We start from the raw sequence: 121,896 nt of genomic DNA on the forward strand, positions 1-121,896 counted from the left end.
AGTCCCTATATATTTTGGCCGTTTTTCATTCTTTTGGAGGGGTGGGTCGTTTAAAATATTCAAAAAAGGATCCTTACGTGCTTTCATAAGCATGCAGTGATGGAAAAAAAAAAAAAAAAACTACTCAGGGCTCCAAAAATGTAAACATTATGCAAGTAAACAAACAAGTTGAGAATTAATTGCAAAGGCACTTCATTAAGCTTCTATACTCTGGTATTGGTAGAAGTTATATTGCCAAATCCTGTGTTAAAAAATTCCAGTAACGGTACGAAAATTGTTTCATGGTCTACTTTTACAATTGCTCACCAAGTTCATTCAATAATCTTCCTCCAAGTAATTAAGAAGGAATCTACAAGACGTTTGAGTAACCAGTGGAAAAAAAACTCTATACGAGATTATTCACATCTTATTGCGAACGGCTGTGCGACTGTTTTAAATATCTTCTCAAAGGAAATTATTTCTAACAACACCAAGTGACGACTGAAACAGATTTCGAAGTTCATATGAAATACTTGAAATTACTGGTGAAAAGAAACTGATGATGAAAGTTTACCTTTGTGAAGTATATATGAAATAATTCATATTGAACTGCGGTAGTAGATGAAAGTGAAGTATGATCATCGCAGTAAATTTTCCAATTTAAGCAACTGGAAAGAAGAAGCCTGAAAGAAATCAGGGCTTCAACGGGATTATCGCGGAGGTCACGGGTTCGAATCCCGTTGAAGCCCTGATTTTTTTCAGGCTTCTTCTTTCCAGTTGCTTAAATTGGAAAATTTACTGCGATGATCATACTTCACTTTCATCTACTACCGCAGTTCAATATGAATTATTTCATATATACTTCACATCATTTCACTCACGGGAATATATGAACTCAATTAATTGACCTCGCTCCCAATGTGTGGCTTCATAACTCAGTTGGTAGAGCATCGCACCGGTATCGCGGAGGTCACGGGTTCGAATCCCGTTGAAGCCCTGATTTTTTTTCAGGCTTCTTCTTTCCAGTTGCTTAAATTGGAAAATTTTACTGCGATGATCATACTTCACTTTCAAAGTTTACCTTTGTTTGCACAAGTTCTCTAAACTTTGAAACTTATTTTCCCACGTTTCCATGGGAAATGGTTTTCGATGTTATTTCAAGCAACTATTTATATTTTAACCTTTTAGAAAATGCAGAAAGGACTGCAAGATACGTAGAATTATTCTGGATGGAGGTTTTTGTCCAATAAAAACTGAAATTGCTCGATTTCCTCTGGGATTTTGGCTTAATTATTATTTTAGAACTAATTAATGATTAGGTCTGAATATCGACTTTAATTATTCTATGCTCAATTCAGTGGAACGTTTTCACGTGACGTCATCAAGCTTTTAAATCCAAACGTTAAGAGCCACCAGAGTTTCTATCCTCCTCAGGCATAAGAGGTGCGAAAATTGTACATCTTGAAAGCATTTCAGCGCAATGGTGTCCTTCGTTTGGAAACAAGCGCATTTTGAATTTTAGAGTTATGGCAGTGCGGGACATCGCGTTTGTCGAAAAATGTATACTTATCTCATGATTTTTAGCCCTTCGTGAAATAAAAGTAGCAGTTAAGTGTTAATATGTTGTTTTGTGCAGAATAGGCAATCAGTGGCCTAGATAACCAAGAAGATCCAGATTGTTACACTATTTTCCGGCTGCCATATCGGCGAATCATTGTTGGGGTCATTTTTTACATTTTTCCTCATTGACATACTACTTTGCACGGAGAAGGTATCACGCTAGACACAAATTGACTACAACAATTTAAAGAGTTTGTGAAACTTAGTAATTGGTGAAATTTTTGGCTCTTTGGCTGAAATATTCGAGGAGAAATTGGCCTTCAAAAACTGCAAAATGTCTGGGTGGCAAAAGCCTTAATGAGCTTTTACATTCTTTGTTAAATTTTGAGTTTTTAAACCCGCGTCGCTCAAAAATTATTCAATACATCGAGCTCAAATTCCTTGACACAGTTGATCGTGCTATGCCCTTTGAATATTCAGAATTTCCATCAGAAACTGTATCACTTATGGGGCAAATATTGTAAACAAAGATTCGCCGATTAGTGTACCACGGAGGTACATCAATATGGCGGCACCATACTGGGCTCTAAATTTGTGCAAAACATTTAGGAAAAAATAACTGAAGTTTGGGATAGCGCATAGACCTAAAACCTGGAGAGAAGTCTTATTTATCTTCAATAAGATAGAATTTTCTTGTTTTTTTTTCTATTGCACGACAGTGAAAACGATCTATTGTAGTCTGGCTATCTGACTAACTGTGCCTTTCCAAGATTTTTTTTTTTCAAGATCTAAAATCCTTCTTTACTCGACAAAAACAACAACAACAAAAAGAGAAGAAGTCCTTTTTAGAACAATCTTACTTTTAATTTGGCTCATTGGGATACCGTCAAGAGTCATACGGTTGTACAAGCAGCACTCTTACATGAAGTTTGCAATGTGTGAGAAGTGACGAACTGGAAAATTAAGAACTTTCAATCCAAATACTTCACTTTATATTCTCGAGAATACTACTCAAATGTAAAGAATGTATACATGCAAAACAACAGTTCGATGTATCATTCATCTCGGCTTAATGGGAAAACTAGTGAGCATTCACGAGATGATTTTATTGATAAGCCGCGGCCATGTATTACTTACTTTCTACCCCTTCCTCTTCATTTAAATTTTTCTCGAAAAGAAACCACCATTGTTCTCAATTTAGCGAAATACTTTTTTCTCTTATCTACATTTCCGCAGCGTTTGGTTATGGTATTCATCAACACCTTGAAAAAAACAAGAATTACGTATCTCATATTGTTTTAAATGTTAACTCTGAGAATTTAGTTTTTCAAAGTGGTAACTCTTAAGTACATTCCATGCTCAAAATGTGTATTCTCGTTACTGATTTTGTCATATTGTTGTTAATACTAATTCTAAGAATTTGGTTCTTCATCAAGACGATACCTTCTAGTTAATCAGTTTCTGAGATTTTCATAATTCTTACACTGAAACTGTTAGAAGCTAACGAGAGTAGAAATAATGTACTTATCTGAGATTTGATGTTTCTAATAGTCAACTTGTGCCAGAGTCCAACAGTACATTGCGATCCTAGATTGCTGCCCTTTCTGTCAACAGTGATATATCAGCCGCCTGGAGCGAAAGAGACAGAAAAAAGAATATTTAATCAACACTACCTTGTCAACTAACAAATTTACAGCAGTGTTAGATACAGTTGATAACTATGTAAATTTTCAGAAAACGGTAGTGTTTTGATATATTTTCGAATTTTAGCATTTTCTTCAAAAATGAAATAGAATTCCCATGGAATCCAAGATGGGTTGTACTGTTCGCGCTTCTAAGAATCAAGGATAATGCTTTCTAACTTGGTTATGATATAAGCTAGCTATTAAAATTGGATTTAATGATTATTAAAGAATCTTTTTTATGGCTATTGACGTCGTGGTATTCTCCTCTTCACCTAAACGTTTTCAGACGCTTAATTCCAAGAACGTAAAATGAAAAGTGCAAGATGTTCCTTCACATAATAACTCCACCCCCACGCGAAAATGATCTGAGCCAACAAAAGTTCGACCCAAAGTCCTTCCAAACAAACGGTAGTCTCATTATAATAATTATTATCGAACATAATACAGTGCACGTGTATTGTACTGACATAAATTGTGGCATTTTGTGGACAACAAGACAACCGAACGCTTATATGCAGCAATGGTACGAAACTTGAAAATCTATCAATTTTACAATCAAAATCACGATTTCTAACACTCTTGGAGTGTAAAGATAGGAAAACCATTATCTACTTATCTGAGCTGAGATGTTTTTCCAATAGTCATCGATCGTACGCCAGAAGTGAAGCTCTGCACACTGCCATCCAAAATTAAGTTAACGTTGATGAAATTCAATTAATTAAGGTTGATGAATAAATCCAGAAACTCGTGAACTGTCCTTTAACACATCTTTGGTCATCCTGGAGAAAGCAGAGCAAACGGCAGCAACTTTAGTTATTTAATCACCTAGGTTTACTTATGATTATTTCATGGACTGATAACTTGCTCACCCCAAAAACCTGTTCGCATGTTGTGGTCAGAAAGCTGAACCATAATAAATGGCAATCACAAATTGAAGCAATCGATTTGGAACAACTCTTCATCTTTCATGTACGTCTATTCAACTTGGTAGCGTAAGAATGAGTTGATAATGAAGGACAGCCGCCATTTAAGATAAAAGACTTGCTGTAAGGTTGATAACGAGATTTACTTACTTTCTTTAATTAATCCTCTTCGTTCTCTGTGGGACACAAGGCAGCCACAATCCATCTACATTTATCTCTATTTTGTACGATATGTTGTTCCTCATTGAGCTCATGGCAGGCGCCAGGTGGTTTTTGGCCAACCAGGTTTGCTGTTGCCAGTTGATGTCCATCTCTAGGCAACCTTGGGAAGTGTGTGGTCAATCCATGGGATTCATCTGCGTTTGATTTCCATGACAACATTCTGGCAATAAGTTTTTCTGTCAACGATCAGAGATAAAGAGCAATATTCACTGCCTGCAGACATTGACGTCAATTGTTTTGAATTTAATTTTTGTACAACCAAACAACTCTTTGTTTCAAAAGCCAATTGCTTTCATGTTGGCGAACAAATAACAATATAGCTAGCCTAACGAGCTTGCAGATCTTTTCATGCGCTTAGAATTTTGCTATTTTTTGCTCATTTTCCTCATTGAACTACGCCTATAGGCTCGTCAGTTAGCTTCAGCTCAGATAAATTTTTTTTTTAGAATTAATAAACGAATTTGCCAGTGTAGTCAATAAGTTAGAAGTTCTTAGATTCTTGCTATGGATTTCAAAAAAGTTTTTTTAAACAGAAAAACAAGATCGCAGGACGATAAACTGAAGCATTCTACGAATGGATTATGTAAAAAAAAAAAAAAAAAAAAAAAAGAACAGTAAAACTTTAGTGCCATCAAATCGTAAGATCTTAGACTCGGTACTCGATTTCCTGTATTTGTAAGATAAATGAAAAATGTCTTAACTTAATAGTGCGAAACAAATAATACGTGTCAGTTTTGTCTGTGGGTTAATTTAAGCAAAAATACGTCCAAACACGAGACTCGACCATTAAAATTACGAAACATTCAGCACCAACGCATACAAAATTACCAGCGACATGCACTCATTTTGAAATCGATCACATTCTTTATTAAATTGCAAACCGGTTCTAATGTTACGTCTGAATGCCCTAAACTGGACTTAGCTGCAAAACTTCAAAGGATTATATTAAATGAAATCTAGCGACAACTGTGATTCACTTATCTGAACTTCAACGGAGTTGTCGTCAACATGAAACTTGTCAGGAGTCCATAGCTGGTCGTGCTACACTTCATTTGAATTGGTGAATGACGCCTGTCACTCCAATTCAATTCCTTTGGATACAACTTTGCTGCCCCTGGTCAATTCTTGTGAAAAAACTGGAAAATCATAGTTAAGTTTTTCGTGTGTTAACTCAAGCAAAACTGACTTGATTGAGTATAAGTATCAGTTAACGGACGTCTATCGGCCTTACACTTAACAAAACTCCCTCAAAATATGGAATAACACTTTTAAACGACTACCAACAAAGTGGTGCACTGCAGTGGGAAAGAACTGAAGATTAGTTATAGGTTTTTATATAACTACATAACTGTTATCTTCGTATCAGAGCAAAGGCAAAGGCGGTTGAAATTTTCTGTTTTTATAACCGTTAAAAAGAGTGTACATGGTAGCGCTCCGAGGTAACGAAACAAATTGCGAATGACAAAGTCAAACGGCAAACCAAGCAGATTATCAAGCTGTAAACAAACATTTTATTAAAAATAATCATTCAGTTACTCACAAGAGAAATGTTTGCTATTCGGTTTTTCAACTTCGCCTAAACACAGTCTTCGGTGTCAAGGAAAACCACATGCACCTCGAAGCTTTCACAGCATTGAGGAAAGTTTTATTATACCATTAAATGAACAAATTGAAAGACGAGGGAAACAGCTAGGACACGTAACTAGCTAGAGAAAATGTGGACTTACCTGAAGGAAGCACATCGACTAAGATGTCTTCGCCCTTGCCTTCAATTCAACGGCGATAAATAAAGAAAATATGGACTTGCCCGAAGGGAGCACAGCGACTAAAATGTCTTCGCCCTTGCCTTCATTGCAACGGCGACCGACGCTAAAATGGGTGTGTCATTCTACACTTCTTTATATATACCCACATTAAAATTCCTTACAGCCACGAGAAATATGCTTTGAACAAAAGAAATGCATCCCACGTTAAGATTGTGTGCTTTGAATTGTGAAAACTGAGCAACTTGGGAGAAAAACACGCACCTGAAAGGAATTTTGATCCGAACATGCTATGTTTGTAATTAATAGGCCAATTTTGATATATTAAAATTCTAACTTGGCTCCGCGAGGCTTAACGGAATAATGGAAAAAGAAGTTAAAGTGCACCTAACCCCAAAATATTTTTTTCGCTAAAACAAATCTAGACTTTATTTGAAGCATTTGGGCGAAGAAATTTTTGAATTTGGTTGAATCCTCGATTTTCTATGCCCTTTCAAAGTCGCGAATAAGTGTTTCACGACCGCGTTTTAGGGAGTCTGGGGCGGCGGTACCTGATGACGTCTACCCAGGAACCAAACACAATAGCGCCTCAGTCAACTCTCTGTATTTGCTCGAGAAAATAGAACGCAAAACTAATCGTTCCGATGTATTTTGGGACTAAAACGTCCAAGTTTTGTCTCTGAATCATTTCTTTTTCGTCACTGGAGTCAGAGTTAAGTTTCGATTCGGAAGGCTCCGAAATAAACTTCGATCGAGGACGTTCGACGACTGTGAACTCACTGCTTAGAGCTTTGAGAGCAATTTACAATATTTCAAGCGACGACGGGGAACACGTTTTTGCGGACGAGCTGCTTGTATATTAGGAATGGAAAGCTAGATACGAAGTGGAGGAGCAGGCAAACGAAAAGCGGGAAAGAAAACTCAAGGACTGCTTTGGATGGTAATTTCGTCAACTAAACATAAGATTCCCACGCGTGTTTATAGCCCGTTTACATTTGTCCTTACCGAGAATGTATTTTGTCAAGGTTCTGTTAAATCCAGTTTGTGTTTTACTTTCAGTTGAATGCTTCATGTTTATAAGAACGACGTACGTGTTGCAGTTTTCGAGACTTGATGACCTCCAAAACATTGGCTTCGATCGATTGAAAATCGTATTGTTTGGACCTGTATTTTTGAAGCTGCGGGTAGCAAGGCGGAAGGAAACATTTCATACAATTACCGATTTCACATTGTCACACGTTTTAAGTCGTAACTCCAAATAACCAATGTAAATTGTTCTCAAAGTTTGCAGTGAAATTCGTCGGGTAAGCGAAAAGGATGTGTTCCCTAAGCGGTCCGCAGATAATGTTACGCGGTCATATTTTCGACGCTATTGCACAGAATCTTTGTCGCACTGCTGATTTCCAAACTTTCGAAAAACTCTGTGAGTCTAACAATTTTGTTATCATGTAATTCTAGAGGATTAATCTTCGACTTTCATCTAAATCGAAAGAGAAATAAGTGTTGGTTAGCGGCGTACAGTTGCGATCTATTTACATATCAGTATAACGCTTCTTGATCATGACCGGATCACACAACTTTGCCGGTTGTGTTATAAATATTGCGGGATTGGAAGATATAGGTTGTAGGTAGTATTTCTACAAATTTCTGGTTAGTTTTAAGCAGAAAATTTATGAAAATAGCGTTCGAAAGTCTGCGGAACAAATTTTAGTGAGAGTTCTTCAATGGTTCTCACAGATTCAGTTCGCTTGTTTCGGTTCGACAAAATCAACCATCGTTTATGTCTTTATTGCACCATTAGCCGATCATCGTAAGTAAATTGTACAGTATATCTTTCTTTAAATCTGGAATATTGCTGCAACAGCCGATAGCACCTCTGGAAGGCGTTTTCTGCGCACTTTTCGAATGTGTATTGCACCATCCTGAAGGAAATGAGAGGAAATGAGATATCCAACCTTCCTGGGTAGACGTCACAAGAGCCGCTGGACCCATTCTCCTCAAACTCGGTCGTGAAACAAAATGGCGGTGTTTTGGAGCTATTTTCGAGATTTCGTCGTGGCACAGAAAATCGAGGATTTAACGGAATTCAAAAATTTTTTCGCAGAACTATTTCAAATAATAAGTAGATTCGTTCTGGCGAAAAAAAATTTTTGGGGTTAGGTGCACTTTAATTATTCATCCCTTAGACCCGAGGCGGTCTCTTTTGTTTTATTCCCCTAAGCCTCGGAGCCAAGTGAGACATTTAATAAATCGAAATTGGCCTCTAACTGTGGAAAATCTAGCAGACAAGAACACCGCGGTGAAGCGCCATAAAACGTACTTTTGGTCCAGCTAAGTAATTACAGTTGCGTCATAATTCAACTTTAAAGGAGAAGGTCACTCCAAAAACCGTGTATTTTTTTCCATCACCAATAAAAAGTTCACATTGAGTTGAGTTACTCACCGTTGTTTTAGCATCTGAAGTGGATGCGATCCCAATGAAAAAGACGTGTAAAGTTCGACACTGGGAGCCGCCATTTTGAAAGGATCTTGACGGCCAGGCCACATACCCGTGACGTCATTCCGTCCGAGACTGTGTTTGTTCTTTTAAGCTTTAGTATGGTTGCTCTTGAAGCCAGAACGTGCTAGTGATTCCGCGGGAGATAATAATCAAGTTGAATTGAATGATCGGTTGGAAAATGCTCTGTGGTGTCCTTGTGAGAGATGTGCAACCATACCGACACAAAGAGACAGATAGTGTTCCGAGACAGATTTTCATGAAATTGTAATGTGTGTCGCATTAAAGATTTGTGTCGATTCATCCAAATCAATCAGAATAAGCGATGTCAGTAAGAAAAAAAAAAAAAATAGTGCACTCTAACTTGAATGAAACAATGCATTAGGGTTTTTGCCTTTCCTTACTTCCTCGAATTTACTTCTTACCCTGACAGAAATAAAAGGATAGCCGGCTATGAAAACAGAAAAAGAGAAAAACAAAAACAAAAACAAATATTGAACAGAGTTCTCGGTGAGACAGACATTTTTTCATCCATTCAGGACTCAATTCAGAGCCAGCCTAGATTGAGGGATAACAAAACCTTCCCTTTGAAGCCTTTTAATTGGCTTTATATTAATCACTGATGTTCTTACCACATTTCTATGTCATCTGTGATCCACTGCTGAACAGATGGACGGCAACATGGAAGATCTGGAAAAGCTGGTAGTGGTCTAGGCTCGCTTACCAGCTGCTGTTTCGGGAAATGAGCCCTTGCTCACACCCACTCGGGGAGGAACGCAGCCAGACCCGAGAGAGCGGCGGAAATCGAGCCTTCTAGTGGACGCACGAGCGAAAAGGCGAGCGCGTTCAGCAGTTTTCCTAAACCTGAAATATTGCCTTAGAAACATGAATACTTCAACGCACATGAGTATTTCTATTCACCTCTAGATGGAGTGCTAGTCCATTGCAGGGCTACCCCCAGCATTAAATTCGCTGCTACTCATTCAGTACAAATGGGTGGAGAGAGGCACTGTGAGAATAAAGTGTCTTGCCCAAGAACATGGCTACGAGGGGAACGGGTCAATTCTGCAGACTCAACTATAATAACAGCTATTGCGCCAATAAAGGCCCCGTGCACACCACGACGGAAAAATTTGGAAACGGATGTTTCACTCTGAAAACGCATCAAATGTTTTTCGTCCTCACTGCGCCGGAGGAATTTGAACACCAGACCATTACCGGTCATTTTGGATTTGTGTTTGAAGAAACCCCTAGCATGGTAATCACATGATTATCGTCACGTCATCGTTTTCGAAAAGCTCAGTCCTTTTTCAAAATGTTCCGTTCACTTTTAAAACGCAAACCCAGCGTTTTTAAATTCCCCCGGTGTGGAGAGCGTTTTCGGAAAGCTCCGTTTTCGTTACCGATTAGCAAGGACGGTGAGCCTAACCGTAAAAATAAAGCTGCGTTTTCAAGTCCTCAAGCTCCTCCGTGGTAGTGTGAATGAGACCAAATTCAAGCATCACGCAGCCAATGACGTCATATGCCCCCTTAAAAGGCAAGCCATGTACTCGTGCTCATACTCGTCCGCAGAACCTTTTGTCTCGTTCGTGTTTTTCGTTCCTGCCTTCGACGAAAACATGGGCTGTACTTGAGGAGCGATACGATAATGTCAATGAAGTAGAGTCGAATCAGACACGTTAACACAATAATTAACGATACATCATCGAATTAACCCATACAAAAGGACGTTTCATTTTATTTCTTTTATCTCTTACAGAGTGATCAAACACAACTGAAAGTGACTCAATTTCAAATGAACATTAACGAATGTTACGAATGCTCAGTGTATAAAAGGAGTCCCGATACTGACGAGGTAAAAAAAAAAAAAAAAAAAAAAAAAAAAAAAAAAAAAAAAAACGAAGAAGAAGAAGAAAACACTCGCACTGACTAATGCCTGAGTTAATTCACATTAATAGCACACTCTCCTCGCACACCAGCCAACTCATCTGACAGGAAGCTGACCACAATATTACGCTTCCGGCCCCGGACAGCAGTGAATGTGGCAGTCCCCTTTGCTTCCTTCTTAGGAGCTACAGGACCTCTGAAAAGTAATGAAGATACAAGCAACATTCAGTGGATTAGTTTATTAAAGTTCATTTACACATGCGTAGCAGATTTTTAATTTTATTAAAAAAAAAAAAAAATGGCAGTCCTTTCATCTACTGATGATCAAGCAGGTGGAGTCTCCATCCATTCCCCTGCATTCGCCAGACACCCATACAATCAGTCCGTACATCACAAACGAGTGCAGCGTGAACGAGTTTTTATCGCCAAGTTATTCTCTTCTTTTGTTTTCTTTTTAAAACAACAATAGAAGCGAATAACGCATACACAGCGCACCAATTCTTGAAACTCCGATTTGGCTTATAAATATCAATAAAGTGAATAGAAGCACTCCAGCCCCTGGCAGACCTCTATCCACCGTCAAATTTTGGCGGCGCATATATATATCTATATAGTACATAGACCTGTCTGGATAAAGACTTCAAAAGACTGTGACTGAGAATGTAGTATCTTGACTGATGGAAGATATCCTTCCAGATGTGTACTAATTATTGTGCCTGTTGCAAAAGAAAACGTAGACAAATCTGAGTCTTCACTGTAAAGACTGAATTAGTGAGTGATAGATAGATAGATCCATGTAGAGTGGGCCGCGGGTAAATTTCCATAACATGATGTCAAAAATCCTTTCATTTCACGGCCTAAAGTCAAGTCTTGACATTTTGTCTGAATGGAACTTCATGATATGGTAGAAAACTTCTAATGGTTTGGATACAAGATCGATTTGCTTCTTACAAGTAACTGTCTACACACTTACCGGCAGTCAATGACCATGGACTTTGGTGACATTCCAGTAGCTTCCAAATGGAATTGTCCATTCTTCAGGGGTACGGGTAAAGGATTCTTGAAGGACATTGCTACCTCCACCTTTCCGTTTAGCGTCACAGTTCTAGGAGATGCCTAAGGGATAAAAAGGTAAAATAATCAGTGTCGGGCTGTTCCCAAGTTTTTTAAAGCCATCAAAAGCGACTTGATTCAAATTTGAAAATAATACCCTTCTGTATCGTGCTTTTTTTTTTGCTCAACTTGATAAACAAAGAATAAACTAAAAATAACCTTAACAAACGCGCGAAATACTTCTTAAAGATTGGCGGGAAAAATTTCTTCTGCTGTGCTTTCACAGAAGGTTAAAACATAATTAATAGCGAGTTCTAAAAAAAAACGTACGAAAGCTCGCTCCCGGCAGATTTTGCGTTAGTCATGATAGGCGGCTGTATTTACAAGCAGTTCGCAGGCGAGCAGAAAACAACTTTCCACCGGCCAAGCAATGCCACGAAGCCCCTTCCTCACCGTAACTACAAGTTTAGGTTTTCGCAGCTCAACGACATCTTGAGTGGCGTAAGATTGGCCCGTCTCCTGCACAGCACATTTTACATACAGTTTGATATTGCCATCCCCCGCCAGTTTGCCCATGTAGTCCTTGCCTGCAATCTTTAAGACCACTCTATCCTCTGAAACGGAAAAAGTAGGCGTTATGACATAATTTTTATTAAAATATACACTGGACTCGGTTATTTCGATAGTACAGTCCGTTGGAAGAGCTATGCAGCAATCGCGAAATTTTTATACCCACTAGCATTCCAAATCCGCTCACCAGTCATTAAATGAGCCATTATTAACTATTACTCTCGGGGAGAGGGGTAACACCCATGTGAAAGGTTGGAAATGACCGTTGGAAAATTTGAATCAGTCTCCTAAAGGAAATCAATCTTGGCGTGGTTCGAGCTTTATATGAACTCAAAATGATTCCTCGCTTAAACGGGCATGACAGAGGGTCTTTTTTTTGTGCAGCCCTAAAAGATACCTTAACGGCTAAGAATAGTGTCGTTTCCTGATAAACACCCTAAGTGAGACTAAAAGCAGTGATTTACACCCCTTTGCGAGAAGACGAGCATCTCGACCTTTTCATATGTTTTCCCCCCACCCCTACCCCTTTCACCCGGGTCATAACTGCACCTGCTCTTGGATCAATGTTGAGTGTTTTCATCTCCCTTTTCAATGGCTTAGCTGGAATTCCAGTATAGAACGCCATAACGGAAGTGATGTTGACTTTGACGGTCCGCTGATCGTCGGATCTGTTATGCACTACAACGCTGATGTCGAAACTGTCGCCCATGGCAACATCATCCAGAACTTCAAGGCTGAATTCCACGTCTTCTCGTTCAGCTTTGTAAATCTCATACTCTCTGCGGGTGCTGAACTTGTGAGCGAACTTAACAGCTTTCCTTTCTTCTGCAGAACCTACCATGAAGAATGAACATAACGAAAAAGAACCGAGCTTTGCAGTTATTAGTCTCTTAACAAACTGTTGGACTGAGTCGGCAGGAAATTGAAGTTTATAGCGGTAAAATAATCTTCCAAGCGAGTTTGTGGAGCTGACGTTTCGAACAATAGCCCGAGCAATAGCCCATTGCCACTACCATGAAGAATGAACATAACGAAAAAGAACCGAGCTTTGCAGTTATTAGTCTCTTAACAAACTGTTGGACTGAGTCGGCAGGAAATTGAAGTTTATAGCGGTAAAATAACCTTCCAAGCGAGTCTGTGGAGCTGACGTTTCGAGCAATAGCCCGAACAATAGCCCATTCGCTTCGCCTCATGGGCTATTGACCCGTAGCCCGCAAGGGCTACGGGTCTGATTGTTAATTAACATTGGCTTTTAACATGAGAATTGGTAACAGTGGATTTAACTTTTTCATAGAAACCTTAAGAGTCAAAATGGACAGCGGAAAACAAATATTGATCTTTTACGTCGTTTATATTTAGCTGTAACTTGAACTAACAGCATGCCGGCATGTAGGTTAAACACATTAATTAATTCGAGCTGTTTACACGACGTCATAAAGGTAAAAAGGTAAAGTCTGCATACGAGCCAAGTGGCCCATAAGGCCGGAGCTTATCCCGGTTTCTGTAGCATGAACAGACAAGGAGTTTTTCTCAGCTTTCCCCTGGATGGGATGCTAGTCCATCGCAGGGTTACCCCCAGCATTAAGTTCGCCGGTACCCATTTCTACACCTGGGTGGAGAGAGGCACTGTGAGAGGAAAGTGTCTTGCTCAAGAACACAATGCAATGTTCCCGGCCAGGGCTCGAACCCAGACCGCTCGATCTGGAGACGAGCGCACTAACCATGAGGTCACCGCACTTCCAACAAAATAAAGCACTTGTAGTTACAGTTGTTTCCCGAGCTACACACACCTTCTAGATATTTGTAGGCATTCGTGAGATCCAACCTTGCGTGCACACCAGGCTCTTTTGTGCTGATATGTTTGCCAATGCTGTTTGTGTCGACATAAGCAGCCTTCATGGAACCATCATCATCCTCTACATCCCAATACACGCGGTCACCGTTCACTTCAGCAAATACGAAGCCCGTGTCGTAGGGGAGATACACCTCTCCGTTCTTGATGGCGTTCACAGAGGCGGGACCGCAGCGGAAAACGCCTGTTATAAATTATTTTGAGGTTAATATCCAAAAGGAAAGGTTGTTAGGCTACGTTCGGTGAATAAATATTCTAAATTGGCACGGAGGCTTTCCGGACAAAAGCGCAAATTTGTTAAGCTTCTTTTGTCTCTCAATTCCCAAAAGACACTTGTATACAAAGGAAACACCATTGAACGTGGCCTATTGAAGCGCTCCGGATGATGCCGACTTTCGGACGTTATGACTTTTAAAAGATGATTAAACGAATGCCGGTCATGGATTTAACATCAGGCTGAGAAATGAATTTGAGGAATAATTGAACTATGAAATGATTAACTTCATGATTAAACTTTGAAATGGAATTTCATTTATTTTTGGTGATTGGTTTTATTCACTACATAAATATATGACTGAATTGTGAGTATGGCTTTACGTAATATGTCAAATTATTCTCGCATTTAATTTGATTAGTTCTTACTTATGATCTTTAGGTAACTGATTAAGAAATTTGTTTAGTATAAAGAGCTAATGGATACTGGGCAGTAATGAACATGGCGGCATATAAATAACGTATTATTATTATTATAGATGATTCGATTGAATAAATCGATATATGGAAGGTACATTAAAAAGGGTGGAAGACGTTGTGCGAACGAGGATGAAGTAATCACCACGTCGATGAATGGAAGCGTACCATACTTCGCGCATGTCCCGCACTTGTTGCCACTGGTTGATGATTTCAGTCATAAACACTAATGCCTAATACCTTCGCTTGTCTCTTGTGGTGTGGCATCATGAGCCTGCCATCCATCATGACCATCTGGTAAATCAGGACGCTTGAACCATGACTCGTTCCACACGTGAAAGTTCCTGAAAGGAAAGACGAAAGTCCTTGACTATTACAGTGGTTACCTGGAAATTGTGACCATCTTCATTATCGCTAGTTTCCTCTTCGTTAATATAAGAAGCTTTCAAGTTTGTTCAAAGCGCCTCCACGAGAAAACCGCAAATAATTGAGAAGCTGCCTAAGGACACTAGACAAAGGTCAATTTTTATTAGTTAATAATTGTCTCTATCATAGTTACGAACGTAGTTACAATGTTTACTTCTTTTTATTGGTTTTCTAATCGGAACTTTAAGCGTCACCACGCGCATATAAAAGCTGAGTTAGCGTCCCTTTAAAGTAGTTTTTCTTTCCAACTCGCCTGGTCTTGTCAACCTTGAACTCTTGATGTTTTTTGATTCCCTAACCCTTGGCTCAAGCGGGACCGATGTGAGTACCTTTGTCATTTTGATTAGGTTACGTTTTTTATAGCTATGGGCGAAGGAATACAAAGAAAGATTTGTACAAATTAGAAAGTGGTTTGGTTTTCGTGGTTTACTTGTCTACCCTTGAAGACGACCTGTAAAGTAGTCCCACCCACTAGTTTGTCGCGACACGCCTAGAGCTCGTTTTGTTTCGTCTCGTTTTGGAATTTGCCAGTCGCTGCAGACGTTACACTGCCTACCTGTCAGTTCAATATTCATGCTCGTGATGTTCTGCCTGCCTGCCTGCCTGCCTCGCCCGCCCGAACCGCCCGCCCGACCGACCGCCCGCCCGCCCGCCCGCCTGACTTTCTGACAACTGACTGACTGAATGACTGGCTGACTGACTGACTGACTGACTGATTGACTGGCTGACTGAGTGGCTGAGTGACTCGCTGATTTGTAATAATAATATTAAAAATTTATATAGCGCGGCTACCCCTAAAATGAAGTGCGCTTTACATCATAAAAAAAGACTTATCCTCAAGCCATAATTTACTGATTACATTAGCGACTGACTGACTGACAGACAGACAGACAGAGTGACTGACCGACTCAACGATTGACCGACTGATTATTGATAGATTTGAGATCTGCTAAATTTGCAGCAGACAGCTTGGAAAATATCCGAAAAGTTAATTGCTGAGATTGCAGGACTCATGCATTGTTTCTCAATGATCGTTGCCTGTTCACACGCAAAGGCAATCATGAGCCAAAGCTTTAGTTCTTGCTTTTTAAATCCGACTCTAACTGAGATGAATTTAGTGTTTTCGACTCCATATCATTTCATGAGGTTCAGTGGCCCAGCTCAATTATACCACTCACCATATGGAGTCATCTAGATCATCAATTGGATTGCCTTCCTCGTCGTAGTGAAAATCAATGGTCATACTACCGTCCGAGTCGTGAGCTGATTGGAAGTTTGTAACGCTTCGGGTTGGTAAGCCCAGTGCTCGCAACACTAAAATACAAAAGTAAAACGTTAAGGATGTTTATAAATCATAAATGCAATTGAGACATATGTATTGAAATGCACTTCGATTGGATTCTGTGCGGATACAATTATCCTGTAGCTACTGCTTACATGTTGTGACCAGTCCAGAGAAGACCCAGCATTGGCCGTATTTCACATAAAACTTCTTTTTCCAGAATTTTTCCAGAATAGCAGTACTTCCGGTCCAGGCAGTCGGTGGAGTACAATTCTTAGGGTAGGTCTCAGTCCATCGGCCGAAAAGGATCCCACCGTCTCTGTCATTGTAATTAGCCTTGGCAAAAAAAGGTATGTGAGATTTAAACTTCTACGTGTGCTCATATCGCTATTGGCCGGGTGCAGGGATGGCCCAGTGGTGAGAGCGCTTGCCTCCTACCAACTGGCTTGAGTTTGATTCCGGCGCGTAGCCTTGCTCCGAGGGTTTTTCTCCGGGTGGTTCGATATCCCCAGATCCCATTCACTAGGACAGAGGACTCGCATGAAATCCTGCTAAGGCCGAAGTGGCTTCCCTTTTAACTAAATATTGTAACTATTTTGATATCCGAGGGCCAGGGTAAGACCAATTTGCGCGGCTCAAGTCTGTCCAGTTTATCCTACAGTATATTGTGAACGGAATTCTAAATTTTCTTCTATGGCTTGACACTCCCTCAAGATTCAAGAGAAAAGGTCGCGCCCGAGGTTTCCAAAGGAGTGAATCGAATTCTAAAGTGACGCAGTATTTCACAGTGCTTACCATTGCTGATATGGTTCGTACAATCTGGACTGGACTGGACCTCGCTGTAGGGGAAAGTTCCGCTTTATCAAGCAAAAACAGAGCGCTTTCCAGGGCGACGTCTTCAAACTAAGAGATGAATAGAAACACACTGACAAAAAAATACAACAATGAGGTGAAATTGTGTCAAACTGTATTCTGTACTCTGTATTCTGTCATGGTACTTAACTGAATACATTGTGAAATGAGCCGCCAAAGCTAAAAGATTGCTGACACATTTACCAAAAGATTGCCGGGGGAGGGGGGGGGGGGGGGGCCCAGCCATCTTTCTGTATCTTAAAACTAGATTATGAGCTAGTTTTTTACAACGAATCTTTCACCTGGCCAAACTGCCACGGGATTCCTTCGTTTCTTCTGGCAGAACCCACCCAGATGTAACCAAAGTCTGCTAATACGTACTCTTCACGATCAATCTCTTTCTCCATAAACACTGAGTCCTCTGTCATGAATAATAAAAGAAACCAAAGTGCTGAGAGGTCGTGGAAAGACACTACTGCAATCGGACGAGTTATTCATAAAAAAGCAACGTTTTCCCTATTCGGTTAAGGAAGGTAAAGTCTGGATGCGAGTCAAGTGGCCCATCACGCCGGAGCGTATCCTGGTTTCTGTAGCATGAAGCGTCAAGGAGTATTTCTACTCCCCCCTGGATGGGATGCTAGTCCATCGCAGGGTTACCTCCAGCATTAAATTTGCCGGCACCCAATTATGCACCTGGGTGGAGAGAGGCACTCTGAGATTAAATTGTCTTGCCCAAGCTGGAAGACAACATATTGACCCCGGCCAGGACTCCAGCCCGAACCGCGTGATCCGGAGTCCAGCGCACTAACCATGAGGCCACCGCGCTTTGGACTCTTACAATTACGCATTGTAATCACTTGGGGACTCATCTGGTTAATAAGAGTGCTCTGTAGAACGTACATAAAGCTTCTTTACGTACTGGCCATTGAGGCTGAGTGCTGCAAAGATCAAGGATCTGTCTTACCGATTCGTACTTGGTGGTAAGGAATAAATCAATTCGGAATGAATTCTTTGTATGTAAGAGTTGTCAAGTCACATGCATCAGTAGCAGATTTTAGAGAGGAGCTTTGAGGGCTGCTTCCGCTTCGATTTTGCTCCCACCCCTTTTTCTTCACAGGAAAACACATATATCTTCACTTCCCCCAGCCAGCGTAACCTATATTTGTCGACAACGGTATTTCGATTACCTTTGCACCAAGCATTGAACAGGACGTAGATTGTGTCGTCGTCTTTATATCGAAAAACTAATTTCTTTCCTGCTGCAGTCGTCATCTTGGTCTCCACGAATACTTCATACTGCCCAATCAGAGCTTTGGCAGAAGGCATGACCACCAAATGCATGGTGTTACCGCTGATCTGCTTAATCTTCATTCCCCACTTAGCGGGGCTGAGAGTGTCACTCAAGAGGACTCGGACAATGGAACCCTTGCTTTCTTGAGGACGACTGCCTGAAATATTGTCAGGAATAGATCAAGTTGGTAAGAAAATGAGAAGACATTTAAATGTATGAAAACCATGCAATTAACTTCACTATTGGCTCAAACTTCTCGTGCCATGCGTTCTAACCAATCAGCAATTATCACAATCAGCTTTGTGGCGTCGACTCTGGCGAAGTTTCGTACAATATATTTCGATTTCATCCCTGTGACCCTTGTAAAAATTTGAAAAATTAATCCATTTATTGAAATAGAATATCCTAACTTAGTGAGTTGCACAGGAAATCTGCTGTGAATGGTTGTCATCTGAGGGACCCAGCGTGTGGTTGGGGCGCCCGACTTGAAATCCGGAAGTTGCTGGGTCGAGGCCCGTTCTGACCACGTACGAAATGGTGTTGTTTCACGGTAGACCGGAGTGCAACTCCTCGGCTGCGCTTTTAAGTAGCTGACTGGTTTGCCTCCTGCCAGTCAAGGTTTTTCACCTTGTTATGTTCTATTTGAAATATGTGCTTCTGAAATTTAATTGCTCGGCCCCACTAACCTTTAGTTGGTTAAAAAACACTGACCGAGGGTAAATAAATTCGTTTATTATATTTTTAATAAAAGCAGAGTGACTGACGTTTCACCATTTCGTCAACAAAAATTTTCTAAAGAACTTTACTTGATCTCTTGTTAAGTTTAACTGCCAACCTGTCACAAACTGCAGTATAATGACGTCACTATCGGGCTGGTACTCTCGGTTGAAGGTCACAGTGACGTCAAATGTCTGGCCTCTCCTGATGATCAGCTGTTGAACCTCGTAGTCATCTGCTTTGTGAGCCTCCCTATTCTCCGTTATATGAAAGTCCACTTGCTCTGGCTTCAATTGTGATGCTAAAAAGCAACATAACAGTTACCGCGGCAGATAACCAATCTAGACTAACGGAACTTCAACAAAAACTTATCTACGGACATTTTCTACCATTTCAGCAATCAGATCTTGAGCACGATTGTCACTTAACTAATTACGATAATCAAGGATGAAAAAAAGAAGGGATTGCCACTTTCTCCTTTCACCCCAAAGCTAAATAATCCGTACGAAATGAATGGGCTGTCAGGTCCAACAAGGAAAATCTTGGGACGTGTGTTCAAAGAAATTTGCGTTGCGGAAAATAAGGCTAAGGACGATAAACCGTACGCCCCGTCTCACAACTCTTCATAATTAATTCTGTAGGATGTAAAAGAACCCACACACTGATCGAAAAGAGTAGGGGACGTAGTTCCCGGTGTGGTGGTCTATCTCCCTTCTGATGGTTGAATGTTCGGAGTTATTAGCTGCATAAACTACTCTGAAATCCGAGGGTAAATAAAGTAATGTATTTAAGGGAACTTAAATACAACCTTTTCGCCGAACCTAGGCCTCAGTTGAACAGAACCTCGACGTCAGCTGAACAGCCCGGTATGTCATAACGGAAAAATTAAAGAACCCCTTTCCCCATGCTTGTTTTTTGTTTCTTTTTTATAAACTCCTTTCTTAACTGAGAATATGTGTATATATATATAAAACCAAAACACGAGATCTGTTTTTTTTTTTTCAGCCAATCACATGCAAAACGATAACCTGCAGCGTCTGGCGACATTTCCCGCCCTTAGCACCAGTCACTTTTTTTGCTACAAAATACCAATTGTCTCCTCGCTTTAATTTAAGATGTAGTGACTGAACAGAATTGCGAAGAGCCTTGTCAGAAAATCTCGTAAACTAAACAACTACTCACCTTGTGGTTTCTTCTTGTCGATCTTCAAAGCTTTGTTCAGAGCTTTAAACTTGTCGTCACTTAGAACTTTAGTCCTTCCTTCAAGCCCCTCGCCCATCTTTGCTTTTGCAAGGCTTCTCGAGTCACTAAAAGAAAACAAGAACGCTATTCCTCAGAAATTACAAAACGATGAAGTATGGTCGTTCAGGCAGGAACAACTTTGCACTTTTTAGTCTGGGTCATAGTGGCGACATAAGGATGCGTCTTTCAGCGGTCCATGTCGTTATGTCTGATTTTAATGCAAAGAAAGGGAAAGACACAAACAAACGTCACTTACTGTGAACCATGAGCTTGGTCATGCTCAGTCCTTCTTCGCTTCGGTCTGTAAAAAGAAAAAAGGTTTTACTATCGAATACTCAAAACTGAGTAAAAACAGAATGGGCAAAATTTAAAAATCGAGTGAAATACGTCAGCATTCATAACGAGTTACAAAATAAAATAGCAAATTAAAAAGATCATGGTCAGTTTAGAGCTTTTTGTTGAAAAATTACAACTCGTAAAGTTTGCTTTGTTATAGACTGCGAGTAGTCCCTCTTTCGCTTACTCCGTCGTGCGCGACGCGAAAGAAATTAAAACCGTGAGAAAAACATGGCCGCGCGAACTCCTGGGGTGAGAAGCACGCCAGCGTCTCGTCTCCAGGATTTCACGCGGCCATTTTTTCCTCGCGGTATATTTACGGTCTCGCTCGACGGACTAAGCGAAAGAGGGACTACTCGTGGTCTAGCTTTGTGAGCATTGGAATTGCACTTCGATTTCGCGATTTTTTTAAGAAAGTATATTATACCTTTTTCAACCCTTCGGTCAAGGAAATCACATGATTATCGTGACGTCATCATTTTCGAAAAGCTCCGTTTTTAAAGCGTTTTCCGTCCAAACTAAAACGCAAAGCCGGCGTTTTCAATTTCCTGATCCATTTTCGCGACCTGTTAGTGTGAATATCAGATCTAACCTGAGCGTCTTAAACTTTCTCCAGCGTATAGGGCTGAACCCGGGTGGGAAGAAAGGAGAGTTCAGGAACTGGACTAGCTTCGTCCACACTATGCTGGAGAAATTCGAAGATTTTCACGTAAAATGATTTACTTGAACGTTTTTTGTCCTGAATTTTTGTTTGTGCCAAATACCAATAAGAAAGTTATTTAAACCAGTTTAGTTATTAGCTTTAGACGTAATGTTAGCGAATAAGTGAAAAAAGGACTTTCTGTTGCCATTTGAAAATCAAATACTGCTGTTGTACGGAAATTCAATATGCTATTGTAATTATATATTTTAAATTCATTGTTTATTGTTGTAGTTTAGGTGAGGGCCACAGGTTTCTCAGTCCATGACAGTCAAGTCTTTCCCTCGTTCAATAAAAAAAAAATAAGTAAAATAAAGTTATGATAATATGGCGGCTAGACTTTCTAAAAGTCCTCTCCAATAATATTTCATTTCCATTCTCGCTTCGCTCGATGAATGACTAAGCGAAGGTCGACTTGTAGTAAGTCTCTATGGCGGCCTTCAAGTCTATAATTCTTTCATGATTTTATAACTAAACCGGCAGAGGCAATAAACGCCAAACGCCTAACCTAAAACTGCCGCGAAAACCCTGGTACTGAATGTCTTTCGTCTATCAGGAAACGGATTTCACACCGCAAGAGGGGTCGTTCACTGTTCACTTTCATGCTGCCGATGCACGTTTCTCCATTAGCACGAAAATTTCGACCCAGTACAGCAACTGGGGTCAACACACACATACATGTCTCGTTTTGGCATGTAGATGAATTTCTTCTGATCTCCTGATATGACACCCCCTCATAGAATGGGCTAACCTCGTTCCCAGGTCTCTCGTCTTCCGGTCCCCTGGAGCTTTCCTCTCTCGCTCCAGGGGCGGTTTTACAGTGATTGGGTATCCCTAGTGTTTTGGGTACCCAAAACACTGAAAGCGTTAAATACCACAGACTGAGGCAAGTGAAATCATCCATAATTCTGCTGAAAAACCATTTATCTTCTTACGAAGCTTTGTCTCAATAAATTAAAACTTTCTCAATCTTGATATAAACACATAAAGTTGGTGAAAATAGTCCAAATTTATAACAGACTTTCTGATCCGAAGCCGCAGTAATATAACAACATACAAAACACATTCACGCGCCAAAGTTCCTGTAATGAACATGCGCTTGGTGCCTATCTATAACGTTTGAAAGGCACGTCATTTTAAACAAGAAAGGCGCATTCGAAACCTCGGATAGTTCGGCGATTGAATAAAATCAATATGCGAGCGAAAACATTGAGATACGGCCGTCACGCAATACGCAGGTCTCAGTGCGTCAATTTATTGAGACAAAGCTTCGTAAGAAGATAAATGGGTTTTGAGCAGAATTGTGGATGATTTCACTTGCCCCAGTTTTACGCTTTCAGTGTTTTGGGTACGGGGTTACCCAAAACACGGGGATACCCAAATCACTGTGACAGCGGGATGATCAGAGACCCTGGGAACGAGGTTGAGAATAGGCGACAAGAAACAGTCTGCCGTTTCGCCGTTGCTCTGTTTAGCAACGAAAATTCTAGATTTCTTTTTGGCTAGTTTCACTGAAATCTGAGATCTGAACACTGAATTGGAGCGCTGGAAACGAGACAATGGAAAGCTTTCGGTCAATTTTATAGCTTCCGCTCGAAGCCTCAGATACACGCAAGATTACATGCAAATAAGAAAAGTTCACCGTGAAAAGGGCTATTAACATAACAGCCCTTTTCGCGGATAACTTTTCTCATTTGCATTACAAAGTAGTCTAGCGTGTATGTGAAGTAATTTCAGGCTATTTTCTAGTTTTAGCCCGAAATTGCCTCGCACACACGTTGGATTGCATTGTAATGCAAATGAGGAAAACGGAAAAACTAATCGTGAAAAGGGCTATTATATATAGAATCTGACCACGCGAGCGTCACGAAAACGGAAATTCTTTCTCACTTTGATCAGTTATCACTGAAAAGTTTAAATTACTTTGGTCACTGAGCGAATGTTAATTTGGATTTAGTCGTATATTTTCCTTTTTTTCCATTTCTATATTTACCTGGTTGGTGTTGTAAGTTAATCAGTGTAAGATTAGTCAATACTGCAAATAATTTTATCAAAATTATCGGAAAACTATTTGCGTTGAAATTCTCTCCAACTTAGCTAAGCACTTAGTAACGTATACTAGTAAACTGAACTAAATCAAGATGAACGACAGTTCATCGGAGAAAACCAATTTAGCGTGGAATTGAATATTCAAGCGTGGGCGCGACAGGGGCGTGAGTGTGGACAGCAACGCCTGACGGACACGCATTCCTCTGACGAACAACACCACATTCAGACTGAAATAAAACCCTTTTAAAGGTCAAAGAAATAGCAAAGAAGGTATGATAAACCGAAAATAAAAAAAAAAGATGATTAACACTTGGAAGATTAAGAGCTCTCAGAACGAATTGTTAACCCTTCCTTATAAAAGGTCGGGGCCGTGACGAAATAAAATTATTTATATCGATATGTTTGTTTTTCTCCTTGCTGTGGGAAATGTGCTCTCAATTCCTCCTATTCACCCTGAGTATACAAGATACTTGTAAACTAAATCATTACAAGACGAATGATCGTTCATTGAAGGAAACCAGTGTTTTTAAACTCCTGTTTGAAGAGTTTAGCGCGCAACTGAAATATTCAATTGAAGGCTTATACGTCTGCGTGACAGCTACCATTCGGCGGCAATGGATTTACACGCAAGCAACATCATTGAAATCGTTCTGGAAATCTCGATATGTGGATTTTAAAACAATGAGATTTAAAGTTATGAAGCTTGTGGGGTCATTTTCCTAAAACTGAATATCTATAAGACTACAACAATAAGAATCTAAAATCAAGTATATACGAATTCGTCAAAGCTAAAACTACAAGCAGAAGGAGATATCACATTAGAATTAAAAAAAAAAAAAAACAATGTCTAAAGATTTAAGCCTCCACCTATGGTCGCTGTATGGAGTCCTATGCACCTATAAATAGGACTCTTAAGAGTTTATACTCCTTTTCAGGGAGTTGATTATTACAAGCATCCATTGAGAAATTCAAATGAAGGCTTACGAGTCTGTTACAGCCACGCGGTGGCCGTTTGCATCCAGGAACTATTTACGTGCTCGGCGGTCTGATCGAGCTTTAAATCTCGTTTACTAACCCTTTAATGTACCACAGTTCGGATTGCAATCGGCTAGAGATCGAATCAGAAAGAAAACTTGTAAACAACAGGGAAAGAAATGAGATGGCATAGCTCAACAAGTTATCAATAGACGCTGTAGTACATAGACTTACTCAGGGCTGCCCGCTGAAGCACGACTGGAACTTGATCTGGTTCTGCTGCCTGCTGACGAAGCACCGCGGCTTCTTCGGCTCCTTGTTGGCGGCATTTTCAGTTCAGATCAGCGATTAACGATCGAGACACCTTCCCTCTGTCAGTGCTGAGAACCTTCGCGCTTTGGTGTACTGATCTGTTTATAACATAACATCATAATAAAACAAAATTCTCGAAAATGATTGGTTGTTATTAGGTATGTTGAGTGACGTAAAACCTAGGTAATCACACTGGCCAATCACAAATGACAAAGACAAAGAAAACCCAATGACCCAATCAAGACGTGCACCCGAAGCGCGGGAAACAGTGCGAGCGGGTCACGCGTGGTTTGGTTTCACATTTGATTGCATGAGTAAGTGGCGCGAGGCCGATCGCGCGATCACGCAATATGCAAAATATTGGCTAAATATTTAAGAGCTGGCTTTTAAGCTTCTAGAGTTGTAATTTCAAGAAGAAATTGCCATCTACAGAGTGGAACAATTTTTTGGGCCGCTTGATAGACGCTTTTGAAGGTCGTCGTGGAGATTAAATATTTCGCACTGCTGTACAATTCATGTTTGTTCAAGCCGAGTTCAAACACACTTGGTTTGAAGTACAAACGGACCTCAAGAGGTGTAATATTAGGCCTAATATATTTATCTTGGTTTTTGAGATTGGAAGGGGGTCCTAAATCTTAGGTCTACACAGATTTTGAGTCTCCCATCGGTCAAGCGCTTTGGACCGAATAATGTTTTTAAAGGTCCTTGATGAAACAGCATGTTTATTTAAGTGCGGCTATAGTGGTCAAATACATAGTTAGCCTGAATTTCAGCCCTTCGTTCTATTTCACACTCCCGAAAAGACGTCTGAACCCATGCGCTGCTAATACCGCCTGGCGACGCAATGTCGCCGTTTGCTTTATTTCATGCAGAATGTATTAAAACAAGAGCGTCTATTATAGGGAGTCGTTCATTCTGGAAACCCAAACACCGTGACAAAGATTTCTCGAGATGTTTATAACAAAGCGTAAAAGTTCAAGTTTTGAGGGATCTCTCGATCTTTTAAGCCTCTTAACTCTGTTTGAATGACGACCGCCACAAAAACACGCAAAACGCGAAAACAGCAGGATAAAACTATGATTTCCTGCAACCGCGCGACAATAGGGACCTTACGCAAAAAAACACGACGGTAACGGCAACGAGAACGTCACTAATCAAAAGGTTTAATGAGCAAAACAATGGCTGTGCAAGTACATTTCTTTGCCGTCCTCTGCAAAACAACAACGTCTGAAATGATCAAATTCTGCGTTGTCTGGAGAACGTGAACCACAACGGCTAATTTTTTGTATTTCTATTTGGAATTGAACGAATAGATTCGTAGCATATTCAGCAGGGGCATGTTTTGATACCGACAGACACACTGGATAGTTCCAAATAAATGCGAAATTCCAAAGTAAAGTAGAAACACATTTTTTGCAATGCATCTCCCTCGCCGTCGCCGTCGCAGTCGCATATACCTGCTCTCAAAATTGGCTTAAACCGCAATAAATATATCTTATTAGATGTTTTGATATGTAGTATTGCTGTACAAATACAAACAACGAGTAAAAATATGCAGCGATACTACACATCAAAACATCTAATAAGAGATTTATTATCCAACCGCTGTAGTCAATAAATTTATCGGTGAAAGAGGGAGAGTGTGACAGTTTTGGGTGCGTGCGTGCGCGCGTCGACCTGTCCGGCAAACGGGTTTTCTACTGTGCAAATAACTGTGCAATATCGCGGTAAGTATTTGTACTGTTATTTTGACGGTATTCGCTGCAGTTGGATAATAATATAACAGACTCTCAAATGAGGGATGCTTTGCATAGGGTGTTTTTCTTTATGCCAGAATTAAATTCTGGAAATTTTGGTCGAAAGTCAAATGGAAAGGTTTGTTTCGGGCCCTTCCGATCGGAGTATTTGGGACCGGCTGGAGTGGTCCACTTTAATCGGTCTGACCGGTCGGCCAGAAATTTACCTTTCCAGTTTGAAAAATTGGTTCGTTTTCCTACTTCTCTTCAGCAGATTTTCCTTTATGCGGGAGATTGAAGAAATGAGTAGAAAATGGTAATAGTCATTCCTTTCATTTAGCCAGGTTTGACCGAAAAATAACGTTCCATTTTCCTTGGCTAATCCCACTGTTCTTCAGAGTGAAACTGACTAAATTAAAAACGATATACCTATTTCGCCCGGGAATAATTTTGCCATGTAACAACGTACAAGGAAGGCTATTTTGGCCAATTATTGACAGTCCCTCGTGGATCTTACGTTGGAAATGAGCGGTTAGTCAATCTTTATTCCTGATTCCATATGGTCAGGAGATGCACGAACGTTTTGATTGTTTTCAGTCATTCGAAGTCATAAATCAAAGTCTGACTCTGAGTTCTCTTGTTCTTACACGAGAGTGCTCACATTTTGTTTGGGTGTCTGGAAAACCTGAATAGCGAATGGCGAATAGTCCCGAATAGTGCGAATAGTCTCGAATAGTGCGAATGGTGGCGAACAGTCGCGAAAAGTGGCGAATAGTGACGAATAGTCGTCGATAGTCACCGCTTTAGGTTTAATACCCTGCGTTAATTAATTATCCAAATGAGCAACAGAATTTCAGTGAAGTTATTACCTTTTCTTCCCCGGACTCAGGCTCGGGCTGTCCATCGCCGACATTAAGAAAACAGAAAACACAAGGATACCCTAATAAAGACATATTCATGCTTTTGGAGCAGTTAAAACAGAAGAAGTTAGGTTTAGAAATACCTTTTGTCCTGAGAAGCGTCTGTACCTTTTAGCGGGAAAATCCCGTCATACGTTGCTGCGAGGTTGACTGCGAGATACTGGTTACACTATTTGCAACGATTTGCCACTTAGGCCCAGTTCAGACGCGGAACTTTTCATGAGCCGAACCTTATACGTTGAATTAAGTACATGAAAAGTTCGGCGTCTGAATCAGTTAAGAACGGCTATTTGAATTTGGAACGGCTCAGCCGTTCTTCCCGCCTAGCTCAGCCGGGAATTTCGGCTTTGGAACGGCTTTGATTCAGACGTCGAACTTTACATGTGCCGAAGCTAATGCATACACCTTGCCTGAAAACCGCTTATATTTCGAAGTGTTTTGGTTCAAACTAAATTAAGTTCGGTGAATTAAGTTCGACGTCTCAATCAACAGGCGTACTTTTGATAATTTGGGTCGGTCCAACTTCGAATTAAGTTCGACTCATGAAACGTTCGGCGTCTGAACTGGGCCTAATTTGCCACTATTTGCCACTATTCGCCACCATTCGAGACTGTGCCCCACTATTCGCACTATTTAAACAATAGAGTGTTTCTGTCGAGGGACTATCGGCTGATAGTTGCCCCGCGGAAATTTGATGTTCTTAAAACAAATATTTGCCCGAGAAGCGAAGCTTCGAGGGCAAATATGCTAGTTTTAAGAACATCAAATTTCCAACTTGAAAATAATCAATATGATTTTTGAACTAGCGCGCGGAGGAAAATTTAGTGGTGAACAATAAAGACAATAGAGTGTTTATGTCTCGGAACTATCGGTTTGATAGTTGCCCCCTGGAAATCTGATGTTCTTAAACTAGCATATTTGCCCTAGAGGCTTCGCTTCTCGGGCAAATATTTGTTTTAAGAACATCAAATTTCCGCGGGGCAACTATCAGACCGATAGTTCCGAGACATAACTATTCGTACTATTCGCTATTCAGTCGCTATTCGGGACTATTCGCTTTTCGGGACTATTCGCTTTTCGCTATTCGGGTTTTCCAGACACCCATTTTGTTTGGCTTCGACAAGAAAGCAAAATCCTCGTGGTACAAAAGAGCCTTCTTTCAACGTATTGCCACCTGGATTAACGTAACAAGTATAAATTTAGCGTCGTGCGTTTTTAATCTTTTAAATTTTAAACCTGAAGGAGATTGAAGATGACTAAATAGTCGAACTGACTTGATGTGGTTTGTGAACCTTTTTGGCCGCTTTTCACTGTATAAAATGAATGCAACAATTGAGCCGAGTAAAAGAAACCATTTCAACTACCACGACAGCGTGTACTGACAAACACAATAAACAACACCAAAAGAACACAATAATAACATTCACAATTCAGTTTTGTATAGTTAAAACATTTACCTGTTTTTTTTTTTATCGAAGAACTGACTCAACAGCAGAACCTCATTACCCCATTGCAGCTCTGCCCCATTGTTTATACCAGTGAAAATATCATGTGCAGAACATCAATTCGGCTTGTGTTGAATTTAACAGCACTTTTAAATTTTTAATAGAGCCATTCATTTGCAAATCATACTCTCAAGAGGCCAAAGAAATTAAACAAAAATTGCATACCTCGGTTACCTCTGTGCACATTCAGCTTTTGATAGAATTTACATTTTTCTTTTTGCTTCAAACGAACAAAAGAGAATTGTGATTGAGTTGTAATCGATTAAGAAAACCACTCGCATTGAATTTTTCAACTAAGGCCTGGTTCACACTAGCGACATAACGACAAATTGACAAAACGGCTTGGTCGCTTATGTCGATCGATCGTCATGTGAACATCGACTTAAAGATCGACATAAGGAAAAGACCAGTTTTTTCCTTATGTCGTTATGTTCATACTGTCATGTTGCTATTGATCGCTATTATGTCAGGGTGTTCGCAAACATAACGATCGACAAAACTTCCTTCTTATGTCGTTAATTAAGGTCTGTTATATTTATGTCGCTAGTGTGAACTAGGCTTAATAAACAACCTAAGCAAACACCCTCAGATCTCACGTGCCAAAAATTTGCAGTCAAATAAGGCGTGCTTAAAAGCAGTAAGAAAGTGATAAGTAAATGACAACTCTTCCTTGAGCCCGTGAACGTGTTTCAGGGGGGCAAGACATGCGCTCGCCGAGCGCAGTCGCCGAGTTTGTTTTAGTCATCTCGATTCAATTAATAATGCAAGGGCGAATGGCCGAAACGGAACGAAGCTAAACGAAGCCGCCTGAAAAGACGCAAACATCTGTGGCGCGTTGTTCACCGTGTGAGTTAAACAAAAAACTGAACAGGACAGAGAACAAGCGAGACAAAATTTTCTTCCGAGGGCCGTTCCTCAAAGCCTCCGGACTGCGGGAATCTCTGGTGAGCTTATCGCAAGCACAAAACGCCATTAAAGTGCATGGGCTAGCGAGAAATCTGAGATGTTTACAAATTGATTAATAAATGAAGCCTTCTACGTTTTGTAAAACTGACGAAAGCAATTAACAAATTTAAAAGATAAAAACAGTCAGATGAATATTCACAATTTTCTCTTTTTGATATCCGGCTCGCCGCATTTACTGAAGAAATAAGCAACTTTAAATTGAATTCATTACCATTAAATTCAGCTAAAGCGCTTGTAGTGGTCAGTGGAATCACTTACTTTTCTAAGTATTAAAGTACCTGTTGCCGTGTTGAGAAAAAAAAGTGACTTAGTAACGGATGGTACGTGTGGCTAGACTGGGCCTCAGATAGTAGAAGAAAACCATTTAACTAACCGTCAGCACTGTTCTCTTACAATGCTATGGCAGTCAGTTCCACCGTCGTATATATGTGAAAAAATATAACGAGTCGAGGTGATTGATATTTACTCTTTTCTTGCACACCCACTCGAATGACGAATCGCTCAGCTATGAACTGAACAGGTAATTAAAGGTTACCGTTGACCTTCGCGGGTGGTTTGCGTATCTGAATTTAGTTCTCAACTGAACCAAGCGAAAGTGTATACTGTAAATGCAAGCTTATAGCACGGTATTATGCAATGATATTTTTGTTTTAATTTCATGTGCACCCGCATGTAGTCGTAATTACCGCTCGAAAACCTCCCAAAAATTTAGATGCCCTTTTGGACAAAGTTTAACATTTGAATGTCGAATTTCACTGCGAAAAAGCCTCACAATCATGTGAGGCTTTTGCTTATTGTGATTACTTTATACATTCCCTGTCTGATTTTGGCTGCCAGAAATTAACATAATTCTATAAAACAACGGAAGGCACAGTGGAACAGAGCAGGTCGATCAAAATGGGCAAGGGATGAGCCCCGATCGAGGATGGCTGTATGTAGGAAGGCGGTTGTACAGCGTCAATACTCCAAAGACTCGGATCTTATAAATGTCAGTATCTCCTGTCCAAGTTCCCCCGCGCGATTAATCAACAACTGTCATTTTTCATTTACGTTTTACTGTAAATGGCGGGTAGGGTGCAGGCGGTGCGAACCCGTCCCCCCTCCCCCCCGAGATGAAACCTTCTTCATATTCGCTTTTAAAATTTGTTTACTTCACCAGTCAGTTACACCATTCCTTAATGGAGCACCCGCTCCTAAGAAAAATCCTGGATCCGCCCCTGTAGTCAAGCGTAGTTATGCCTGACCAGGATGTCGTAGTTGCCGATCAAATGCGGAATTATCTTTTTACTCAAAAGTCAGTGAAATCAACTTGTGAAATTTGAATTAGAGCACTAATAAATTTATCACGGTCCAAAACTGACTTGAAGACTGGCAAGAAATAATAATCATGAATAATAGTAAGTGAACCCCGGAACAATATGACATACAAAGTTGGATGCTATATTCAGCGCAATGTTACTGAGTGAAATCATAATTTATTAGAATAACTGCCCCTCTCCATTTCTCCCAGACGCGGTTTGGTAGGGAGAGACCAGAGCCTGGTTATTGACTCATCTCACGACAGAATAAAAAATTCATTTCATTTAATTTTGCGTGGGTATTCTATACCGATGTACCGTGGTGTGAATATAATTGCTAATATTTAAAAATACCGTCCTTATTTCTTTTTTTTTTTTTTAAGTGTATATTACGGAAGTAAAATTTGAATTAGAAAGCCGAACTAATCGGAATCAGCGCTAGCTTAATTTCATTTTATTAGTAGTTTTTTGTTTATATGCCAAGCTTTGTTTCTCATGTTTCTGGGCTATTCGAGTCAATTTTTGTCATTTTCTTTAATTATTTCTAATTCAATTCACTGCTCGATCAGACTGTAAGAGCCCAGTTATTCTCTGGACATTTTCAGCGTAAAAAATAAATATTGGCTTTTTTATCGGCTTATTTTCCATCATGGTTCTTTGCTTATAATTAGAATGAGGAAATTTAATTTTGTGAACAAAAAATGCTTAGGCAGCTGTTTAATTCGTTGCCTAGCAACATGGTTTGAAAGCGAGGCTCGAGTCAGATTACACAATCGCGAGGCATGACGGGTATTGCGAAGCTTGGAATGAAAATGGCGGCTAGTGATGTTGTAGTGAATCATGAAAATGAAACAAGCGATAAAAAGACTAGTGATAGTTCCGTTAAAGTGATATGTCTAGGAGACAGTGCTGTAGGAAAATCCAAGTAAGTCAGTCTGTGTGATCTGTTATATTTCTTTGATTTGTTCGTGCTGCAGCGTTGGAACTGCGGCGTCAAACGAACCGGCTAATTTTGTGTATTTTTCCGTAATAGATTAGTTGAAAGATTTCTCATGGACGGATAGTATCCTTTACGTTTTTCGTTGGGGTATATACTTCTAAGAATTTGCATCAATGCCATTTTGATGAAAATGTGGCAGAGATGTTTTGGTTTGTTTAAAAGGCTGCAGATCATTGGATATATACATGTATCGTACTGTTATTCGGAAGCTTGTCTGCTATACAAGCCTGTGAGATGTTATCCGTGCAAGAGCTTGTATCCGGCATGGGATTTTACTCAGTCTTAAGTGCTGTAGAAATTCTATGGGAGATCGCGATTCCTTTCCCATTTAGTCTCGGGCTTTCTATCCGAAGCTGTAACATCATGACGCTTCGATTTTAAAGATGTTCATTGCACTTAATTGCAATCAACATGCGTGACCCTTTTCGACACCTCTCGTCATTTACTTACTGTTCGAACAATATCACGAAATGTTGTTTTACATGTACTGTCTTAAGCCATAAGGTGTCTTATGCTTTCCATAGCATTTATTCATCAAGCGCATCGAGCGATTTTTGCCATCTTACGCGGTTTTAATCAACATTTTGTTCAACTGTATACTTAATCAAGTACATACAGGTGTATACATGGATCTTTTGGCTCTGGAAGGAACTTGTGTATTAATTTTTCACCTGGCTCTGCATTTCTGTTACTGTAATGGCCATGAATGTGAAGGATCTGGTAAAGGAAGAAAGAAAAAAAAGGATTGTAACTTCTTAGAAACCTGCATGGTCATATGTTAAAATTAACTTACTCAGAGATTCCATGGAGCTGTATTATTCTAGCTTATCTTGTAATTTAATGCATGGAGATTGCAGAAAGATGCTCAGAACTTTAGTTCATATACTGGCTGCTTCTGTTTTTGACATGATATTTGGAGCATCAAGGAAATCTGCAAGCTTTTCTCAGAAAATATCTTGACTTTTTTTCGCAAATAAATGTTTATTTGACAATCACAGATTGTTACAGATTGTTCTTGCCTCAGAAAAGCAGGGTTCTTACAGAGTCTGGAATTCTTTAAAAAGTATGGAAATCATCAAACTAGTTTTCCAGGCTGAGAAAAAGTATTCAGCCAAGTCTCAAAAAAATTGAAAAGTCTGAAGCTTTTTCCAAGCAGCGAAAATTGCTTAATTGTTAAATGACTTCCTTGTTACATATAGTCAAATTTCATGTAAATTTGTGTCAGCCAAAATATTCCGTCTGATAATGTTGAGAACACTCTCTCCACCCAGTAATTCTTACATTACTGTTACATGTATGTGTCCGCATTTTCATTGCAGTGACTGTCGCTTCATAGGGCATCGTGGTTGCATTTTGGTTCTTCCTTTTGACAAGCTTTGTGTTAACCAAGAATTAACTTTCTCATCTTGTAAAAATTATGGAGAAATGACTTGACCTAGAATCTGGGAAAAAGAAAATACTGGTTTAAAAAAGTATTTAAATTGTTAAATTTTGTTATCAAAAATATACATGTACAAATTGTAAGAATCCTTGTAAAATCATCATCTTCTCTAGGACTATTGTTAACTATAAAAAGTATTTGTTTTGATTTGTAACTACCAATGTTGTTTGCAGTTCAGTACTAAGTCAGTTAAGAATTCAGGATAGTTTCCTTAATAATGTCCACAGTAAACCACAGCAACTCTCTACTTATGCACTGACACTCTTTCAGTACAAGACACGTGTTGATGGAACAGATGTTCGAGTTGGTAAGTAGATCATACATGTATGTGCAATCATCAATAGGGAAAAGAAATTTTGTAAGCAAATATTGTACAAACGAATTCAACATTAACATATGGCAGACCAATAAAATCATGCAAAGGTTAAAAGCATCTCTTTGTGAAACAGTGTTATTGTGTGCATGCCCTAATGACAATCAGCAGGGTTTCTTATCACAATGAAAATGACCATAAGTACATATTGCTTTTGGGAGAAGTAAGTCTGTCTTCTGCATAACTCACGTTTTCCATCTCAAAACATGAGGCCTGTTTTCCATTGTTTGACAGCGTTTGAATCAGCGGCTGACTGAAGTCGTGTGTAGAGTGACTGATTGTACATGAAACAACTCCTGAAATAGAGCAAGTTAGAGTTTTCAATTGAGTTCAGAGCGGTCAAATGAAAACAAAAATAATCACTCTGGCTAATCACCAAGGAAACACAATCCAATGAACCAATCAAAACTCAAAGCAAATATATGAAGCTCAGGTGCAAAGCAAATTTAAACATGTACATCTATACTTGATTAGTTTGTTTTTACGTCTTATTGGGTGATAGTGTCGCATTTTTCTACGCTACTGAATCATGTAGTAGTAATGCAAAACCAAGGCAAATGTGAATTACTTTGGATGATCAAGCAAAAAACTGTATACTCTAAAATCTGTATTGTACTGGTATATCTAGAGTACAATGTATGTAATGCACAATTGGCAATTGTTTCCCATGTTGATCACTTTGTTAATCCAGAGTAAGAGTACTAGAGTCCAAGCATGCCTAACCTGTCAAAATAATCCTTGTTTATTTTTTCCACAAATTTTAATTTTTGTGCACCTTTTAACCACATTAACTACTGCAGTTTGTTGCCAGGGTGAAAATCATAACACTGGGTATTAAATATATAACTTGAAAAGCAGCACCTGGTACATTTTTGAATAATTAATCATGTTTTATATGGTTATAATTTATATTCAATAGGTGAATGAATAATTTTAGCACACAATATGACTTCTCCATAAAAGATTTGCAAGTCGTCATGAAACAAACCTATGTGGTGGAAGTTGTGTGTGAAAATAACAGTTAACTATTTGACTATGCCTAAGAGTGATAAGAATCTAATTTCTCAATGCAATTTCATTAAATTGCCAAACATGCAGGAGGTGAGAATACACAAAATCACCCAACAAATGTCACAAACAAGTGAATCAGTAATAAAAGAGACTTCAGGCAATAATAAGTACTTTAAGTTAAAGATATGGGGAGAGAGCTTGCTCACCCATATCCATCATTCACCATGTTTAACTTCTTGTTTAGGAGAATTACACTACATATTGCTGAGGAAACATGAAATTGTTTAATTAAACTTATATACATGTATATTTTAAAATTTTGTACATGCAAATGCTAAATTGAAATATTTCATTGCTAACAGAGCAGAAAAATAAAAAGAATAAAAGCAAAAGATTTTAGAATCTTTGTCAATTAAGAGACTGCCAACAACAGATGTTATTAAAGAAAACACAGCATCCTTATCTCCATGCCTTGCTCGCCCAGATACATAAATTAACATAAGTGTCTTGACTTCCAAAGAACGAGATAAGTGTTGCTTATCTTTCCAGCTGCTCTATAAAATTTTCAAAATATTATTTATGTCAGACAGTGGGATGCAAATTAAAGTAGAGCTCTGCAAATTACAGTATACAATGCATGATTGAAAACCCTTCACTGATTGGTCTTTAACAAATTTAGAAAACATACATTGTGGTCATCAGTATAGTTATCATATTAGAAAACATATACATTGAACCCATGGAGAATACATATAATTCTTTTATTCTACAAAGCAGCATACGGTTACTATTGCAATGATCATATACAAATTTTATATACATGTAACATCAAACTGTTGATTTCAGTTTGTAACCATAAACTTGAAGTCCAATTTTTTCTCGTTTTAACTAGTTTCATGAGGTACAAACAATCTATGGTCAACTGCAAGTGACAAAATCAAAATATGTAAATGTAAATAGTTCAGTCAGGTTTGTTTTTTTTAATTTGTTCATATGTAGGTACACTGTAGCTTATAACAGTTACTTGTGTTACAGGTGTTATTCAATGTAATTTTTAACTGTTGCTGGAATAACTAGCTGTTGTATGTAAAAAGATATTAATAATTTTCTCTCCAGTTCGAGCCTTTCAAAAGTTATATATTACTGATCCTACATTTCTATTTCATTTCTTCATGAGGAGGTTATTTTATGGATCACAGTACTGTTGTTTGAAATTTACATACATATATAGATGTATTTTGTACACATTAGAGACATTTTCTCCAGCTTTGACTGCATGCTTAAAATGAAAATAATAACTAAAAATAGTCATGAGAAAATAATAATTGCAATGAATTTATATTATTTTTTCCATCTTTTCTTCCTCCCTCCCCTTCCATGATCATTTTTCCAATATTATTGTTTAATTTGTTTCAGACTTCTGGGATACAGCAGGTCAAGAAAGATTTAGCAGCATGCATCCATCATATTACCATCAGGCACATTCTTGTTTACTAGTAAGTACTCTTTAAGCATTATTACATAGAATTGTATATATCAAATATTATTTACATGTAATGATATTTGTACATGTATGATTTGACCATTGTACTGTAGTTGTAATGGCAATTTGGCAAACTGCAAGTTAAACCTGAAAAATTATTTCACAGCTTCAAAAAAGGTGCATTCTGGTGCATATTTAGCACCCAAAAGAGATTTTGCAGGAGGCCTGGACTGGACACTTTATTGTAACAACAGTTTATCCAACTCATTGTAAGATGAGTTTCTTTAGAAGTTCATCCATAAAATGATACATTATGCTTCTCATTTCATTGGTACTTGTTACATTGCAGTACATGTACTTACCTTACAGAGATCAAATCATTATTACCCTGGCGGGACAAAATTGCATAGTTACAGGGTGTAGTTACATGTGTTTAAAATGAACTTTAGAATACAAAAAGTACCTGCCCGAAATGTTTGAACTAGCTCATGGCTGTGTTGGTCAGTCACTTATTTTAAAACCCTGTTCATGTGGTACTTGTTATTTTGAATTATTTGCATGGTGTGAAGAAAAACATGACTGACATTGCTCAGCCGTAGTGACTTGTTGAATTAATAAATATTGTCGCATTTTCAGGTATTTGACATCACAAGAAAAGGGACGTACAAAAATTTGGCTAAATGGTATAAAGAACTTAGAGATTACAGAGAAAACATCCCTTGTATAGTTATAGCAAACAAAATTGATGGTATCCTTTTGTGAATTTTTGTGAATAACATTGTAATCTGCATTGTTCTGTCAGTCTTGGTGCCTTCCCAAAGGATACATGTACATGCACAATTATTAACTGTTTGCAAGATTCTTCTGAAAATGCATTTTGTTTTGATTGTGGTGGACTGTAAGATACTCTCTTCTGCATTATATATTGTACACTTGTAAACAAAAAATGCACAATTTACATTGTGAACAAGTATAATCAATGAAAGCTGGACATTGCAAACCAGCTCCACTAGGCCAAACTGTAGGTTCCTTTGCACTGTTAATACAGGTTGCCTTGGGGTACGCTGTAAGTGCACTGGACTCCAGAGGCCTGTTTCTTGGAAGTCCCAGAAACTTTTTGGGCCCGTAAAGCCTTTTTAGTTCATCTGTATCTGAACATGGAGAAGCGTATATGCCTGAAACTTCTTGTATGAAGGGAACCTCTGTTCATATTAAGAATATGTGAATAAAACAGCTCTGTAATCATAAGGTTCAAGATTTTGCAATGGCTTTCTGGGTGCAAAAACTTTTCGGAACCTTTGAGAGATGAGCCCCAGGTTTGAGCCCTTGTTAGGCCCCGTGTGCCTCTGTTATCCCAGCTGTAGAAATGGGCACTAAAAAATTTATTGCTGGGAGTAACCCTGCGATGGACTAGCATTCCATCCAGGGAGGAGTAGCTTCATGCTACAGAAACCAGAGGTACTGTACACGTACATTGTATACTAAACACCGTTCTTGTGGGCCACTATACAACTGTAGACTCAAATTTAGGCAGAGTTTGGTTTGCCATAATGTAGCTGCCATAAATATTTATAATGGTCTTACTTGAGTTTAAAATTATGACTCCAAAATTTGAATTATGCAAAACAAATCCTGGAAAAATGAAGATACAAACAGTTTAAAAAATATCAGTTTATTGTTGATAATCATTTTTACCTTGACTTCTTTGTTTATAAAAACCAAAGTTGACTACAATATTACACAGAAAAGTTTTAATTTTCCCAAAAAACATGGGCTTCCATTTTATTTCGTGTCAGCATCTGATGGAACAAATGTTGTTAAGGTAAGTAAATACGTGTGTAAGTAAATAAGATTTGGTTGTTTCAACTTTATTTTACTTCACTGCTTAAAATGCAGGTTTTGGTTCTGAAGGTTTCTGTGGGATGAGCAGGGTGGGAGTGCTTTTCAGCAGGCTTTGAGTCTTGGAGAAGGGGTTGACTTCCTATCTAGAGACCACTATATTGGTTAGAAAAGCAAAATAAAAGTGATATAAAGCATCAAAAATGTTGTTAATTCTTATAGTTACAGTACATGCTTCTTAGTAAGGATTTATGGTATTTGTTGGTCAATCCAAAGGTTAAGTTTCCACCTGCCGTTTGTAAGCCTCCTACGTACACTGTACATGTTATTTTGGCTTGTCACTCACTCCTTCCGTACCAAGTGGAGTGGGTTGCTTGACAAGCCAGCAGAATGCATGTGTAGAAGGCTAACCTGTCCAGTGCAAATAAAAGAACTCCCATGATATGCTCTAAAGTTTTTTGATTTTCTCAAAATGATTTTGGACTTTCATGTATTTTTTCCCAAGGCTTTTCGAGAAGCAATAAAACTGGCTGTGAAGTATAAAGAAAACTCCACAGATTTTATGGATGAAGTTTTACGTGAGCTTGAGGTACTGGCAGATGTAATGTGCAGTTTAATGCAGTTTTGTTAGAATAATCAGTAAAAGTACATGTACTGTATCTGCTCTGTCGTGTAGTGGCAGAAAGAAGAGAGAAGGAAAAACTGTCAATTATATGGATGTACATTGTGGATGGGGTACGAGAAAGACAGAGAGTCAGAGAGGCGAAATTCAGCATTCAGTTATGAGAAATTACACTCTTAGACAAGAAGCTTGAAAAAAATTAAACATGTATTTTTTAGTATTTTGATCGAACACGAACATACACTGTACATGTACATATCATAGAATATCAGGGAAGATTTAGTCTTAAGCCTTAAGTTGTCTCATAGCCTTTCGCTGGGAGTTAAGAGGAAGTTAGGACCAGCTTTAGACCAACGGGGAAGGCTGAGCTGTCAAGTTTAATAATACCTGTACAATTTTTGAATTCTAGAATTTTGATGACATGAACCTCAATCAAGATGGCTATGATTCATCAGATAAGAAAAGCAGCGAGGACGAGGGAAAAACATGATATCAACTGTGTTGTGACTTCGTTGGATGAAACATGCAACGCTATTTATGTCAGTGGACAGAATATTTCAACGCAGAGTAATTTATTCTCCCTATTAGAGTTTTAATTATTAGCTATAAATATTTAAGAGATTTACATTGAAATGAATGTATTGACTGTTATCTACCTAGCAGTCCTTGGTGACATCAGATCATATCAGAAATATCCACCCCTTTGCTGGAGAATAAGCCATGACCATCGACACAGCAAAGTAATAAGCGAATTATCTCATTCCACCAAACCTTTTCACGGCAAAAGGTATTCCTCGCCAAACTTCGGCCAGGACAAAATAATGTTTGAGTTTTAAATTGTACAGGATATATAACCAAGTTTCAATTTCATTTGTTGTAAATTACGTGCAATGTTATATACGATATATCAATTATGTCACATGCAGGGAATTACGGACGCGTGCCTTCATGATAGCATCAAACTTTAAAATTCAAACTGTGCTTAATCTATAAAACTGTCTTTTTCACTTAATTTGAATTTTAAAAAATGTTTATCTTAATGCAATTTTCTAGTTATTAAAACTATTCTTCACTTTAAACATATAACAAATTTTAAGTTCTTAAAGGTCGTGATATGATTGTTTCGTGTACAATATTACGTAATTAGATTGGCTTTTTCGTACAGTGTAAAATGTACTCTACCAATTGCTGTAAGCATTTTTTCTGGCAACACTACAATCTTAAGTTATGAAAAATTGTCTCTGAAAATTAGAGTTAAAATAAGTTAATGTAAAAAGCAGTTTCATAGAATCCCAATTTGAGTTTTAGAATTTTATGGCGCCATGATCACGTAAACTATGTTTCGACTTCCAAACCTTGCGTACTCTTTAGTGGTGAACCGTTAACTTTCTCCTACAACAGTGTATGTTTGTCGTATAGAATGTAACTAGGATGGTGGTGAGAACTTCGAGGTTGATCACTTAGGAGAAAATGATTCTACTTGACAGAAACCTAAGTCAAGAAAAACGTATTACATGTAAATACAGTATGGACGATTTCAGGTACGATTCTGTAAGATGTATTCAAACCTTTGTATGAAAATGAGGTTTGGATTGACTACGAGACGATACAGATCAAAACTGGTTTGAAAACAAAAGATCGCAATTGAAAAGAGGGAAGGTATGTTAACAACAAAGTCAACTGTAGCCTCGCCTCTGCTCAGAGGCTTGAATTGAATGGGCTACAGTGAAGTAGAAGAGTTTCCAGTGAATGTACTCGTTTGAAGTATCTTCCTGTAGAATTGTTTTCTATTTGCGTCGTTGCTATTGTTGTTGTAGTGTTTTCAAGCTAGTCAAGAACAAAATCAACATTGCACTTTTATACTCTGGGTTGTCGTTAGCTCGCTGTGATCCACTCCATTTTTGTTGTTTGTTGTGATTCATCGGCGAAATGTGATTAGTTTGGTTTTGGGTTCCAGGCAGTCACTAGATACTCACTTCATCACAGAACAAGCGAACAAGCTTGTAGCCAACACAACTCTAAATTGAGTAACTGTCACTAAAAAGAATCAGCTTTGTAGGTAATTTTTGAGTATTACTGTATGTGTAGACTGGAGGAGTGAAAATTTTCCTTCTTATTGAGTCCATGTCGACTTCAAGTGAAGGTAGTTCATTTAAAAATTGCTGGAAGTAAATCAACGAATTTATAACTGGGTATTTGTTTTCTAGTGTACAAGGAGCCTTGTTATCGGTAATCTTCAGCTGTAGTATTTATAAGTTGCCTTTTGCTTCTTGTTTTTTTGTTAGTAGCTTTTTTTGCCTTATGTCTGCCAGTACATGATGTCCTCTTTTCTTGTAAAAATAGTCGTTGTTTTATTAAACCTTATTAGCACGTCAAAGTTTAACCCTTTTCACGGCCGGAGTGCGAATGTCCGTCACGGAGGTAACAGATAAGTGATTGATCACCAACAAGGTGATTTAGATTAAAACGTACTAGAGGAGGTAGTTTCCTTTACTTTAGTTGTTTAGTATCAATTGCCTTTGTATGATTAGCAGTTTGTTCAAGGGAATCTTGCAGCACGCTCTTAAAAAATCAGAGCGAGTAATCCTTTTTGGCCAATGAGATGAGACCGACTTTCTTCGCGTTTAGCATTAGTTGCTAGCAGTTGCATGTTTCTATTTTATAGAACTCTAATTGCTGCCTAGGAAATCGTGGTGGAGTCTCTTGGTTAACTCTTTGTGGCACTGATCCTTCGTAGCCGTTACTTGGGTCCTCAAAATGCTTCACGGAGCTGTATACCATTTTAGAACGGAGCTCTCTCCTAACTGGTTAACACGGTGTTAAAATTTCTCCCTAGACGGGGTTTACAACCTTAGGTCTGAAACAAAATCTCCTTTCTTTTTCGAATGTCTTTGTTGTTGCCTTCTCCACCATCAGACAACTTATTAGCGAAAAAATTAGCGACAAACTTCCTGATACAAAATTAGTTTTCAGTGCGCGTCAAATTGAAGGATCTTTTTTTCCTGCTAAGGATCCCGGTTTCTCTGCGGGACTAACCAAGTAATGGCTGCGGAGGTAATGAATCTCAACAACGTTTTAAAAGTTTGGTTTGAAGTGGAATGAAGCAAACGGTAGCGCTGGAGCGCTTTGTGAGACTTACACTTCAAGCGATAGAATATGGAAACACTTTCCTCTTTTTCTTGTTGCACGCTTAATTACAACCAGCTTTGTCGGATAAACCGCTTGAAAACTGCCTTATCGTTTTACGTTTTGTTCCCGGTGATGAACTGCTAGTCTTACTGGTAGTTATTACAAGCATTTTCTAATGCTCTGTTGTACTGTATATGTTAACGAAAATCTGCATTTTCCACCGTAGTTCTAGCGTATAGATGTGTAAAAAGCCAAAAATCTGAATGACAAATCAGAGTGTACAATGTAAATGTCTGTAATAAATTGTAAGTACAAAACGATGTAAAATAAAATAGGTTACTCTCCGGAAAGAAGGAACTTGATGAAATTGTTTTGTTTCGCTTGAAGTCTCTAGGCATTCACTATTGATTCGTTGTCAATGAGCGCAAAGCCTGAGGTGAGTGTGTTTGTTCAAGGAAAAACCCCTTTTACACCGCCTGAGTTGGTATCCCAGTGTTTCCACTTCAGCAAAAAGTAACACAGACTAATTGGGGTGCGTTTCTTTAAGGAAATCCAAGATTAGATTCTTAAATCAGAAAACGGATTTCGCGTTTCTTCTCTAAACAGATTAATCCAAGACCTCTCGGATCATGATGCGTCAAAGCAACCGAAAAATCCACTCTGGGCAAGGATTCTTCGCTTCCTTTGATGCACCATGATCCGAGTGATCTTGGATTGATCTGAAATCCGTTTTCGGATTTAAGAATCCAATCTTGGATTTTCTTAAAGAAACGCACCCTTAAGTTAAAAGCTATTTCAAAATTGTTTAACAGCAAGATTCGAAAATGATTCCCATCTGACACTCCCATTTACCCTGGGCATAAAAATTAAGGCGGAAACTCCAGATGTTCGGTTTCAATTTGTTTTCCATGTTTTTTATGCGTTGATGGTGGTCTTATCATAGAAAAACAGGTATTTCCATTTGAAACTTCCGTAGATTTTTGTCAATGCTTTCTTTTATTTTTTTTTTCTGTAAGGCAGAATGACATTTTGCAATATTGCTGAAGAACTATAAATCATTACAATAAATGAGCGTCTTCGGCTCCTCGCCCCAGAGCCATTAGACCCTCTTAGCCAGCAGGGCCCTGGCACGAGGAGAAGGTGGTTCTGGAGACATGATTTGATTCCTGAACTAAGATTTTCACTTAAAATATTCACTGGATGATCATTACCTAAAACCGTTCGATTATATCATCTACGGACCTTCAGGAAGTTTAAAACAGGCTTTAAGGAACTCAGTCACGGTTTGCACATTTTGAAAAGTTTAGCCTAAATTTTTCAAATTCGTCGTTTGCAATCCGTGTCAATCTTTGCAACCCTTGAAGACTCCTTGACCATCCTTGTTCCTTTATGGTTTATTATTATCTCTTAAGCTTTGATGTTTTTCTATCTTAGTAAACTATTATTTTCAGGTTTCCTTCCATTTTATAAGAGATTTTGTACGTGACCAAAAAGAAGACAAAACACCGTGACTGAGCTCCTTTAACAGGGCCGGAGAATTCTCAGTCTCGTCCTTCGTAGCGAAACATATGAGTTCCACTTACGGTCAGAATTCCACCCCTGCTTTAAATTCCCTCTGATAATCTGTTAATAAAACGCCTGTAAGATTTGTAAGTGCTCTATTAGGACCAGTTTAGTTTAATATAGATCAACTGGTGGATATTGCGAGCGATGAAAACAGCGTTGAATTAGTTAAAATCTAAGTCCATGTTTCTGGACAGGCGGATCTGGAAAGGAGAATACTTCCCGTCCATTAAAAAAAAAAAAAACTCATTGCAATAATTGGGCTCTGGTCTCAATATTAAATTGCCCTTTAAAAATAAGCGCTATTGCCGAGGCACAAAAGATGCCAGCATCATTCCGTAGTAGCTAGGATGGAAGTTCACGAGAAGTCGAGATTCCCAATTAACAGAGCTTGCTTTTAACATGCCGTCCAGCATAACCAGCCCTGTAAATCCACAAGAAAGAGCCTTGTCAACATACGACGCTGCTTCAACTATCAGCTTGCCTGAATCCTGACTCGCCGCCCACGCACCGCAGGCTTTATCAAAAGGTCCCGCTGCTGTAGAGAAGCCGTATGGCCCTGACTTCAAGTGAGTGTGCGCTAAATCGGCACTTATGATAACCACAATCCTCTTGGACTGTGAGTGGAGAATCCGAAACAAGTTCTTCCCAAGATGACGCAGTTCAGGAATCATCTCCACGCTGTCCGTGTATCTGCGGCTTGGCTGGGACAGAACGATGACTTTACTCCGGCTTAAAATATTCTTTGTAAAATATAGCGGAACGATCTCGCCCCAGCGTAAAGGGAAAGGTGTATCCTCGTTGCCAGGAGGTCCAAACGCGCTCAAATACGAAACGTTCTCCTTCTCAGCTTTAAGGGTGCTAAAGAGCGTCTTAGCGCCATTAGTATCCATGGCAACTGACAAGTTGTAACAACATGGTGGACAAGCACAGTTGTCTGTATCAGCGAAGCCTGATCCTTTAGGACTAAAGTAAAAAATGAAATCTTCAGGAGCCGCGATCCCATGTGGAGTACTCAGGACAATTGTATCTGGATTAAGATCCTCAATCTGTCTTCCTACTTGTTCTGCGGCGGCGTGTACTAACCAGGCTTGGGCTTTGGCTGTAGCGTTGGTTGTGTTGAAATAGCGAGGGTCCAAAGCAATTCCTCCTGATTTGAAATTTGACAAAAAAAAATAATCATCATGAATAACGACACTGTATTATTTTAATAATAATAATAACGACACTGTATTATTGTATTCACCGCTTTATTCAGATTTTTACAGTTGGTGTGATATCTTATGATTTTAGCTGACCTAAGTGCAGACGTAAATGTAGACAAAAATTTCTTCCAAAGGGAGTTTTGGGGATTGCAAGTACAACATAGTCTATCGCCTCAGTCGTTTCCAGTTTCCAAAAGCGGGAGTCTAACGCTGTTGAAATAGGTAAAGGACTGATTCACCGGCTTGGTTGCAAGGTGTGATGCCCACTCGTGCAGTCTCGAGTGCTTCAAGCCTCCCGTGGGGCCTCAGGCTAGCCTCCCACGCAGGCTCTCTCTGGGTGCGTCACGCAATCTTTTCTCCCCCACAAGATGCGTGACGAGTTCAAAGCACTGCGTAAGAGGCGAGCCTGCAATGCTCTATGCTCTCGAGCGCCGTGAAGATGAAGGACCTGGAATTAAAGCGAAGTTGTATTGTTGGGTAGTTCTGAGGAACTGGCTGTTCTGGCGGTTGTTTCGTTACTGACTCGAAGCCATGGTAACAACACGACATCTTACGCGACCCTCACTTGACCGCAAGACAAGACGTTTGCGGAAACCGTAGTTGGGTCCATTTACTTTTCTAGCCACTGATGTGTGTATCGCTATTCAAGACTTCTGGTAGTAACCATTCATTTTGCCCAACTCGCGCTCCCAGCAGTGTTCGAGTCGAAAGACTCCCTCCACCCCGCTCCACCACTCTCCTCTCCCGCCGAGTCTCAAGAGTTATCTCGCAAGTTTTTGAGTCGTCAAGATTTGTTACACGAACCTCGTTCAACATCCCCTGAAATGAAAATGTCTTGCAACGTTTTCCTAGCAGTAAGCACTGCGAAAACGTAGATATGGATTCTACTTTGTGCGACGCTTACTGCGACAAAAACATTGATCGAGGAACATTTCAAGACAAGCTTATGTTTATAATCGAGGCAAATTGTCACGCAACTAGTATCGCAACAAAAGCAAGAAAAATTACACAGTGTAAACAGCCTCGTCAGTCACAAACAAGATTTTCAACACCATCTTGAGCTAGGATAATTTCTATGCATGCTCATCAGTACAGGAAAAGTGTTATTGCTTACCGTGTGGCATAACAAAGGCCCCGACTAACTTGCTCTCCGCTTGGAAAGCAAAGAATGATTTTATGACAAAGATTACCATCATTGTAACCAACATCATGCTGGATACTTCTCTCAAGTCACAAGGTTATGCTTAGGACAAACCAAATGCCTAAAACCAAAACTGAAATCGGCTACAATTCAACAATTGTACAACTGGCTTTCACCATTCGGCGCTTGAAGATGCTTGCTGTCCTACCGGACTACCAGCACAGTCGAACATCACACGTGGTTGCTATGAGTGACATGACGAATAGTTGAGGAGTGGGGTAGGGAATATGTTGTTCACTGTGGTCGCACGCGAGCCATGAGCCAAAAAGAGACCTATCCTACTATTTCCTCTGTTTCTTCCACGATGCCTCCCTAACTGAAAAACAATTACTGCTCAGAAAAACTGCTCAACCACCACCACCCCCCTTCCCCTCAAAACATAATGAGTCCTTTAGAAGACTGTAAAGTAGGTACAGGTACCGTGAAACCTGTATTAAGCGGACCCCATATTAAGCGGACACCATCCGTTAAGTGGACACCAGCTGAAGTCCCAAAATTTTCTTCCCACATTTACTGTAAAATAAACCTGCATTCAGCGAACACCTCTGTTAAGCGGACGCGGACACCAATATTAAGCCATTTTGTTGCACAAAACCTGCGATAAGCGGACACTTCAAGGGCTTTTTACTTCTAGAAGTTCAACTGAGACTCCTTTAACACTGTCCAACGGTGCCATTTTAAGGCTAAGATTATACCAGATTGATGCTTTGATTGTCTGGACATTGTGCTATAAGCAGTCTTTGATATCACACTGTGTTACATTGTGTTGCAAAAGAGTGAGTAATAAACAATTATTAGATGAGGTTTTCGTGATATCCAGAGTAATCAAGGTCGAGGTAGGGGTTATCAGCGGAAGCCGAAGGCTCAGGCTGATAAACCTTACCGAGACCTTGATTATTCTAGATATCACAAAAACCGAATCTAATCATTGTTTTATCATACATTGAACGAAAAAAAAATGGAAGTCATGTTTTTGCTTCTTCACTGACATCATGCAAGCAATCCAAAGTAAACAAAGCGCTCGAACTTGACATGATTACCCTTAGAAATCATGCACCGCGGCCATACATGACATGATTACCCGTGACCTTGAGTGTCCTTGACATGATTGCCAATCAGAGAAGAGAAAGTGATTTCAATGGACACCCTATATTAAGCGGACACTAATGAGGGTCCCAAGGGTGTCCGCTTAATATAGGTTTCACTGTATTCACTTTTCAGTCGTCGGCCAAGTGACGTATGAATACCAAATTTAACTTGATTTGAAATCGTTGACTTGTGCACTCACGAATCATGGCGAGCGACACCGACCGACAGAAAAAGCAATCCCAGGATCAGAAAAAGGTGTTAACCAACATATTCTTTGCTTGTGTTCTGTTGTTCTGTGTTGGAGTAATCGCTGCACATTACCCGTTCCCCAAACCGCGCCTTCCGACTTTGCTCGACAGACTTGTGTTCACGCTTCGATGGTTGATAGTTTCGCTGTTCACGGTCTTCGCTGGGGTCATCTGGGTTGGAAACATGCGATACAGCACCTCTGCTATCAATCCATTGGACCCAAGCGGCAAGAAGTACGTAGAAATGCGTTCGAGGTATCTACAGAATACCGTTGAACAATTCCTGCTTCACTCGTTCAGTCTTGTCGCCTTGTCCACTTATCTTTCTGAGGAGAACATGCACTTGGTTCCTCTGCTGGTAGTGTTGTTCAGCATCGCTCGACTTCTGTTCGCAGTAGGTTACTCCATTGATCCTCTTAAGAGAGGCTTCGGGTTTGCCATGACATCTTACCCAACATTCATGGTCATTACATATTGTTTGTATTGCCTGTTTATGCACGGATTGGAAGCATATCACTGAAAACTAATGTACGTGTATGATGCCCCGTTGTAGACAAAAGAAATTCGTGCATCACAAAGAGAGCCTCGAAAAAGACAGCTGAAAAGAAACAAGTAACAAATACAGAATACAGAATTAAAAATACATGTATTTAGCGTTGTTTGAACGTGGATACTGTTATTTGCACATTGATTTGCATGTTCCGTCGCGTGTGACAAAGAATTAGAATTCATTATCGTCCGTAATAGCCCTTTTCACGGTTAACTTTGCTTACTTGCATTACAACAAAATCTAGTATGTATGTGAGGCAATTTCGGGCTACTTATTTTGTTGTTTTACATGTGGCCCGAAATTGCCTCGCGTTCGCGTTGGATCACATTGTAATGCAAATGAGAACTAGTGAGACAATCTCAGATAGTGCAGAGCGCAATTGATAGCTCTGGTACAGTAGTCCCATAAGTACTCACCCCTACTCGGTTCACTTCCGGTTTGTGTCTACCTTGGTAGTCTGCTACGGCTTTTCCCCTTTGCAGTGTGTATGTTTCAAGGTTGTATTTTCATTCAAGGTCCAAACATTACGCACAAATTAATTACTACTGGTGCTTTAAGTTGATTTTCGTTCATTTTAAATTCAACAATACGCTGAAGCAGCAAACGTGACAATTTAGCTCTTCACGCCAACTTTGTAACTTGATACTTTTGTTTTCCTCGCAGAGCCATGTAATATGAAACCCCTGTTTTCTCCAAAACATACGGAAGATGTCCTTGTTTTTTGGAGATAAATGAAAGAAAGTTAAATATCTGATGTAGTGATGAAGAAACGAAACAGAGACGATGTTTTACTAAAAATGCAAATTTTTACCGATGAACAAGAACTAATTTAATTATCAGATAGTCACGAAATACCACTTTCTTTTTCTGTTGCCACCTTTGTTGTTAACAATAAAACAATTCAAAATTAACACACAACGATATTGATGGCTGAGAAGCTTTTCAACGAAAAGTATTGAAGATAAACAGCGCTACTTGGCCGATATGAATGAGTCTCCTCAAAGACTGATTAAATTAATTTGCGCTTTCATTAGGTGCCACGGCGTCTGCAGCAATATTTGAGCATTTTCCTGGTTTCTTTTGTTACAAATTCACAATTTGCGGAGTATTAACGCCACTAACTTGAGAACTTTTTGGTCTCTCTTACAGACACAATTAAGGCAAGAAATAAACAAGTCGCTAAGGAGAAGCAATATATTTGAACTCTGACAAGCACACTATTGTAGATTGAAAACAGCAGATGATATTTGTTGAACCGACCTGTTTGTAATTCTAAAAGCTACGCAGCCACAGTAACGTTTCACTTTTGCAATAAAAAGGGACAACTGGCGCTACCTGAAAAATAACTGCCGTCCTTGGTCGCATGACACGATATATAAAATACTGCGTGTAAAGATAGTGTATAACACTAACAATGCTAGAACGCATGCGTCTTACATGTTGAGCTCTACCATAAGGAAAACCACTCAACATTTGTGCGTGATTCCGTATGCAATGTATCCTTCACCTAATATAGAAGCCACGAACCCTAACTAATCTACGCATGCGTTTAGGGCAAATTAGTTTTGTTCTAAGGAGAATAGTACCACAAGGAGAGCAAGGGGTTACCTGAAACAAATATATAGCTTTGCGATGTTCAAAGTCAAGCGACGGCGATGGAATGAGTTTTACGTAGAGTACACATGTACCTTTCCCACCCTACTCCCATTACTTCCTTGCCTCTAGACTAATTAATTAATTGAAATTAATTAATTAAACAAACATTAAAGTTTACACCTTGGCGCCATAGGGCCATAGGGCCATAGTGCCATAGCGCCATAGCGCCATAGCGCCATAGCGCGTTAGTTCCTTAGCGGCAGGCAACTCCCATAACCATCCCAATAGTGCACTCTGCACTAAAAAGGGCTATTGCGAGATCGTCTCACTACGCGAGGCGGGAAAAATAGGTCATGTGACTTAAGTTTTAAAGGAACAATTTATCATGAACGATATTCGAAGCCAAGTCCCTGGGTAGGCTAGCATTTTTTGGAGCATTTTAGTGAGGCAAAAGCATTAAGCATTCTTCAAGCATTTTAGTGGCTTTTTCTAGGAAAATTATTTTTTTCCACAGAAAACAGAAAGAATTTTTTTTTTTTAATGAGAAAATGAAGTCGTAATGCGAAATTGAAAAAAATTCAAATGCCACCCTAATACAGCCGAGTGGAAACTGAGGAGAAGTCAGCGGCAGTGAAAGCAAATTAAAGGCGGTCATGTTTGTTTAGCCACCTTTGTGAGAAACCCTATGTATGCTCGAGTATTGCTGGTTTTCAGTGTCACGCAATTCAAAATAGATCAAAATAAAAATCAAAACCGGTCAATTGATAAAGTCCAGAATCTGGGAAATGAAAGAAGGTAAATATGCAAAGACTCTCGCCAAAATTCTGGTCACAAGAATTTTCCTTATGCGAGATATGCGGAGAAATTTTCCCCCCAAATTTATAGAGATTTGTATGGAGACGCCACGCTGGTGCCCATCCGTATGGGCACCAACATGGCGGCCGGAAACCAACAGAAACATCTGTCACTGAGTTTTGCTACAAAACCGTCAATTTATCCCTCGAGGAACTCTAAAACATTAAAATAAAACTTTTTCTAAGACATGAACTGTTCAGATAGCCAAGTTCCCCGAAATAATTCAGTTTTTTGACCGTCATGACAGCTCTCTAGGCCGTCATGTAAATGCCGCGTCACGCAAAAGCTTGGAAATTCAAGCGTAGTGTATTACAAAACCAAGAAACCATTCGGAGCGAAAATTTGTATGAATTTTAGTTTTCGGCTGCTCTTATATATCATTAAAGTAAAATCTCAGGAAGATCAATAGTTTTGTAGTTCGAATTTTAGTGACGTCATGTGAAAACCAGCTATTAAGGGGGTATGGTACCCTAAAATATGGCGATGTTCATGAAAAATTCAATTTCTTGGAAATACAAGACTTAAGACCCTTGAGGACTTGTCAAAAACATTTTGAAACGATCTTGCAGAATTTCCTTCCAGATGAGTGTGAAATTTAAGGAAAGTACACAGTGGTATAAGTTTTTTCACGTGGCAACGGCCATAGCAACGACTGTTTACTATAAGAACGTGACCAAAAATATAGATTATTTTTAACTCATATGAACGAAACTATTTAGAAAAAACTTTTAAGACATACACAACTCGATTGATATAATTATTTGTGAAAAGCTTTGCCTCAAATTGCCATCACAGGCTCATTCATTTCCCTTATGACAAGGAATATTTCCTACAACTGCGGTAACTTTTTACAAAATAGAACAACCATTGCACCCCCTCCCCCGAGATCTAATCTGCACCCCCCCCCCACTATTTGTGGCTCGTTAAATGCTTAATACTTCGTGTAAGAAACTTAAAGTGCATTTTTCTCAAAAGTTTACTTTTGTACCGACTGACTTCGCGCCAACATTTCTACTTTGCAAGGTTTTTAAGTAGAATTTCTGAAACTTGGGCTCATCAAAGACCAATAGTGTCGTGATGATATAAACCAAAAAAATCGTAACATTTTAAGGTCTGTCACGTGACATGAGATGATTTGTCCACTGGGTGTGGTAAAAAATAAGGTTATTTCCAAATAAAGCTGTAAAAAGCACTGAAAATAAGAGTTAACCGTCAAAACTTAGGTTCATATCACAGAACAAAACAGAAACTTACATGATATGCTTATTTGACAGTCAATTCTTGTTTTGTAAAAGAGCAGGAAGTGTTGGCGTCAATACTATAAAACACTACTTCAAAAGGCTGTGGCTGGTTTCCATAGCAACCATTTTGAGTAAAACTCTAGAAATTTAATTTCTCTTCTTGAGTGCAATAGCACACAATTGATCTTTCTTCACCATATTTAAACAAACTTTTTGGTCCATATTGAGGGTACCATACCACCTTAACCAAGCATTTTATAGTGACTTTTTGGGGGAAGACCGAGCAGTTTAGTGGGAAAAATGGAACATTAAGGTGGACCATTTTAGTGGGGAAATAGAAGCATAACGTACAAAAGCCTATCCCTGCGGGAGGTACTCCTAGAAAATTTGGTGGGGGTGTGCGGCCCACTTCCCAAAACCCTTAGCCTATTTAATTATTACCAAAATCTGCGATTTTCTCAACCCTATTTAAGACCTGACCCAAAATTCGATTCCCTGTTTATGACAGTTGCGGCTGATACAGTTGCCCTATACATAAGTCTTGAGGGGCTTTTGCTTATGGTCTTATCGATAATGATGAAAAAGTAGCTTCTTCTACACAGCATACCCAATTCAAGACTAGAGTACAAAACCATACCCTATTAAGACCAAAATGGCCAAAATCAATACTCTATTCATGACCAAAACGGCTGAAAAACCCTACCCTTTGGGGCTGCACATACCTATATAGCCCATATAAGGGAGTACCTCCCCCCCCCCCGGGGGTGCCAAGTCATCAACCGTCGTAAGCGTAAGCATCAAGATAGCGAATCAAAGGGATCTAACGACTCAGGAACACAAATTGTAAGTTTCGAAATCTTTTGTCGCTTCAACTGAGAATGTTATAAATAGTAATTTATGTCGCAATTATTTCAATTTCAGTTGACTACGATGTAACCACGGACGCAACGAACCGTGTATAGTGCAAATAAATCTGACACCTTTGATCCCTGGTGGGCTAATCTTCCCACTGAGTAGCACCTTCAACCATAGGAGCGAATCACACATACATATAGCACCTGGACATAGAAGTACAACTTTTGAACATTTTGTGGTGCAACCCTAAAACACGGAATCCGGAATCCGGAACCGGAAACCAGATATTATGAATGTCTAACAAATAAATATAGATTGTCGTTACTTATTTTCTTTGCTTTACTTCAACCACAAATTGTAATTGTTAAAAAAATCTTGACTAGGTCTGAACAACCCTTAGCTGTACATCTGGCCCGGTTGTTCAAAAACTGGATGAAGCTATCCATTGTGTAAATCACTATCCAGTCAGGGTTAGTGATTTTTCGGGTGGATAGAAATTCCCATAACCTGCGAGCAGGCTCTAGTATCTGTCTCTAGTGGCCGGCTGAGCAGGCTCTAGTGTCTAGTGTCCTATCTGCGTTGGCACGTGAGCGAGTGCCTTCTCGCGGCTTCGCATCTCGCGCCCGCAACCCAAACACAAGAGCCTGTCCACTGGCACGCAGGCTAAGTTACCCATCTTTTGTTCAACCTGGCCCTGGTAAGAGTTCTTGCATTGATCAAAATTGCTCTGAGAAGACTGGTGAGTAGCGCAATAGCAACAAGCTATTGAGGTGAGTTTCTGCCAGTCTTTTAGCATCTTTTATCAACTTGTGGTCTGATCCGTTTGCAAGCGAGAAGCAGACGGAAGCAAGTGTGCAACGTTTCTATAAGTTGTTTTGATAAGATGGCCGGCAAGAATATCTAGTCTAGTCGAGAATATCTGTTGGGAAAAACAAATTTGTTTAGACGAACCAGGTTAGCCTTTGGACATCGAAAGTGGGAGGCGTGACCGTCAATGTACATAGGGCTGCCACTGACGGAGACCCTGTTCTCTATGACATTTTCTACCTTGTTCATTATCTACTAGACATAAAGGCTAAATTTATACCTCCGGTAAATCGGTAAATTGCAGATCTCTTATTAAACAAAATGGTAATTACCAGCAAGCTTATTTTAGAGGCTCTCAGGGTGATTGAAATCATATTACGACGCACTTTATTTAGATTCTCATAATCATAGCCCTCACTAGGAATAACAGTTGCACGAATTTCTACAGACAGGGACAAGTTTGAGGCATCTTTTACTAGGCCTCTTATTTTTGTACAGGCAAAAGGTATGCAAAATAACTTTCGCGTATTTGAAGAAGTTGTTTTCCTTGACTTGTGGATTCCGGAGTCCGGTTTCTGGCTTCCGGTTTCATATATTCATTTGCCGCCCACTTAACCCAACCTATGCCACCCACCCACCAGTTTGACCGCCTGACCCACCTGGTGACGTCAGGGTGACATCACGTTTTCTCGAATTTTTATTGGCGGCCAATTTTAAAGTTGGCGTCAGCGGTGGTAATTTGGCAGCTATACTACTACTCATGTAACTCGAGTCGCCGGTTACAAAACATCAGTTTATCTCAAAATTCGTAAAAACGAAAGTAATTCTCCATAACTGTTTTCTGATATTTTTCCCCCAAATATGGCCAAATGCTAAGCTGCATTTTGTTTCTTTTTCCGACATGGTTGATTACTGATCATGAAATACTGAAACAGCTATATTACTGCTGTCACGCTCGCACCAAGAGGAATGAAGCTTGACCTACCCTTCATCTTCTCTTGCAGTAAATAGACAAGTGGCCGCTTAAAAAAGGGTGTGTTTGCCAGAAAATTGACTTTGGGTTTGGAAAAAGAGGTCATTTAGGAGCCGCTGCGTCCGACTATCGAGTAACTTTCGCGCCGGCTAAACCCTAACTGGTATATCATGACTTCTCTTTGGTGTGGTTGCCACAGATGTAACTTATGCTTGCATTGGTCGGTGACCATGCATGCATGGCATAGTAAAAATAACATCTAGAGATTCAAGACACACCAGAAAAAAGTCGCGATTATTTTGATCTTAGGGTTTAAGGTTCATTTCAGCCGGCGAAGGCTAGCCTATGTAGCAGACGCCAAAGAAATTTCGCTGTGAAGTATTAAGCGGCGGTATGTTAGCCTCTGCGACCCAGGCTAATAAAAACCTGCCACCATTTTTCGAGAGTTAAATTAGTTTATTGTTAGAGGAATTTTTATCGGTCAAGGAAGGATTTTTCAATGACTTGAGGACTTTTTGTCGGTTGGAAAACACTTCTGTTTGGTCAAGGGTTGACTCAGAGTAAAACAATTTCATCTATCCGTGTGTAAAAATGCCAGAGTTCCTACTCTTTGTGCCTTATATAAAGTGGCAATATTCTAAGTGGGATTAAAAAGGAGTGACACGCTAGTTCAGTGCAACTCTTGATAGAACCGCGCGAAAACAGGCTTTTCTAAGTACATGATCATTATCCTGTGATAAACAACTCCTCGATATCTGATTGGCGATATCGTTTTCGTTTCTTGAAATTCCCACCGCTATCCTTAAAAAATATCGCAGAACTGTTAAGGCTTCAGGACTCATAAGGTCTCCGCAGTTTTGTTGATTGAGCATTGTGGTTAGCCTGTGAGATGTATCGTTCTAGTGTTCCTTACTACAGCAGCAGGACGGCAGGGTACTCTGCCGGCAGTGGCCGATCAAGTGATTACACCCGACGACCGGATTCATCTGCGCCATCAGCATATTCTTCACGTAGTTCGAGCTATTCATCTCATCCAAGCTCAACAACTGTAAGTCTTTCTAGCTCAAGCGCGCCTTCAACAAGTCACAGCGTTTCTGCTTCATCTCGAGGACGCGACTTGACAAGCGCTCAAGAGAGTCCAAGGTAAGGTTCGAAGCTATGTCAACGGAAAAAAAACAAAAATTGATTTTCTTTCTCACTTCGTTGAGAAATATGTTCCTGGGAAAACCAGTCTCTTTTCCTTTTTTCTTCTGTCTTGTTTAAGCATGAAGTTGACTTTAAAAACTCGTGTTCATGCTTACTTGCTTTGAAAGAGAAGTTAATGAGATCACTAAATGTGGCGATGACAAGTTTTCAGCTTTTGGCTTAATTTTATAGAACTTAGAAAGCAGGGAATTCACCTGTGAGATGTTGTTCGTTGTTCCTGTAGCGAATCACTAGATTCCGTGATATGAGTTTCGTTTTTGTTTCATAATGATACTTCAGTAAAAAAAAAAAATGTAGTACTCTCGCTCTGAAAAAATACAGAACTATAGTGGAATTAAAAATCTACTGCCCTTGGTACTAATTTAAATGGGATATATTCCTTTCTACCTATTAAAACCTTAGAATTTTGAATTCTGAAGAGAAAGGAAATGGAAAAGAGTCGCAATTAAATTCCTTATAAAAAAGAGAACTGAAGCAAGAAATTTTAGACCCACAGGGTCTTCATCAGTAAAAACCGTTTTCCTTTAATTTGTAAACGCCTTGTTTTGTCTGACATTATAAGATAATTAATATTTGCGATATAGGAAAAGAGAAGAGGAAACTTTATGCCGGGAGAGGGTACGGTATTAAAATAACAAGATTGAGAGGAGATTATGTCAAATGATCAAATATAATTAAGATAAACGATGTTGGATGCGCAGCGTCAACTGATCACAAAACAACTTAAATACTGCTCTGTAACAAAGCTGATATCGTTAAGGTCATTAACTGAAGTTAAAATTTGCCAAACGGAGTAGGAGGAGATGCGTAAATCCTGAAAATACTTAAAAATATTTCGTGTAGTTCAGTCCAAACACGCGGTGGCCTTAAAAGATGAACTTTTTTCTCCTTAAAGTGCAATATTAAGCTTGAGATTGGCGACTTCAGTAATTTAACCATTTAATGCTAAACACTCGATCTTTATCAAAAGCGTAATTCCTTCGGCGAAACGCCGAGATATTAATTTAGTGAGAAATGAATTTATTCGCAGATTTGTAATCAAATGAATGCGAATAATATTAAGGATTCATACCGCGAGTGATATTTGAAAATTCTTTCAAAAGCCTTTGGGTTAGTGCAGTTTGAAATAATTAATTTAAAATGACACAGATTAGAATCTACCGATTAATCTCAAATAGCGTGCCATTAACCCTCACTTGAAAAAAACACATTAATTGCAATAATTTACGTTTAGGTCTTCGGGTTATTCTGAATCAGGGCGAACATCCGACTACGGCAGACCGACTGAGTCCGCAAGACCAGCTGTTCTTTCTTCTTCATACAGCTCAAGTTACTCTTCTCCAAATGCAGCGACTGAAAGTTCCATCCGTCCAAACGTGACTTTCTGTGCTACTGGTTCAGAGCGCTCTGGAAGTACTTCAGCAGAAAGTCCAGGGTATTATTTTTAACGCAATATTAACCTAAAATTCAGGCTAAAATATAAACTGTTGAAATATTTAAAGCCTCCTCGACGATTCATTGTATGTGAGTCACTGGCAGAAGAATTACAGCTAATTAATAAACATTTTTCTGCAATTAGACAAACTAAAATTATTGCAAAAAGTGTTACAGTAATCGTGCTTCCTTTCAAGTTTGTTATGATTTAGACTGAGTTTCATATTTTGTTTTGTAACATAATCACATTATCGCAGTAGAATAACTTTATGAACTTATATCACAGAACTACTGGTTATTCCAGATCAGGGCGAACATATGATTATACCAGGCCAACAGAATCTTCAAGATCAGTCGTCAATCCTTCAAGTTATTCTGCTCAACCGAGTGCAGTCAGTACTGGAAGCTCGAGCACTGTAAGGTATGGAACACTCAATAATCTCAAAGCACTTCTACAGAAGAAGTCGATATGATCGATGTGTAAATAGTGTTAATTGGTGGTTTTTAATGCAACGAACCAATGAAAACACACAAAAAAGTACATGTAACCCCGGTTACCCATGGCGCCAAGCGCGGGAAGACGCGTGCGACCAAGTCGCGATTGATTTTGGTCTTTGCATCTGATTGGTTGAGTTGGCAGCGGGATGTTTACTTAAATCAATCAGACAGGATAGAACTGCAAGCCAGCGCAATTGTGAATTTAGTACTTTTCACATATACAGTTAAAAACGTTTTAGTTGAACATTTGAAATTAAGACTTGAAAGCCAGTTGGTACTTAACTACTTGACAGAAGAACTTGAGTTTATCAAACGTTTTAAGTTTTGGGCGTTAATATATTAATTTGCTTCAACGAATCTTTATTCTACGTGCACGGTGAAATTTTTCAGATTTACCTGCATGACAAAATAGTGTATTCAGGGAAGAAAAAAGGTAAAGTCTGCATACGAGGCTAGTGACCCATCAGACCGGCGCTTATCTCCGGTTTTTGTCGCATGAAGCCACTAAGAGAATTTCTGCTTCCCCCTGGATGAGATGCTGGTCCATCGTAGGTTTTCCCCACAGCATTAAATTCGCTGGAAGCCATTTATACACCTGGGTGAAGAGAGTCAGTGCGAGAGTAAAGTGTCTTGCCCAAGAACACAACGTCCCAGCGGGTCTGGGTCGTCTTAAACCCGGACCGCTTGATCCGGAGGCGAGCGCGAGCACCAACTATGAGGCCGCTGCGCCACCACAGTCAGGGAGAGTTTTCGACAAAAATACGGAGGTTGGCGAAACGGCCCATGAAAACTCAACTCGCCTATGAATCAGGATAAGGGCGAATGCGGGGGAACTGAAACTCCTCATTTAAGACACCGAGGTGTAAAATTCACCCGGCCAGACCATGAACAAACAAAAAAGAGCCCGATTAATTTCAAATAGCATGTAGTTATCCCTCACTTACCAAACACTAATTGTAATATCAATCACATTCAGGTCTTCGGGTTATTCTGGATCAGGGAGAACATCAGACTACAGCAGACTGACGGAGTCCTCAAGACCAGCTGTTCCTTCTTCTTCGCACAGCTCAAGTTACTCTTCTCCAAGTGCAGTGACTGAAAGTTCCACCCGTCCAAGCGTGACATTCTGTGCTACTGGTTCAGACCGCTCTGGAAGTAATTCAGCAGAAAGTCCAGGGTATTGTTTTGAACGGAGTATCAACCTAACATTCATGCTGAAATGTAAATTGTTGAAATTCCTCCTTGCACGATTCATGTATGTCAGTCTCGAGAGCTGGCAGAAAAGTTAAAGCTGGTTAACGAGAAATAATACAGAGAAAATAATAAACTAAGCTAAAAAAGTGTACCGTGCTTCTTTTCTTATCATTTGGATTGAATTTCAGATTTCGTTTTGTTACATTATAATAGCCATTATCGTAACAGAACAACGGTATGAACTTATGTTTTATTTCAGAGCTTCCAGTTATTTTAGAACAGGACGAACATATGATTATACCAGGCCAACAGAATCTTCAAGATCAGCCGGCAATCCTTCAAGTTATTCTGCTCAACCGAGTGCAGCCAGTACTGGAAACTCGAACACTGTAAGGTATGAAACATCTCAAAAAGCACTTACAGTTCACTAATTATAAAGTACAAATAAAATAGAAGACGATATGATCGTTGTGTGAACGAATAAGAACACTGAAATAAATACATCCTGGCCCTGATCCTGGTAACCCGCGGCGCAAAACGCGGGAAGACGTGTGCAACCAAGTCACGATTGGTTTTGGTCTGTATATGTGATTGGTTGCGATGATGGCGGAACTTTTTTCTGAAACCAGTCAGAAAGCGTTGCAAGACAGAGCAATTCTGAATTTAGTACTTTCCACACTTATAGTAGGTAAAACTTTTGATTGAACATTTGAGAGACTTGAAAGCCAGTTGTTTATTCCACATGCACGGTGAAATTTTACAAATTTACCTGTATGACAAATACGGCATGAAGAAGTCAGGGAAGAGTTTAAGACAAAAACACACAGGCAGGCGGCGAAACCTCCCATGAAAGATCGGCTCGTCTGTGAATCACGACGAAAGCTAATGCGTGGGAACTGAAATTCCTCCTTAAGACACCGACGAATAAAATTTACCTAGGCCGTGAATAAACAAAAAAGGAGTCCAATTAATTTCAAGGACTTCAAGTGGCTTGAAGTTATCCCTCCCTTAACAACTTTTTAATTGTAGTAAATCAAATCACATACAGGACTTCGAATTATGCTGGATCAGGAAGACGATCAGACTACAACAAGCCGACTGCGTCCACAAGACCAGCTGTTGTTTCTTCTTCATACAGCTCAAGTTACTCTTCTCCAAGTGCAGCGACTGAAAGATCCACCCGTCCAAGCGGGACATTCTGTGCTACTGGTTCAGAGCGCTCTGGAAGTACTTCAGCAGAAAGTCCAGGGTATTGTTTTGAACGCAATATAAGCAAAACATTTATGCTAGAACGTAGACTGTAGGAATATAAAGCCCCATTGCACGATTTATTGTATGTGAGTTACCGCCAAAAAAGTTAAAGCTGGTTAATTAACGAGAAACAATTCAAAGAAAACAATAAACTACCAGTAAACTCAAAAAATGTTCAGTAACCATGCTTCTTTTTTATCATCTGGATTGAACTGAATAACTCTATGAGCTTATATTACAGAACTACTGGTTATTCCAGATCAGGGCGAACATATGATTATACCAGGCCAACAGAATCTTCAAGATCAGCCGTCAATCCTTCAAGTTATTCTGCTCAACCGAGTGCAGTCAGTACTGGAAGCTCGAGCACTGTAAGGTATGGAACCAGAGTATGAAACATCTCAAAAACCACTTCAGTAGTTCAGGAAAGTGCAATACAGAAGCCGGGATGGTCATGTATATTATTATTGTGATAGAATGGGCTTTTAACACAACCAACCAACTAGAAAAGATCGAGGAAAATACATGTAGTCCTGGTAACCCGTGAACGCCAAGCGCGGGAAGAGGCGTACAACCAAATCGCGATTGCCTTTGGTCTTTGCATCTGATTGGTTGAATTGATGGCGGGACTTTTAAAAAAACAAAAAACAAAAAAACAAAACAAAAAGTATACTATAGGTAGTTCTGAATTGAGCAATTACCACAATTATAGTTGAAATTTGAATAAATAAAATAAATAAATAAATATACATTTATATAGCGCCATTTTCCACTAATTGTCCATGGCGCTTTACAATACTGCCTCTGATGATGAGAATCTGATCTGGTGGGGTAGTTTATTCCAGAGCCTTGGTGCCGCCACGGAAAAAGCCCTTTCACCATACGTTTTAAGATTTGCTCTAGGCTCATCAAGCAACCTGTTGTTTGAAGATCTTAGTGTCCGACCAGAAATGTTAAATTGAATGTGAAACAGCAATTTGGTGCAAGTCCTCTACTCTGTTTCAGGCTCAAATTTTTGTGTTAATCACGGTGGCAACTGAATTCAGGCCGTTCACACAGTTTTGTTGTAACATTTGTGCCAGGTTTCTTTTAAAAGTAACAAAATTTGTTACATAAGCCTTTATAAAATAGGTTGTGCGGGAGAACAAGCAACCGAAAACTGAATGATTTACTATTTCCAATATTTTAAAGATTCTGGATTCGAGTAAAAACTTCATATTGCTTTAGCGATATTAGAGCAAAATACTCGATATTTGCTGCCCAAACCCAAGACGAACGAATCTGCACAATATACACACATTTTTATATTCTTATACATTCTTAGATCTTTTACAGTAGTTATATATTCTTAGATGGTTTAGTTAAATATTTATAACCAATTATAGATACATTTTTACATTTTTATTTTTCTTTCTTGGCGCACCTGTAAACTAGCTGGTGTGTCCTGTAGACTCATCAAGTCTATGGGACGCACCGTTACCACAGCTAAGTGTGTTGTCCAAATAAAATAAACTGTCTCTGTCTATGTCTAAATGAATAATTTGCTGGTGAAAAAAAGAAGATTCATTGACTTCATGTTAGTGTGTTTCGCTTAAAAACAATAATCTAAAAATTATCATCAATTTTAGGGCTAGTGGTTATTCTGGAACCGAGATAACATCTGATTCCAACAGGCCAACGGAATCCTCGAGACTGGCAGCTCGTTCTTCCTATATCTCGAGTTCTTCCGCTCAACCAAGTGCAGTCAGTGTGAGCTCTACTCATCCAAGTGCGAGTTCAGCAACTTATAGTGCGTCCGGTTCAACTGGCGCCCGCGATACGTCACTTGGTCACGGAGTAACTAGGTAAGACAGTGGTAGCATTATGCTTAAATACTGGTATAATCTGACCTGAGAGAGTCTGTAGCGAGGATGACAGGCGCTCAACTGTACAGGAAACAAGAATCTTATATTATTCACGGGACATTGCCAGATAAAATCATTTATAACTTTTGATTAATTAACCATTTAGTAGTAAGTTTAAATACTTGCTTTTTCAGTTTACAATCTTTAAACAGTCATTTCATTTGTTTAAAAAAATGTTTTTCCGCTCCAAAATTTGACTTGTGTCTTTTCGTGAAAAGGACAATCTACTTTAAATGCGAGATTTAGTCTGAGAATAAGAATTTTTGCTTCTTTTATGAATTATAGGACCTCGACTTATACTCTATCAGGAAGACCGTATGATTATTCCAGGCCGACAGAATCATCGAGGCCCACCGGATATTCTTCGTACTCCACCGACTCTTCTCGACCAATCACGAGTTCACGGCACCCGGCGAGTTCCTCTGGCTCTCCTAAAGTATCGTCAGCTGACGGAACTGCAAGGTATTAGGCAATATTGTAAACCAGTTTATATTAAATACCTCGAGATAAAAACGGCAAAACATAATGATTTTGTAATGCAATTGCTGGAAATCTCGAAACGAAAATTAAAGATGCCTCCAAAGAAGAAGAGCGTGCATCTTGCTGTACACGATCGCGTTTTAGAGACTTCGCCTTTATCATTAACTGGAAATGTTTCTTTTTAGAGTGGTTTTCAATTCAAATGAGTGTCGTAAAACGAAACCAAAGTAATTACTGTGCTATGCGTTTGGCTTAATTAGGACACTCGCGCCACTTTGTCATCAGATCAGAAGTAAAATCAAAATCAATTGTCACTAGCTCACACACGCTTTCCCGCGCTTTGCGTCAGTTACATGTGTTTGTTTTGAGTTTTGATGGTTCACTGGATTGTCTGTCTGCTTTGTGATTGGCCACAGTGATACGACACTAAATTGAACACCGTTTTATTTTAATTAATTGATTTATTTTCAATAAACTTAGGATTAGTCTGCTTTACATGCACGCTAAAATGAAGTTGCATCGTATCAGCCAAATTTTGACAAGGGGGACTTATTTCGAAATGCATGCACAATAAATTAATCAAAACCACATTAAGAAAGAAGGCTTACATTCGCCCACGCGGGTTAGCTCAGTTCATAATGATTATATATACACAAAACGTCTCCGCTTAATCTTCACGTAACAGCAACAGGATTGTGCAGTAGGATGTGATTTACAGATCAGTATTGGAGATTTCAAACATGGTTGACACTGATCGATCTGCAGACAAACACCCACTATGTATCACCCGCTCGATGACGGCCACCTGTTACAATACCTGGTTAATTCTAGTACAGTGTGCCCGTTGTAGAGAAATTCAAGCGTGTAAACAACATTCAAAGTTTTCCGCCAAGGCGTTTTTGGACAATATGCAACCATGTTGTATTCTCAGCAGCATACATTAACGCCGCCAAATGAAACTACTGTGTCGGTAACAAACTGCTAAGCCATTAAATGGTACTGAAACCAAGTATTTACACTTTATCCACGGATTTAGAGGATAGCCACAGCCGTGCATTGCCATGGAAACACAGGGTGTAGTTTCGGGTAAAAGTATTTTGACTTGATATACAAGACAAACGAGAAAAAAAAAAAGAAGAAACGGCAGATTTTAAAATAAACTCGCATATGATGCAAAAGTTGCACCCTGTATGCGGTCACTTGGTTCACATTTGCAACTTGCAACTTAAATGTTCAAAGGCTTACTTAATCACAGAGAAACAGTATTAGCTTACACGCTGCTTAATTACCGCATTTCACAGGTGCCGTTAGAAACCGCAGATTTTCATGTAACGCCTAATCACACAAACTGCACGAAAAATTTTGTTGGGAGGTGAGCAATCTGTCCATATAATGTTAAAGTTTACATTAAAACAAAGATCTCTAATAAAGGTGTTTGCAAGCAACTAACGCTTAATGCTGGCAGGTTATGGAACCCGGTAACTGAAATTAATTTTTTACAGTCCCAAAAGTTTCTGAAACTTCTTGGACAAAAAAGAAATCACTTTTTTCCCTTGGAGCAGTTCTACAGAGCGCCAGCTTGAAACCTAGCCAAACTTAAAGTTAATTCGTATAGTCCGTTGATAAGAAGTAGCTTTACTGAGGACGGCAACAACATTTTACCACAGCTGGTTCAAGTGATGCAAGTAAAATATGGCGACCTCCTGCCTAGAAAGTAGCAAACATACGTGTAACATGACAAAAACAGACCGTATTTTGAAGAACTGCCTAGCCTGGAAAACAACGACTCAACGGAACGAACATCGAAGTTATTCAACAAATACATTTCAATGACATCGTTCTGGCTCGTGCAACGTCAACCAACGTCAAAAAGGACAGATATCTTGACAGCAACTAAAAATACTACAGGAGAGGAATATGTCAAGGTTGACGAGCGACATAATCGAAGGTCTCGGAAAAATGCTGAAAAAATAACACATAATATTAATGACGGCCACCAGAAAACTCGTTACAGTTCGCAAATAGGTTTGATCTACCTAAAACCCGTTGTTCACTACACGACGTCAGTGTACTTTCATTCAAACAACGATCTTTCCGAAGAACCTCGATCTCCAAGAGACATTAGGTACGACATATATAGCACTTGTGTTACTCAGTTTAATTTCAGTTTACAAATTCAGCTATTTTCCGTGAAAATTAAATATGATAGCTTAATTACGATAATTTATGTTGCATTTATTTCTAATTATATCACAACTAAAACGAGTTCATTACTTGACTGTTAGACTATACGACATTTAATAACTTCTAATTCAGCACCAGAATTTTTTATTAAAACTGATGTCGTCTCCCCGCCGGTTTCGCACAAAGAAAAGCTGTATATATTAGCATCAGAAGTATTTTAAGATTTTTATGTGTCAACAATTAAGATTGAAAACCTGGTACGGTTCCCCAAGCAGGCAGAAGAAACACATTTCCTATACGTATTAACAAAAAGAGGCTAACTAAATGTGAAAAGTATCTAATTGCGTGTTTTGGTGCTGTACTTACATGAGCACTAGCTGTTTCAAATACGGTCATGAAAAATTCATTTCTCCTGTAATTGTGTATAATTATGCTTTAAAATTGTTTGCTTTATTAATTACTAGAAGACTGAAAACCAAGCTCAGTCGCTAGATATCTAGGAAAGATTAGGTAAATGCCTGAGGTAAATGCTTAGATATATATTATTCACCACGGAGTGTTACAGTTCTACATGCTATCTTGAAGTTAGCGGAACTATTACACTCCAGAGAATGACATGTTAGAAATCATTAAACTAGTCTTGATTAGAGAGGGAACCGTGTTGTTAATTTTTTATTTTTGCTTTTAAACCGATTCCAAAAGGCCTTGCCGTCCATTATAAATTTTCTGAAACAAGTTGCAACATAGAGTCGTAACAGCCATTGGTTCTGATATTTTTGTTTCTTTACATCCTCAGGGCTGAGGTTGAACGAGTAAGATGTGGGTTGCTAGGCGACGGAGTGAGTGGTCGTGCAAACGTGATATCGGATAAAGAATTTCGGGACAAGAACAAAGTGCTAACGACCTCTGACCAGCAAAAACACGGTGAGGCCCACAATGTTTTATTTTCAGTTCATCCAAAGACGAAATGATGTTTGTATGTAGTCGAAGACGAGTGTTTCATTGGCTATCTTCATTTTTCGTCGATTTCCACTCTTTTTCCCTGGCATGTAGTAGACACAAGTATTTATCTCCGGGGCATTTCGCTGTCCGCACTACTCAACACGGTACAAAAACAAACTCCACGAAGGAAAAATTATTGGTGGATTTTTAGGTGTAATGTGCCGATTAAAAACTATCATATAAATGCGCACTTTCCGCGAATAAGAAAACAGGTGTAATGTAGCCGTTATACGTTTGTGATACAATCGCTCGAAATTCACCACTTTCCGATTTCAAACAAGGGGTTTCTTGTTCCAAGTTGAGTCATAACCGCAGTCTCGCTTACAATTGGCAGCAGACGTACTTGAGAAACTTTAAGAAAATGGCACTTAACGATATTTAACCCCATATTCTGTTTCAAAATATCCCCGGCCCGAATTCAATGTTGTTATTGTAGGCGCTGGCGGGTTGCGGGGCAGCGGGGGGGGGGGGGGGGGGCATGTTACCAAGACGCTTGAATATAGGATTTTACTGCGAAGTATCTCAACACTTTAGTGGCTCATTGCAGCTCTTGTTTCTTAACCTTACGAAATTAACAGCATTGTTTCTCTCTCTTGCTGGATGCTTATCCGTTGCAAAAGCTGTTTTTATCATTACCTAATCGGGCTAGTTAATTTTTCTTTTCAGCCGCACAGCTGACAACCAGGGACATCAACCTGCACAAGCATGAGAATCGTCGAGCTCACCACACCGACAAATACGAACACTCGAACTTGATTGTACGGAGAGGGGAGAGTTTTGACATCACTTTGATCTTCAACAGAGCTTACGAGACCTCCAGAGACACCATCGTCTTGCAGTTTGTTGTTGGTAAGTGAAATCAGATTATTTGTTTTTAAACGACATAAAACGAACTTGTGCACTGAAACGTTATTTTAGCCAAGGACAGCAAACAAAGGCCAAATGTTCATTTTGCGGCATATTGTTGACTTTCAAGTTGTATACTGGCTCCAGTCGTTCGAGAGGTGGATAACGCTTTCCACCGGATAAATCACTATCCAGTGGATAGCGTGGTTTGTTTTGTTAATTAACACTTATCCACTGGATAGCGATTTTTCCGGTGGATAGCGTTATTCAGCCTTCGAACAACCGGGGTCTGGTGTATTCAAGGAAAGGCTTCCAACTCATTCAATAATTAGATAAGGAGTGAAAAACCACCGAAATCAAAAACCCCAACGTCCCATTGCTTCTTATAAGTCGAAAAACGTCTGCGCTTAATTCTCCTGCTTACAAATTTCGTTTTTCCATCTTTCAGGTCACCGACCTCAAGAAAGCAAAGGATCCATCATCCGGGTACCAGTCAGTCAAACCAAAGATTATGCATACGGCGCATGGTCAGTAAAGATCGCACAGGACAACGGAGAAAATATGCGCCTTCAAGTAATACCACCAGCGGATGCCGTTGTGGGTAGATATCAGTTTTATGTGGAAACTAAGACCAAGGTGCCTGGTACAGACAAACAGGCAGAGTTCCGTTACCAGTACCCAGAGGAAATAATCATCCTGTTTAATCCGTGGTGCAAAGGTTAGTCCAGTACGAAAAGCTTTCGATAAGTAGCTGAAACGATTGTACATGTAAATAAATTTGTGGAAGGGTACCTTATCAGCTAGTGAAATCTACTTTCTCTTTTCCTGAAGGGAGAGTTACGTTGAATGAATAGATTAACGTTAAGTTTTTGTATGAAATCAGAGTTTTTACGGCATGCGTTGCTTTCACATGTTTGTCACCACAGTGTGCATTTTAATTTATTCCTACTGAATAGATTTACTTGCTGGTGTAATTGTAAGGTATTCACGTTCTCACCTTAACAAAAACACCACTGAGCCAGTATCTAGCCGAGAGACAGATTGTTCTGAAATTTATTTCAATGATGTCTTTTTTTTGTGTGCTGGGTGATTTTGTTACAATTGTCAGACGATACAGTGTATCTAGACCAGGAGATCTCACGCGAAGAGTACGTGCTAAATGACAGCGGGCTAATTTGGATGGGAACCGCCAAGAAACACAGTGGAATGCCATGGAACTTCGGCCAGGTGAGTTAGTGAGAGTACTGTTGTAAGATCGCAACGCCTTGAAATGGTGTTATTTACGCGTCCGGTTACTTAGCAAGTGCATTTTGTATTGTATTGTATTACGTGTTGGAATATGGCGCTTGTTTCGTCGTATAATTTATTCAAATAGCTTTTGGGCAGTGCATTTTTAAGTTTGCGGATCGGAGAGTGGTATCCATAATCGAAGCATCTAGTGCAGTTCAGTGTTGCCGTATCTCAGCCGTTTATAAGTAAGTAATCACAAGTGGTTGATCCATAGTTAAAGTGTGCGTTTGAATTGTCATTGCTCGCTGGAGATGGTTTCACGTCTTTTTGGTAGCTTCAACTGTAATATAAAAACTGAGTTAACTCTATGGAGTGTTTCCTAAACTGCGGAAAGAGAAAACTAAACCAACTAAGCAGTTTCGATTCAGCTTCGTGAGTTTTCTTTCAGGTTTATCTTGAATTCTCACATTTCATTTTCCATTTTTTTCAGTTCGAAGATGTGTCTTTGAACTCTTGTTTGTGGCTCCTGGAAAGAGCACAGCTTGCTACCGGGGCGCGTGCAAATCCTCTCCGAGTCACACGCTGTATCTCTGCCATGGTAAAATGTTTGCTGTTTTGTTGTACTGTTAACAGTTATTATTTTTGGAGATATAGGATTCTCGCGAGTACGTATGCGAGTGGAAGATCTCACACTACAAGACTGAGCCTAAGTTTACAAAGGCAATACCATGGAACAAATTCGTTCCCAGGGTCTCCCTTCTACCCGCCCCTTGTCGCCCTTCTCCCTAGATCGGGAAGAAGAAAGGCCCGCAGAACGAGGTTGCACCATGCAACACTATGGTAAGGTCAAAACACCAGTTTTAAGCTTCATTGCAGTACGGAGTCATCTGAGTCCATGTGGTGTTTTTAGGCAAACTTCAATGATCAAGATGGAGGTGTTCTTTACGGTCGCTGGGACAGTAACTACCCCAAGGACACCACCCCTCCTACAGCCTGGTCTGGTAGCGTCGCCATCTTGGAGCAGTTCTGGCAGAAGAAGAATGTGGTGAAGTTCGCTCAGTGCTGGGTCTTTTCAGGACTTGTTACTACATGTATGTGGACTTTGAACCTTGAACGTCTTGCTTAACTGAAATGTTGTGACACAAACAATTCTTTAAGCATATAGAGCAATTTTCCGTGGTTAAATAGCCTCGCTCATCTAAACAGTAGGGGCGTTTGGAAAATTCGAGACAGTTATGCATACAAAGCCGAGACGCAGTCGAGGGTTTGCATCATGCACTCTCCAACACCCAAAAGGTTTCGATGAACACAGAAAAAGTACTCTATTGCTTTTATAAAATATTTCTCAAAAATTCGCTCGAATCTAAAACGTCACAATCGTGGTTTACATACTCTTATCTAAACACACCTATCAACCAATGAGAGCGCGTGTAGTATCACAGTTATTTTATGAATAGAAGTATTTTCCATTCTACATATGGTTCACAAACTGAGCAAAGCGCTAGTGTATTCTTTGTTGCATGTTGGACCAAATAAGAGAACTAAACTATTAATAACTCTTGTCCAAGAAACAGAAGAGAAACCTTTAAATTGATCCAATTGTATAATGCTATGTCTATGATGGCTAACCGGCCAGTGAAAACTATTGAATTGCATTATCCCATGTTCAAGTTTTTAATAATGCTAATTAAACCTCGCTGATATGTTTTATTTTCTCAGTGCTTAGGGCGATAGGTATACCCACCCGGTCAGTGACAAACTTTGCCTCTGCACACGACTCAGACGCCAGCATGACCATAGACTTCCATTTCGACGAGGACGGCAAACCGCTCAAGGAACTAGACGACTCTGTTTGGTGAGAAGAATGTATTGTTTCAGTCAGAAATGTGCTTATGTGTTAAGTTGGAACTCGCGAAGACCGTAAGTGCAAGTAATGGGACGACAAAAGACGACAAAAGTCCCTTTCCCAACCTCAGCTCACCCTTCGCCATTCGAGCAAAGGGCAAATTTAACACCTAACCTTTTATCGTGATTTCAGGAATTTTCACGTGTGGAACGAGTCATGGTTCAAGCGTCCTGATTTACCAGATGGTCATGATGGATGGCAGGCTCATGATGCCACACCTCAAGAGACAAGCTATGGTAGGAAAATCTATTTTTCTCAAAGCCAACAAAGCAATAATTAAAGCGCGATTTCTCTTCTCAAGACGCGTCAAGCCCATTGTCTAAGAAAATATCGATCGTTTCTCAATAGAAATGTTAAAGACTCAGTTTAGGAAACAGAGCCTGTGTAGCAGTCATGACCTTTCTGAAAGAGAAATAGACATGTTAAAGCTTGGCGTGCCTGTGGGATGGAGCAAAAAAAGGTCAATAGAAGAGGAAAGTTGTTCACTAACAAAAGTAACAACGTGAGCGAAAAGATTTGAAGCTCGGTTTGGAAAAATCTTTAAACCAAACGTAAATCTTTTCGCTAAGTAATACTTGGGATTACTTTTTAGAATATTGTTTAATTCACCTGTCAACTTATCGTAGAAAACTTTTCAGCGGTAATTTGTTTCCCAGTTACCAGGTAGTTGAATACTGGATTACATGCAGCGCTTACTTTTAAAAATAGTTTACGCGTTCCTAACTAAAGTGAGCCGTATTACGTCATAATATTCCATTATCAAACATCCAGGAGTATTTCGTTGTGGTCCAGCCTCAGTGAAAGCAGTGAAGCAAGGAGAAGTGTATCTACCCTACGATACAAACTTCGTGTTTGCTGAAGTGAATGGCGACAGAGTCTTCTGGGAAGTGGAAGAGAACGGTCAAATGAAAGTGATCAGGGTTGATAAAAAGTGCATTGGAAAGATGATCAGCACCAAAGCTATTGGCAGTGACAAGAGGGATGACATTACTCACGAATATAAACATCCTGAAGGTAAGGTTGAGGAAAAATGCTTCGACAGGTAACCCAAGCGATGTCTGTACGTTATTATTAAGATCGTAAGTCAGCAAAGGTTTTTGTTACATTTGCTTAGCGCCTTAAAGGAAACCAAAGCAAACTGAAGAGCCCATGTTTTGTGGTTAGGCTTTTAATTCAATGAATAAGTCATGGCCAAAATAAACCGTTAGCTTAAATAAATCATTTCTATAGTGCGTTATTCCTAATCGATTTTAATGTCCCCGATCCTGACGATCCTTTTAAACTGATTTTTTTTATGAGTTTCTTGTATTAGCAAACTATTATTTTTGAGTTTTATTTTGAACGGAAAGAAGCATCTGTTCCTTTAACAATCTGTTCCACAGCGAGAAGTCGTTCTGAATGGTGAAACAAACTCGAGGTACCGAACGGATGTAAAACAACTCTAATCCGCCGAATGGGTTGTCTGCGAAAATCAGGCTCCCCGCCCCCTAAATGACGGTACAGTTATGCCCTTCGACCACACCCAACATCCCAGTTAATAGTAAATTTGGGTTACATACATGCAGGCTGGAAGATTTTTTTGTCAATCAATCAATCAATCAATCAATCAATCAATCAATCAATCAATCAGTCAGTCAGTCAGTCAATCGGTCGGTCGGTCAATCAATCAATCAATCAATCAACTAATCACCCAACTAACCAATCAACCAATCAATCGATCGATCGATCGATCGATCAATCAATCAATCAATCAATCAGTTAGTCAATCAATTATTTGCCACTGCTTTTACCATACATAAATCATTGACTTTACAATTGCTTCTCTTGTAGCAGGTTGATTTCAGCAAGCTTGTTATATTAATTAGAGCTTTTCACTGACCAGCTGGCTCGTTATTAATTACTTTGCCATTTCAACAACGATAGGTTCCATACACGAACGCCGTGCTGTAGAGATGGCATACAAGTACAGCAGCCGCAAAGATCAAGCCATCTATGGACTGTCCATAGAAGACGTGAAATTCTCTTTTGAATTGCCGGATGACGTGCCCATTGGAAAGGGCGTTAGCGTGGCATTGAAGATGAAAAACACCACTTACCAAAGGCGTACAATCAAGGGAAAGATGACAGGAATGATTGGTTTTTACACTGGGATACCATGCAAGGATTTGAAGGAGGAAGTATTTGAAATCATTGTAGACCCAAGACAAGGTGAATAAAAACCTCAGAATCGGTTTCTCGTTTCTTACAAAGCGTATTTAGACTAAATATTAGGACTGCCTTCTTTGTGCTGCACTGAAACAGTACAGTTGTAAATGTTTCACTGAACAGCTCGACAAGATAAATCATATTGTGGCATACATCAAGAGACCATGATCTACATACATACATGTAGAGGAGATGTATAAGGAAAAGGTTTTAGGAATTGTATAGACAAACTAAGGTATGTTTCAAACTCTTCATTCTGATTACGTTTTCATGAAAGAGGACAAACTTTTAAGTGTTCCTTTTCGTTAAACACCACACACAACAATGCTTGGTTTCGGTTTGTGCAAATAAAAAGTCTACTTAAAAAGGGCTCGTTATGAGATAGAGGCGTGCGGTTAAATGACAAAAATAAACTTGAAAATGACACCATTGGCAGATCTTCATAATATAAACAGGAAGACTGGAGGAATAATCGATCCGTTAGTTGCCTTAATCTAGCTGCTCTCTTTTATTCCACTGCAGAAAAGAGCTTTATCATGGACTTCCCAGCAGCGATGTATCTTGACAAGTGTGAAGCAGATGGAGGGCTCAAGGTTTATGTCAAGGCGACCGTTAAGGAAAATGGTCAGAGATTTGCTTCGTATGACACAGTTGATTTCCAGAGGCCCAACTTAATTATGGAGGTAAATGTTGGATTTGATTTACTAAGCTTATAAAACGGGAAGAGTTGGAAACAATGCGCTTGAACCGAAATTACAGCGTAAGTGATAGCAAAATTGTGGTAGCAAAGTATTGACAGTTTTCGCGAAAACCTTCGCCTAGACGAAAATCAACCACCTGTATTTTTAATTTAATGAGCCATTTTTCTTTAGATCACTCGAGGTGAAGCCAGAGTAGGCAGAGACTTTGAGTTCAAACTGTCCTTCGTGAATACTTTACCAGTCAAAATAACAGGAGGAAAGTGGTACATTGAGACATCAGGAACAAACCCAAAGTCTAAAGTTATTCCAAACAGGTAAGTATTAAGTAAGTATTAGTATTATCACAGGACATTTCACCGCTACCGCTCCTCTCCGTACTTGTCTTTCTTGTCCCTCATGCGGCCTTTCAATATGGTACATATGTGAGCGCGGTACGACAAAATCATTGTGGTACTGCAAGACGCGACGGTGGTGTAGATTAACAAACTGAACAGCAATCTGTAAAAATCAGTTCGGTTAACCCTTCATTCACTCAGAAATGTAACCAACCAAAAACCCCATTAAATGCTGCATATGCGTCGGCAAAGTGGGACAAATTTTCGCCTTAACGTCGAGGAAAAGTGAAAAGTGAAAAAAAGTTAGCAAAAAGTGGTGAAGTTCAGTTCTCTTATTTTCAAAGACGGTACAAATTCGAAGGTTTACTGCCTGTCTCATGTTATGACCCAGTTCATCGTCCCGACGTGTTCATTTGGGGATGCTTTGTACGTAGGACTTTTACCCACTTTACCTGCTCATATATTGACTACATTTACTTGCTTGTTTATATTTCAGCGCAATTGTCCCAGAAGGAAAAGAGGTGCAGACCTCTTTCAAATTAACGCCTTACCGCGCGGGACTGTGCAGAGTGTCTGCCACCTTCAGAGCCGACATGCTCAGCGGTGTTCGAGGCACGGGTAGCGTGCAAGTTATGGAATAAAATCCGCTGCTTCACAGCTATGCGTAACATGAAACCTGGGAATTACTAGAATAAAAAGACCAAAAAAAAGAAAAAAAAAAATGAGAGATAGTGGGACGGATGACAAAGCATGAGACAATTTTGGATCAAGGCAGAATTCTTAAAATAAGTTTTGGGTATCTTGTGTTCATTGGCTAAGCTTCAGTTTCGCAGTGTAGAGATTTGGATTATTGTCACGAAGAAAAAAAAAAAGAAAAGAAAAGAAAAAAAAGGGGAAAAAAATCGAATGCTGTGGTTTGATACTGTGATTCGTAACCTGTAAATGAGGTACACTGCACTAAAACAAGACAATGTAATCTTTCACTAACAATAAAACCGATGAAGGCTTCTTTTATAGAATTGCGGAACAATTTTGAATCATAGGTTCTTGCTACCTTTCCTTTCTTTGTCAAATTAGGATAAACAGATAGCTTAGATAAGAACAGAAACACAGCAATAGCATAAGAGTTTTGGATAGCACCGTTTTTTGTAACTACTATTAAAGAAATTGGTATAAAATGAGAAACAGCCTGTCTGGTTTACTACAGTTGCAAACTGTGAACCTCTGATGAATTTTCCTTGATCTCGACCCCTTCTGTTTTACCTTAGACTACGATTAGTCCCTCTTTCGCTTAGTCCGTCGTGCGTGACGCGAAAGAAAACCGCGAGAAAAAAATGGCCGCGCGAAATCCTGGGGGCGCTTCTCGCCTCCAGGATTTCGCGCGGCCAGTTTTTTTTTCGCGATTTTCTTTCGCGTCACGCACGACGGACTAAGCGAAAGAGGGACTAATCGTAGTCTAGTTTTACCTCCGTTTGATGAAATGTACCCGTTATTTACAAACAAGCCTTGTAAGTTTTTGAGGTGACTTACTTTTCGTCGTTAAATTCTAGCCTACCGTGTCTGAAAAATATATCTAGGAGTATCCCGAGCACTTTTGAAGACTTCAAGAGTGGTATTACTACCAAAACTTGCAACCTCTTGTTCCAAATTTCAATGGAAAAGCCCTGGAAACGAGAGACGTCAAGTACTCATTCATCAGATCTTGTCGCGCTTTCTAAAACCCTTTTTATATATCTGTCCTGTCCTGTACTGTGAGATTTACTGTCTACTTACGTACCCGCTGACTGCGCTCCTCCTCCGAAATGCGAAGGCTCGCCACCAGGAGCCAAAATCGATTATGGTTCCTGTCGCCCCTCTATCTTCCTTCCCCACGAAAGATTGTCTGACGAGCCCAAAGAATCCAAAGACCTTTTGCGCTGGAGTCTATCTATTACGCAGCTGTTATTTGGGCGCGAAACACAACGCTTCTCTCACACAGCAGCGTTGCGTGACGACGACCCAAACTGAAAGGCTTCGTGGGAGATCGACTTGGGGTCCTCCACGTTTGGTTGGTCGTAATTGACTTGGTACACTGGTCTATAAAATGCTTAAGACTCTATTCTGTTCAAATCACACTGTGCTCAAATTTGCAGCCTGCGTGCATCCACGCCTCCCCGCAAAAAACGGAATGGGGAAGGAAGGGGGCGGATGCCGCTCAAGGTTACCCATAAAGCTTCACGCTGCTGAAAAGAACAACAACAGCATTATGGCGGATCGCGTTCAGAAGAGGCTTGCAGTGATTTCAGAGCATCTTACCCCTCAGACACTGCACTCAAACTCGTCAGAAGTATCGAAAACGACCACAGACGTCGCCGTTCCTGATAGTCTGGTGGTGCCAAATGATGTCTTGAGCCAAGAACAGGTCGATTTCTATAACAAGAATGGCTACCTGGTGATCCGAAATCTTGTTCCACAAGAATTTCTGAATGAATATCTTGAACGCTTCAATCAAATATGTGATGGTGAAGTCAGAGTACCAGGCATCACAGTGATGAAAGATGTCACTCACGTGAAATCCAACCGTCCTTCAGGCGAGAGAACAGTAAATAAGCTTCAGAATTTCGAAAACGACGAGGTTCTTTTTAGTTACTGCGAGCTGCCACAGATTCTAAAGTACGTGGCCTGCTTCACCGGCCCTGACATCAAGTCAATGCATACTATGCTGATAAACAAACCTCCAGATCCTGGAACCATGACTTCACGTCATCCACTCCATCAAGATTTACATTACTTTCCTTTCCGTCCAGCCAATCGAATGGTATGCTCCTGGACGGCAATGGAGAAAGTGCATCAGCGAAATGGATGTTTAGTGGTACAGCCAGGAACCCATTACAATCCACTTCTGCCACACTTTTATCCTAAATGGGAGGTGCGTTGTCTCACTTTATAGCATATATTGGTTTATCCTTTTTGAACGGCTAGCTGTTTTAACTTGCATCATTAACATGGTCTAAGTTTTTTGGTAGTATAAAGATGTAATTTTTAAAAATTGTCATGCCTGGTATTTCAGGCTGCCAGATTTGCCAAACCTTGAGTTTGGGTATTCTCTCTATCCCCCTCCACTTCTACTTTCTCTCAAAAATGTCCATGGATTATTCTTTTGCCCAGAAGTTTCTGAGAAACATCATTAGACTTGCACACTTTGACAAAATACTGACGCACTGACCCCTTAGACATGTAAAAACAGCAGGAAAAAGAGCATTTGAGAAAAACCAAGGGCTTGCATTTTAATTTGGACAGAGGTTTGGTTTACGGAAAAGTGAGCACAGAATAAGTTGGAAGATCATCAGGTATTCGTAACTGTTAGAAAATAAAGCAATGAAAATAAAGGAGAAACGCTGGCAAATGAACATGCCATGCACTCGAGTGACCATGGTCAACATGCACATGGTACATTAACCAGAAGTTAATTTTGGCGACCTATCCTATCCATCCTATCCTAAAAACTGGTTGATGCTTACACAGGTTGCCTGCAATTAGTTGCATCTGAGCTCATTTGTCAGAGTTTTCTTTTTTACTTTCATTGCCTTATTTTCTAATGGGTACAAATACCATACTAACCTTGATGATATTATCCACTTATCCCAAGCTCGATTTTCCGTAAAAAAATACCTGCACCAGTTGACAATCATAGGAGAGGAGAGTCCGAAAACTGTAGTGCATCTGCTATCTTGGAAATTTCAGGTCAGCTAAATTTATGAATGAACCTGAATCGGTCTCACTGATAGTTCTGGGCTTTATTTTCTTTTTTCTGTTGATTTTATAGGGGCTCAGTAGAGGGGGTCAGAAGTGGGTCAGCTGATTGGGGGTCAGTGTTTTTTCAAAAGTCCTTTAGTTAGCCTGCTTTGTTTACATGCCCTGCATTAAACAAGCATGACTGAGATGCTTGACTAGGTACCAATAAATCACTTTCTAAGCAATTTTTTTTGTTGCATTCATGTCACCCACCAGTCAGACTTTCTTTTGGTTTGTCATGTGTCATATATTCCTCCCAAACAGCACTGGGAAGGAGTGTGTGATGCCTGACTTGTCAACAGAAAGTAGTCTGAGGCTAAATAAATGTAATAACTTGTAGCTATTTGCTCTCGCACAAAACATTTACATGTTATTTAATTGTCATTAACTGTATATGAAATATAACAATAATTTTCAGGGTGGAGTGAATTCAATGTATCATGGCATTAAAGATTATGATGCTAGTATCCCATTGCTGCACTTGGAAATGAATCCTGGGGATACAGTTTTCTTTCACCCTCTTCTCATACATGGCTCAGGTGCAAACCAAACAACTGGATTCAGAAAGGTACCACTCAAACAATGATTCATATTAACCTTGACACTTATTTTATTAGGGTTATATTATATTGCATGTACATAGAATTAATTGTAGTTTAGCTATATTGAGGAATGTTTTAAGAGAGGCCATTGTTAACCCTGACCACCTGGCACAAAACAATTCACTTCCTTATAGTCACACAATAATTTTTGACAGCTTTATTTAGAGCGTTTAGGCCTACCATCCACACTAACCTGTCATGAAAACACTCTTCAAACCAGAGGAATTTGAAAATGGTGGCCTTTCGTTTTTGTGTAGACAGAAAACATTTTGAAAACAGAGCTTTTTGAAAATGATGGCGTCACTATAATGATAATCATGTGATTTCCCTGCACAAGTTTTCCTCAAACACAAATCCTAAACGACTGGTGATTGTCGCAGTTTTAAATTCCTCCAGCGTAGCATGGACAGAAAATTCTCCAGGCCGCACATAGTGTGGACACGGCCTTGAACATTTGTTTTAAAAATGTTGTTAAACTATTCTTTTGATAAATGTATATTGTATTCCTTTGTATGAAATTATTTCTCTTCAAAAATTTGTTAATGTACACAGTGTGTACTTGCCCTTTTCAGCAGATTATTTTGCTTAGTAATAGATTAATCTTCTGCCAATCCTGAGAAGGGTGGGTGGGGCTGGCGACATTTGTGAGGGTTGTTTTAGGAGTACAGTGTAAAAGTACCATTTATTTAGACAAATTGTGCTAGTAGAGTACAATGTTATTTTCTCTCCTAATTTTTAAGTGTGATACGTTGACAGTACATGTACAGTATGCGTTTGTTGTGTATGATTGTTTGTTATTATCTACACTGTAGTATTATATTTAACATGAACTCAGACTTGTGTATTTTTATCATCAGGCTATCTCAGGTCACTATGCCAGTTCTCACTGTTATTACATTGATATCAAGGGAACATCACAGGAGTATATTGAAACAGAAGTTTTAGGGATAGCACGCAAGAAACTGGGCGATGATATTGATTTTTCTTATACGGTATGTTTGTAAATATTTTCTTTAACTTGAATTTTATGTGTGTGGGGGGGGGAGGGGCAAGGGGTAGGGGGAAGGAGAGGGGGAGGGGAAGGGGGGGAATGTGGTAACCTCATGGTTGTCCTGTTGGACTCCAGACTAAGTGATCTTAGTTTGAGCCTCAGCCAGAGTCATTTGTACACTTGTGTTGTGTCATAATGTGTAGTTCCAGAAAATATCCACACCTCCCCTATGGAAGGGATTTTTTCTAACACCTCCCCACCCCTCTGGAAATTCCAGTTAAGCTTCATACATTTCTTCAAATTTTTTTGGTCTCATAGAACCCCCACCCCCCAAGAAATTTCAATCCCTTCTGTGGGGGGAGTATGGATATTTTCTGGAACCGCAAAATGGCCTATTTCAGCCAGGAGGATAACTACAGAATAAAGGCTGGGTTGCAGCAAGCATTAGGACAGCCTCAATGACAGAATAATGGACATAACTTGTGATTTGCTATCATCTTACACAAGGGGAATACTGACAACCCTACTTGCTCATAACATAGATATTTTTTACAGGTAGATTTACACCATCTAATATTGATTATTTCTTGATGGGTAGAATTAGTATTTTGTTAATGGTTCATGAATATAAAATATCAAACTTAATTTCCCTTTTCAATTTTTGTAGCCCTTGCTTTTTTCTTTTTTCTTTTATTATGATTATGAATATGATTATGATTATTGTATCTATAACAAAATTCTTGATTGTAATTGGTTCTCTGCATGCCTATTTGTTACGTAATTGGCGTGCAATCACGTGGGTGTCCAATCACAGGTATCCAATTTGAACTTTTTGTAATCGGATACCTGTAATTGGATACCCATGTGATTCGCACATCAATAATTATTATGCTTGCTTTAATGGCTTCCTTTGCACTGTTTCCTACAGTTTTCAAACTTATGAAAAGAGTTACAGACGTTTTCGCTCAAAAGAAGTTCTCAAAAGACATTTTAATTCTGAAATTTGTTATAGATACGATTAATTAGTACTTAGACCTCATGTCGTACAATTCAGGGAGTAATCATGCTCATAATATCGAATCGTCTAATTTTGAAATTACTCGCACGATTACTTATTATTATTACTTATTATTATTTTTACTATTATTATTATAATTATTATTTTTGCTTTAGGACATTTGGAGATTGAAAAGTCGGCTGGTGCAAGGCAAGGAGGGAACCCTGTGACATGATGTGTGGATAAATATGAATATGTTATTTAACCAGCAGTTGATAAACATGAATATCTTTTTAACCAGTGATTAAGAAATATCAGTCTGTTATTTATCCAGTGATTTTCATTTAGCAATCTTTGAGTCACACTTCTAGACTGATGCAGCTTTTAATCCAATTTATCATTTTACAATGTGTCTGTGAGCAGTAACTGTGTGCAGGTTTCTGTGATGAAATGATTTAACTTTCAAAGATGTCGCAATTCTCTTCATGGGAACAAAGAAGCAATTACCTGTTTTTTTTTGTTTGTTTGTTTGTTTGTTTGGAAGTTTGGAATTGATGAATTTACAATTAATATGGAAACATTGAATCCAAATAATTACACATTTTCATTCATCTCTACATTTAATGTACTTTGTGGCTTGAATATCTGGTGCGGGAGTCACATTGTGGCTTCAATAACTGGCCAGAATGGAAATTGTGGCTTTAAAAATAAAGATATGTTTCGACACAATTGATGTTTAGTTGTTTTAACTAATAGCCATAAGACAATTAAACTGAACCTCCCAGTGGTACCATATGTACGCACTCCTCTGTCAGTGGCCGGAGCTCGAGAGTGACGTGTCGGTTAAGAGAAATAGCCCGTGCATTACGGAGCGATTTGGGTAAGGGTGCGAAGATTGGGAGGGGGGCGTATTGGTTGCTAGATATGGATTGTTAGACGACTGTATTATTCCCTTATGCATTGACCGGCAACTTAACGGGGGTAGGGGAGGTGAAGGTTTGCGCATCCAGCTAGAAGTATGTCGGAAAATATTTTCTTTTGCTAGTGTCTATGTTTAAGTTCCATGCAAATTAAATCCTTACTCCTTTAACCACCTCGCTAGATCATTTTTCTTGATCTGTTTCAGCTCATGTTTGGACGATCTTTCATTCCTCCGTCCCTTCCTGCAGTTAACGCGCGAGTTCAGACAGAGCGAGTTTTCCTCTGATGAAAGTGACACCATTTCTTACAGCTGTAAGAACCTGTGATGAAATTGTGCATTAGCCTACGAAAAGAACTGTGAATTTTGCTACGCATGAAATCGCTTTAATTTTAATGAATCAAACAGACTTCAGAGGGTCACCTCTGTCGAATGGAAAATATACCGAAGCCGCGTGCGAGTAATTTAACACTGAAAGCCCTGCGTAGAGTGATCACAAAAGATCAGTGAAACAGAAAGAAGCTAAAAGACAGCAAGAAGAGAAACAAGAACTTAGGAAGTCGAGTGCAGAAACAGAATTTCTTGCAATTAATCACGCATGATGAATCGTTCTCCAGTTTATTTCAACATCTCTGTAAAGGGCATCACAAATCAGTGTTTATGCGCAAAATATACAATTCCTTTTTTAATACATTTTTTGTTTAATATAATCTTTTTTCAGCATCTACAATTGAAGTGGTTCCACTTGCTGTCTGCGATCTTTACTTCTTCATCGAATCTGCGGAAGAAAAAGCAAAACTTGATGTTAATAAACGAGCCAAAGATTTCGGGTGCTTTAATTAACAGTATTTTTTTCTGTAAAAGAGCGTCTTTAGAGAATTGGCAAACTATTGCATTCAAGTAATAAAAAATCGGTGCCTTGATATGTATACGGATAACGTTCGGATAGAAGGTTGATTTCTGTTTTGTTTCAAATGACGACTATTTTATGAATTAGTAATAAACCGTCCAAACTGAACGTGAAAGAGCAATACAACAGCACCGTACAAAGTTAACTAGTTTTAACTGAAAGCCAGTGAATGGCAAATTTTAACTGGAACAAATAGGGGAACATCATGCAATTAAAATACATAAATGATGAAATGACTTACCAAAATCCGCGTTTACCACGTTAGGTGTGTCTGCAGCCTGTTTTTCAGCTTCAAAATCCATAATCTCTGCAGCCATGGCCAGTTCATTTTCGTCCATCTCTGTAGCTTCTTTTTTCTGTGCTTGGGAAGCCATCACGAAAGCCATCAAAAAGCAGAATACAACAAAAGTCTTCATGCTTGTCTAGTTCTCGCCCACAGCACGCTCGATTAACCTTTTGCTGTTCTGAAATTTGTTCGTAATGGTTTAAGCTCTCTTGTTCTGCTTTTATTTGTAAGAGCTCAAATTAAATTATATTTTGATTAGTAAAAAGACACTCATAGTTCGTTTACTCTTTAAAATTGGTAGTTAATGAAGGTGTCCTGTGAAAACGGTGAGATATACAAATTTAAACAGCTGTCGATTGAAAATTAATTTAGCAGAAGTTTATGAGTGTTTTTTTTTTTGCTTAACAATTCATGTTATGTTCCCTCAATTTCCTACCAGGTGAAGATAATAAAAAATTAACACTAAAAAGGCTAGAGCAAAAAGTTCACAGTGTTGATCTTAAAATTGTAAGGTTTGGCAGTTCTGTCCTGCACTTGAGAAGAGAAATTATCACAGATAGCTTTTTCCATTTGAAAGAAGGTTTTACGTCAATCCTTTTAAATTAAAACTAGACCATCTGCGTTTACCACCTAATATCGGTTGTTTGTTTTTAATAAAGTGGATGGTGTTTGATAATAAAATATTAAGTTTTCTTAGAAATAAAAGACGCTGGACGAGGGTTTGATAGCTGTCCAGCTCTTTCCCGCAGAAACTGACAGACCATCAGCGGTGTTGCAGTCAACATTGAGTTTTCCGAGGGTTACTTTACAACTTCGTACACTGAAAGACATAGTTTGCCGCCAAAATCAGAACAAAGCTGGTCTAAATCACTATATGACAATTTCGTGGGAAATGTTGCCATAAACGTTGTCATCAATAGCAAATAACAATCACCTAACGTAATTATATATTTCTTAATGGTAATCAGCGAATTATCACGTTTAATTTCTTGTTTGAGCTGGTTCTGTTTGAACACTTTTAATTAGACTGGATAACTGTTATTGTCAAGATCAAATTAAAAGACAGTTTTGTAAAATTATGAATAATAAAATTATGAATAACGATTGCGACATTCGGTTGATACCCAGAGAAAATAGTTTTCATCGCAATCATTTCTTTGCACTAGGCTGAAAGAGCTGGTTAAAAGCCACTTTATTTCATGTCAAAAAGAACAAAACAATTGAGCAATTTAACAGGAGAGAATAAGATTTAAAGAAAATTCAGCTGACTCCAACTGGTTTTATAAAGGATCTTAAAAAAGAAATGGAACTTTTAGTGCTGAGAAAAGGCTAGAAAAACTTAGGAATATGCTCTTTCCAATTGTACCGTATACATACGGCACTGAGCTGTACAGTTACTGTAAAATTTATTAAACTCGAGTGAATTTTCTACACTTCGTGCTGAATAACGAAAGAAACTAGAAGCAGTTATAATAGTTAAATCTTGCCGGGATTGTTAAAGACACGTGTGTAAATATAACCTGGGAGAAAAATTAAATACGTCTTAATAACGATTGTGAGCCAGAGCTGTTCGTCTGCCTCACAACGTCATTTTTACCACGCGCGCCAACAAAAAGGAATGATTAAGCTAAGCAAACAACACGAGGAAAAATTTGAATCACAGTTCGATCCTTTTTAGAACAAAGTCAGCTTGATTTGGAATCAATTCAACCATGAATTCGACGTTCCAGTGAAAGGAATAAAATGGTCTGACTACTTGTTTGAAACAGTATTGCAAAGTGTTAGTGTTGCTGTTGCCATTTTTTCTGGAAAACCTTGTATGATTCTATTATTGATACCTCGCACAGATAAGGCTTTAAAAGGCACAACTGAATCAGCATTAGTTAAACGGATGTAACTAGGTCGCTGTGATTCAGTTGAGTTCCTCTTTGACTTTTCTTTTTCAAAATGTTTACTCCCCATGTACTAGTTGGATGAAAAAATGAGATTCTCGTTACATCTTGATCATATTCTAAAAATCGTGAAGACAAAGTTTTGGGAGCCATCGAGGCATCGCCTTGCGATCCATATCAGAAATATTCCGGACTGATATCGGATGGCCGATTGCATAGGGCATTGTCATGTCGCTAATGGGATAACAACAACAACAATTGTGGCGGCTAATCGCCGTCGCAAAGTACAGCAACGACGCAGCTCAACAAGGTCGAACCGAAAGCATACATTGGCGCCTCTGGCAGCCGCTATACGGTCCATGTGTGACCTTGGAGCACAGCTTACAGCCAGCTGGAATCAGCTGTATGTTGGTTTTTTGTTGAGGGAGGAAAACCGGAGAACCCGGAGAAAAACCCTCGAAGCAGAGAAGAGAACCAACACAAACTCAACCCACTTATGGCGTCGGGTCCGGGAATCGAATCGAACCCGGGCCACATTGGTGGGAGGCGAGTGCTCTCACCACTGCGCCATCCCTGCTCCCCCAAACTCATTTTCTTCCATTAGCGACTATCGGCCCGAGGAGTGTTGTCAGTAAGAGGATAAGAGATTAAGTATTTTTTTTTTGTCAACACGAGCAGACCTTGGGTTGAACAGCACGGGTTCCGTAAGGTCCCTTGGAAAACAAGTACAGTCTTTTTATTTTGTAAGAACCAAGAACGTTGAGGCTGAGATAAACTAATATTTAAAGACACATACTAACCTGCGAACAGGCTCCCGGCGAGCCCAAACGAAGCGAAGGAGGCTCCCCTGTCCCGCCCCGATCGCGTCGCTCTCCGAATTCAGTTTCGCGCTCGTCCGCTCGCCGAATTTTTTTCCGTCCTCGCCGGGAGCCTGTTCGCAGGCTAAGAACTTACTGACAACACTCCTCGAGCCGATAGTCGCTAATGGAAGAAAATGAGTTGGTTTTGCTTAATCTAAGCTGCTCCCTTAGCCTGACATTCAACGCTTGAAAGAAATCTTTTCCCCGTCCGTGAAAATAATTAAATCCAGTCAGAGTCGATTTTAATAATGCTAACATTTAAATTTCAAACGCACTTTATTTTTAATTTTCTTGAGTTCCAACTTAGCTTCCCATACCCTGGGTGCCGAAGGTTTCTTTTTGTTTTCGTGGCGAAGCCGCGATCGTGGTTCGCCACGGAAAAAAAAAACCCTCTGGCACCCAGGGTAAGCTTCCCAAGATCAATCACAGCGAAAATAGGAATTGGTCGTGGTGTCGCCAGTGAAGCAACTTAGTCCCCGTCCACATTACGCCGGAGAAATTTGAAACGGAGGTTTCACTCTAAAACGCAGAAAATATTTTCCGTCATCTCTACGCCGGTGAAATTTAAAAGCGCAACAATCACCGGTCATTTTGGATTTGTGTTTGACGAAAACTCGATCAGGGAAATCACAGTATTATCGTGACGCCATCGTTTTCAGAAACCTCCGTTTTTAAAATGTTTTCCGTGCACACTAAAACGCAAAGCCGGTGTTTTCAAATTTCTCGGAACATTTTTCAAAAAGCTCCGTTTTGTGACGGATTAGTCTGGACTGTAGGCCTCAGCGTAGAAATAAAACTGCGTTTTCAAATTTCTCCGGCGTAGTGTGGACAGGGCATCAGGACACGCGCAGGCTTACGAGTCCTGACCCGTTACATCCAAAAATCAAGCGATTTGTTCCGTGCGACTTGCTCGATCTCGTATAAATGTAAACAATTATTAAGAACACTGCTAAATTTCAAAAAGTTTAAATAGAACAACCCAAATTGAAAAGAGTAGTATAAAATAATTCGACTTTTATACAAAGTTGTAGTCACAGCGAACTTTAGAATATTCAATTTAAATGGAATTTCAACTGTAGCCTGATCATTCTAATACATATAATTGATGGTTGCCTTTCGTGTCTTAAATTAAACCGCAGGACCCCTCCTCCATCGCACCCAGCGGCGCATAGGACGGACGGCAGTCATACTAGGCCGATGAGCAGGTAAACATTACTGAAGATGAACACAACACGCTGTAGTTTGTGGTTATTCACTTTTGATGACCTTGTTTTTGTGCTTGGCGTGTTGGGAGCCAGTGCTCGCAGCGGCAGATTGAAGAGATATTCCAAGTAGCGGAAAAACAATCTTGATTAAAATGATTTTGAGGATGACGAGGATAAACCTGAAAATAAGAACAATTGGCAGTTAAGAAATGAAAAATGCGCATGTGTGTTTTACCGGTATGTCGCAGAGATTTTCTTTCTAATTTTTTCATCTCGATCAGATTTTCACACGCGAAGCGTCAACGAACCTATTCTTCGGGGCGGTTTTTCTTTAAAAAAAGCCTCAAAGGGCAAGAGTACCGCTTGTAAGTGCCAAAACATTTTACGCCAGTTCCTGTCCTTTTCAACCTCTCCCAACAGAATTATTATCGCATTCTGTAATTCAGGGGCGGCGACATCGGAGATCATGGAACAAATCTAGTAAACCAGCCACTTTGACTTTCGCCACGCATTACAAACCAAGGATAAATATTCATTGTAAAATTTTAGGAGCAAATTTAAGGACCAAATGAGTTCGTTGAAACAGGTGATTAGTTTCAAAAGAAACCTCTGCGCCGGGATTATGAACTAACTACTGTTGGCAAAGGCTGCTTGCAAGCATTACTTCGAACCTAAGCAGTAAGTTTTTCTCTACAACAAAATACTTACCTTAGAAGTCCTATAAAGATAGTTGCTAGGATACAAGTGGCTATAATGTAGAAAATCAGTTTCTTGATGACTGGAGGGTCTGCAATTTTCTGTGGACATCGCCTGAAGTCTCTCGTCTGTTGAATGGAAAACAAAAGTTAGGTTACGACTTAACCTTCTATGATTTCATTTCCGTATATATACAATACAATTTAGCTGGCAGATCCGAGATGATGTAAATATATGCATGGTTTAGGGCCGAATTGAAGTTACACGAGAATATGTAATCACCAATACGCAGGCTTATCTGTATTATAATTAAAACGTGGATAGACTATAAAATGGGAGTCACTGTAGACCGCGTTCAGACGAGAGAAAAGTACAAATTCTTATCTTAAAGAGATATATATAAAGTATGAAACATAAAACCTGGTTAACAAGTACGGCCATTATTTGAAACTTGGTTTAGACGACAAAAAATTCACATCAGCCCTACCTTCTCTAATTGACCCAGTGATATAGTTTGCTTAAGATAGTTTCCAGCTTTTCCACGTACTTCCACCGTGAGAGAGACCTGTGAAAGAGGAGCAATAAAAAAAAAAAACGGTTCACATTATCCACGCTTTCACTGACCATTTCTCAGAGCGTTTCGCAAATTTTCTACTGGCTAAAAAATATGTCAAAAATAAAATTTGGTTACTACAAGCCGGACCCGCTTGTGTCACTGGTTTATCTTTCACATTTTTCTACCAAAGTCAACAATTATCATAATTTCTTTCTACCACTTTTCAACACAACCATATAGAGCAATCGTTGGTTGTTGTCTAGATTTTTTCTCCTTAACATACGACTTTGTGCTGACAAAGCATCACGCTAGACACGAATTGACTACAAACATTGTAGGAGGTTGAGAAATCTAGTAATTGGTGGAATTTTTGGCTCTTTGGGTGTAATATTCGAGGAGAAATTGGCTTCCAAGAACTGCATAATTTCTGGGTGGCAAACGCGCTAATAAGCTTATAAATGCATTCGTTGTAAAACTCAATCTTTAAACCCCCCTTAGCACAATAAGTGTTCAATACATCGGGTTCAAATTGCTTGGGACAGTTAATTGTGCATGCCCTTTCAACATACAGGAATGATATTCATGGAGATTGATCGGGATATGATCATTGTAAACAAAGACCCCCTGTTGAATCGCATTTATAAAACAGTACAAAGCAACATATTGTACGAGGGTGGCAAAGGTGGAGTACCAATCACGCATCACGCTGAATTTTTCCATTACATCACGCATCACGGAGAATTTTTTTCACCAATCACGCGTCACGTAAAAAGAAGTAAGTACATCGCCAATTTTACTTTCTCGAGCCTAACAGCGTCGTTTAAAGAAGAACTTTGCCGATTCAGCCACAAAAATGCACCGGCAAAGATGTGACCTCTCACGCAAAAACGTTCCTTACGGTATCCGTTCGAACGGCTGAACGCAAGGCAAGTCAACTAGCCTGCGAACATGCTCCCAGCGAGGGCGGAAAAAAACATCCGGCGAGCGAAGCGAGCCGTTAAGTACGAAAAAAGGAATTCCGGGAATTGCGCTCCCCCCCGTCACCATTCCGCTCTCGGCTCTCCCCCCTCGCCCCTAGACCACACTTTGCTAGTTTGCACTAAACCCATTAACCCAACCGGGAGCCTGTTCCCGGGCTAAGTGAACAGATAATTTGAATAGCGATAGTCAATTTACTTGTTCCAAGATATCTTAAGACTACTTGGTTCTACATGAGAATATAATGAGTAATGACTCTAGAAACGACTTAATGAAATGCAAACTGTGAAGGTAACTGTTAGAGATTCATGAGATGTGGGCTGTGTAGGTATATGCTGGGAGTTAATACGATGAAAGCTGTGTAGGTATATGTGGGGGCTTAATGAGATGTTCGTTGTGTAGGTATATGAAGATTATTGAGATGTAGGATGTGTAGGTATATGTGGGGGATTAGTGAGATGAAGGCTGTGTAGGTCTATGTGGGGGATCAATGGGATATAGGCTGTGTAGGTATATTTGGGGGATTAATCGGATATAGGCTATGTAGGTATATGTGGGGGATTGACGAGATGTAGGCTGTATAGTTATATTTGGGGGATTAGTGAGATGTATGCTGTGTAGTTAAATGTGAGGGATTAATGAGATGTAGGCTGTGTAGGTATATGTACGGGATAAATACGATGTAGGCTGTGTAGGTATATGCGGGGGATTTAATGAGATGTAGGATGTGTAGGTGTATGTAGGGTTTAATGAGATGTAGGCTGTGTAGGTATATGCGGGGGATTAATGGGATGTAGACTATGTAGGTATATGTGAGGGATTAATGAGCTGTAAGCTAAGTGGGTATATGTGGGGGATTTAATAGGATGTAGGCTGTGTAGGTATATGTGGGGGATTAATGAGAAGTGGGCTGTGTAGGTATATGTGAGGGATTAATGAGAAGTGGGCTGTGCAGGTATATGTGGGGGATTTAATGCGATGTAGGATGTGTAGGTATATTTTTAAAAGAGGTTAAGAGAGATGTGTATATTGCGGTGGAGTAAATTGACCGCCCAACCATCCGGGTGGTGTCGCACTTATAAAGCGAAAGAACAAAATGCTTGGCTGAGAGCCAATGAGAAAGCACTGACGTCATAGCCAAACTGGACAAACGAGTTTCTGACACAGGCTGGTTTTGATTATTCAAAATGGCGGACATACCTTACATTAAATTTACAATATGCTTATTTGCCAAACATTCTTTATACGCACGCTTATGTTTTGTAACGGCTTTGTAATTTATGCTATACATACAGTTATACATTAAAATACGCGTTCACCTTGTGTATCTCAAGTTACAGTAGCCAGATTAAGCCTTGATTGATGACGTTCGTTTAAGGTTCTCTCTGCCATCAAATATTACATGTTGCAGCGAAAAAGGTAGTTCAAATTCGTCGACAACGTAACCGTCTACGAATGCCTACGAGCGAAAAAAACTTCCGGTGCTTCGCCGCCTAAAACATCACAATTTTCAATGTTATTCCACCCGATATCATTGTTTCCGCAACATTTAGATTCGAGGTCAATTAAGTAGCGAGATCCCCGAGTACTGGAAGCTATGGAAAGAGAAATACTGAAATAATTACTTGGTTTGGAGCGGGAAAGCCCCGAGTATCAACTCGCTATGTTCAAGGACGTTATTGGTGACGATGGCCTTTAAGTGTTCAAAGCCACTTAAGCTATACTGAGGAAGAAGATGCAAACGATTGTCGTGTAGTAATGGGGAAGATGAAATCGGCGAAGTAACGTAAACGAGATTGTTTCAGTAGGAGGGAAAAACTTCCTACCGAAACGCTCGACAACTTCATCGCTGAATTAAAGAGCTGCAATTTACCAGTATGTGAATTTTTACGGTTTTTACACGATACTGTCACCCGCGGTCGACTGGTCTTGGGATAAAACATGAGCAAAGAACAAAGCAGCCACTTAGGATGACAGACCTCAGTCGTTAAACAAGTGTATCGACCTTCCAGCATCCGAGATGCAAATATAGGGATCTTAACAATGACGACGGCCACGCCGAGTACAAAGCCTTGTAAAATTGAATTTGTCCAGGATGCATATGGCTCTAAAACCTCGCTCAGGCTAAAAATGTAATGACAGCGCTCAATTCTAAATGGAAACACGAAAAATTAGCAGTTCGACTCATCGTTCGCGTTCGCAAAGGTTTGCTGAACACACTTGTAGAGCCATTGTTTTGCTCATTAAACCTTTTGTTCGTTGGTGCTCATTGACGTCGTGGTTTGCTCCAGACTCCGTCCACACTACGCCGGAGGAATTTAAAAACGCATATAGCTTTATTTCTACCGTTAGGGCTATGGTCCAGAATAATCCGTCACAACAACGGAGCTTTTCGAAAACGCTCTTCAAACCGGAAGAATTTGAAAGCGCCGGCCTTGAGTTTTCGTATGGACGGAAAACATTATAAAACGGACCTTTTCGAACACGATAGGATCAGGAGGACCACGTGATTTCCGTGGCCGAGATTTCCTCAAACAAAAGTATAAAACGACCGGTGATTAATTGTTGCGTTTTAAGTTCCTCCGGTGTAGTGTGGACGACCGCGCCTAAGCGTCCTAGGCTCCTAATGAAGTCAATAATCAGACGGCGCCCTTCAATGCGTCCAAAGAGATAAAATTAATTACAATCGGGGGAAGTCCCGCGCAAAGGAGAAAAGCACCATAAATAAACACCGTAAACAAAATAAATATTTAGGAGTGGAACTTTTTAAGGACCTCGATCAAGTTTAATATTCGTTATACGTTACTAGCATTATCACGAAGACTGAGCCGGTAGCTAAAATAAAGTTTTACCTTACTTACTTTTACTGTCGGATTTATCAAAAGGAACCTGGAACGCATTTAAGAAAAACTTTTGTTATTCATTAGTGAGAGACCATCTGTGTAGGATTCACATACCCAACGAAAAGAAATTCATGACATCCAGATCTTGGGTATACAATTTATTATCGAATACCAGGGTATGTGATTCGCATACTTAAAGGGAAATTCATGACATCCAGATCTAAGGTGTACAACGACAAGCCGCTTGTTTTGTTAAACATTTCCATTATTCCCCTATAACACAATCGGGAGCCTGTTCACAGGCTAAGTTGGCAGAGATCGTGTATACGAATTGAGAAGACGTCTACGCCACCTTTGCCATGCTCTAATATACAGGCAATTTTTGTGTCAAAGCTCTACACCTGCAAATCCGTTTCTGTGCGGTATAAAATGACACCAAACTCTAACGTGTGTTATCGTTTCAGCCCTTTTGGACGAAATTCGTTCAGACCTTTTATACGATAGCCGGATTCGGATATGGTGTGTCATATTCTCTTGGTCTGATGCACTGCCAAAAATGATCGGTCGACAAAATGGACAAAAATAACACTGAAGCTCATAGCCCTTGTGCAAAGTTTAACTATTTTCAATTGACTTCTTCCGATAATTTGTATCACAATTGTTTGGACCTACAGTACCATGAGATCTACGAAGATCAAAGGGATCAGAAGTCAAGAAAAGGACGAAAAAGACCAGAAAATGGTGTCACGTCTGCTACGATTTGATGATCTTTTTTACTTTGAATGAATGCTATCCTTCTAATTCAAAGAACGTTCACTTATCACGGAAATCTAATTGGTAAATCACGCATCACGTTCTTGTAAAATAGCAAATCACGCATCACGTTATGATGTCATGTTCCGCATCACGCGGTTAATTTGGTCTCAATCACGCATCACGCTGCTAATTTTGGGGCGATCACGCGTCACGCAAAAACCCTTTGCCACCCTCTTGTACGTACGATCCGGGAAATGAACTGAATGGTGCAGGGCAGAGAATCTTTGCACGTAGGTTGGCGGATCTAAACAACAAAACAAGCTTAAGCGCTACCATGCTTACCGGTTCTTCGTTCCAGTGAATAGTTATGAAACCGTAATTTAGTTCTGTTATAAATGGATGTGTACGCTTGGATGAAGTAAGAATATTCCTATAGGTAATAAAAAAATAGCAACAGGTACTGAGAATATGAATGACAGGTACAACCCTCTCTAATTACAAAATTACAATTTCGTCATTGTTATTGATTTTTGAACTGCCCATATCCTTCAATCATTTCTCGACTACAGACTGCGGATAGGAAATTGAGAAACGAACAGTAGTTTTGAAGGCATTACAGGGAAGATTATCGGTGATAAATCTTTTTTCATTTCGAATCTCGCCTGATTTCTGTTTCGCTAATTTATATAATATGCTGGGTCAAAACCCTGGACGACAGCAATGAAAAACAACAAAAAAACAAAAACAAAAACAATAAATACTTGAAAAAAAGGGAAAAAAAGAGATAGTGTGCGTTGGCCGGGAATCGAACCCGGGTCAACTGCTTGGAAGGCAGCTATGCTAACCACTATACCACCAACGCCTCGATATTCAATGCAGTAATTATTTAGATAGATAATTTCTCTTGGCAGGTTATGATTCGCGATTCGAAGCCTTCGAACGTGAAAACAATCGCTCGCTGTAAAGATCGCCGAATTTTATTCTATGTTCGACGTCGACATTCTACAATTTCTGAGTATTTCAGTGGCTAAACAAATCTACGTTTAAACAAAGTCGTTTTGTATTTGGACCAGCATTTATTGCGTGACTCGTCGGCTCACGCCAGGGAATTTGGTCTGGTGTCAACCTCAACAAGATAAGACTCCATTGTGTTTTGTACTGCTTCCGTGAATGGCCCCTTGTATGTTTTGAAGACAACCTTGTCTTCACGTATTTTATCGTATCAAGTCAAATGCTCATTTATTTTAACTCGTTGTAAATTCGTCGATGATGGTAAACTATGAATTCGAAGATCTAATTTGAATCAGTTTCCCGCTGAACAAAGCAGAAATCAAATTTTCCTTTGTGGTAAATTTAACGCAGAAAAAAGCGTTTTTTTTCCGGGAAAAAGTGCAAGCGTTGTGTAATAAAAATGAGAACACGTGACGATATAGGCTAGACTCGTAGTGTTCAGTGTATGTAGTCTGGCTTCCAGGGCCAAGTTGTTCAAAACCCAATTAAGCTAACCCAGGATAAGGGAGAATTTTGACTTGACTTTGTTAACTTTGCGGTAAGGTTTTCTATTTATATTGTTTGCCTTTCTGTTTTGAGTTTGAATAATCTCCAACTACACAAAAAGTTAACCAGTGAAAAACATTTTTATACAAGAAAAAATTATGCTTCGGTTTACTTTTAATACCGGGTTAGTGTTAACCGGTTTCCGATCAACCCGACCCTGGAGTTTTCACTTGTGAATCAGCCAACCAGTTAATCGGAGTGCGCGAAAATTACCCGCCCAAGGAGGTGAGGTGGGAGAATACAAAGTCTAGCAGGTCAGAGGTTCATTCGATCTTAATTCATACTTTTGAAGTTAGAAGATCAATCCCAAGAGATTAAGATGGTATTCAAATGGGATATTTTCAGTTTGAGTGGCGCGAGACCAAGCGCGTTTTGGCTGTGGGAAACCACGTGACGCAAGGACCAAGATGGCACGATCTGGAAAATGATTGACATATCTGTACAGGTGTTGGTATCTGGAGTATCTGTACTATACTTACTCCAGAAGCCAGGTACACGTTGCTGTTGACAACCATGAGACACACGTGGCTGTCAATCCACTGGATGTTACTTCATAAAGCGGGTATCCTGAAACAAGTCCAGAACAAATTAATAAAGTTAAACGATAACAGCGGGAAACAGACAGATGCAATGCCTAATACACAGTTCATTTTAAAGGCTGGTTTTCACTAGGTCATAGGCATAAGCACAAGTAACATAGGCGGACGCTGAAACGTTGAGTAATTAGCGCCATTTTGTAGAAAATGACCAGGGTTGCCACCACCGGAATAAAGAAAATTCCTGACTTTTCACAGACTTTTCACTAACGGTAAAGCAATTTTCTCTGGCCGTGCAAGATGATTATTCTGGCCATGAATCAACAAAAAATGGATGGTTAATAGATAATTTCTAAAGAAAATTTCCTCGCCTATGCGACATTTGTCTGATATTGAAGTTGTTCAGAAGACAAGCACCTATGTACACAGCAGGGCTTTTTTAGTCATTTAGTACACGGCAAGGTTGATATTCAAATGAAACAACAATGCTCTTTCAGATTTCGTTAGCAGCTGGATAAATGAATTTTAACTGCACCTCAGCTAGGTCCGAAGCGTAATAAACAACTCCTTTCAAACCTTTCTACTTTCACAAAAAGTGGAATTTTGCTTATTACGCGTTGTGCAATTAGGCTCCATTCTTAGTCAAATTGACTTCTTTTTAAACCGAAAACCTTACCCGTGCTCGTGTTATTCAAGCAAGCAAACTCTCCAAAATGGACATCTCCACTAATAAGAATCACCTATACAAAGACAACGAGGACAATGGTCAGAAAGACTGCAAAAATAGCTGCAAGATCATCATCGCTTTTTACATATAGTCGACTCCCGATAACTCGATCCCTCGCTAACTCGAACCTCCCGCTATCTCGACGTAATTTCCATTTCCCCTTAGGCCACTTTCTATATAATTTTTATTTTTACTCTCGATAACTCGAACTTCCGATGACTCGGACCTTTTTCTATTTCCCCTGAAGGTTCGAGTTATCGGGAGTCCACTGTAGTTTCATTATGTCTGGAATATACCAAAAAATGGCCGTTGCCAGACCTCTGTCCGCTTAATACAGTGATACGGGAATTAACAGTGAAGATTCAATCGAGGTCCACTGAGCGCTTGGTGCCATTGTACTAAAAGCGGGCGCTCAAGCTATTTTCTCTTTCTCGAATGAACACAGTCACATACTTCTGTGTTACGTGAACGGTGGTTAAAACTTAAATTTCAGCACAACAAATCCTAGCATCTACTGAGATTCTGATTGAAGATTGAACATAACTCGCGAAAATTGCTCTGGGGAATGAAATATTTTCTTTTATTCCAACCAATCAAGAGCAAGAATAAACCAATTAACCAATGCAGTTGTACAGGCGTTTTCCCGCGCTTGGCACCCGCTGCAAAGTTTGCTTGGAGTTTATGATTGGTTCATTGGGTTACGTGCATTTTTGTGATTGGCCAGAAGGAAATCCTTTGGTTCTGATATGTGGAGTTGTTAGTACGCGCCATCCAAATCGATCCCAGTTTTGATTCTAAAAAATGTGTGACCTGGTGGTTAACACGCCTATGATTCAAAATCAAGATCATTCACGCCCTTTTTCCCCGTTCTCCACCGATGGTGTTGTTACAAATAGCGAAATAGACATGACACTTCATAGAGGGGGCAACTTACAGTTGTATATTGTTATACTTACCCTTGGATTTCTCTGTAGTAGCCACATCAAACGATCATAACTTGAGGGACAAGAAGTCCATCTGTCTGTGTATGGCATGTCTGATAAGACCTGTCAGTGGCAGAATAGCCGTGTGATAAAAGAGGTTAAATGAAGAAATAATCTTTGTTGTAGCCCTGCTCCCTACCTTAATTAAAACCAAACAGAAGTCCCTGAGGTTTTCAGACAATATAGATACCCTTCCTTGGGAGCACGCGTCTCTGAATGAAAGTCAACGAGCGTTGGCGAGATGAATTGACTGAGTCCTTATCAGCTATCATCAGCATGCAGTTAAACGAGCCGAGAATTCGCGTCAGTTGACATTAGTGGCAGTTTGAATTCTCCTGAACTGAACATATCGCTGATCAAGGTTTACACGCACGATGTATGGAGCATGAGCAGTCTATACGCAACCTCACAAAAAGCACAATGACACTGATGCATGGGCAGGGCAAAATCGTGTTAAGTGTTTATTTCCTCGTTCTTTAATCCATTGACCACGGAGCTAACAGTCCGGGAGAACCGACTATCAGTCCGGGCGAAACAATGGCAATTCCTCTGACGTTCCGGGCTGTAGCGCGCTCGACAAGGAAACGACTTCTAAGTAGGCTGAGTCGGACACTCCAGCTTAATTACTACAGACTACAGAGCTGTGAAGGACAATTGTTCAACGTTTACATTTTACCTGAATTCCACTGCCAATGATAGTCAGCCTAGGCGGGTTAGGATCATTCAGTTGCCTCTCGAGCCACGCCCATTGCTCTGTTCCTAGAATGTCACAATCCAAGCCCCACTTGAGATGTGACCGTGTGTCGAGTAGAATTAACTAAGAGTAAAAGCACAAAGCCTTAAAACATAAGCGGACTAAAGGAGTTATAGATTCACATGGAAAATGTTTGGGAAAACCTTAAAAGAGCTGTGGAAATACGCGCCTGTGGATTTATCACATCGTTTCGCGTTCTCACAAACTGACTTATGCTTTACGAAAAATGTTATCTATTCATTTATTTCTAATTACAACATCAGTGCCGTAAAACCAAAACCAAAGTAATTAGAGCGGTTTTCATTTGAGTGTCGAAAGTAATTAGACAATTACTTTGGTTTTGGTTTTGGTTTTACTACGAATTGAGATTGGCTGAGTAGTCTAACTGGTAAGTAATTGGCTTGGTTTTGGTTTTACGACACTCAATTGAAAACCGCTCTACTTTGCCCAATCACAAAGAGTACAGACAATACAGTGAACCAATCAAAACTCGACGCAAATACATGCAGCTGACGCAAAGCGCGGGAAAACGTGTGCGAACGCGTCACGACTGGTTTTGGTTTTACTTCTGATTGGATGACTAGGTGGCGTAAGTATCCTTAGCCAATTGCGTAGCGTAGTGAGTGTTTTGGTTTTGGTTTTACGAATCTCGTTTGAAAGTGGCTCTTAACAAACTACATATTAGGTTCCGTCCACACTAAGCCGGAGAAATTTGAAAACGGAGGTTTCACTCTGAAAACGCATCAAATGTTTTTCGTCCACACTACGCCGACTGAATTTACAAAAACGCGACAATCACCGGTCATTTTGGATTTAGTAAACCTCGGCCAAGGAAATCACATGATTATCGTAAACGTCATCGTTTTCAAAAAGCTCCGTTTTCAAAAAGCTCCATTTTCGTGACGGATTAGTGTGGACGGTAGGTCTAGCCGTAGAAATAAAGCTGCGTTTTCCAAGTTATCCAGCACAGAGTGGACGCGGCGTTACACGTGTATGCAACGTATTATAAAGCTACCTTCACGCTTTTACTGCCACTCCCATAGCTGTATGACACATACGCGCCTTCCCTTCTTCGCCGCAAGCTCTCTGTTGGCTCATCCAGGAAGTCTAAATAAATGCCTTGAGCCTGAAGACGATCTCCGTAATGCTGAAAAGTTCAAAAGATTTGATTGTTCATGTTGGGTTATACAAGTTTCCTTTATGCTTCCTCTCCACTATACTTTTTAAAAGTTCTTTCCTTATGTTTTTGTAACACTCTTTTGCGTGACAAACCACAAGAAATGCATTTGAAAGGCACGGCTGCATTGTCAATTACCTAAAATAAGATATACGGGCAGAGACTTTTCCAATGAGTAGAAAGGCCACTGAAAGCCCAACAAAAAGAAGAGGGTGGATGAAAAAGAATGAGGAGAATGCTAAATGCTAAAAAAAGCCTCAACTGGTCTATCTTAAAATTTTGGCTTTGTGTGCCTCCATGATTGTGTTAAGTAGACAGAAATGCTAGATTTTATGTTTCAAGGTGACCTTTGAGAGTTCAGCTTCAATCTTAGGTGCGAAAGCCAGAAATGACAAAAAACACCTCTGCAATTAATTATTTGGGGACGGGGTTAAGAAGCTGACAGAAATACCAGTGTAAAGTTTACAAGTTGAAATTGAATTATTAATAACAAACCTTTCCGCCATTATTCATTCCATAGTCATGGTCATCCCAAACACCCAACACCTTAACACCACTTCCCAGGAAATCCTATTGGTTTGTTGATAAACAACAACAAGAACAAATTTACATGTACATATGTTATTGATTAAGTGAAATCCACAGTTATATTACAGTACACAGTTGAGACTCCCTTTTCTTGAACTGACACAAAATAGCAAAGGCACAAAACAAATAGGTCAGCAATAATAATTGATGAAGTGATTTTAATTGATAAAACGTGTGTGTATAATTAACACGATGATGGAATGTACACTTGTAGATGTAAATTGTGTTATTTTGATACGTGATCAATGTGGCGAAAACAGTTTTCCTTGATCTTGTCTGACAATCATGCAGTTTCCATTATTTTTTTTCGGCTGATACACTGTACAACAATTTCTAATGAATTAATTATTATAACCAATTAATTAATCAAGTTATTAATATCAGACCTGATATTCTGGAGAGTACTTCAAGGCATTGAATTTTTCTACCATTTCACCAAGAGGAGAAGGTTTCCACATAAGTGGAACTATTTTAGTGTCAGCATATACAGCTGCAAAAACAATGATATTGACATGGAAAATAAGAATTTGTCAGAGATAATACACTATTATTATGTACATTAATATACATGTCAACGTGACCATTAATTTCTAAATAAAGAAATGTAGGTCAAGTGCTAACAAAGAATACATACCATAACATTCCAAAAGTAACCACCTCCCGAAAGTAATGGCAAAAAAATTGTGGTTGCTCACAAATCCTACAAGAAGCGACCCCCCCCCCACCCCCCCCCCCCAAAAAGTAGCGAGCTCACGCCATCCCATTACTCCAAAAATAGTGAGACCAAGGTTCAACTTACAGTATATATTTATTTTTCTAATGAGTCAGTAGTCAAGTGAAAGTTACGTAAGGTTATCGCACATGTACATGTAGCTTGATAATGATGATTTTGGCACTCACATCAAAGGAAGGTATCACTTAATTTATGTCACAAAATGTTGTTAAATAGTGAGTGATGAATGATAGTAAAGATGACTTGCTTTCATTGTCTTCATTTGATACAGGGTAGGGAGTATCAGAAGCCAGTAATGGGGAAACATGCACAAGGGTGAGTGATGGTGTAGTGGGACTAATAAGTTATTTGTGGTAAATTCTTCTCGTGTTTACTAACAAAAGCAAAACATGTAATGTTCCTTGAAATCACTTGAAGGCTTCAGCCTGTCCTACATGTAGTAAGTTGCATGGAAAGAATGAACAGGGGAACAGGGGAGACTTGATAGATTGGTTAAAATAAACACTTCAAAACACCAATAGACCATTTAATTAATATCACTTCACAGTTTTGGGAGCCAACTTGTTAAGGCAACATAAGTCAGAAATTACTGCATGTCTGTATGGGAATCTGGAGGCAAATAATTTTCTTAAAACTTGAATTCTGAAGAATTTATGAATAGCAAAGTTAAGATACTAGACAAAGGAGTGCATTCACCAAATTCAAGGGATGTAGCTGCACTGCTGCAAAGCGTCAATTCGTTTTTTGTTTTTGATCCATTAGTGATAAATAGTATGCAAACTTGTACATGGCTTACAAGTTTCCCATATTTGAACTCAGATTCCCATACAAACACTGTAATTTCTGACATATTGCCTACCTGTTAAGATGACTTCCAAAACCTTGATAAGGTCTATCACAGTTTCACTAAGCTCTTCTTTTAAAATTTTAGGAAAGAGGGAGAAGGCATTCTTCAACTTTTTATATGTGAGGGGCTGCAGCCACCAAGTGATTTCAAGGATTTTTTGGTTTTTAAGTTTTATTGGTGGACATATAATCATACCGTCTCCAAGCCAAACCCATAAATCTGGGTGTTGATCAGAAATATGTTTCCACAGTGGTTGAGGTCTCTTGGGAAAACTACAATTACAATACAAGACAAAATGACTTCCTTTGTTCATGGCTAGTAACACGAGGGGAGAATTACCAAAAATACAGTTACAACTTCGCCTAAATATAATTAAATATTATAAGTTTAATTAAGCTTATTATAAATGAAATCCAAACATTTCTCAAATGACAAGACCTGCAGGGTTTTAGACACCTGCATATGCGCTTTTTCCATGCCAAAAGAGCTATCTGTAAACACTGCGGGCCTTCAGTGCTTTTCCAAGCGCTTTCCTAGTATAACTTCGTACAGTAAAAGGAAAATCATGAAATAGCGAAAGGCATAGTTGTCGAAAACATTGCGGAAAAAGATGGCACAATTGGTGACGCCATTTTGTGTGTTCATCGTTCATTTTACCTGCAGCTTCCGAAAGCAATGCGACTAACTGTAGTTTCATTGTAGAAATCTGCCACTGTGATATCGTTTCCACTAGAAGTGACTAGCTGTAGATACCCTGTATTAGCGATAATTACTAAAGAAACCAAGATTCCCAGCGACTTCCCGTTCGACATGACACTTCCGTTACGTACCGGCTTTCCTCCGATGTACAGTATCTTTGGTCAGCTGTCCTCGCTCAAGGGGTAATATACATTTTCGGCCCATGATCGGCTTACTTCGTGTCACTTCGTATCTGTTTCGCATTTTCAAGATTTCTAATGATAAGCGCAAATCAGGCTTCTTCAGAAAGTGGGATTCCTTAAAGTACAAAGATGCTTTTATTTCAAGATTGTTTCATAGAACTGAAGCCTCCGAGAAAATAGCAAGCTTCTGTTATTGACAGTCCTGGCTCCTCGGACTGTATCGGAAGAAGTCGATATCTTCCGGCACTTTTTCTTCCGGAAGGTACTGACGTAATACTAACTCCAAATATAGTAGTCTGCGTGAAAAAGTTCTTTCCTTTTACCTTTGAATTTGTGGCGAGTTATTTAGGTTCTTAGCGAAAAATAATAATGTCTCAGACTATACAGATGAATCGTGGAATTGTCAAACAGGTAATACAATGACAATCCGTTCTAATTTTAAAGTTTATTATACGTCGAAGTACTTTAGATGCTTTGAAATGCCACGTTTTGCATTAATTGAGAAACCTCTACCCGTTGACTGGAATCAATAAACTTGAGTTTGCTGTTATATTTTTTTTCTCAACGAAGGTTCTTTCGGGAGATAGCGTCGTAATACGTGGACAACCCCGAGGTGGGCCTCCCCCTGAAAGACAGTTGTGCTTATCCAATGTAAATGCACCGAAACTGGCAAGAAGATCTAATCCCAATGTGGAGGGAAGCGTCGAAACACGCGATGAGGTTTGCTACATTACTACATTGTTTAGCGATGCGCTCTGGTTTTTGTGGCTTCTTACCCGTTGTAAGCTTTTTTCTGTGTGTTTATTCCGTTTAACTGCATGGTTTCTGGTCTAAATCTTTCATTCTATTACAAGTGAACAAGTTGCTTCGTTTAATGCGTTGGTTGTGAGAAAAAGATACCTTGTTTTGTTCATTTCGTTATGAATGACTTTCCAATGTGACCAATCGTATTCGGTTACGTGCCGCAGTCTTTTGCTGTTGGCACGAGAAATATCTGATGTGTATCACTTTTCAAATTAGCAAAGAAATCGCGGCACATGCCGTTTTTCACGAAATTGACGAATAATTTGATTCTAACTGTAAGATGAAAGACCGTAAACTTAAAATATTATTATTATTTCAATAACTTCGAAGATCGCCCTTTGAATCCCACATGTGGATTTTTAATACCAATTTGTCCTAATGATCAGTTATTTTCCCTTTTATGGATTTTCTAGGTATCTTTATATACTTATTTACTTATCATTCTATAGATTAAACAGAATTAACATTAGCTGAGATTTTGTAATATTTTCACAGAAAACACAAAGAATATATTTTGTTAATGAAATCATGTTCCTTGGCATCATTTTTACAAATGCCTATTTGTATTTTATTTCTAATTTTCTTTTGTAACAAAATGTCCCAAATTTTAAGTTCATCAGTAAAATCAGTACGTTTACAGCATGCCAACTTTTCTAAGCGTAACTATAAGAATTATCATATATGGCTAGCTCTGTGGGCGGGCAAAATGAACCAGACCTTCCACGGTGATTGGCTCTCTCTGGACTACCTGCAGTGTCCTGCAAGAAAAATTGTCCCTGAAAGCCATATAATAAATTGTTTATTAACCGAGCTTGTTCGGTCAAGATGGCTGGATATTGACCTTGTTCTTTTTTTTCTTTCTTTTTTTTTTTGCGAGTTTACGCACCTCGACTCTGTCTCGGTCCATAAACATGGACAAGTGAATTTAGCCAACATCCAGCCATCTTCACCGAACAAGCTTGGTCAATAACCCCCATGTATTTTATAAACCATTTTAGAAATACAAATGTATATTTACTGACTTTACTTAAGTCTTGTTCATACTAGCAATGGTTGTACTCATGCTAGAGACATTTTAATAGACCATATTCATATTCTCAGCATTGGACTAGAACTCTAAGCTTGCATTTTATGCAACTCTATTTGCATTTGAAAAGACTCCCCCGTATTAACCTCTGTTGCAAGCTAGTTCCATTTCAATACCAGGAATACGAATATGGTCTAGTGAATGGTCTCAAATGGCTAATATACTGTAAAAACACTCAACAAGACAGATACATTTGGTGTTGTCAAGATGCATAAACAGATGGCTTTAGTGTCTCAGATGTTAAATGCGTCTAGTATAAAATTTGGATACCCTAATGGGCACATTGCATTTAGCCCTTGGCTTATTATTGTCAAATTGGTGCTCTATTTCTCCAGAAATGAATTGAAATGTATATGCAAATGTACTTTACATTATGTGTTTAATTTGGTTATGTTTACCTTTGCCAAAATGGGAGAGACCTGTGGTAATGTTTAAGATTAATTAGTGTAATAATATTGTCTGAGAGAGGTTAGTCCTGAAATCCTTATTGGAAGTTGTCATCAACTTCACATGAGGATGCCTTCTACTCAACTTGCTGAAATGGCTGTCAATAGTTCTTTTAGTAGCACAATTCTTGCGCATAGTAGGTGATCACAGTTCAGATGATCTACTCAATGATACCCCTGGGCTAAAAAGATTATTTTTATAAAATAAATTGCATGTACATAGCTAACAACAGTGCTCTCTGTAGAACAACCCTTACTCAGGTGATCACAGTACAAACCACTGATCAATGCTCCTGGGCTCAAAACCATTACTTAACACGTACATGATAGATGAACGTGTTACGTAAATGGACTCACAGATAATTCAGATAATACCACAAGACAGTACAGGTACATGATTGCAACAACTGTGATTGGGTATTCAAGGCTAGACTTTACAAGGTGATTGTTAAGTCTAATTTTTAATACTTGGTCTTTGGATTGAGTGAGTTTGGATTGAGTGAATTGCATCATGAAATGTATCAAAGATCAATACAGTGGAATCCTGTTAATACGGTCACCAGCGGGCCATGAAAATTTGACAGTACTAACGGGGTGGCTGTATATACTGGGTAGGATAAAATTTCATGGTCTCTAAACAACTTTTCTCTAATGGAGAAGGTCACTCCAAAAAGCTTACTTTTTTGGTCTTCACCTATAGCAAGTAAACATTCAGCTTTTACACTCACCAAAGTTTCAGCCTCTGAAATGGCCATTATCCAGAAGAAATTCATCTCAAAAGAAGGGATTTTGGAGGCCGCCATTTTGAAACTGTCTTGGCAGCCAGGCCTGTTCATGTGACGTCATTCCATCTGACTCAAAATTGGTGGGAAGGAGAAAAATCTGCAACTGACTTTGCATCCTTTACAAGGTCAGCAAAATACTTTTCTTTTTACAAACAATTATCCACTTCACTATCTTCAATGCTATCATTTTGGAGTTTGGAGCATGTTTGGCTCAAAATAATATGACTCAAGAGCAACCGTAACCCATCTGGAGTGGTAGTTAAAAGGCTTGTTGGAAGCCATTTGGACAAAATCTCTTGGATGGAATGACGTCACGAAAACATGGCCTGGCTGCTGAGTACTGTTCAAAATAGCAGCAACAATGTCAAATTTTGGGCTTCTTTGGAGACAAATTTCATAAGGAGAACCTGCACTTTAGAGGCTGAAACTTTGGCAAGTGACTAAACTTAGTGCAAGGTTTTTATTAGCATTGACAAAAAAATATACATTTTTTGGAGTGACCTTCTCCTTTAATAAGCATTCAAAATGCAGGTAGGATTTTTAAAGTAGTTGAAACTTTAATCAGTACATACATTAATGTCAATGGAAATATGAGCATGGCTGGTTCAAGTGGCTGTGTTAACAGTGTAACATTATAGAGGATTATACAGTTTGGGATTTCAGAATGTGGCTGTTGGTCATGTTGACAAGGTGGCCGGATTAACGGGAACAAAAACCACTGGCCATACTGTAATAACCAGGTGACCGTATTAACAAGGTGACCATAAGGTGGGATTCCACTGTACATGTATGTGTGAAGCGAACGTAAAGGAGAGATTGACAATCTTGTACATTGGGAGCTTATATTTAGGCAAGCACTAAGTACTGCAGCTCAGTAGATTTTCACTAGTTTTAATTAAATTTATTTAACAAATTTGGTTTTACACTTAACAGCCTTTTGCATGGGAAGCTCGAGAATTTCTCAGAAAGAAGTTGATTGGCAAAGAAGTATTATTCTCTGTGGAATACAAAGTTCCTGGGACAGGACGAGAATATGGATGCATCTATTTACAGAAAGGTACAGTACATTCAATCAACTTTCATAATTAAAAAGTCATAGTGCATTCTTTTTCAATTAAATTATTAACTAAACAAAAATACATGTACATGTACACAAATGTAAATTATTCATTCATTGCTTATTTTAATTAATTCCATGTTTTCATTTGCATGAAGAGATTAGGGGTTGGGGGAACAGAAAATAATTACATGCCTGTATTATTTCAACATTGTCAGTGTCCTAACATGGAAGATCCAGTGGTCAATTACGCTGGACTCCAGGTTGAGTGGTCCGGATATAGGGATGTGTTGTGTTCTTGGGCTAGACACTTTTACAGTGTATTACTTGTACAGTAGTGCCTCTCTGATTTCTGCCCAGGTACATAAATGGGTACCAACAAATAGCTGGGTCAAGCTGAGAGAATGTTGGGGAGAAGCCTGTGATGAACTAGCATCCCATCCAGGGGGGAGCACTAATCATACTGCAAAGCCCAAGTTACATGTACACGTAAGCACTAGTAACATACAGCTATGAGCTCAAAAGGCTTTACTTATTATCTAGAATTTGTTTTTGAACTATCATTGTCTTGTTAGGAGATGAACTTGAAAATGTAACAGAAGCTATAGTTTCTGAAGGACTTGTGGAAGTCAGACGTGGGGGCATCAAACCATCAGAGTAAGCCTTGTTTGAGCGTATGAGTATTTCATGATATCACTTTACAATGTAGTACTGTACACGTAGTATTATAGAGACTGTACTTTCAATAGACCCTGTATGTTGTACAAATTTTCAATAAACAGCAGTTGGAAAAAAAAAAGTTTCCCAGAGTGGAACCTCTTGAAAGTGACTGTTCACTATAATTATACAGCTTGTTAATAATTAATATACACTTGTCAATTTATATATATTTAATAAATATATTATACTATTTTATTGTTGTTTTGATTAGTGACCAAACAAAGCTAATTGACGTAGAAGAAATGGCAAAAACAGTTGCAAAAGGAAAGTGGGCTGCTGATACCTCAGATGTGAGTATTTTACCTTTCTTTAGCATAAAATGTGGTGGTGCGGATCCACATAATTTGCTAACATCTGCGTCCTCCGTATCATCAGAGCTTTTTTCTGCATAAAACAGAAAAATTGTACCATACATGTATTAATGATAAAGCACCTGCCTTACAACCCCACAAGCCAAAATTCCAAAGAGATTGATTATTTCAAAGTAGCTTTTCTTCTAAAACAGCGACGAAAACACTCCATTTCGTTCTTGACCTCCTTAAATTAACCTCCAGGCGTTTCAACCTTTTTAGGTGAAGAGCCTTGAGACTAGTTCCGTTGAAAATGCCTAGTTACTAAGCTACGGACATTCCACAAATGCAGCAATGAATTCTGCATGCAAAATGGCCACGTAAAATGAGCCGAAATGCTATGGAAAAACTGTGTAAATGAAGAAATACCTGTTAACAAATACCATTAAAAGATCAAGCTTTTGTCAAAATTGACAAAAACGATGGGCATTCTATTAAGAGCTTAAATTGTGGGTGAGACTTTGAAGTGCTTTTTGTTTCACTGTTGTTCAGACTTCATCATCAGTTTTGTTAAGTATTGAAATTTCTGTATAATCCAGTCTGTTTTCCGCTTAAATCAACACATTTTTCTGCATTTTCCTCCGAAAATTTCCACATAATTTGTTATATTTTTCTGCACCCTGTCAGATGGCATGCATATAGTGAATGCAAAAATGCTCATCTAAGAATCAGTCAAATTCTCCCAAAAGTTCCCTTGTCAGTGGCAAATTGAACAGAAAAAAAAACTATTAAAGTACATGTACATGACTGTATGATAATGTATCATGTTTTATATGTATATCAAATTATAGCACATCAGAGAAATCACATGGAATGTGGAGAACCCAAGACATTTTCTTGATGCCAATAATGGAAAGGAATTTAATGGTAAGCATCAGCTTTATGATAAATTTCTTCTCAATTGCATTTAAGGTCATTCCCCGAAAAAGAACGCACAATAGATTTTCATTCAAATTTTGCTTTTTGGCTGCTTACAGTATATCAAGAGAACTGAAATTTTGAAATAAAAAGGGGGGTCCCGGTATTCGTTTAGGAACAGGAAGACCCTCAATAAACCCAATAATTTCTTAAATTATCTTCTTTTAGAAACGTTTATACTTGAACAACTCACTTTATGCTTTGTGAGAGCAGAAAAATAGGGGGAAAGTTTAGTGAGAAATACAACTATGGATGTATTGCATCAATGTTAAGGAGCAATTTGATGTATGTTTCATGATAAAGGTACCTATATTTAGTCGACAGGGATTCAACATGTTCCAAGCACGCAGTGTTCTTGAGGGCACATCTTATTGTTTACAAGTGCTTGCTATGCTCTCTTTTTCAGTGATAATTTGTTACTCTGCAATAGAAATTGGTCTATATTCACTGTATAGAAAGTAGGTGATCACTGCATTCAAACTAAGTAAAAAAATTGTTAGGTCCCCATACTCATTTCCAAGAAAAAATGATCATTTGTCTCTTGCAAGCCAAGTCGTTCAGAAAAAGCCACCATTTCGTATGTGCATGTGTTTGCGAGCACGTGCTAATGATGCGAAAATCGTGTACAGTAGGGATGCGCAATGCAATTCTGAGGAATAACCTGAAGAGTATTATGGAAAGGTTGTATTTACTATTTATTTAACATACTAAACATATTTTTATGTGTATACTTCACTTCCCTTGTTTGATCAACTTGAAGAAATTTTTCCTTTTAAAGAAGTTCACTTATAAAAGATTTGCCCATACAACACAATATTGCAATATGGCATACACATGTAAATATGCAGTAAATAATTTTATATCTTTATTTAATTCTATAGCTGTTATTGAACATGTTCGTGATGGTTGCACAGTAAGAGCATTTTTACTGCCAGACTTTTATCACGTGACAGTTATGATTACAGGAATAAAGGTATGTTGATCTCTAAAATTGATATGTGCTGTACAGAACTTTACAGTCTGATGTAGGGTTCCCCCCAAAATTTGAAGTACACCCAGACAATTAACTACTGAATGGCTGTACATGTATGTACAATGTAGGTACATGATGATTGTTTTCTACAGTAACACATTTTCAATTACAGTGCCCAATGATCAGACGCGAGGGAGACAAAGAAATTCCAGAGCCATTTGCTGACGAGGTAATCACCACGTACAATTATTTTCAGCAAATTATTTTTTCATTTTTGTGCCAAGAACACTGTGATGAGAATTTTTTGTTTCTGTGCAGCTTAATATCATACCCTAGGTTCCAGAGGTTTTTCTTGTGCGATTTCTGGTGTCGGTCATTTCGGCAGCCAAAGTGAATCGAAGTATTTCCGTCTGCCGCGTGCAAGAAAAAACCTTTGGTACCCAGGGTACTTAATATATGGGAATTTTCTTGAAAAAGATATTAAACAAGTTGCCTGAAACATTATTTTGTAAAACACTGAAGTAAACAGAGTGAACAAATTCAATTTGAGCTAGATAAACAGTTGGTGAACATGGGAACACTTTTATCATGTTGTGGCAACTGTTCCTACAGTGGCAAATTCAACTGAGGTTTATTGAATCAATGTCTATCTTGTTGTGTACAATGTGCATAAGCCTTCCCCCCACTCCATGCCATGCACATTGTACCTCATGGTATTGAGATGGAATGTTGACTAATATGGAGCCTTGTTCACATTTTTTTGCCAGGCCAAGTTTTTCACAGAGAGCCGTTTGTTACAAAGAGAAGTCAAAATAATTCTAGAAGGTATAAAATTAATAAAATTCACACATTGTATATAGTTCACATATAAGAGTTGAATTCCAGTTACTTTTAGTTAAATTGCAGCTGAAAAACTAGACTCTTGAATATTAAAGACAAATTTTCGAAAACTCAATAACTAATGAGTATTATCCTTCCCTCAGGTGTATCCAATCAGAATTTCCTTGGGTCCATTATTCATCCAGTAAGTTATACTATAACCCTGGTGTCATATCATAAACTCTTGTAGTTATATGACCAGCTATGTCAGTGGGCAAGGCAAACCAAATCCTGCACTGTGATTGGCTACCTGAACGGGTAAGATGGTGCTATGTTGCCCGTTCGGCATAACGCGCTGTGTCCCGGAAGGAAAAATTTCCCCGAAAGCATAGACAGTAATAAACCCTTTAATGACAAAGCTCGTTTGGTCAAGATGGCTGGATATTGGCCTCGTTTATTTTTGTGTGTGTGTTTATTGACCTTGTCCTCGTCTCGGTCCATAAACAAGAACTTGGCCAATATCCAGCCATCTTGACCTCACGTTTGGTCAATAACCCATATGTAGTAGGTTTCTAGCTACATGTAGTTTACGAGTTTCGGATGTAAATGTTCATGAGAGTCAAACAACAAAAAACGTCGACTTGGTATGATTGCATGTGTTGTTTTTTCCCGAAATTTAGAGAAAATGTATCAGAACGTATGCCAAAAATAATTCACTCGTTCACGGGAAAGGCGAAATTAACACGCTTTAGGTAGAGAGGACAAACAACAGGTTGTAAGCGTGTAACTATTCCCTTCGAGCAAAAACAAAGCTACGTAAAAAAAGACAAAAACACACAAACAAAGCTACCATTGGCCAGTCTGATAACACAAAAATATAACTTATGGCTATTGAATTGAGTTGTTGATTTATTACGTTGTACATCCTTTAGGCTGGTAATATTGCTGAATTGTTACTCCGTGAGGGATTTGCCCGTTGTGTTGACTGGAGCATGGCAGTTCTCTCTAAAGGACATGACAAACTGCGGACTGCAGAAAAGTAAGTTGTGTCGTATGGCAATTAGCCTGCAAACAAGCTCTCCGGTCGGTCATTTTATCATAACATATACGTATTCCGTTTTTCCAGGATTGTTTTTTGAAGTTTTTGTTAACAGGTTTGTTGTGTTTTGTAGATTTGCCAGAGAAAAGAGGCTTCGATTATGGAAAGACTATGTACCAAGTGCGCCGATAGTCCCCATTCAAAACAAAGAGTTTACTGGAAAGGTAAGTGAAGACGGTTACGCAGAATATTTCAAGTCCCTAGTTTCCTTCCCAAGAGTGAACTGGATTTCTGTGCTAGTCGGAATAAGCGTTGTTCATATCAATTAAATGGCGCGACGAAGGGGAAAAACTGCATTTCGTGAATAGCTCCCGGCGGAGGGGGGAGGGGGCGGGGGGCAGGGGGGGAGGGCAATCCCAGAAAAATTTTGTGCAGGTGTGGGGCCCGCTTCCCAAAACCCTTACTCTATTTATGACCAAAATCTGCGATTTTCCCTACCCTACTTATGACCAGACCACAGTTGCCCTAAACATAATTTTGAAAGGTTTTTGTTTGTGGTCTTATCCATAATGATGAAAAAGTAGCTTCTTCTAAACAACACTACCCAATTCAAGACTAGAACTACAAAAACCATACCCTATTTAAGACCAAAATGGTCAAAATCGATACCCTATTTATGACCAAAAAGGGCTAAAAAGACTATACCTTTTAGGGCCGCACATACCTATATAGCCCATATATGGGAGTATCCCCCCCCCCCCCCCCCCCCGGTGGAAGAGATACATTAGGGAGTTTACGAAAGCACGACGGCGACGCCGAGGACAACGTCGATTAAAAAATGAATTTATATTTTACCTACGAATCTCGCGATACTCTAAAGTCATTTACTTTGTTTATCACTGTCAAAGCTATCGCAAAACTAAATCCGGAACACAGCGATAAATTTGAAATAAAAACTTTAAAAATTAGCCATCTTGGTTCACGTCCTCCAGACAACGCAAAATTTAGTCATTTCACGTCGTTGTCTTGCAGAGGACGGCAAAGAAATGTACCAAGAATTATAACGCACGTGCGCAGCCATTGTACTACTCATTAATTCTTTTGTTCAGTGACATTCCCGTCGCCGTTGCCGTCGTGGTTTCGTAAACTCCCCAGTATCTCGGACTAACAGCACTGGAATTTAAGTCACGCAAAACACCCGTGCACTGTGCGTCACGGTTTACGGCAAAGGTTCGAATCGTGCTTCATGAATGAACAGACATGTTTTCCTTAACATTTCTATTCACCTAATAATTATTATACGTTTTATGTGCAGGTTGTAGAATGTGTAAATGCGGATGCTTTGGTCGTTAAAACTGCAGATGGAGTACAAAAGAAAATTCATTTCTCGAGCTTACGACCGCCCAGGTACTGTAGCTGTAATGAACTGAATTCACTTGCATATTTTTTTGGTAAATGTATTTTTTTTTTCCCTGAAATACTCAAGGATCTTTCAAGTAAAATCGAAGCTGATTTCAGATGCTACAAGTAACATGCCTGATATACATGTAGCGCTAATGATCGAACCTTACGCTGCTGGCGTTTGTTAGTAGTACAATGGAGAGGTTATAAAGAATGACTTTTGCGGCAAAAATTAAATCTTTGACTTCTGTCTTTAGCCTTTTGTACACCCAAGTGAGAATATTTTTGTATTTGTTCTGAATAGGAGATTCTATGTCTGTTTTTGAGTTGCACTGATTTAAGGACTAGAGGAAATGAAAACATTGTTTTGATCTTTCGGTGTTGTAGGTTAATCCCCAAAGAGGATGGCACACAGGTATGGTTAGTGATTCGTCAATCAAATTGTAGCGCTTTCAGAAACGTCTTTGTCTTGTTTATATATATATATATATATTTTTTTTTTACGCTTTACCAAGTTGGAAACTGTGGAGTTCAGGACCTTCTGCTATCCAATGTGGCAACGCTCTTAGCGCGGTTTAGTGCTTTGTCACAATCGTTACTGTATTGTAGCAAGGTTCGTTTTTAAGCTGAAAATCAATCAGGATTGTTTTTATTTTAAAAACTGCTAAGAGGAGGAGAGATGGTCAAATGTTTGTAGAGTGACAATCCCTGGATGTGAGAAACCCACATGCTTCTCTTCAAACTATTCTGTAATCCTCACTTTGTCTGTCTTGATTTGTTGCACAGGACACTATCACGAACGCTAAAGATAACAGGAAGCCCAGACCATTGTATGATGTTCCTTACATGTTTGAGGCCAGAGAATTCCTTAGAAAGAAATTAGTCGGCAAAAAGGTAACGAACACCTCTTCGTCTTAGTTAACTCATTTAGAGTTTTCGGTAAATTATCAACTTGATTGCTACTGTATGATAACCGCTGTAGCGAAGTTAGCAAAGCTGGTGCTTTCATCGTTAGTTCTTCGTTGGAGCAAACTTGCTGAGTGAAAATGTTGGAAGTAATTGTTACTTTCATGCGTTACCTCTCTAACTCCAACAAAAATGCACTTACATGTGCAATACCGTGACATTAGTAGTGACGTTGAGTTCAAACTTTGTCTTTGTCCGCTGCTGTGTTGTTCTTAGTGTCATTTCAAGGTAAAACATCCACAGCAATCCCACAGCAGTGAGCGCGCACAACACACTGAGCACGCGCAGTTCCTGCCGTCGTTCACGCCAAAACTGCAGCTTAACGTCTCAAGTTTCCGAAATCCATCAGTCCCAGTCCAGAATTAAGACAGTCATCGGCACAAATATTGTGCACTGCATACACATTGATAATTTAACAACTATTATCCACTTAGTTTATCTGCTCGTAATTTGATTTAACCTCTGCTCGTTTTGAAAAGTTTTCTTAGAAAAGACCTGCACATTCCCGCTTTATATTCTTACAAAGTTCGAGGCAATGAAAAGCGGCGGAACTGAAGTGGCGTTGATTTTTTGCGTTTTTGAGTGTAAAATTGTGCTTTAACGGTAAATTTTATTCCGAATGATAAAGTTACTACCCTCTGTCCTGATTGCGCTGTTCTGTTCTCTTTATTTCAGGTTAACGTTAAAGTTGATTACATCAAGCCTCCAAGCGATGGTTTCCCTGAGAGAACATGCGCTACAGTGACTATCAGTGGTATTAACATAGCTGAAGCTCTGATCAGTAAAGGATTCGCGACTGCGCTACGTCACCGGCAGGACGATGATCAGCGGTCTTCATGTTACGATGACTTGTTAGCAGCCGAGACGCGTGCAATTAAGAATGGTAAAGGATTACACAGTAAGAAAGAATCACCCATACACAGAGTGGCAGATCTGTCTGGGGTGAGTCAGTGAATCCTTGAATTAACAGTTGCCTTGACTCTAAACCAATCCTCAGTCTTGTGTGAGTTCGTATGTTCGCGCTTTCTGGAAAAGGGTCTGGGGAGAGTATAAATGCGTAGAGTGGGATTGGGCGAGATGCAAGAAGTGTTTTCTGTCCCATCAAAGTGCACGCGTTTTACTTCTTAATATTGGCGCATTCAGCCTCACGCTGGCGTGAATCTTGAAGTCAACATTCGCTCACAGTAGTAGTTACCTACACATAACCAAATGTTTGCGCCCTTGCTATTATTTTCCTTTAGTTATCTCCTGTGTCCGCGAAATTTTAGTCAAACTAATTAATGGCACTTGACAAAGAAGTCTAAAAGTATCTCTTTTATGATCCTTGTTTTCTGGGAATTTTCGGGCTTTCATAGAGATTTACTTAATTCTTGACGCTGTAATTGCATTTTATTTTAGGAACCAACGAAGGCGAAACAATTCTTACCTTTCTTACAACGAGCAGGAAGATCTTCAGGAATAGTTGAAGTGAGTGATCGTATAAACTGTAGTTTATGGAGAAAATTCGGATTTTTATCTCCAGGGGCCCGTTTCTCGCAGGTCCCAGAGAGTTTTCGCACCCGAAAAGCCGTAGCAAAATCTCAAACCTTTTGACTACAAAGCTGTTTTATTCATATATTCTAAATGTGAACAGAGGTTCTCTTGATACAAGAAGTTTCAGGCGTTTACACCTCGCTGTCTTTAAATACCGATTGTTTGAAAATGGCTTTTCGGTCCGAAAAGATCCTGGGGCTTTCGGGAAACGGGCCCCTGGGCTGGGTTGCCCAAAACCCGGGTAACGCTAACCCAGAATTTAAGTTAACCGAAGTATTAATTTATAAAAATGTTTTTCACTGCTTATGTTCTGTGTGGTTTGAGATTATTCAAATTCAAAGCTGAAGGACAAACAATATAAACAGAAAACCTCACCGAAAAGTTGCAAAACCTGATGTTCAATACTCACATCGTTTAATTGCTCTTTCTCGCAGTTTGTTGCCAGTGGTTCAAGACTAAGATTGTATCTACCAAAGGAGACTTGCCTTATCACTTTCCTTGTTGCTGGTAAGTGATCTTCAAATTCCTACCATTCGTAGTTGTGTGACGGACAGTTCACCGAGCGCGGATGAACTGCGCTGATCTCGTGGCGATCTCTACGTTTCGTCTGGCGGCATGCGTTCGTTCATTTGGAGGACTGGCAGGACTAAAGCTCGTCTACTCATGCGCGCACCCCTCCCTACCCGGAAGAAACTGGCAGTTGATGAGTGATGTGCAAACAATTTAAGACAATGCTGTAGCTCAACCGAACAGTGACAAAAAGGATCACGACGGAAGCAAATTTTACGTTTTAAATTAATATTTCTTTCCGACTATCCTGTATTAACATTTCGCCTTCTTAAGTTCTGCTGGTTCTTCCGCATGTCGGTCTGTAAGTTCAATTGTTTACTTCTGTTTATTTACTCGTGTTTTTAGGTATCACATGTCCTCGTGCTGGTAGAATTGTCACATCACAAGGAATTATCGCTGCCGAAGGAGAGCCGTACGGTGATGAAGCTCTGAGTTTTACCAAGGATCTCTGTATGCAAAGAGAGGTAATTAAACCACCATGAAATGGGGTGTTAAATGAAACAGAATTTCGAAACTGAACGAGATTCAGTTTGATATACTGATTCTGCGAGATAAACTTATTTTGAGCGTTTGTGTAATCATGGTGTTTTTGGCACATGTATTTGTTTGTTTTTCCTAACAACGTATTAGGTTGAAGTACAAGTTGAAGCAATTGACAAGGCTGGTAATTTCATTGGTTGGTTATTTGTGGATAACACGAATCTTTCTGTTGCACTGGTCGAGGTAAAATGAATCTTTCCTCTTCTTAGCTCTTAGAGTACTGAGTTCGCAAACAGTAAATTTCTATTACTCATTACTGTGCATTTGCTATGATATTTTACAATTCCTATAACATCGGGTTTAAGAATTTAGTGATCCAATAAGTTCATAAGAATTGTTTGTATCACCACATTATCTTAGTGCTTGTTAACATGTTGGCTTGGCTGCTGGTCGCCATGATTCCGGCGGAGAGCGTTATCCGTCCTTTGAACAGCCTGAGCCAGGAAACCTTGTATCTTGTGATGAAATGGTAGAATTTCGCAGTAACTATGACAGTTAGCACTAACATATTCTTGCAGTGACAGAATTAACTGTGGACTGCTTTGAACGGGGCTAGTATGGCGTTCATTGTTTGACATACCTTTGTTCTGTTTGTCTGTTTGCAGGCTGGTCTTTCACAAGTCCACTTCACAGCAGAACGCTCCAGTTATTATCATCAGCTTACACAGGCTGAGGAACAAGCAAAATCACAGAAACTTAAGGTACTTGTACTCCAGCCTGTGTCAAGATTTGAAATAGAGTACAATTTGAAGTAGTTATCGAGCGCAAGTGTAGAAATTCATCCACAGTACTTGAGCGAGAATATAGAGAGCAAGAAAATGGTTTTGAAAAACGTGTTGCTTTCAGTTGGTGGCGAGCATCAATTCTTTGAAGGACTGATCTTCATTATGATGCATCCTTGATAATAGTTGTAAATTGCGCTGCGCCATTTAAGTGCTATAAATGAAGAGAACTAAGCGCGCGGTTTCCTGAAGGGATGTGCGCTATTTACTATCCGGGAAGTGCTCGTGCTTAGTTTTGATTGGACAATGAGAATCGGAAAGTCTTCGGCTTCTTCGAGGATTTGTCGAAATGGCGATTTTGTTTCATGAACTATTTCGAAGGAAAAAGTCGCCAAGCGACGCCAGTTTCAAGAGTGTGTTTTTTTAACGCCAGTTTTTTCGTTTTCAGTTATGGGCAAATTACGAAGAACCTAAAAATATTGTTGTCGTCGAGGAAACAGAGAGGAAATGCAATTATAAGAAGGTTTGTTATACTTGTAATGTTTAATAACAGACTGATGTTTCTCAGGGCTTTTGTTATTTATCTTATAGAGTGCCTTATTCCCTGTTGTGTCTTGTTTACAGGTCATTGTCACAGAAACAAAGCAGAGTCTCTCGTTTTGGGCGCAACATGTTGACTCAGGTAAGCAGACGGATTCTTCGTGTAGCAAGCGGAATGGTTTTTCATAGTTGAAGAGACAAAAGATATGCATGTGTTGATGACAATGAAAAATGTAGCGCTCATTCGATAATTACAGAGTTTCATTGGCAGTTTGGTATATGCTGAATGCATTCTCTCTCTTTGAGATAAATACAGCTGGGAGTTTAAGACAGGAAATAGCGACCGAATTAATAAAAAGCGAAATCCCATCGTTCTTATTTTTCATTAGGTGGCCAGCTAGAGAAGCTCATGGATGATCTTCATAATGAACTCAGCAGTAATCCACCTCTACCCGGTTCATACACAGCGAGAAAAGGAGACTTGTGTGCAGCTTTGTTTGTGGATAATAACTGGTATGTTACTGACAAGTTTGTCGACTCTATCAATAGAGAAGAAACTTACTCCTGCCGCTTCCCCCCCCCCCCCCACCCACCCCTCCGCCTTTTGTACCCTTTCCATCCAACTGAGCACATCCCTCGTTTAATCATGTACGTCATCAACCTCGTTCCCAGGGTCTCAGGTTGGTACGTCATATTATTGCACTCCGCCGCAGGGAGGTATAATAGTGAGGGTATGTACTTTTCACCTTAGCAGTGATGTCATTTATTAGGGGTGGGGGCGGGGGGGAATTTCTCAGGGTGAAGGTAATTGCTTGTTACTGTAGCAGTGAAGTGGTAGCTCTTTAGTCACTTCTCCTTGCGCTGTTTTGTGTTCAGGTACAGAGCGCGAGTAGAAGGCGTGGCATCTCCCAAAGAAATTCATGTGTTTTACATCGATTATGGAAACGTAAGTATCGGAATGAACTTAACAGACGTTTGCGCAGCTTCATTAATTAAAACGTTTTGCCTGGTGGCTGAACTATAGTAGTTGAGGAGAAATTCTCACAATTTTTTGTAGTTCACATGCCATCATCATCAGTTAATTTTCATAGTCAGGAGTAGGACAGGCAGACTAAAAGATGCAGACCCTGTACGCTGGGCTGTGTTATACATCCTCACCTTTTGAATTTAACGTTTTGTTTTATTCACTAGTTTCATTATTTCACGTATATTGCAGAAAGAAGTGTTACCATTATCCAAGCTGTGTCCTTTGCCTTCAGCATTCCACAGGTAACCCAGCTAAAACTGTTCATTTAACTTAATTATTACCCTATTGCTCGGGTATGCAAATGGCATTCTTTATTTTAATAGGCCCTTTGCAGCTGGGGCCACAAATTTTGTATTATGGGCTATAACTTAAAGAATGCCAGAAATGGAAAGAGCGCATCGAAAATACCAAAATGGCCAAGTTTAAGGCCCCAGGAATTAACGAGTAAGTTTATAGCACAGTTTGAATTTTCGGAAAATTTAGAGGATTTGTATGGAAAATGTTGGTGGAGAGCAAGGTCTTGCTCTCCAACAACTTTTTCCAGACAAATCTTCTTATTCTTTCAAAAATTCAGACCGTCATAAAATCTCATTCTCTGATGACGGGGGCCTCAAACTTGGCCATTTTGATATTTTCGATTTTCCATTTCTGGCATTCTTTGAGTTATAGCCCATAATTTTATGAAAAGTAGGTCACGTGATGGCTTAGCTGCAAAGAGCCTATTTTGTCGCGCTCAGCACATCGGACACGACACCAGCATTTCCACGTTGCCCCCTGGCGCTGTGGCAGGCGCGGTCACCTAATGGTCAACGCCCTGGTGTCTGGATCGAGTGGTCCTGGGGCCCGTTTCTCGAACTTTTCGGGCCCGCAAAGCCATTTTTAGTTAATTGGTATTGAAAGGCAGAGAGGTGTATACGCATGAAACTTCTTGTATGAAGGGAACCTCTGTTCATATTAAGAATATGTGCATAAAACAGCTCTGTAAACATAAGATTTGAGATTTTGCTGCAGCTTTTCAAGTACGAAAGCTGTTTGGGACCTTCCAGAAACGGGCCCCTGGTTCGAACCCTGCCCGAGGACATTGTGGTGTGTTCTTGTGCAAGACACCGTACTCTCTCAATGTCTCTTGCTACCCGCAACCACTCAAAAATGGAAAATGCACCAAAACTTGAAATCATTCCGCCGTAAAAGCTACAGAGTGACTACAGAGTATATTTCAGCACCCCCGTTCTCCGTGGTAATGTTGGGAAACGATAAATCCAACTTCTGTCAGATGAGAAGTGTGTTTTGTCGACATTGCATGGGGGTATTAAAGGAGGTACAGAGGGACATATTACTGTACGTAAAGAATGGAAATTTCCTACACTTGTGACCAGATGTATAAATGGGCACTGGAAAATTTGAATGCTGGGAAGGAGATTAGCGCTGTTCGTGAACTGCATAGGTAAACCTGCTGACAGCATTTGTCTTGAAATAGTTTTATGTTATTTTCCACAGTTTTAAATCAACTCAGCACCTAAGAATTAATATTTATTCTTCTTCAGTTTTCCTCCTCAAGCACACGAATACAATATGGCATTTATTGAACTTCCAAAGGACGTAAGTAATGACCGTTGTATACTGCTCGTCTTTTTATGCAGCGATAATTCCGGATCAACATGCACCAGGGTCAAACTTGAAATATCAATTCTCCCTACTGGTAGCGATAAGTTTATTTTAATGGTAGTTCAGAGAATTTGGTTGTGCGTGAACAAAAATTCCTTCTTTGGTTGTTGATTTGTTATCCTTGGTAACTGTCTTCCTGCTAACATATTGATTCTATTTGAGGAAAACTTAGATTTGAAAAACTCTTTTACAAAATTTGATCACATAACAGACACTCGCGAGGGTATGTACACACAGTTATGTCATCTCATGGCTTTATTTTGTGAAAGAATTCGGAAATGGCTGCTTCTTAAATAAAGTATCCATGTCTCGTATTTCTTATATTTTCTCTCTTTCTCTTCCTTAGGTTGAGCAAGTTGCTGACGCTTTGTATTCCTTTAGGAATCTGATCATTGTAAGTATCTCTTGTTAAAAACACCGTATAGGAGTCCGTGCCATTTTGTTCTGTTTTCTTGCTGTTGAGATGAAGCAAACATAGCGCTGATTTATCTCTGTTTTTATTCTTCAGAACAGGCAGTTTATGCTTAATGTGGAGTACAAAACTGCAGGTCAGGTAAGCCAAAATGATACTTACATTTGGTAGTGCATTCACGTTTTACAGCGTTGTAAAACAATTCAAGCGCGAAGAAAGCTCGGTTAAAAGATGAGAGTGCCAACAGGTTTAAACCCATGACATTTTCTACAAAAGCATCACCAGCTAACCGAAGAAGCTGTTATTTAGAGCACCTACCTCATAGCATAGCATATCGAGTTGGTTAGATAGTATTTCGTGTTTTTGTGTCGTTAGGATTATGTGACGCTGGTACAAGAGAATGGAGATGATATCGCTAAATCTCTGGTCACGGACGGTCTGGTCACTGTTGAGAAGAGGAAGGAGAAACGTCTGCAGAAGCTCATGGAGGAGTATTACCGAGCTCAGGATGGTGCGAGGAAAGCTAGGGTAGGCTCTTGCTGCTACATCTGAAATAGAAAAGTTATGACTTTCCCAATAACAAGTTTTAGCGAAAATATGTCAGAACAAGGATGATTAGCGGAATCTGCGTATGTTCCCATTCCCGTCTGCGAGCTCTCTCTTTTGACGGCGCAAATTTCCGCATTCGCTTTACACGCAAGTAAGTGAAAACCAGTGACTTCGCCATTGGACGGCGATTAAAGGTCGTACAGCTTGACAAGTATTACTAAAATGGTGCGCTTTCTCTCTTGTTTCCAGATAAACCTCTGGCGTTATGGAGATTTCACTGAAGATGACGCGAAGGAATTTGGCTACTCCGCCTAAACGTGTCTCATCTGTCGTAAAGAGAACAATTATAATAAGCACAGATGTTACTAGCACTGACTAACTGTTTATTTGGGTAGAAGAATAAGCGACTACGGTTACGGACCAAGAATTCTGTACCTGTGTTCGCCACTGTGAATTTGCTGCCAGTTTCAACTGAATAATGAAATGTCTATTTTTATCACTACTTACGGTGAAAGAGAAAACATGCTTGTGTGAAATTCACTTCGTTGTACTTTTGTTGTGCACGTAGAGAAAATTTGAACTCGCCACAATCGTGTCCGTGTTTTTCATCTGTGCTCCGAATTTCTATTTTGATAACGGTCGTAGAATGATTCAATTTCTTGTTCAGGCAAGAGTATTTTGTGAGTGTAGGAGAGAGAACTCACGTAAAATATTAAAAAAGCAAAGGAATGCATGTGTTGTTTTGTGTTTTATTTTCTGAACGCTTAGTACAGTATGTCTTCGCAACTCTTTATACGTGTGAAGATTTTAATAGCGGTCATCAGCGCAATGTGATTGGTTCTCCGCGACCCTATTTCTCTCGTAATAATATACCTGCAAAAATTTCAGCTTGCTGATTGGTTGAGACTTCAATTATTCCCAAACAGGTTCAGGAAGTTGGAATTAAATTTCTTGTATATTATTAGCAAGTAATAAGATTATTTTTCTTGTGCAACTTGGGATAAATAAGCACCCGTAAACATTTCAGACTACAAATTGCACGAGCCACTAGGGCGAGTGCATTTCTTTAAGGCTTTGAAAAATTTACTATTGCTTATTTAATCTAAAATTGGACTCGAAATCATTTCATCACCTCGCACCCGATTTGTATCACTAAATATCTCAAAATCGAAAAGCCTGATACTCGGGTTGTGGAGAAGGACAGATTTAACCAAAAATGTATGAATTCATTCATCGAGCCAAATTTTGCTCGTTAGAGACTAAGAATGGTCAATTGGACCGATTTATGGCGAAAAATAAAGTTTTGGACTCGATGTCCTGTTACCAATTAATCATAGCAATTACAATTTCCCACAAAAATAAAAGTTTTTTTTAAATATCATAATTAAAAACATGGAGAAAAGCTTGCAAAATGGCTGTTATTTTCTTTCAAAACAGTCACCCGAGACCAAATCTCCACAATTTTACAAAGTCAGTCTCTTGAATTGGTTACTATAGTGATTGTAATCAATGTTGTGATTGGTGGATTTAATGGAGAGGACTTAAATTGATTGGCTCATGTAACTGTCCGATTACAGCCAACTCTCCGATTACACTGTCCAATTACAACTTTGCAGATTAATTAGAGCAAAATACAGCAGTTTATGCACCAATCACATTTGAGGAAATTGTAATTGTTATGACTAAGTTTGAATTATAAAATTAATAAAAAGTAATAATGCGATAAGAACTGATGTATCATGTTTTGTTCTTAACCGCCTGGCCTGGGGCGAGCACGGCTCTTAAACTGATCTTGAGTTGTAATTTTGTGAAGAACTGGTTGTAAAAAGCCGGTGAAAATTGTAGGGAATAACAAAATTAGCCCTTGTGCGAAGTCACATTAATTTTTTCCTCTGGTTTTCAAGTGTTTTACTTGGGCCAAACTGAAAGATTTAGCTCGAGCGATGTTTCTCGTGACGTCACCAGCCCTGCACGATCATCCAAAATGGCAAAAATAAATGTGAGTGCTCTATTTTCAAGAAAAATAAATCAACGTTTTTTCACTTCTCTGCGAGATTTTGTGCTGAACTGGCTTCATGGCGGCCAAATCACTACCTTTGAGGTGCTCGTTCATTTGCATCAATTATTTTACGAAAAAAAAAAGATACAGAAAAATTAACTGACTTTCTCACTAGGCTCCTTTCTCACTAGGCTCCCGACAACGGCTGTTTCCGGGAGGGGACACCCATATAAAAAGGACGGGGGAGCTCTTCGTACCTTTCTGGGGGGGGGGGGGGGTTAAAAAGCGGTTTGGTACCTCTTGGAGTATTAAGCCTCAAAAGGTCCACACCGGGAACTTTTTCGATACCTTTTATGGTATTGAGCCGAATAACATACAACAAACATTTAAAGCCACGCCCACAACATCGGACCTTAGTACCTCTTAGAGGTTCTTTTCAAAATTGCCGACGAGAACGGAGAACCCCTACTTTTTATATGGGAGTGTCTCTTCTCCCCCACCCCACCCCCGGGTGGCTGGTAATCGAGTCTAACAAGATTCGTCGACGACACTGAGCCAAAACAATATTCCGAATCGCATCCACCAGGAGCCAAGGAAGAAAATATTTATAATATCACTAAATGAGATCTTAGTAACATTATATTGTGGATTTGTGAACACGCTTAGATTCTATGATGGGTTCCTGTATCCACCGAGTACTCTCCCGTAGGAGGTTTGCATGAGCGGACGTTCTTTCCGTCCAATTCCTCGAAATTCTTTCACTAACTTGACAGTGATGCAAGGGAACGCAAACGAAAATACCGCCGGTAAATGTAGGATCTATAAAAGATCTGATCAGCCAAGAATAGAAACATAACAATGAAGCAAGGCTGATTACTACGTGGAAAGCTAAACGGGACAACAACATGATAGAGTCCAAACTGAAAGCCAAGAATTACAACCGTGGACAGCTGTTCGACAAGGACATGATACAAGAATTCACACAAAAGAGGACGAGGAGACATAAACTTGCCTGAAGAAGGGACATTGACGAACATGTCCTCGCCCGTGCCTTCCCTTCACTGGAACGGCGACCGACGCTTAAATGGGTGTGCCATTTCACGCATCTTTATATAGCGACATTAACATTCATTCCATTTATGAGAAATATGGTGTGCACAAAAGGATTGTGTGCTTTGAAT

General features: G+C 39.4%; 8 protein-coding genes, 2 long non-coding RNA genes and 1 other non-coding gene across 16 annotated transcripts; 5 read left to right on the top strand and 6 right to left on the bottom strand.

Annotated features, from left to right (window-relative positions):
* Window positions 1–10,339: 10,339 nt before the first annotated feature.
* LOC110065524 (protein-glutamine gamma-glutamyltransferase K-like) lies at window positions 10,340–24,961 on the bottom strand. The gene is made up of 15 exons (XM_020772676.2): window positions 24,786–24,961; window positions 20,748–20,792; window positions 20,432–20,556; window positions 19,368–19,550; window positions 18,429–18,689; window positions 17,544–17,662; window positions 17,185–17,292; window positions 16,545–16,725; window positions 16,286–16,421; window positions 14,922–15,025; window positions 13,930–14,175; window positions 12,689–12,973; window positions 12,023–12,183; window positions 11,490–11,632; window positions 10,340–10,712 (listed from the first exon to the last, which is right to left on the bottom strand). The coding sequence occupies exons 1-15, from the start codon at window positions 24,878–24,880 to the stop codon at window positions 10,571–10,573; spliced, it is 2,334 nt and encodes a 777-aa protein (XP_020628335.2). The 5' UTR covers window positions 24,881–24,961; the 3' UTR covers window positions 10,340–10,570.
* Window positions 24,962–32,053: 7,092 nt separating this feature from the next.
* Window positions 32,054–42,539, top strand: LOC110065534 (rab-like protein 2A). Its single transcript, XM_020772691.2, has 8 exons — window positions 32,054–32,213; window positions 32,322–32,351; window positions 33,957–34,036; window positions 36,530–36,609; window positions 37,233–37,344; window positions 38,321–38,418; window positions 38,941–39,024; window positions 39,467–42,539. Exons 1-8 carry the CDS (start codon window positions 32,071–32,073, stop codon window positions 39,545–39,547), a joined length of 708 nt encoding a protein of 235 aa, XP_020628350.2. The 5' UTR covers window positions 32,054–32,070; the 3' UTR covers window positions 39,548–42,539.
* On the bottom strand, window positions 32,938–34,406 carry LOC149118930 (uncharacterized). Its single transcript, XR_016202275.1, has 3 exons — window positions 34,292–34,406; window positions 33,570–33,730; window positions 32,938–33,005 (listed from the first exon to the last, which is right to left on the bottom strand). It is a non-coding gene; the product is annotated as an uncharacterized LOC149118930 (long non-coding RNA).
* A 624-nt stretch (window positions 42,540–43,163) lies between the features above and the next one.
* Window positions 43,164–47,344, bottom strand: LOC110065514 (uncharacterized). Its single transcript, XM_020772669.2, has 2 exons — window positions 46,069–47,344; window positions 43,164–44,899 (listed from the first exon to the last, which is right to left on the bottom strand). Exons 1-2 carry the CDS (start codon window positions 46,163–46,165, stop codon window positions 44,052–44,054), a joined length of 945 nt encoding a protein of 314 aa, XP_020628328.2. The 5' UTR covers window positions 46,166–47,344; the 3' UTR covers window positions 43,164–44,051.
* A 21-nt stretch (window positions 47,345–47,365) lies between these two features.
* On the top strand, window positions 47,366–48,150 carry LOC110065566 (transmembrane protein 79-like). The gene has a single exon (XM_020772711.2). The coding sequence runs from the start codon at window positions 47,449–47,451 to the stop codon at window positions 48,010–48,012; it is 564 nt and encodes a 187-aa protein (XP_020628370.2). The 5' UTR covers window positions 47,366–47,448; the 3' UTR covers window positions 48,013–48,150.
* A 7,029-nt stretch (window positions 48,151–55,179) lies between these two features.
* On the top strand, window positions 55,180–73,930 carry LOC110065548 (coagulation factor XIII A chain-like). 5 transcript variants are annotated; one of them, XM_089274449.1, is made up of 22 exons: window positions 55,180–55,512; window positions 56,810–57,010; window positions 57,296–57,430; window positions 58,484–58,684; window positions 58,961–59,095; window positions 59,750–59,950; window positions 60,194–60,328; window positions 61,581–61,796; window positions 62,142–62,318; window positions 65,317–65,444; window positions 66,189–66,371; window positions 66,817–67,086; window positions 67,477–67,595; window positions 68,089–68,196; window positions 68,509–68,689; window positions 69,318–69,453; window positions 69,637–69,740; window positions 70,276–70,518; window positions 71,428–71,712; window positions 72,232–72,392; window positions 72,582–72,724; window positions 73,242–73,930. In XM_089274449.1, exons 1-22 carry the CDS (start codon window positions 55,259–55,261, stop codon window positions 73,384–73,386), a joined length of 3,861 nt encoding a protein of 1,286 aa, XP_089130575.1. In that variant the 5' UTR covers window positions 55,180–55,258; the 3' UTR covers window positions 73,387–73,930. The 5 variants fall into 5 exon arrangements, with proteins under 5 accessions (XP_089130575.1, XP_089130576.1, XP_089130577.1 ...); XM_089274450.1 differs by having other exon boundaries at window positions 60,212–60,328; XM_089274451.1 differs by having other exon boundaries at window positions 57,314–57,430.
* Window positions 73,931–74,797: 867 nt separating this feature from the next.
* On the top strand, window positions 74,798–79,838 carry LOC110065561 (phytanoyl-CoA dioxygenase, peroxisomal-like). The gene is made up of 4 exons (XM_020772710.2): window positions 74,798–75,653; window positions 76,938–77,087; window positions 77,979–78,113; window positions 79,286–79,838. The coding sequence occupies exons 1-4, from the start codon at window positions 74,829–74,831 to the stop codon at window positions 79,337–79,339; spliced, it is 1,164 nt and encodes a 387-aa protein (XP_020628369.2). The 5' UTR covers window positions 74,798–74,828; the 3' UTR covers window positions 79,340–79,838.
* A 792-nt stretch (window positions 79,839–80,630) lies between these two features.
* LOC110065565 (uncharacterized) lies at window positions 80,631–81,851 on the bottom strand. The gene is made up of 2 exons (XR_002298451.2): window positions 81,180–81,851; window positions 80,631–80,806 (listed from the first exon to the last, which is right to left on the bottom strand). It is a non-coding gene; the product is annotated as an uncharacterized LOC110065565 (long non-coding RNA).
* Window positions 81,852–84,233: 2,382 nt separating this feature from the next.
* LOC110065523 (uncharacterized) lies at window positions 84,234–99,752 on the bottom strand. 2 transcript variants are annotated; one of them, XM_020772674.2, is made up of 13 exons: window positions 99,570–99,752; window positions 99,108–99,184; window positions 97,719–97,822; window positions 97,240–97,314; window positions 96,583–96,714; window positions 95,490–95,630; window positions 94,787–94,876; window positions 93,780–93,843; window positions 93,047–93,134; window positions 91,353–91,440; window positions 86,365–86,442; window positions 85,890–86,005; window positions 84,234–85,360 (listed from the first exon to the last, which is right to left on the bottom strand). In XM_020772674.2, the coding sequence occupies exons 1-13, from the start codon at window positions 99,722–99,724 to the stop codon at window positions 85,225–85,227; spliced, it is 1,344 nt and encodes a 447-aa protein (XP_020628333.2). In that variant the 5' UTR covers window positions 99,725–99,752; the 3' UTR covers window positions 84,234–85,224. The 2 variants fall into 2 exon arrangements, with proteins under 2 accessions (XP_020628333.2, XP_020628334.2); XM_020772675.2 differs by lacking the exon at window positions 99,108–99,184 and having other exon boundaries at window positions 99,570–99,739.
* Window positions 91,801–91,872, bottom strand: Trnag-ucc (transfer RNA glycine (anticodon UCC)). Its single transcript has one exon. It is a non-coding gene; the product is annotated as a tRNA-Gly (tRNA).
* Window positions 99,753–100,058: 306 nt separating the features above from the next.
* Window positions 100,059–119,449, top strand: LOC110065521 (staphylococcal nuclease domain-containing protein 1-like). The gene is made up of 31 exons (XM_020772673.2): window positions 100,059–100,204; window positions 100,364–100,513; window positions 103,849–103,972; window positions 104,548–104,629; window positions 104,904–104,982; window positions 105,834–105,909; window positions 106,842–106,933; window positions 107,106–107,162; window positions 107,701–107,758; window positions 107,917–107,957; window positions 108,685–108,791; window positions 108,925–109,015; window positions 110,107–110,198; window positions 110,580–110,607; window positions 110,979–111,086; window positions 111,834–112,100; window positions 112,557–112,625; window positions 113,126–113,198; window positions 113,607–113,725; window positions 113,892–113,984; window positions 114,407–114,502; window positions 114,972–115,046; window positions 115,148–115,205; window positions 115,453–115,576; window positions 115,940–116,009; window positions 116,280–116,332; window positions 117,635–117,689; window positions 118,102–118,149; window positions 118,264–118,308; window positions 118,543–118,695; window positions 118,966–119,449. The coding sequence occupies exons 1-31, from the start codon at window positions 100,163–100,165 to the stop codon at window positions 119,029–119,031; spliced, it is 2,691 nt and encodes an 896-aa protein (XP_020628332.2). The 5' UTR covers window positions 100,059–100,162; the 3' UTR covers window positions 119,032–119,449.
* The last annotated feature ends 2,447 nt before the right edge of the window (window positions 119,450–121,896 follow it).

This window comes from Orbicella faveolata, unplaced genomic scaffold (assembly GCF_042242905.1).
Source record: "Orbicella faveolata isolate gen_17 unplaced genomic scaffold, um_ofav_v1 contig_1, whole genome shotgun sequence".
Taxonomy (NCBI): Eukaryota; Metazoa; Cnidaria; class Anthozoa; order Scleractinia; family Merulinidae; genus Orbicella; species Orbicella faveolata.

Coding starts and splice junctions, on each gene's coding strand:
- LOC110065524 (XM_020772676.2), bottom strand. CDS start 24,880: ATGCCGCCAACAAGGAGCCGAAGAAGCCGCGGTGCTTCGTCAGCAGGC. Junction 16,422..16,544: donor CTCTGGACTGGTCACAACAT/GTAAGCAGTAGC, acceptor TTTGTATTTTAG/TGTTGCGAGCACTGGGCTTA. Junction 10,713..11,489: donor TCCATGGTCATTGACTGCCG/GTAAGTGTGTAG, acceptor ATTACTTTTCAG/AGGTCCTGTAGCTCCTAAGA.
- LOC110065534 (XM_020772691.2), top strand. CDS start 32,071: ATGACGGGTATTGCGAAGCTTGGAATGAAAATGGCGGCTAGTGATGTT. Junction 36,610..37,232: donor AGGCACATTCTTGTTTACTA/GTAAGTACTCTT, acceptor TCGCATTTTCAG/GTATTTGACATCACAAGAAA. Junction 38,419..38,940: donor ATGGAACAAATGTTGTTAAG/GTAAGTAAATAC, acceptor TTTTTTCCCAAG/GCTTTTCGAGAAGCAATAAA.
- LOC110065514 (XM_020772669.2), bottom strand. CDS start 46,165: ATGATGTTGGTTACAATGATGGTAATCTTTGTCATAAAATCATTCTTT. Junction 44,900..46,068: donor GGCCTTTGTTATGCCACACG/GTAAGCAATAAC, acceptor ATTTCAAATCAG/GAGGAATTGCTTTGGACCCT.
- LOC110065566 (XM_020772711.2), top strand. CDS start 47,449: ATGGCGAGCGACACCGACCGACAGAAAAAGCAATCCCAGGATCAGAAA.
- LOC110065548 (XM_089274449.1), top strand. CDS start 55,259: ATGTATCGTTCTAGTGTTCCTTACTACAGCAGCAGGACGGCAGGGTAC. Junction 70,519..71,427: donor CGAATATAAACATCCTGAAG/GTAAGGTTGAGG, acceptor CAACAACGATAG/GTTCCATACACGAACGCCGT. Junction 71,713..72,231: donor CATTGTAGACCCAAGACAAG/GTGAATAAAAAC, acceptor ATTCCACTGCAG/AAAAGAGCTTTATCATGGAC.
- LOC110065561 (XM_020772710.2), top strand. CDS start 74,829: ATGCTTAAGACTCTATTCTGTTCAAATCACACTGTGCTCAAATTTGCA. Junction 77,088..77,978: donor AAACAACTGGATTCAGAAAG/GTACCACTCAAA, acceptor TTTTATCATCAG/GCTATCTCAGGTCACTATGC. Junction 78,114..79,285: donor ATATTGATTTTTCTTATACG/GTATGTTTGTAA, acceptor TTTTTGCTTTAG/GACATTTGGAGATTGAAAAG.
- LOC110065523 (XM_020772674.2), bottom strand. CDS start 99,724: ATGTCGAACGGGAAGTCGCTGGGAATCTTGGTTTCTTTAGTAATTATC. Junction 95,631..96,582: donor GTGGCAGTAAAAGCGTGAAG/GTAGCTTTATAA, acceptor TTTTACTCTTAG/TTAATTCTACTCGACACACG. Junction 86,443..91,352: donor TTCACTGGAACGAAGAACCG/GTAAGCATGGTA, acceptor CCTCTTTCACAG/GTCTCTCTCACGGTGGAAGT.
- LOC110065521 (XM_020772673.2), top strand. CDS start 100,163: ATGTCTCAGACTATACAGATGAATCGTGGAATTGTCAAACAG. Junction 113,726..113,891: donor ATCTCTGTATGCAAAGAGAG/GTAATTAAACCA, acceptor ACAACGTATTAG/GTTGAAGTACAAGTTGAAGC. Junction 118,309..118,542: donor AGTACAAAACTGCAGGTCAG/GTAAGCCAAAAT, acceptor TTGTGTCGTTAG/GATTATGTGACGCTGGTACA.